Source organism: Saccopteryx bilineata, chromosome 9 (assembly GCF_036850765.1).
Source record: "Saccopteryx bilineata isolate mSacBil1 chromosome 9, mSacBil1_pri_phased_curated, whole genome shotgun sequence".
Classification (NCBI taxonomy): Eukaryota; Metazoa; Chordata; class Mammalia; order Chiroptera; family Emballonuridae; genus Saccopteryx; species Saccopteryx bilineata.
Genome location: NC_089498.1, coordinates 63,625,119 through 63,769,297, shown reverse-complemented (window position 1 = coordinate 63,769,297; position 144,179 = coordinate 63,625,119). Strand labels below are relative to the sequence as shown.

The 144,179-nt window shown below is 36.4% G+C and overlaps 1 protein-coding gene, 1 non-coding gene and 1 pseudogene across 3 annotated transcripts; 1 reads left to right on the top strand and 2 right to left on the bottom strand.

The window, feature by feature from the left end:
- Positions 1-52,734: 52,734 nt before the first annotated feature.
- On the bottom strand, positions 52,735-52,802 carry LOC136313724 (small nucleolar RNA U3; annotated as a pseudogene).
- Positions 52,803-61,880: 9,078 nt separating this feature from the next.
- On the top strand, positions 61,881-135,632 carry RTKN2 (rhotekin 2). 2 transcript variants are annotated; one of them, XM_066243682.1, is made up of 13 exons: positions 61,881-62,133; positions 68,397-68,593; positions 82,434-82,492; positions 88,569-88,622; positions 89,921-90,038; positions 92,399-92,593; positions 102,297-102,391; positions 103,909-103,935; positions 109,770-109,876; positions 111,067-111,198; positions 127,246-127,408; positions 132,452-132,559; positions 133,928-135,632. In XM_066243682.1, exons 1-13 carry the CDS (start codon positions 62,074-62,076, stop codon positions 134,458-134,460), a joined length of 1,848 nt encoding a protein of 615 aa, XP_066099779.1. In that variant the 5' UTR covers positions 61,881-62,073; the 3' UTR covers positions 134,461-135,632. The 2 variants fall into 2 exon arrangements, with proteins under 2 accessions (XP_066099779.1, XP_066099780.1); XM_066243683.1 differs by lacking the exon at positions 103,909-103,935.
- On the bottom strand, positions 81,571-81,675 carry LOC136313751 (U6 spliceosomal RNA). Its single transcript, XR_010727196.1, has one exon. It is a non-coding gene; the product is annotated as a U6 spliceosomal RNA (small nuclear RNA).
- Positions 135,633-144,179: the final 8,547 nt, after the last annotated feature.

The window sequence follows — 144,179 nt, the reverse complement described above, 5'->3', positions numbered from 1 at the left end:
CTTCCCCACCACACTGCCAAGAGAGAGCCCATAGAGCTTGCTGCCTCTCCTAGCTTCACGTTGGAAGTGAAGTACAGTTCTTCTCTGCCACTGATTCCCTCCCAAGGCTTCCTCCAGGACCAGCCCCAGCTTTGGTGACCAAGGCACAGGGTCTCTCTCTGGAAAACATCAGTGTCTGTGGTTTTGATTCCTTTTTCTTACTGATATTATGGTTGAGAGTGTGAGTAAGCTGTGTTGACCTGAGAACGTTTTTTTTTGTTTTTTTTTCAAAACCATTCTTTTGTTCTGAAGTCTTTAGAATCCAGGCTCTTGCAAGTTAAAGCGAGATAGTTGTTTTTGCTGTGATTCCGAAGGCCTATTTTAAAACTCAAGCACAAAGTTTGCCTGCTTGTTCTCCCTTTCTCCTATGTCTTCACTTCCCAGAAGCTGCCTCAGTGGCAGTGAACAGAGTCACAGAAGATAAAGAAAGAAGGCGGGGGGTGGGGAGTATCAGTTAATACATCAATATCATCTTTCTACACATGCATACTGGGGAAATATCGATCAGTTTCTGATCAATTTCTTGACCTCCCTTCTACATTCATCACTGTTTCATCCCTTTCTCCTTGTTGCATATATTCTCTAATCAGGATCAGCTACACAATTTGAGAGACTCAACACAACATAAAATGCAAGGCTACTTGTTCAAGAGGTATTACTCATTTCAAGAAGACTACAGGAGAACATTCAATCAAGCACAGGGCCCAGGGAAACCACACAGGTCGCACTCTTGAAGCTGGCCCCATTTCTAACCTTTAAAGAATCTCTTTTCTTGGTTTTCATTAGGGTACTGTTTCTGTTATCAAAAGAAAATTCAGATAGCTTTGCAGGATATGACTATTTTTAGAGCGAGAACGAAACTGAGAGCAAAGAGATTTCAAACCCAAAATTCGCATGAAGTTTAAGGCATGATATTACGTGAGGGCCTTTAAAGTGAAAATGAGGACATTGTTTAATCTAATTTGAAGTGATTGATTATCACAATGGGGATTTCCAGACAACAGGAAATTGGTTCAAAATGATTATCTAATACCATTTTAGGAAGACAACTTAAGTTTTGTTTATGATTATAAGAGGCATTGACAAGAAATAACTGAATTTTCACTTATGTTCATGAAATAAACTAGATTTAGTTTTGCTTAAATTGCTTTGTCTGCTCAGGGGATTTTCAAGCCTGGTTTCCATTTTATTTTATTTTAACAGAATTATCAAAATAAGAAAATCTAAATGTTTAACAATAGAAATTCATAATATAAATGGCAGAATTTTCAGATGATAGGCAGTTGTGCAGTTATATATAAACATGAAAAATTGTTTGTTTGTTTTTTTGGGGGTTTTTTTGTTTTTGTTTTTGTTTTTCTGAAGCTGGAAACGGGGAGAGACAGACAGACTCCCGCATGCGCCCGACCAGGATCCACCCGGCACGCCCACCAGGGGTGATGCTCTGCCCACCAGGGGGCGATGCTCTGCCCCTCCGGGGTGTCGCTCTGCCACGACCAGAGCCACTCTAGCGCCTGGGGCAGAGGCCAAGGAGCCATCCCCAGCGCCTGGGCCATCTTTGCTCCAATGGAGCCTTGGCTGCGGGAGGGGAAGAGAGAGACAGAGAGGAAGGAGGGGGCAAGGGTGGAGAAGCAAATGGGCACGTCTCCTATGTGCCCTGGCCGGGAATCAAACCTGGGTCCCCCGCACGCCAGGCCGACGCTCTACCACTGAGCCAACCGGCCAGGGCCAGGAAAATTGTTATCATGATTTGGCGTACTGGAAAAGTAAATGTGGCTGTCCTGACCACTCCGGGTGGTAAAGGAACAGCCCCATCAATCCTCTTAGGGCAGGGAATTGGTTAAACCTTGTTTTGCCACATGACTCCTCTCTCCACATCGCTGATTGGCTCAGAGGTGAGTAACAGATCTAAGGGCACCTAATGAGCAGACTTGCCCCAACCTATTAACTGCAAGGGCTTGATGGAAAATGAGCTGACCAATGTTTGAAGTGTGTACTAAAAACCTGGAAAGTATGCTAAAATACGTGTGAGAGCTCAGATAAAAGGCCGTAAGGTAGAGTTGAAGCTGGAGTAGCCGTTGTAGGAAGCAGTAAACTGAAAAGCTGGGAAGGCAGAAATTAAGAATCAGTAGAAAAATGGTTGGAAGCAGGGCAAAGAGACAGACAGAGAGCAGCCAGCGATAACGGCAGCAGAGCTCCGCAGTGAGGACTCCAGTGCCGAGGCCCAGATCTTGGCAGCTGCTTGGGACCCAGACACACACGACAGCACATTCCCCAAAGGGCCCGTCTTAACTCAGTCCTTGCTCTGAGATTTCCAAGACAACTTCCTTGTCATTCTTAGTAAATCCTTTCAGTCCTTCCTTACATTGACTGGCCTTGGTGAGTTTCTAACTTGTAATTTTTAGGAGACTATGTAGACTTTGAGCCCAATTTTTTATTTTTAATGTGTAGTTACATGTATGGATGGATATAAAGTAGTCTTATTCTTAGATGTACCAGGATTCTGCAGCTTCTTTATTTTTCTATTAATTGATCTAATCACCTAGAAGATATTTCTCACTGGGAGCCTGGGACAATTAGACTTGGCAATGTTCCAGTCTTTGTTGGCATAAATGTTTCCATCCAGTTTACACCTTCATTTAAAGTTCAACCCCTTAGGTGTTTGTTTGTTTGTTTGTTTGTTTTGAGTGAGAGAGAAAGAAACAGACAGACAAGAAGAGAGATATGAGAATCATCAATTCTTTGTTGCTACACTTCAGTTGTTCATTGATTGCTTTCTCATATGTACCTTCACCAGGGGCCTCCAGCTGAACCAGTGACCCCTTGCTCAAACCAGCAACCTTGCGCTCAAGCCAGCAACCTTGGGCTCAAGCCAGCGACCATGGGGTCACATCTATGATGCCATGCTCAAGCCGGCAACCCCACGCTCAAGCTGGTGAGCCCACACTCAAGCCAGCGACCTCATGGTTTTGAACCTGGGTCCTTAGCATCTCAGGTCAATACTCTATCCACTGTCCCACCACCTAGTATGTACCCTCAGTTTTTTAAAGATATACCTGCATGCAGACAAAATACATATTTATAAGACTATTCATTGCAGCATTCATTTACGGTTTATAATAACAATAATTAATCTATATATACCATAAGGAAAGAGTTAAATAAGTTATAAAGCATTCCTACAATGAAATAGTCTCCCACCCAGAAAAAGACCCAGAAGAATGAGTTAATTATATACTTATTGATATGGAAATCCCAGTGATATATTTTAAAAGGGAAAACAACCATCAAAATATTTATACTACCTTTGACTTAAAGAAAAACTGGTGACGTCACGAAAATGGCGCCATGAGCAGCGCGTCCGACAGCTCTCCCCTAAATCACAACAAATTTATCAACTAGAAACAGAAAAATTTATCCTCGTAGCATTCCGGAGTTCCACACAAACTGATAGCGAAAGGACTGTTATCACTTGAATCTGAGAGACGAGGGTGTGGAGGATTCTGCCACAGGGACGTTCTTTCAAACCGCGAGGAAGTGCGCCTGCGGTGAGTCAGCCCATATTTGGGAACTGCGAACCGCCGCAGCGAGCCACCGCCGCGAGCCGCCACCGCGAGCCGCCGCGAGCAGCCGCGCGCGCGCCCGGTCTGGTTGAGCACCACTGACGTTCCCAGCGGCCCACACACTGCGAGTGGGGGTCGCCGGCCACCGGTGCCCGGAGCGCCCCATTCGTGCACGTGCCTTGCGCATTCCATGCGCCCAGGGTGCCCTGCTGGCCCGCACACCCAGGGTGCCCCATTATCCTGCGCCTGGTGCGGTCCAGCCGCCAGCGGCGGGGTGAGCGGGAGAGGCTTGGGAGATTCTCTCCGTGGGCGGGGCACCTCACCCAGCCATTCAAGCTAACAATCAAGCGTTGGGGGAGGGGCGCGCGCAGGCAGCCTAAAATACCTTCGGAAGCACAGCTGCGACCCAATCACTGAAATTAGCTTAACCCATGAAATCTGCGCACCCTCGGTTCTAATTGATAAGATCTCTCTCAGTTCAGCATCCAAGACAAGAGGCATGATATTTTTTAGTGCCTCTCACTAAAGGGGTGGGGGCAACTTCTGATTGATAGAGCCTCCATATTCAGGGATAAACGCTAACAAGAAGGACTTGGCAGATAATAAAGTCTATACTACACTAGTCGCAAGCAGAGACTAGTGCTTCTTCTTCCCTGCAAAAACAGGCTACAAAGTGTGGAAAGCCTGGGTTGAGAGGTCCAACTAAATGATAGGCGCTGAACAGTCACCTTGACAACAATTGACTCCCACCCCCGCATGATTACACTGGAGGCCCTGACTGTCAGAGCCTTTCCCAAAGCCTTACACTGAGTGGGGATAGAGTGGGGATTTCCCAGCTCTTTGAGCCTCTTACTCCCCAGGTAGAAGCAGTTGCAGCCTTATAGCTGGATCACCAGGCTGCTAATTCAGAAAGGGGGGACTAGGAGAGAGAATCCAGGAAAGCAAACTCTCTCATCGTTGGACCCTGCAAACGCCAACAAGCCCTGACTTCCAGCAAGACTAAAGCCAATTATATGACATTGCCATAGAATCCCATCAACTGCAAATCCCTACCTAAGTGTGACACAGGGGCAGAGCCTGGGGTACAGAGTCACCGACCAGGAAGAGGGAGAGAAAAGAAAAAGGAAGAAGTTAACCTCTCAAAATCAAGAAAAATCCACAGACTTTACAACTTGATCCACTAATTTTTTTTGTTGTTGTTGTTTGTTTCTTCTATCTTATTGCCTTTATTTCCTCCACCTCGGTCCTTCTATTCTCTGCCCATCTTATGCTTCCCCTTTCTTGAACTACACTACCCATGAGTGTTGCATTTTATTTCTCTTCTTCATCCTCACCCTCCTTTAAGGTTATACTCCAAAACACTTAACTCTCACTCTCTCCTCTTTTGTTTTTTTTTGTCTTGCTTTATTTTGTTTTTTTCTCTTCCTATTTTATTTCTTCCTTCGTTTTTCTCTTTTTCTTATTTTTTCCTTTCTATTCGTTTTTTCTTTTCTCGTTTTACTTTCCTCCCATATAACCCTCAATCACGAACAAATTAGTTAATTTGGGACTCAAGGCTTTTTTTTGGCTTTATTTCTCTTTTTTGCTTTTGTTTTTATTTTTTTTTCTTGTTTGTTTATTTTTGTGGCATTTTGGGTCCTCCCAACCCAAGGTCTCCATTGTATTTAGTCTTCGCTCCACTTAATACAACAGATTTTTACTTATTATTTTTATTTTTTCTTCTTTATTATTCTTTTTTGGTCCTTTTTTCTGGTTCCCTCTTATCCCTCTCATTATATCTCTTAGTTGACCATCACTTACAAGCAAATCATCTTATGCTTGTCTAAGATTTTCTTCCTTCTTGTTTTTTTTTTTGTTTCTTTGTTTGTTTTGCATTTAGTAGGTCCCTACTCCCTTTTTTTTGCCCCTTGAACTCTTCACCCCAAATCAGGCCCTCCATTATAGGCACGATATTTCCCTGAGGAGGGGAGAGGAGGGAAAGAGAAGAGAGAAAAAAGGGGGAAATAATAAATTATTACTGTTTTTTTTTTGTGGAGTGTTTTACCTTTTTTTTTTGTTTGTTTGTTTTGTGGGTTTTTTTTTTTTTACTTTTTACTCTTTATTAATTCTAATTAGTGCTATCAACAAGACCACCCTCAGATGCCGATAAGAAAGAGGAAATCGAATATTATGGATACAAAAGAAAGAGAGGTAACACAAATAGATGTGGAAAAATCTATGGAGAAAAGACTTAACATATTGGAAGCCTTGGAGCTAAATGACAGAGAATTTAAAATAGAAATCTTAAAAATACTCAGAGATATACAAGAAAACACAGAAAGGCAATATAGGGAGATCAGAAAACAACTCAATGAACACAAAGAATATATTACCAAGGAAATTGAAACTATAAAAACAAATCAAACAGAAATGAAAAACTCAATTCACGAGCTTTAAAACGAGGTAACAAGCTTAGCTAACAGAACAGCCCAGATTGAAGATAGGATTAGTGAAATAGAAGACAAACAACTTGAGGCACAACAGAGAGAAGAAGAAAGAGACTCAAAAATAATAAAAAACGAGAAAGCCTTACAGGAATTGTCTGACTCCATCAGAAAGAATAACATAAGAATAATAGGTATATCAGAGGGAGAAGAGAAAGAAAATGGAATGGAGAATATACTCAAACAAATAATAGACGAGAACTTCCCAAGCCTGTGGAAGGAACTAAAGCCTCAAATTCAAGAAGCAAACAGAACACCAAGTTTTCTTAACCCCAACAAACCCACTCCAAGGCACATCATAATAAAGATGACACAAACCAATGACAAAGAAAAAATTCTCAAGGCAGCCAGGGAAAAGAAGAGTACAACATATAAAGGAAGGCCTATTAGATTATCATCAGATTTCTCAGCAGAAACTCTACAAGCTAGAAGAGAGTGGACCCCAATATTTAAAGCCCTGAAAGAGAGGAACTTTCAGCCAAGAATACTATACCCATCAAAGCTATCCTTCAAGTATGAAGGAGATATAAAAACATTCACAAATACAGAAAAGATGAGAGAATTTATCAACAGAAAGCCCCCACTCCAGGAAATACTAAAGGGGGTTTTCCAACCAGATTCAAAGAACAAAAGAAAACAAGACCACAAGTAACAGCTCCACCAAGAACACAATAAAACCAAACTTAAACTGTGACAACAAAGGAAAAAAAGGGGGGAGAGGATGGAGATTAACAGTAGCAAAGGATGATGAAGTGCAGAAATACTTATAAGATAGGGTACTACAATGAATATGGTAGGTACCCTTTTCATTACTTAATGGTAACCACCCTTAAAAAAACCACCACAAAAACACTTGACTTAAAAAAGGTAGCAACAGAGGAAAGAAGTATGGAACACAAACAAACAAAAACAAATGATAGAAAAACAAAAGAGAAGAATCAAACTAGATACAAAACTAACAGAAAGCAATTTATAAAATGGCAGTAGGGAACCCACAAGTGTCAATAATTACACTAAATGTAAATGGATTAAACTTACCAATAAAAAGACACAGAGTAGCAGAATGGATTAAAAAAGAAAATCCAACTATATGCTGCCTACAAGAAACACATCTAAGCAACAAGGATAAAAACAAATTCAAAGTGAAAGGCTGGAAAACAATACTCCAAGCAAACAACACCCAAAAAAAAGCAGGTGTAGCAATACTCATATCTAATAATGCTGACTACAAGACAGAAAAAGTACTCAGAGACAAAAATGGTCATTTCATAATGATTAAGGGGAAGTTGAATCAAGAAGACATAACAATCCTTAATATATATGCACCAAACCAAGGAGCACCAAAATATATAAGACAGCTACTTATTGACCTTAAAACAAAAACTAACAAAAATACAATCATACTTGGAGACCTCAATACACCGCTGACGGCTCTAGATCGGTCATCCAAACAGAGAATCAATAAAGATATAGTGGCCTTAAACGAAATACTAGAACACCTGGATATGATAGACATCTACAGGACACTTCATCCCAAAGCGACAGAGTATACATTTTTCTCTAGTGTACATGGAACATTCTCAAGAATTGACCATATGTTGGGCCACAAAGACAATATCAGCAAATTTAGAAAAATTGAAATTGTACCAAGCATATTTTCTGATCATAAAGCCTTGAAACTAGAATTCAACTGCAAAAAAGAGGGGGAAAAACCCACAAAAATGTGGAAACTAAACAACACACTTCTAAAAAATGAATGGGTCAAAGAAGAAATAAGCGCAGAAATCAAAAGATATATACAGACAAATGAAAATGAAAATACGACATATCAGAATCTCTGGGATGCAGAAAAGCAGTAATAAGAGGAAAGTTCATATCACTTCAGGCCTATATGAACAAACAAGAGAGAGCCGAAGTAAACCACTTAACTTCACACCTTAAGGAACTAGAAAAAGAAGAACAAAGACAACCCAAAACCAGCCGAAGAAAGGAGATAATAAAAATCAGAGCAGAAATAAATGAAATAGAGAACAGAAAAACTATAGAAAAAATCAATAAAACAAGGAGCTGGTTCTTTGAAAAGATCAACAAAATTGACAAACCCTTGGCAAGACTCACCAAGGAAAAAAGACACAGGACTCAAATAAATAAAATCCAAAATGAAAGAGGAGAGATCACCACAGACATCATAGATATACAAAGAATTATTGTAGAATACTATGAAAAATTATATGCCACCAAATACAACAATCTAGAAGAAATGAATAAATTCCTAGAACAATACAACCTTCCTAGACTGAGTCATGAAGAAGCAGAAAGCCTAAACAGACCAATCAGCAGGGAGGAAATAGAAAAAACTATTAAAAATCTCCCCAAAAATAAAAGTCCAGGCCCAGACGGTTATACTAGTGAATTCTATCAAACATTCAAAGAAGACTTGATTCCTATTCTACTCAAAGTCTTCCAAAAAATTGAAGAAGAAGCAATACTTCCAAACACATTTTATGAGGCCAACATAACCCTCATACTAAAACCTGGCAAGGATGGCACAAAGAAAGAAAACTACAGACCAATATCTCTAATGAATACAGATGCTAAAATACTAAACAAAATACTGGCAAACCAAATACAACAACATATTAAAAAAATAATACATCATGATCAAGTGGGATCATCCCAGAATCTCAAGGATGGTTCAACATACGCAAAACGGTTAACATAATACACCATATCAACAAAACAAAGAACAAAAACCACATGATCTTATCAATAGATGCAGAAAAGGCTTTTGATAAAATACAACACAATTTTATGTTTAAGACTCTCAACAAAATGGGTATAGAAGGAAAATATCTCAACATGATAAAGGCCATATATGACAAACCATCAGCCAACATCCTATTAAACGGCATAAAACTGAGGACTTTCTACCTTAAATCAGGAACAAGACAGGGTTGTCCACTCTCTCCACTTTTATTTAACGTGGTGCTAGAAGTTCTGGCCAGAGCAATCAGACAAGACAAAGAAATAAAAGGCATCCATATCGGAAAAGAAGAAGTAAAGCTATCACTTTTTGCTGATGATATGATCCTATACATCGAAAACCCGAAGGACTCCACAAAAAGATTATTAGAAACAATAAACCAATACAGTAAGGTCGCAGGATACAAAATTAACATACAAAAGTCCATAGCCTTTCTATATGCCAACAATGAAATATTAGAAAACGAACTCAAAAAAATAATCCCCTTCACGATTGCAACAAAAAAAATAAAATACCTAGGAATAAACATAACAAAGAATGTAAAGGACCTATATAATGAAAATTACAAAGCATTGTTAAGGGAAATCGAAAAAGATACAATGAGATGGAAAAATATTCCTTGTTCTTGGATAGGAAGAATAAATATAATCAAAATGGCCATATTACCCAAAGCAATATACAAATTTAATGCAATTCCCATCAAAATCCCTATGAGATTTTTTAAAGAAATGGAACAAAAAATCATCAGATTTATATGGAACTATAAAAAACCCCGAATAGCCAAAACAATCCTAAGGAAAAAGAATGAAGCTGGGGGCATTACAATACCTGACTTTAAACTATATTATAGGGCCACAATAATCAAAACAGCATGGTATTGGCAGAAAAATAGACACTCAGACCAATGGAACAGAATAGAAAGCCCAGAAATAAAACCACATATATATGGTCAAATAATCTTTGATAAAGGGGCCAACAACACCCAATGGAGAAAAGAAAGCCTCTTCAACAAATGGTGTTGGGAAAACTGGAAAGCCACATGCAAAAGAATGAAACTCGACTATAGCCTGTCCCCGTGTACTAAAATTAATTCAAAATGGATCAAAGACCTAAATATAAGATCTGAAACAATAAAGTACATAGAAGAAGACATAGGTACTAAAATCATGGACCTGGGTTTTAAAGAACATTTTATGAACTTGACTCCAATGGCAAGAGAAGTGAAGGCAAAGATAAATAAATGGGACTACATCAGAATTAAAAGTTTTTGCTCAGCAAGAGAAACTGATATCAAAATAAACAGACAGCCAACTATATGGGAACTGATATTTTCAAACGACAGCTCAGATAAGGGCCTGATATCCAAAATTTACAAAAAACTCATAAAACTCAACAACAAACAAACAAACAATCCAATAAAAAAATGGGAAGAGGACATGAACAGACACTTCTCCCAGGAAGAGATACAAATGGCCAACAGATATATGAAAAGATGCTCAGCTTCATTAGTTATTAGAGAAATGCAAATCAAAACTACAATGAGATACCACCTCACTCCTGTTAGATTAGCTATTATCAACAAGACGGGTAATAGCAAATGTTGGAGAGGCTGTGGAGAAAAAGGAACCCTCATTCACTGTTGGTGGGACTGTAAAGTAGTACAACCATTATGGAGGAAAGTATGGTGGTTCCTCAAAAAACTGCAAATAGAACTACCTTATGACCCAGCAATCCCTCTACTGGGTATATACCCCAAAACCTCAGAAACATTGATACGTGAAGACACATGTAGCCCCATGTTCATTGCAGCACTGTTCACAGTGGCCAAGACATGGAAACAACCAAAAAGCCCTTCAATAGAAGACTGGATAAAGAAGATGTGGCACATATACACTATGGAATACTACTCAGCCATAAGAAATGATGACATCAGATCATTTACAGCAAAATGGTGGGATCTTGATAACATTATAAGGAGTGAAATAAGTAAATCAGAAAAAAACAAGAACTACATGATTCCATATATTGGTGGAACATAAAAATGAGACTAAGAGACATGGACAAGAGTGTGGTGGTTACCAAGGGTGGGGGGGAGGGAGGACATGGGAGGGAGGGAGGGAGAGAGTTAGGGGGAGGGGGAGGGGCACAGAGAACTAGATAGAGGGTGACGGAGGACAATCTGACTTTGGGCGAGGGGTTTGCAACATAATTTAATGACAAAATAACCTAGACATGTTTTCTTTGAATATATGTACCCTGATTTATTAATGTCATCCCATTACCATTAATAAAAATTTATTATAAAAAAAAAAAAAGAAAAAGAAAAACTAAGATTAGAAATATATGTTCACATTTGCTAGCAATAGCACTAAAAAACTCTGGAAAGATAAACAAAGAAGTAAACTTTAAAATGGTGGTTTTTGGGGAAGAATGCTATTGTGGGACTAGGACTTGGGTAGATGAGAAGAAGTAAGACATTTTTTCCATAAATCTCTGTATATTATTTCAATTTGTGAGCCACATAACTATATTACTGCAAAAATGAAGCATATTTTTAAAAAGCAATGACATTGACCACTTATGAGAGTGATTTTAATAGCATCTTTTGTGACGCTGGGTAAAATATTGGTCCATCAGATGTACCTCCATTCTCACTAAACAGTGTCTGGTTAAAGGTAGATTAAATCATCTCATGGCGGTGAACTGTGATTCTCTTCTGCCTAACTATGCTTCCCCTGCTGGCATCTGCAGCTGAAGTTAGTGACTTGTGTCCTTTTTACTATCTGGTTTTCATTAACGTGGACAAGAAGTGCTACCAGGCTGGCCTGGTCTTACTTTAGAGCTTCTGATACTCAAGACCTCTTGGGTGTCTCTCATATGCTCCATTTGGCTCTGCTTTGCATCTGATCCCACAGCCTCTGCTATCAGATCATTCTCCCTGGGCCTACTGACTTCCATGGAGCAATCTCCTGATTTGGTCCCCTCCCCTACCCCGTTCCGCACTTTCAGGCACCCATTGGTCCAATCCACAGCACACAGGAATTTGAAGAGCTCTGGAAAGCTAAACTTCAGTCCTCCCTATATCTACCATGGAGAGAACTTCCAAGTTCACACTGATTTGGCCAACTCCCAGGTTGGTACATGGGAAACTTACCAAGCTATCTTTGCCAGAGACCCAGGTGTGATTCTGGGCAAAAGTCCCTACTTTTGCATCATCCTTCCCCACCCCCCTCCCACACACAAACATGCAGCTTTTCTTACAGACTTGGTTTTGGCCCAGAGAGGGGAAGAAAGTCCCTCTTCCCACTACCTCAGCCACACCCCCCACTATCCAGATAATTGTCTCAGATCACATTTTATTTGTCTATTCAGATCCAGTCTAAGAAACCAATAAGTGGAGATAACTTATGTGGTTCTCCTATAACTATTTTTACTCAGGTCTCAAAATTCAGTCATTTATGTCCATCTATTTGGTCAAGAGAAAGCCAACCTCTTTTCTTAGTAATAGCAGATGTTATTTAGGGCAAAAACACACTCAGAAAAATACCACCTTTTCCCATCTCCCTTGTGCCACGAGCTCTCAGAACACTTCTCTCTCTTCCCTTCAGTGAGGGCATGTTACCTAGGTGATTATGCTGAGCTCTACAGCACTTCCTGATAAACTTTAATTATTACCTACCTGAGAGGTAGGAAAACTCTAGTTGACCCATTACCTTAATTTAAACAAAGGGTTTAACCTGTTCTGGTAGTTTTAGAGACTGCTGTGGAGAGTAAAAGAGACATTTTGGTGGTTATGTCCTTATTGACTGCAGACCCACTTAGTAAAAAGTGGTCTTAGGAAAGACACTAAAAAAAGTTTTATATTTAGTTTTGTAAAAAAAAAAAAAATTGTGTGGCAGTTCTCCACCAAAGTAATTTGAGTGCTGAAATTGTTTTCCCTTATGTTTCTTTAAAAATTCCACGTAACATGTTACACATATAAGAGAAATTCCCCCAGGCAACATGTGGAATTAACAGAGGTAAAAAGAAAATCTTTTCAGGTGGTGGCACAAAACTCTGTTACCTTTCATTTGTGTAGAAAGCTCAGCCCAGTCCATTTATCATTATCAGGGACGATAAGTAATTTAGCCTCCTAAGGATTTTCACATTCTCTTTCCACATAATTCATAATGCATTTCTCAAAAAAAGCTGTGTCCAAAACCACGTTCAATATGTTTCCCGACAACATACCGTCTATACTTTAAACTTACTTAGATCTAGTGAAGTATTACTGGAAGGCCGGGCGGGGGACGGGGGGGGGGGGGGGGAATATCCACCTGGTTCTAGTTGCATAACAAAGCCTACATGCCAGGAACTCTTAGAGTCACAATTCTAAGAGCAGCCCTCCAAATGTGCAGTCCTGTCTCCACCACCCAAACAATGCTTGAATGGTTTAGCTCATCCTAACTAGGGAAGCCTTGTGCATATTGAATGATACTGATGGCAAAGAATTCTGCCCAAAATAGTCTGCAACATAGGTATGAGGCTGGCCTAAAGTATCAAACTTAAGAAACTCAGTATTCATTTCTTTGACTTTCCCAACATAAAAATTTTAAGACAGTGTTAAATTGCTTGCAATATTCTCCTCCTGTGACAGTGCACAGAAGTGTATTACTCATTCTTAACACTTTTAAATAATAAACCAGATCCTGAAGTGGCCATTTTAAACCATTGGGTGCAAGGTGGATACTAGACTTATTGGAGGAATCACTTTGTAAGTTAGATAAATGTCTTACAACTATGTGGTACACCTAAAATTAATATAATATTGAATATCAACTATAATTGAAAAATATTTTAAATAATATAAGTAAATAAATAAAACATGGCTTCGAATTATTTGACACTCCTCCCATTGAGAGGTGGAGTGTCAGCTCTTCCTCTTGAATCTTGACTGGCCTGTGACAGCTTCCACTAAAAGAGTGTGGCAGAAGGGATGCTGTGTGATATCCAAGGTTATAAAGGGCCACACAGCTTTTGCCTTGTTGGCTGGAATATACTTCTTAAAGCCACTATTTAAAAATCTGACTACTTTAAGTCTGCTATGCTAGAAAGGCCTGGGATCGGCACCCAGTTAACAGTCCAAGCTGAGCCCATGCTCCCCCCCATCCACTCCTTCCAAGAGAAAGACAAGGGATTGGAACTGACCACTCCTTCCAAGAGACAGACAAGGGATTGAAACCGACTTGGACCCTCCAGATAAGCCCATTTTCCAGCTGAATACCATTAAGCAAACAGAACAATCCCCCAAGCAAACTCTGCCTAATTCTGACTCACAAAATCACGAGATGCTATATATTTTAACCACCAACTTTTTGGGAGTTCCTATTATAGTGACAGGTAACCAGAGCAGTTACCTCCTAAGTTATGTCATCACTGATCAGCAAGCCACTATTAAGAAGCATATGTCTATTTGATAGACAGGAAACAAAGTCACACGGCATTGCAGGGCTAGAGCTTGACTCCAGCTGTTATTAAGACCTGTGTGTTCTTTCCTCACTGTGACATCTTTTCATGTTGATAATAAAATTTTCAGACTAGAATATCAAAAATAACTGAGTTCATTGGCTTCTGAATTGTGTTCTCTGGGGCCTTAGGGTTTCACAGAAGCTGACTGAAGCGTCATCCTGGGAGAGGAAGCTATAAGGGTAGGATCACCAAGCCAAGGATGGGGTAGCCCTGCTTCAAAGCACATTTTGTTTCTTTTTATGTATGTATGTATGTATTTATTTAGAAACTAAATTCAAATAAAATTTGTTCTGCTTTTGGTAACTGTATAAAGCACATTGATATTCCACTTACAATACCTTTTGACAAAAAAATGTTTCATTACTAAAACTAACAGAAATGTTTTCAAAGTAGTAATCTCATCCAAAGACCTCATTTGAAAATTAAAAAGCTGCATCCTGAGAAACATAACATCTTGCCCAGCTTTATACCTAGTTATTGGCCAATCAAGTTCCGTGATTTCTATTACAGGATCTTACCATGTTTATACAATTAGCCCGTGTCATGCATTATCAGCAAGACCCAAGACTGAGATGAGTTAAGTTATGCAATCAACATTTACTGAACACCTGCCAGGTACCAGTTCCCAGACCAGATCCTGGTGATGTGTCATTGAACATGATGGACATGGTCATTACTCTCATCGGGGTTACCATTCAATAAGAAGTAAGTACCAACTAGTAATCCATGGGACTCTTTTCTACAAGTGGCTTTGCTCCTGTCTCCTTCTTATTCATAACAAAAACTATTATTAACAAAAGAAAAATTAGAAATCATATGATTCCGTTTCTTGCTGAGAACAAATGTTAAATTGTAACAGAGGAAAAGGAAGGCAACAGGGAACTCTACTAATCTAGGAATAGGAATAATTAGGTCTCAGTTAAGTAGAGTAGGGTCACATGTATAAGAGCACAAGGCAACATAGACTTTTTAAATTGTTATAAAATTTTTCAGATGAGTTTTCAAGAAGTTTTCTCACTTCTTTGTTTTGTTCATTTAGTTTTGTTTGAGAACACTCCTTAATTATTTCAAGAATTTGCTTAAGAATCTCGTGTTTCAGGTAGCATTCATATGACATGCTTTATAAAGATCAAACTAAACACAGGTAGGAATGTGAGGTAGTTTTGAAAAAGAAATAGGCCACTTGAGAGGGTATGTTGATGTTGAGTGATTTCTGAGCATTTACAGGTATAGAGATAACAAATCAAAATAGCTCTTCATTCAGTCAAAAAAAAATCCATGTCTTCAGGCAAAACCAATTGTAGAACTTGTGAACCAAATAACTCTTTTTTTTAAAAAAAGATTTTATTTATTCATTTTAGAAAAGGGAGAGAAAAAGAGAGAGAGAGAGAGAGAGAGAGAGAGAGAAGGGGGGTAGGAGAAAGATACATCAACTTCCATATGTGCCTTGACCAGGCAAGCGCAGGTTTTGAACCAGCGACCTCAGTGTTCCAGGTGCACCACCACAGATCAGGTCCAAATAACTCTTAATGACTGAGTTAATACCATGGAGTATTTATTTTAAAGGTGCAAAAAAGATATTTTAAACTTTCTGTTTGATTGAAATTTAAATATGTAAAGGTTCTGCTTAAATACATGAGAAAGGCTAACTGTAGCAATAATCTCTCCACTCATTGTCTTCCTTGAAAGACTACAGTTTTGTCAAAAATCATCTTAAACTCATCCATAAATACTTTACTTTGCATGGTTCATAATTTAAACCCCAAAATGTTGTTCTTTATTAATAAAGTTCATTTATTCCCCATTGTCATCATGGAGTAGTATGTTACATACATAATACATATATTTTATCTATTTTCCCAAATCAGAAATGAACACTTTGTGAGTGTACCCTGTATCTTCAAGCTTTATATTGTCAATCTCCTCGTGCAAAAACCCAACTCAAAGACAGTAGTCTGTAAATGTTTGTTGAGAGATCAAATAATATATAATGCTTTGTAGCATTTTGCTTACATTAAAATACTGTTTTTAATTTTTTTTATTGGCCCTGGCCAGTTGGTTCACTGGATAGAGCATCAGCCGGGCATTTAGATGTCCCAGGTTTGATTCCCAGTCAAGGCACACAAGAGAAGCAACCATCTGCATCTCTCCCCCTCCCTCTCCCCTTTCTCTCCCTTCCCCCCCCCCCCCCCACAGCCAGTGGCTCAATTGGTTCTAGCCAATCCTCAGGCCCCAGGCACTGAGGATAGCTCGATTGATTCGAGCATCGGCCCTAGATGGGTTTTGCCAGCTGGATCCTAGTCCGGTGCATATGAGGAAGTTTGTCTCACTATCTCCCCTCATCTCACTTAAAAAAAATGTATTAGGGTGACATTGGTTAATAAAATTGTATAGGTTTCAGATGTACAATTCTATAATACATCACCTATATATTGCACTGTGTATTCACTACCCCAAGTCAAGTCTCCTTCCATCACCATTTCTCCCCCTTTACCCTCTTCTACCTTTCCCAGCCACCTTTCCCTCTTGCAATCCTCATACTGCTGTCTGTGTCTATGAGTTTTTTCTTTGCTTAAATTGATTAATTTTTATTTGTTTTTCACAATAACCTTACTAATGAAGATTGACTATAAAAACGCTTAGAATATTTGTCCCTTTTACAACCATAGCATTGTTATGTGAAGGAACCAGAACTGCACTTTTCTGGCGGAATCCTGTCTCCTTTCTAATCCTGGACACTACCTCCCATCATTGAAGGAGGAAATAAAAGCCTTTACCTCTTTGTTGTTATTCCAGCAAAATAAATGTGTTACCGTAGGTTATTTCACTCATTTATGTATTCCCCAGCACTGTGCCCTTTTCATTTGCTTCACAATTCTCTACAATTTGTAATTCCCTATATATGTTTATTTGATATTTGTTCTCTCTCTCTCCTACCAGACTATAAGTCCCACATGGGCAGGGAGCATGTCAGTTTAATTACCCAGAGCCCAGCACAGTGCCTCAAGCATTATAGGCATTCAAGAAAATGTGTTGGATGCTCACTGAATGTTCCAGAATATGTTTCATTCTGCCTTTAATCCTTGAGCTTTGATAACGTTAGGAAGCATGCTGACTCAAAGGTATGTAACGCTAAGTATTAGCTTGTTGTCTTATTCTGATGTTATTTCCAGTACAATTTGACATTGTTATCCATGATTGACTTCCTACATAGGAAAAATAAAGTGTAGAATCCTTCTTATTACTTGTTAGGTGCTTCTTTTAGTTGTTTTAAACTTCTTTTGTAATTTTGAAAGTAATACATGCACTTGATACAAAATTCAAAAAATATATATATAACTCTTCCAGTCCCATTTCCAAAAAAAAGCCTTTTTTCAGTTCCTTACAAATCTTTTCAGGAGAGTTTTACTCATTTACTCCTGTGTGTGGGTGCACATGTGATGTAATTTATTATTCAAACCAATACACTTTTGAAGACAAAAAAGATACTGTTAATAATTATGCAGGGACAGCAAGCACAAACCAGGAATGTCTTTTATATATGGTCATCAAACCTGGAAGTGTTACCCAAGCGTTCTTAGGGTGCATCATGATCATGACCACTGTTAAAGACCTAGATTAATGAACTGTCCAGCTGCTCTGTCCTTATGCTTTAGAAGTTAGTTTATGATAAAGCTTTTTCTAGTCCCCAGGAAAATAAGAGTAATTAATACTCAATTATGAGATTTTTATAAATATAAACTCATCCAATTTAAAAAATTGTATCATATTCTGAAGTTACGCCTTTTCTACTCTGGTAATTAAATGCTATTCCAAGGGTGTAAGGGCCATTGTTTCCCTCTTTTATTTTTTAGTGATTGTTGCAGTTTCAAATTCAGTTACAAGAAACAATAACACACTAAAATAGGTCTAACAAAAAGTTTGGAAGTAGGTAGTCATGGGTTGCTACAAATGTTCAGTTGTATCATTGAAGATCCAAGCTCCTTCTTTAACCACTATTCTTAGCATGATACCTTTTCACTTCATAGCAACAAGACAGCTGCTGAAATTCCACGAATCACATTCAAATTGCAGGCAGAAAGGGCAAAGGGTGAAGGCCTTCTATTCATAATGCTGTGTTGTAAAAATTAGACCAGAGAAGTCCCTTCCCAGTAGATGTACTGATACATTTCAATAGAGTAAATAAGGCTGCCTAACAACCTATAAACAAATTACTGACCTGATCAAGACAGCTACATTTTTTTAAGTGAGAGGAGGAGAGACAGAGAGATAGACTCCTGCATATGCCCCCACCAGGATCCACCCGATAACCTCCATCTGGGGCCGATGCTTAAATCGACCTAGCCATCCTCAGCACCTGAGGCTGATGCTCGAACCAGTGGAAATACTGGCTGCGAGAGGGAAAGAGAGGGAGAAGGGGGAGAGAGGAAGGGAGAGAGAAGCAGATGATCACTTCTCATGTGTGCCCTGACTGGGCTTGAACCCGGGACATCCGCACACCGGGCTGATGTTCTATCCACTGAGTCAAACAGCCAGGGCTTACATAGCTTTATCAAAACAAATTCCAGATTACATCATGCTTCTGCTCACACTTCAAGTAGTTTCTCTACTGTGCTCAGGGTAAAAACCAAAGTGTACTCAACCTCACACCATCTGACCTCCCTGCTGTATTTTCTGTCTGATTGGCTCCTATTCTTCCCCTCATTCATTCTGTTTTGAACACACTGGCTCTTTGCTATTCTTTGACTATACCCAGCACACCTCCTCCTCAAGGCCTCTGTCTTCTGACTCCAGATACCGGTGTGGCTCACCCTTCTTATTGAGGTCATCTGTAATCAGTGATGTGAAGGGCAGTAATAACCATCCCCCATCTCAAACAATCTCTCTCTCTCTCTCTCTCTCTCTCTCTTTCTTTCTCTCTCTCATCTTGCTTGTTTTTCCTCCCTAGCCCACCATCTGCAGTACTCTATTTGCTGATGTATTTAGTTATTGTCTCCTCACACTAGAATATAAGCTCCTTGAAGGTAGGAGATTTATACGTTTTGTTCACTGCTGTACCCTTAATGCTAAAAAATGTGCCTGGTTCACGGTGGGTGCTCGATTAACACTGAATGAATGAATGATGAATTAAGTGAACGACCACAGTGGTCTAGGGCCTCACGATTTACCCTGAGGCCTGAAGTAGAAGCCTGTCTTTCTTAAGATCAAAGGATCTCCTCTCTCTGACTGAGCAAGTCTGACTAGTAGTGGGGTAGAAAAGGCAGGTAAAAGGCAATGTTTGCCACAGTGTCCTTAATTGGGAAACTGAAACATTGAAAACTTTCTGTTGGTGCCACTCAATTTAAAAAAAACAAACAAACCAAAATTATAGTATTTAGAAACCTCTTTGGCCACCAACAGGTTTACCTCCCTATCTTTTCTTCTTTGCCCTGTCCCTTCAGTAGGGCCAATGACCTTGGTCCTCTCCCCTTCTGAATTGGACGGCTTTCTCTGCATTGACTCCTGACAGCCTTCATTACCCGTTGGGCAGCTCCTTCTCCATATCTCAATTCTCTCTACTGTGGAAAAGGGAACTCAAATATATAAAACAATCTTCTCTACGTCTTAAATGTAAATTCCTAAGAAGCAAGCCATCAATAAATTATATTAACTACATCAGTACAATCGAATAAAATATATATTAGGGGGCATGTGTATAAAATGTTTAGTACTGAAATAACTTTCAAATATTTAAATAGAACTCATAAAAGACAAATTCTCACTCTACTACTGATATGAATCAAGATTTCAGTCCGTGATCTGCCATTGCCATTGGAAATGTAATTAGATTATAAATAACACATTCCAAGTTGGTCTTTTTACTCTTAAAAATTCTTTTCTGCCTCTAAGCTTTATCCCTCAGCCTCCACTTCTCCTTGGGTTGTTAAAAGCGTACAAAGAGTTCACCTCTATTATTAGCCTAAAATTGTTTTTTTTTTTAAACAAAATGATGATAAAATGCCAAGCAATTAGCAGCATTCTGTGTGATTCTGTATTGCACAATTTGGGAGTGGATGTATCCACAATGTGGAATACAGTCAGTGGGGCTGTGGGTGGGAGACAGGAAAGGAGGACAGATTCCCCTGTCCCTGACGTACACGGAACATCTGCTCCTTATATTAAGTGGAAAATCAGACTCACCACAGCATGATAAACCAACTTCTAAGGTATAATTGAGTAGTTAATGCTCTGTAAAAATAATTTTCTCTTGGCAAGTGGAACTTTAGTTTTGAATTTTTGTGTAAGATTAAATTATCTCTTATCTCCATTTCAACCCTGGATTCCAAAATAGACCTAAAAGTGTTTTGTACTTTTTTGGTCTCAGGATAATAAATAAAGGTAATGGTGCTCTCTTCTCCATCCGCATGCTCTGTTCCCTGGGTGTACATATGTATTTATGGACATATGTGGTAGACATATGTTCATTAACCCGTAGGAGTAACACCCTGGCCTCTTTGCTATCCTTTCAGTATACCAGCATGGACACATATACTGTATCACAGACAAATGCTACGTACTGTATTAGAGAATCAAAACAGGTCAATTTGAGAGCTACTTTAGATTGGGTGTTAGGAAGCCACCTCTAAAGAAGTGGCATTTAAGATGAAAGCTAAATGGCAAGAGGGAGCCAGCTGAGGAAAGGTCAGGGAGCTCTCTACTCCAGGAAGAGGGAACACCTAGGCCAAAGAATCCAAGGGAAAATAAGTGACTTAAAGAACAGGAAAGTCAATGGCAAAAGCACAAAGGAAGAGGAAGATGATGTTGAAGAGGTGGGCAGGGCCAGGGCTGTGTAAGCTAAGATAAGAAATTTGGATTGTATTCTACTCATTTCTATATAAGATTCATTGTAGGAATATACTTTTATTTTATTCATTCATTCAATTGTTGATGAGCATTGAGTTTTTCCAGTGCTATAACGAAGGGTTGTATAATGGAAGGGTGTGCACACCTCTCTAACTCCTTTGGATACATATAACTCCAAAATCCCTAATCATGCCATGTTTAGACATTTAAAAAAACATATCTAGGGTTCAAAAACATGTTTCTCCATTTTAAAATTCATGTGTTCCTTCTTAAAATTTGGAGGAAAAACTATAAAGAAGAAAATCACCAGTTTCCTACCACCCAGATATGCTGCCTACCTTGCCTTTGCCTCTACAAACCCTAGCTCCAGCTCTCTCCTCCTGCTTCTCCCTGGACTGTCTTACATTCTGGCTTCCTATTAAATCTGGTCAATGAGAGGCCTAGCAAGAGATGGGAAGGGTAAAAGAGAAAGACCTCAGGCCATTTATTCTTCTTGTTCTTGTCCTGTTAGATCTCCATGGATTGGCTGTATCTCTTTAGAGGGCCTCAGTTCCTATCAGATAGCCCTTTCCATACAACCACTCTCTGGGTTCTGATGACTACTTTCTTTAAAGCCTGCCCAAGCCTTTGTGAATAGTCCCTTGATTAAATGTTCCTCGAGGTACCTATCTAAATGTGCCAACCATATTCTGTCAAAGTCTGACTGATAGACCAGAGGTAACATTTTCTATATCTCTCTATCTTCCTTTCTGCCTGTTTTCCTTCCTTCCTTCCTTCCTTCCTTCCTTCCTTCCTTCCTTCCTTCCTTCCTTCCTTCCTTCCTTCCGCCTGTCTTCCTTCCTTCCTTCCTTACCTTTTTTCTTTCTTTTTGGAAATTAAATTTAACGGGGTGACATTGATCAATAAGAGTCCATAGGTTTCAGGTGAACATCTTCATAACATTTGAATTATTGATTGTTTTGTGTGCCCATCACTGAAAGCCAAAGCATTTTCCCTCTTTACTCCCCTACCCCTGGTAATCACTTCACTCTTAACAACCATCTTTCCTCAAAAATAAGACAGTGTCTTGTATTAATTTTTGCTCCTAAAGGTCTTATTCTTAGGAGATGTCTTATTTTTCTATGACAAGATATTGTTGAACAAAAAATCGACATTTATTAATATACTGTAGTCATGTCATCACAAACATCAGCATAACCAGCCAAACTCTGAATTCCATCAAGACTTTCTTGTGACTCTATTTCCATGTACAACAATCTACTCTGTTTCTGCAAAAATAAGACAGTGTCTTATATTAATTTTTGCTCCTAAAGATGCGCTAGGTCTTATTTTCAGGGAGGTCTTATATTTCTAAGCTTGAAAAAATTGCACTATGTCTTATTTTCAGGGAAACAGGCTATGTCCATAAGTCTCAGTTTTATATCCCACCTATGTGTGAAATCATATAGTTCTTATTTCCAATATATTTCCAGTAACTAACATTTATAGTTTGGATCATGCTTTTCTCAATTAATATTGCATTTTTCCATATTATTAACTATTACTTTAAACTATTACTTGCACTGTAATATTTATTCCATTCATGACTTAAGCATTCAGTGATTATTGAACACACAGACTATTTCTAATTTGTTGCAATCATAAATAACTATGATGAGTAATATCCTTATCTGTAATCTGACTTGTCTGTTTAAAAAAATTTTTTCTTTACTCTGAAGTTATAAAAATATTCTCCTATATTACTATCTAAAGCTTTATTGGCTTGTTTTTCATATTTATATTGACAATGTAACTGTAGTGGATTTTTCTTCCACATAATACCCTAGCTGTCCCAGCACCATTTATTTAAGTAACCACCCTTCCTCCATTGCTCCGCAATGCCACCTTTTTCATAAATTAAATATCTATATATGTATACATTTATTCCCGTGCTTTAGAATGTTCCACTGGTCTGTCTATTCTTATGCAAACACCATCTTGTTTCAATTAATGTGACTTCATAGTAAGTCTTGATATCTAGTTAGGTAAGCTTTTCTACCTAGTTGTTTTTCAAAATCGTTTAGGCTATTCTTTTATGCATTTTTCTAGGGGGATAGTGGTGCTAGAGGGTTTTCTGTTTTGTTTTTAATTTTATTTTGTAAATAAACATATGATAATGTTGACTTTTATTGATGGGTATAGTTTTATGAATTTCAACACAATATAGACCCTTGTAACACCCCCCAAGTCAGGATGAGGAGAGCTCCATGACCCCAAAGTTTTCTCATGCTATCCTTGATCCCTCACAATCACTGATTTGTTCTTTATTACTAGTTTTTCCTTTTTTAAAAAAGTCATGTGTGTGTGTGTGTGTGTGTGTGTATTTAATTTATATTTTTAAAGAAGAGCAAGAGAGAGAGGCAGGAAGGGAGAGAGATGAGAAATATTAACTCATGGTTACATCACTTTAGTTGTTCATTGATAGATTCTCAAACATGCCTTAATGGGGGGGAGTGACCTCAAGCTGACCTAGTACCCTTTGCTCAAGCCAGCGACCTTGGGCTTCAAGCCAGTGACCTTTGGGTTCAAACCAGAGATCATGGGATCATTTCAATGATCCCATGCTCAAGCTGGTGAGCCTGCGCTCAAACTGGCAAGCCTGTGTTCAAGCCAGCGACCTCAGGGTTTCAAGCCTGGATCCTCAGCATCCCAGGCCAACGCACTATCCACTGCATCACCACTGGTCAGACTAAATAGAATTTTACAGTATGTAACCTTTTGAAACTGGCTTCTTTTACTCAGCATAGTGTCTTTGGTATTCATCCAAGTTGTTGTGGATATCAATAGTTTGTCCCTTTTTATTACTGAGTGGAAAGAATTCCATCATGTGGATGTGCCTAAATTTGTTTACATATTCACCCTTTGGAAGACACTTGGATTATTTTTGGTTTTTGATGATTATAAAGAAAGCTACTATAAACATTTAGGTATGGGTTTTTGTATGAACACAGTGTTTCATTTCAATTAAGTAAATACCTAGGAATGGGATTCCTGTGTAATAAGTGGATGATGAACTTTATAAGAAACTGCCAAACTGTTTTCCAGAGTGGTTATACCATTTTGCATTTCCATCAGCAATGCTTCTTTGAGAGTTCCAGTGGCAGAGAGCACCTGATATTGTCTTTTTTTAAAGCCATCCTAATAGTTTGAAGTGGTATCTCACTGTGGTTTTAACTGGCATTTCCCTAGTGATTAATCATGTTGAACATCTTTTTATGTGTATATTTCCCTTCTGTATATTCTCTATTGCAAAGGGCCTACTCAAGTCTTTTGCTCCTTTTTTAATTTAAGGACTTTTTTTCTTATTGTTGAGTTTCTAAAATTCTTTATATATGCTGAATACATCTTTTTTTTTTGTAGGTTGTGTGATTTAAAAATATTATCTTCATCTATAACTTATCTCTTCATCCTCTTAACTGTGTCCCTCACAGAGCAAAATTTTTAATTTGAGAGAAAACTTGGATGCTGGTGGTGCTGCCAAACATGACTGAAGCCACGGTTATGGCAGAGTCCCTGAGATCCTCGAGATTGTGGTGCCAGGGGTGCCTGTGGTAATGGTTGCAAACGTCAGTAAAGGGGGGCATGTGTAACCTGAAGTGGTCATCCTAGAAGTCTTGCCCTCCAAATGCAGCCCAAGCAAATGAACAGCAAGTAGCAGCAGCCAAGATGGTGAGTGAAGAACAAATTCGGCTCTTCGGAAGTTTATGGTGTGACAAATCTTAACAGAACTTCCTTCTCTAAGTTGGAATTCAGAAGAGGGGAGATCCCTTTTGTTCAGAATAGTAAATTAAAGTGAGCTCTTTAATCTCAATATGCATTAAATTACAGTATTTCTCTTTCCCCTGTCCTGGGTGTTCCACTCCACTGACTACAGCAAGTTGACTATCTAGTTAGTATGGTACAATACAAGAACACTTTGTCTTCCAAAATAATTACCTGAATTCATCTACAAAAATAACTTTCCAATAAAATGAAGTACAAATACCTGCTTTATATAAGCTGTGTGCCTGTTCATAGTTTCCTATGTCAGATTTCCAGAGAAAACCCATTATTCCTCCAAATGAGTTTTCTGATCACTTAAACAAATAGAGCATTCTGTTCTTCTCATTACTTGTCATAATGAATATTTTTAAATTAATGTATCATGCAGTTAATATGTATGACATTGTTGTTTTCTTATAAGTTTGCTGTCAAACTTTGAAATAAACAGGCTCATGGTAGCAGAATAGAGCTATAGGGTTTTGAATATTTTCAAAGCTCATTTCTATTCATATCATTCTAATTTCTGAAAGAATAACAGGACCATAATAAATGCTTCTATTCTTGAATATAATTCTTGAATCTAATAAGAAATACAGGATACTAAAAGTGCTATGCCTCAAATCTGAAATCTTTAACTATCTGTCCAACAAATATTAGGTTCTCTTTCATGTTCAGATGTTGATTTTAATAGACATTATAATTTTTCATTGCTGTTGATTGTTAAAGTAGTGACAAGAATGTGGAAAAAATAAGGAAATTCTATATTTCTACAGAGGAAGATATTTTCTAAGATGAAGTTCCAGATGTCTATAGAAATATGTCTATTCCAAGTTAATATGAACTTTAGGACACATTTCAGAATAATATAAGTTTAAAAGGGGATTATTTTGCAAAAGTACTTTGACAACATGGCTAAATGAAGAGGAATAAATTTTTATTTATTAGACAAAAGATATTAAGAGATAAAGTAATGTGGGGGTTTTTTGTTTTGCTTTGTTCTGTTTTTGACAGAGACAGAGAGAGAGTCAGAGAGAGGGACAGATAGGGACAGACAGGAAGGGGGGGAGATGAGAAGCATCAAATTTTTATTGTGGCTTATTCATTGACCGGGGGCTACAGCAGAGCGAGTGACCCCTCGCTCAAGCCAGCACTTTAGGCTTCAAGCCAGTGACCTTTGTGGGCTCAAGCCAGTGACTACGGGGTCATATCTATGATCCCACACTCAAGCCAGTGACCCTGTGCTCAAGCTGGTGAGCCCACACTCAAACCAGCAACCTTGAGGTTTTGAACCTGGGTCTTCTGCATCCCAGTCCAACGTTCTATCCATTGCACCACCTCCTGGTCAGGCTGCTTGCTTTTTTTAAAAAAAAAAAAGAATAAATAGGTGCCAGGTTCAGGATGATCAGTAATATGACTCAGGTGTTCTTAACCTCTCATCAGAGGACCCCTCACAGAAATTTTCTTCCATCGCCTTTAATCTCCATAGATACTTTCTGTTGCCTTACTTTTTCCTCTTCACTTTCTGAACTTTCTGTACAATTTTAACTTTTCTGTACTATTCAGTGGAGTGTGCAATGGGGGCTCAGTAATTTCTATTTTCACAACAATTATAGTAAACATATTCCAGAATATGGGTATATGCTTGTGAATGGGTACTTGAAGTCTCAAAGAAAGGTCAATGACTGACCAAAATTAAGAACACTTTGTTTTTAAGCTTTTGTCATATCAGTTAGAGATATTGTAATAAGAAGTTATATTAGAATAATCAGATTTTAAATCCCTGAAGAATCTTGAAACGGTCCTACCCTTTGTTTACTGATGAAAAAACAGAGATGCTAGAAAACTTGGCTGAGGCCACCAGCAGAGTCAGAAGTAGCCTAGAATTAGCCAAATATGCTCCAAGAGTTCACCTGCCTCTTGATTTTGCTCATGGTGTTATCACCATTTCAACTTCCTAAAACTCATTGTCATCTTATGCACTCTTGGCAAGTTTTCGGCAAACTTTTATTTCACCCCTAGATTGGGTTAGATGCCTCTCTTCTGCCTTTCTTTTGCAAAATCGCAACACACAATACACATGGCACTTACCTGCTTTGCTGTAATCAGTGATTTCCCTCTATCTGCCTCAGTAGACTGGGAGGACAGATATTGCGAGTCTGAGTTTCTATATCCTCAGCATTTACATGATGCCCAGAATATATATGGAGCTTAATTATGTGTCTTTAAAATATTTAATCATTAGAATCAAAGTCTCCCTTTTTCAAGACTACATTTTTCACTGTATGTTCTATATTTAGGAAATATAAACATTTACTTATTTTTATTATTTCACTGAACATCTGGATTTTTTTGTTGTTGCTTGTTTTGTTTGTCTATATGGCAGAAATTGCTCAACTCTCAGGGTAGTTTGGGTAGGATTAACCTCATCCTTAGTGTTAGGGGTGCTCAGGAGACCTGATTACAATACTTCATGTCCTTAGCTGGAAATATATCTCCAAGGAAGGGTGCAGAACTCAAATCAAAGGAATCTGAAAAGACCACCTCTCTACTCTTGGAAGAAGTTCTCCTTAGGCTAAAAATGGTATCACTAAATTTGATGTTAGTTTGAACCTAATTGGGGCCACTACCTAGTGGCCAAATGGGAGTCTAACATTGGGGAAAATAAAGATTTGATTATATCCCTTAAGCTTCTGAATGTAGCCATGCCTGAAATCAGAAATATTAACTAGAATTACTTTGGCCACAAATAGCAAAACATTCTATTAAAAGTAAGCATTTCTTTTCCTTATATAACAAAGAGTTCAGGGGTAGATTTTTTTTTAATAAATAAATTTTTATTAATTTTAATGGGGTGACATCAATAAATCGGGGTACATATGTTCAAAGAAAACATGTCCAGGTTATCTTGTCATTCAATTATGTTGCATACCCATCACCAAAGTCAGATTGTCCTCCATCACCTTCTCTCTAGTTTTCTTTGTGCCCTCCCCCTCCCTCTCCTCCTCTCCCTCCTCCCCTCCCCCCCCATAACCACAACACTCCCATCCATGTCTCTTAGTCTCATCCTTATGTCCCACCAATGTATGGAATCCTGCAGTTCCCAGTTTTTTCTGACCCACCCACCTCACTCCGTACAATTTTATCAAGATCCCACCATTTTGTTGTAAGTGATCCGATGTCATCATTTTCTATGGCTGAAGAGTGCACCACAGTGTACATGTGCCACATCCTCTCCATCCAGTCTTCTATTTTTTTTTACAGTGATTAAAGTCTTTAAGCAAACTCTTGGCCAATACAGCAAGAATCCATAAAAGAGTAGTGTCCTCAACATGTTCACCAAGTCCAAGTTGGCACCATCACCATTCCAAATCCCTGCAAATGCAACCCAACCCCAGTTCAGTCTGTTAGGAGCTGTCCCAAGGAGCAGGAGTCCAGGGAAAATGAACATCCAGGAAAAGTCCGCATGGCACTGAAATTGTTGTCACAATTCTATACTTTGCAGCTTCCATTCAAGTCCCAATGACTGCTGCTTCTAGCTGGTAATGATTCAGGTAGACTGGAAAAGCCATCTGAAGCATGTGTGGAGATGGAGCTTCTGTTCTCCTCTGCCTGGAGAGATGAGACCAGGGTGTTTTTCCCTGGAGCTCTGCGACTGTGGCTTGGTAAAGAGAACCTTGGGATACACTAAGCTGGGTGGCAAAGGTAGATTCATAATAGAAGTTGGCAAAAGGGGGAAAGAGAGCTCTAAATTAGGAGTAGGTCCCAGCCTGAAATATGAGTGGGGCATTGAGGTAGGAGGAATAAAGGAAACACTATATAAAACAAAGCAGCAGAAAATAGGACTATCAACACCCACAACAGAGATCTTTGAGGGAAGAATAAAAAACCTGACTATTCAGGCAATACATAGTTAAGTGGCCCTTGTGCAAATGAGATCAGTTTACCTGCTTCTTGGAAGAAATACCCTAGGCTCATCCACAGTTTCGTAGATGGGGCTGATGGTCCTGAGCACCTTCAGCCTTCAGTGGCAAACCCCAGCATTATGGGCAAGGTTAGGTCATAGGTGGCTGGAGCAGGGCTGGAAGAGACTGAACCCCCCCTTAGAGGAGCAAGGGGGAAGCCTACCTTCCAGTGTCCCTGTTTCCTCACAGCAGAGGCATGTAAGTCTGGCAGGCTTTAGCTCAATGACCTTCCTTTCCACTATTGAAGCAGGACCCAGATGGCATCCTATGAGACCCCTTTGGGGCATTGGAGCCTTTAAGGGCATATCCTAAAAGCTGGTAGTTCACCTGATCTCTATTGGGCTTTTTCTGCCTCTTGGTATCTTAAAGGCCATGCTCAGAAGATCTCACTGAGGGGTTTGAGGATCCCCATCCACCTATATAAACTTTTTCCGTATATCTGGAGAGCTATTTGGAAAAAGAGAAAACAGTGTTATTAGGTGGATCAAATAAAAGAAGGTATGAGTTTGCAGGAGAAAAGGATTTGGCGTCTCCTGTTCATCAGCATTGAAAAGAAATTTAAGAGAGTAATGGCGCTGTAGGGAGCAATACCAATAAATCTCCCCCAAAACTCAACAAGATCTTCAACCAGAACCAGAAAAATCTATCCTTGGAGCCTCCAGATGTTCTGTAATACACCAAAAGGTATGGTCGAGCAAAAAAATGGCTAAATATATAATCAAACCCCGAAGGAAATAGGGAATAAGAAATACTCCGCCTTCCTCACTAACCTAAATAGGGCTGCTTTCACTGGGAACTGAGAGTATGGGAACTAAGGCGGGCAAAAGGGGTGAATAGATCCAGGCCACGGCACAAACAGCCGAACCAGGCTGTGGCACGGAGATCCAAGCCGAGGAAAAACTGTGCCTGTGGCAACCCAGTCACTACAAGCTAGCACTCGCGCCAAACCCACACAAAGAAAGACAATGGGGCAGCCATTCACCCCGATATCCTGGTCGGCACGCGCAGATAGTGGTCAAGAGATTCCTCAGAGAGCCCCGGGAGTGGGCGCCTGTGTTATCCCACAGAGAGGCAGAGTCAGAGGCCTTTGTGTGGGCCTAAAAGCAGAATCTCGGGACTGCCCCAGTGCCCTGGAAAAGCTGCGCATAGGGAGGGAGCAAGAGCTAATTCCAACGCTAGAACTTCTCCATGCGGGCGTGGGTCTCACTCGGAGTGTGAGACGGCTGGCCTGATATCCTGGTTGGCGCACACAGAGAGTGGGCAATAGATTTCTCCTAGAGCCCTGGGAGTGGGCGCCCGTGTTACCCCACAGAGAGGCAGAGTCAGAGGCCTTTGTCTAGGCCAAAAGCAGAATCTCTGGGCTGCCCCAGCACCTTGAAAAAGCCACACCTAGGGAGGGAGCGAGAGCTAATACCAACGCTGGAACTTTTCCGTGCGGGCAGGGTTCTCACTCGAAGTGAGAAGCGGCCTGCTCCATATTCTGGTCTGCGCGTGCAGATAGTGAGCGAGATTCCTCCAAGTGCCCAGGGAGTGGGTGCGCGCCCGTGTTACCAGACAGAATGGCAGAGTCAGAGGTCTTTGTGTGGGTGCAAGCCCTGCCTAATTATGCTAACAATTCTGACTGATTGAGCGTTACCCAGAGCCCTGTGCTGAGTGGGAATAGAGTGGGGATTTGCCAGCTCTTTGAGCCTCTTACTATCCAAGCAGAGGCAGCAGCAACCCCATAGCTGGATCATCAGGATACTAATTCAGGAAGAAAAGACTAGAAGAGAGGCTCCTGGAACACGGACTCTCTCAGTGTTGGAGCCTACAAATGCTAATGAGCCTCGACTGTCAACGAGACTGAAGCCCAATATATGACATCGCCATAGAGACTTATCAACTACAAATCTCTACCTGAGCGTGCCACAGGGGCAGAACCCGGGGTACAGAGTCACCAACCAGTAAGAGGGAGAGAAAAGAAAAAGCAAGAAGATAACCTCTCAAAATCAAGAATAATCCACAGACTTTATAATCTATCCCATTTTATTATATTTGTTCATTTGTTTCTCTTATCTTCATGTCTTGATTTTTTTTTTCCTCTTCCAATTTGGTCGTTTAATTCTCTGCTACACTACCCATAAGTGTTAAATCTCCCATTATCTTTTCTTTCTTCTTCCTTTCTCTCTATGAGGGTTGCACTCCAAAACCCTTAACTCTCTCTCTCTCTCTCCTTTTTTTCTTTTTTCTTCTTTTAGTGGTTCCCTCTTTTTTCTCTCTCTCTTTCTTTTCTCCCTCTATATTAGTTTCTTCCTTTCTTCTTTATGTCTCCTCTCATTCAATCCTCAATAACGAAGAAATTATCTTATCTGGGACTCAAACTTATGTTTTTGGCATTTGGGGGGCGGGGTTACTTCACTTTTTTAACTCACTAGCAGTGCTCCCAACCCTGGCTCTCCATTTTATCTAGTTCTTGTTCCACTAAATACAATAGTAATTTTTTAACTTTTCCCCCCATTTTCCTGTTTCCCTCTTATTTCTCTCACCATATCTCATAGTCAACCAACACCTAAAAGCAAATCATTTTATTCTTGACCCAAATTTTTTCCTTATTTGCATTTTGTGGGTCCATACCCCCTTCTTTTGCCCCTTTATTACATTTCCCCAACTCAGGCCCTCCATTACAGGCATTGTTTGTTCTATTTAACACAATATAATCACAGTTCACCACAAGATTTTCTCAAGAAAGAGGGGAGAGGAGAGGAGAGGAAAAAAGAAAAGGAAGGATAATTTTCTTTTTTCTTTTTTTTAATTTTTAATTTTTTAAAATTTTTTTCTATTTTTTTATTTTTATTTTTTTAACTTTTTATTCATTATTAAATCTCATTAATACTATCAACAAAACCACCCTCAGATGCCATTAAGAAAGAGAAAATCGAATATCATGAATACATAAGAAAGAGAGATAACACAGTGGATGAGGAAAAAAATCTATGTAGAAAAAATTTAATATATTGGAAACCTTGGAGCTAAATGAGAGAATTTAAAATAGAAATACTAAAAGTACTCAGAGATATACAAGAAAACACAGAAAGGCAATTTAGGGAGCTCAGAAAACAACTCAATGAACACAAAGAATATACTACCAAGGAAACTGAAACTAAAAAAACAAATTAAACAGAAATGAAAAACTCAATTCACGAGCTGAAAAATGAGGTAACAAGCTTAGCTAATAGAACGGGCCAGATAGAAGGTAGGATTAGTGAAATAGAAGACAAGCAACTTGAGGCTTAACAGAGAGAAGAAGAGACTCAAAAATTAAAAAAAATGAGATAGCCCTACAGGAATTATCTGACTCCATCAAAAAGAATAACATAAGAATAATAGGTATATCAGAGGGAGAAGAGAGAGAAAATGGAATGGAGAACATATTCAAACAAATAATAGATGAGAACTTCCCAAGCCTGTGGAAAGAATTAAAGCCACAAATTCAAGAAGCAAACAGAACTCCGAGTTTTCTTAACCCCAACAAACCTACTCCTCCAAGGCACATTATAATGAAATTGGCACAAACCAATGACAAAGAAAAAATTCTCAAGGCAGCCAGGAAAAAGAAGAATACAACATATAAAGGAAGGCCCATTAGATTATCATCAGATTTCTCAGCAGAAACTCTACAAGCTAGAAGAGAGTGGACCCCAATATTTAAAGTCCTGAAAGAGAGGAACTTTCAGCCACAAATACTATACCCATCAAAGCTATCCTTCAAATACGAAGAAAAAATAAAAACATTCACAGATACAGAAAAGATGAGGACATTTATCATCAGAAAACCCCCACTCCAGGAATTACTAAAGGGGGTTCTCCGATCAAATACAAAAAACAAAAAACAAAAAAAAACAAAGCCACAAGTAAAAGCTCCAAGAAGAACACAATAAAACCAAATTTAAACTGTGACAAGAACAAAAAAAAGGGGGGGGTAAAGGATGGAGAATAACAGTAGCAAAGGACGATGGAGTGCAAAAGTACTCACAAGATAGTGCACTACAATGAACAGCATAGGAACCCTTTTCATTACTTGATGGTAACCACCCTTGAAAAAAACCACCACAAAAACACTTGACTTAAAAAAGTTAGCAACAGAGGAAAGAAGTATGGAATACAAACAAACAAAAACAAATGATAGAAAAACAAAAGAGAAGAATCAAACAAGATACAAAACTAACAGAAAGCAATTTATAAAATGGCAATAGGGAACCCACAAGTGTCAATAATTACACTAAATGTAAATGGATTAAACTTACCAATAAAAAGGCATAGAGTAGCAGAATGGATTAAAAAATAAATTCCAACTGTATACTCCCTACAAGAAACTCATCTAAGCAACAAGGATAAAAACAAATTCAAAGTGAAAGGCTGGAAAACAATACTCCAAGCAAATAACATCCAAAAAAAAGCAGGCATAGCAATACTTATATCTGATAATGCTGACTACAAGACAGCAAAAGTACTCAGAGACAAAAATGGCCATTTCATAATGATTAAGGGGAAGTTGAATCAAGAAGACATAACAATCCTTAATATATATGCACCAAACCAAGGAGCACCAAAATATATAAGACAGCTACTTATTGACCTTAAGACAAAAACTGACAAAAATACAATCATACTTGGAGACCTAAATACACCACTGATGACTCTAGATCCTTCATCCAAACAGAGAATCAATAAAGATATATTGGCCTTAAACAAAACACTAGAGCACCTGTATATGATAGACATTACAGGACATTTCATCCCAAAGTGACTAAGTATACATTTTTCTCCAGTGTACATGGATCATTCTCAAGAATTGACCATATGTTGGACCACAAAAACAACATCAGCAAATTCAGAAAAATCAAAGTTATACCAAGCATATTTTCTGATCATAAAGCCTTGAAACTAGAATTCAACTGCAAAAAAGAGGAAAAAAATCCCACAAAAATGTGGAAACTAAACAACATACTTTTAAAAAATGAATGGGTCAAAGAAGAAATAAGCTCAGAGATCAAAAGATATATACAGACAAATGAAAATGACAATACGACAAATCAGAATCTATGGGATGCAGCAAAAGCAGTAATAAGAGGAAAGTTCATATCACTTCAGGCCTATATGAACAAACAAGAGAGAGCCCAAGTAAACCACTTAACTTCACACCTTAATGAACTGGAAAAAGGAGAACAAAGACAACCCAAAATCAGCCAAAGAAAGGAGATAATAAAAATCAGATCAGAAATAAATGAATTAGAGAACAGAAAAACTATAGAAAAAATTAATAGAACAAGGAGCTGGTTCTTTGAAAAGATCAACAAAATTGACAAACCCCTTGCAAGACTTACCAAGGAAAAAAGAGAAAGAACTCATATAAACAAAATCCAAAATGAAAGAGGAGGAATCACCACGGACATCGTAGATATACAAAGAATTATTGTAGAATACTATGAAAAACTTTATGCCACTAAATTTAACAACCTAGAAGAAATGGATAAATACCTAGAACAATACAACCTTCTTAGACTGAGTCAAGAAGAAGCAGAAAGCCTAAACAGACCTATTAGTAGAGAAGAAATAGAAAAAAACATTAAAAACCTCCCCAAAAATAAAAGTCCAGACCCAGACGGCTATACCAGCAAATTTTATCAAACATTCAAAGAAGACTTGGTTCCTATTCTACTGAATGTCTTCCAAAAAATTGAAGAAGAAGCAATACTTCCAAACACATTTTATGAGGCCAACATAACCCTCATACCGAAACCAGGCAAGGATGGCACAAAAAAAGAAAACTAAAGACCAATATCTCTAATGAATACAGATGCTAAAATACTAAACAAAATACTAGCAAATCGAATACAACAACATATTTAAAAAATAATACATCATAATCAAATGGGATTCATCCAAGAATCTCAAGGATGGTTCAACATACGTAAAATGGTTAACGTAATACACCTTATCAACAAAACAAAGAACAAAAACCACATGATCTTATCAATAGATGCAGAAAAGGCATTCAATAAAATAAAACACAATTTTATGTTTAAGACTCTCAACAAAATGGGTTTAGAAGGAAAATATCTCAACATGATAAAGGCCATATATGATAAACCATCAGCTAACATCATATAAAATGGTACAAAACTGAAGGCTTTCCCCCTTAAATCAGGAAAAAGACAGGGTTGTCCACTCTCTCCACTCTTATTTAATGTGGTGCTAGAGGTTCTAGCCACAGCAATCAGACAAGACAAAGAAATAAAAGGTATCCATATCGGAAAAGAAGAAGTAAAGGTATCACTTTTTGCAGATGATATGATCCTATACATCAAAAACCCCAAAGAATCCACAAAAAGACTACTAGAAACAATAAGCCAATACAGTAAAGTCGCAGGTTACAAAATTAACATACAGAAGTCCATAGCCTTTCTATATGTCAACAATGAAACATTTGAAAACAAACTCAAAAAAATAATCCTTTTCATAATTGCAACAACAAAAAAAAATACCTAGGAATAAACATAACAAAGAATGTAAAGGACTTATATAATGAAAGCTATAAACCATTGTTAAGGGAAATCAAAAAAGATATAATGAGATGGAAGAATATTCTTTGTTCTTGGTTAGGAAGAATAAATACAATCAAGATGGCCATATTACCCAAAGCAATATACAAATTTAATGCAATTCCCATCAAAATTCCAATGACATTTTTTAAAGAAATGGAACAAAAAAATCATCAGATTTATATGGAACTATAAAAAAACCCGAATAGCCAAAGCAAGCCTAAAGAAAAAGAATGAAGCTGGGGGCATTACAATACCTGACTTAAAACTATATTATAGAGCCATGATAATCAAAACAGCATGGTATTGGCAGAAAAATAGACACTCAGACTAATGGAACAGAATAAAAAGTCCAGAAATAAAACCACATATATATGGTCAAATAATTTTTGATAAAGAGGCCAACAACACACAATGGAGAAAAGAAAGCCTCTTCAACAAATGGTGCTGGGAAAACTGGAAAGCCACATGCAAAAGAATGAAACTGGACTACAGTTTGTCCCCTTGTACTAAAATTAATTTAAAATGGATCAAAGATCTAAATATAAGACCTGAAACAATAAAGTACATAGAAGAAGACATAGGTTCTAAACTCATATGCAAAAGAATGAAACTGGACTACAGTTTGTCCCCTTGTACTAAAATTAATTCAAAATGGATCAAAGATCTAAATATAAGACCTGAAACAGGCCCTGGCCGGTTGGCTCAGCGGTAGAGCGTCGGCCTAGCGTGCGGATGACCCGGGTTCGATTCCCGGCCAGGGCACATAGGAGAAGCGCCCATTTGCTTCTCCACCCCTCCGCCGCACTTTCCTCTCTGTCTCTCTCTTCCCCTCCCGCAGCCAAGGCTCCATTGGAGCAAAGATGGCCCGGGCGCTGAGCATGGCTCTGTGGCCTCTGCCTCAGGCGCTAGAGTGGCTCTGGTCGCAATATGGCGACGCCCAGGATGGGCAGAGCATCGCCCCCTGGGGGGCAGAGCACCGCCCCTGGTGGGCGTGCCGGGTGGATCCCGGTCGGGTGCATGCGGGAGTCTGTCTGACTGTCTCTCCCTGTTTCCAGCTTCAGAAAAATGAAGAAAAAAAAAAAAAGAGAAGACCTGAAACAATAAAGTACATAGAAGAAGACATAGGTTCTAAACTCATGGACCTTGGTTTTAAAGAGCATTTTATGAATTTTACTCCAAAGGCAAGAGAAGTGAAGGCAAAAATTAATGAATGGGACTACATCAGACTAAGAAGTTTTTGCTCAGCAAGAGAAACTGATAACAAAATAAACAGACAGCCAACTAAATGGGAACTGATATTTTCAAACAACAGCTCAGATAAGGGCCTAATATCCAAAATATACAAAGAACTCATAAAACTCAACAACAAACAAACAAACAATCCAATAAAAAAATGGGAAGAGGATATGAACAGACACTTCTCCCAGGAAGAAATACAAATGCCCTCAGATATAAGAAAAGATGCTCATCTTCATTAGTTATTAGAGAAATGCAAATCAAAACTACAATGAGATACCACCTCACACCTGTTAGATTAGCTATTATCAACAAGACAGGTCATAGCAAATGTTGGAGAGGCTGTGGAGAAAAAGGAACCCTCATTCACTGTTGGTGGGAATGTAAAGTAGCACAACCATTACGGAAGAAAGTATGGTGGTTCCTCAAAAAACTGAAAATAGAACTACCTTATGACCCAGCAATCCCTCTACTGGGTATATACCCCCAAAACTCAGAAACTTTGATACGTAAAGACACATGCAACCCCATGTTCATTGCAGCATTGTTCACAGTGGCCAGTACATGGAAACAACCAAAAAGCCTGTTAATAGATGACTGGATAAAGAAGATGTGGCACATATACACTATGGAATACTACTCAGCCATAAGAAATGATGACATTGGATCATTTACAGCAAAATGGTGGGATCTTGATAACATTATACGAAGTGAAATAAATATATCAGAAGAAAACAGGAACTGCATTATTTCATGCATAGGTGGGATATAAAAGTGAGACTAAGAGACATTGATAACAGTGTGGTGGTTACGGGAGGTCGGGGGAGAGGGAGAGGGAAAGGGGAGGGGGAGGGGCACAAAGAAAACTAGATAGAAGGTGACAGAGGACAATCTGACTTTGGGTGATGGGTAAGCAACATGATTAATTGACAAGATAACCTGGACATGTTTTCTTTGAACATATGTACCCTGATTTATTGATGTCACCCTAGTAAAATTAATTTTAAAAAATTAAAAAAAAAGAAATTTAAAATTTTTTAAGTAAAAAGCATAATATGGTAGACCTGTAGGAGTTCCAGGGTATGACTCCCCTTTTAAGTTTTTTTTTTTTAATTGACCTTAAAATATTTTCTGGGTACACTTTAATAATACCTTGACTTTAAAGATTGTAAGAAATATCCATAATTCAAAAGGTTTGACAAAATACAGTAAATGCTTTTGCTACATATGCAGGAGCATTGTCAGTTTAACCAGTTTAGGAAATCCAATAATAGAAAAATGCATACAGACAATGAGCTATAACATGCTTAGCAGCCTCTCCTGTTCTGACAGAGGTTACTATAAATCCAGAATAGGTATCCACTGTAACGTGGACATAGGACTGTTTGCCAAATGAAGGTATATGAGTAACATCCATTTGCCAAGGTTGTCCTGGTAGGGGTCCTTGAGGGTTAACTTCCAATGAAGGGACAGATTGTAGTATAGGACCCCTTGGACAGGATTTCCCAATCTGCCGTGCTGCTTCCTGAGAAAGTTAAAAATGTTTACACAGGGCTGCAGCATTCTGGTGATGAATAGTAGAGACTAAATTGCTCAATCTGTTATGGTTGCTCCAGATAATTTTCTTTTGGGTAGCTTGATCAACAAGGGCATTCCCTTGTGCTAAAGCTCCAGGGAGCATGGAGTGAGCTCGAGTATGTCCCATAAAACATGTAGCTCTATTTTGACATACAAGTCTTTGAAATCCCCAATCAAGCATCTGAAGTACTGACTAAACCATTAGGACTGACAAACAACGCTCCCATATTTTTCAAAACATCTCTACCTCACAAATTAACTGGCCATCCAGGGAGCACATAAGGCTTAAAAAAATCCCAAATGACCTTCTTAATCTTCCCAATATAGAAAACTAGAACTTTGTTGAGGGGATTTACTCTGCCCTATACCTTGTAATTCTGTGGCTGCTGCATGATTGGGCCAGGAAGGAAGCCAATGTAGCTTAGCAATAACAGATATATCCGCTCCAGTATCTAAAAGTCCTTTAAATTTATGCCCATGTATTGTTAGTTCCATTTCAGGGCGTTCCTGACCTATTTTTTTAAATCCAATTGTCAAAATCAGAGGAGCCAAAAGGGGTAGATTTTTCTAGCACCAATTTTTCAGTGGACAAAATCAACACTCTTGACCCAAACCTCTTGACAACCACTATGAGATCATATTCTCACACACGATGACTAAAAGCAGAAAAAAAAATTGGATTTTCCTTTCTCTTCTTTTCAGGAACTAAGTTTCTCCCAAAGATCCCAAATTCCCTTCTCTTTATATCTCATTGGTCAGGATTGGTCACATGCCCATACCCTACCTGTAAGACAGACTGGGGAAGTGTAGATCTGTCATTTTTCACCTCCACCATAAGATATAAGCACTTCCAGCTAGAAAAAAAAGGGTGTGGGGGAAGGTAGACCACGACGAGCAAGGCCTACCACACTAATTTTCCATGAATTTTTCAGGTATGTGAGAGAAAATAGTTAGTTTATTTAAGCTACTTTGAGTCAGTTTCCTGTCTTTTTTTTTTTTGCAAGAGAGACAGAGACAGGGATAGACAAGAAGACAAGGACAGACAGGAAAGGAGAGAGATGAGAAGCATCATTTCTTTGTTGCAGCTCCTTAGTTGTTCATTGATTGTGTTATCATATGTACCTTAGTGGGGAGGGTGCTCCAGCAGAGTGAGTGACCCCTTGCTTAAGCCAGTGACCTTGGGCTCAAGCCAGCAACTTTGGATGTCAAGTCAGCAACCTTTGGGCTCAAGCCATCGACCATGGGGTCATGTCTATGATCCCACGTTCAAGCTGGTGAGCCCACGATCAAGCCAGATGAGCCTGCACTCAAGCCAGCAACCTCAGAGTTTTGAACCTGGGTTCTCTGCATCCCAGTCTGACGCTCCATCAGTTTCTTGTCTTTTACAATCAATCATGTGTAATAAGATATCTCACTTAAAATTTTATTTTTTTATTATACATTTTAAAATCTTTAAGAGAATTCTCTTATAAATGTGTACTATTACCAAATAAATAAAAATTATAAAGGTTATTGATTTTTAAAAAATGAGTTTTCTGTCCATATTTTTATATAGCTAACCCAAACATTCCTGTGTGTTAAGTGTTCATACACTCACTGAAAAGATCATTGAACTATAATCTCATAAACAGGGCTTTGGGACAATATCAACATAAAACCAGAGTTAGCTGATAAGGTTCTTTATCTTTATCTTGTTTTCAATCTTTGAAATAAAAATATTTTTGTAATTTATTCACCACACATTCTACAAATGCATGTCATTCCATTGCTCACTGATTTTTTTTTTTTTTTTTTTTTTTTTTTAGCTGAAAAAGAGCATAGAATATAAGACATAAAAGCTGCATTCAGTTGACTGGCAGAATAAGGACTTTGAAGTTGCTTCAATAAAAAATGTATTTTTATTGCATTTTTCAGTCACTTTTAAAGACTGAAACATTTGTAAATTAGATACTTTCCAATTTTTTCTAAATAATGTTGCTTTTTTTACAAAAGCTAGGACAGATGGTCGTTTTATTTTTCAGTTTAATTATAGCTGTACATATGAGAAGCAAACTTGATACTGCCTTCTGTATGAATTTTCTCCATATTTTTAAGTCAATTTAACAAACACTAAATTTTCTCAGCTTTCATAATAGGCTTATAAAATAGATATCAGCAGGGCAGCTGGAATAATTTGAGATGAGTAGTATAGAAAAATAAGCCTTGTACCCCAAGCACAATTATTTGGGTTATCATACTCTTCTGAGTAAAATTATATTTTAATGAATAAAACTATAATCTGATCAGGGAGCCAAATTGAATGCTAATTTTAAATGTAGTTTTTAAATCTCTCTAAAATTATTTGAATATTTTTAAAGCTATGGTATATTTTAAATCATATATTAAAAATAATTAAAATTGATGTCATGCAAACAACACTTAAATGTGAAGATGATAAAAATATTTAGACAAACTGGGAAAAGTTGGGGAAAACTAAACTTGAATTTCACCATGCCTCTAAAGTTTCTCAACCTTGGTATTACTAACACTGAGTCACATAATACTTTGTTAGGGAGAAGGGGTGTTGTAAAGCCAGTAGCCATGGCCACCATCACAGCCGCCTGACCCATGCAGGTTCGCATTAGACTTGGAGAGACGGTAATGAAAACAACGGAGCCAAAAACTGGTGGGCCATTACCTTTAATCCTAGCTTGTACCTGGCGGGCAAGAAATACACACAGTGGGAAAACACTTCCCTTTCCATTCAGTGCTCCCAAAACCACTGACTTATCCGAGTTTCCTAGAATCAAAGGTTTCTAACCTCACCAGTCTTATTCACCTCTGTTCCCCATCTTCTTCTCTCTGCACAAACTCTGTACAAACTGGCTTCTCACTCAGCACTCCGCCATCTTGGCTGCTTCTCCTGGCCTCCTCCACGTGGCCTTTTTCTGCTTTCCTACAGCATGGGCTTCTCCTAGAATGTAATCACTCTTCCCCCAGAACAACGTGATCTCTCTTCCTTTTAAAACCTTCTGGCGCAAAAGCCCCCCCCCCAACACATTAACATAATGACTCCCATCCCAAGCAAGAAGGGCAATTAATATTATCACCTGGGCGACAGGCTTCCACGTGGGCAGTGCCATCTTTTTTTTTTTTAATAATAATAATTTTTTTTTTAGATTTTATTCATTTTTTGAGAAAGAAGAGAGAGAGAGAGAGAGAGAGAGAGAGAGAAGAGGGGAGGAGCAGGAAGCATCAGCAAGCCCAGGCAAGCCCAGAGTTTTGAACCGGCAACCTTAGCGTTCCAGGTAAACACTTTTATCCACTGTACCACCACAGGTCAGGCTGGGCAGTGCCATCTTTAACAAAGTGAGCATAATATATTTTATCTGCCCAACAGGTGTCCCATGTATACCAGGATTTTTAGCTGAGTCTCTTCCCTTCTACATTGTGATGACCAAAAATATCTCCAGGCATAGACAAATGTCCACTGGGGTGCAAAATTATCACGCCCCTTTGAGAACACCTACTCTAGATCCCACTACCAATTTACACGCAATTCAGAGGACAGAGTACAGGAAACTTAATCCACAAAGTCCCAACACTGTGGGAAATTCTACAAATTATTTGTTTTGTTTTGTTTCTACAAATAAGTTGCAAGGAAGAAAAAATAAGAGATTAAAAGAGATTTAACCAGTTTTAACCCATTGTAATGAATGGAACGTATTTGACCCAATTCATAGAAACAAAGTATAAAAATATTATGCAACAATAAAAGAACTATGAATATACTGACTAGATATTTGATGATAGTTAAGAAATTTTTGGAATTATGAGATTGTGGTTATGTGTCTAAAGAAAGACTTTATTTAACAGAGCTTACTGAAATACGTACTTTTAGAAGAAATGATATGCTGTTTGGGATTTGTTTCAAAATGATCCAGGTCTGGGGCTGAAAGGAAGGAAACAATGGAGGTACAATAAGATTTGGGAGTATTGAAGCTAGATGATAGGTTCATGAGAATTCATTAAACTATTCTCTTAACTGAGGGTTATGTTTAATATTTTCCATAAAATTAATTTAAAATTATTTAGACATGTCTTTTCTAATATTTTTAGCCTCATACACTATCTGTATATTAACAGCTTAATTTTTTTCTGAGTGATTGAAGTTATTAATTACCAAGTTAATTGTCCAGAGGAAAACGCATGCATTTGCTTTCATCTAAATTTATTGGCTTTATTGATCAACTTAACAAAAGTATTGTTAAATTGATATATTAAGTAGGCAGAGCAAAATCTAGCACCATACCCCAAATGGTCAATTTCAAATAGTGCCTCTCACTAACCCTGGGGTTCCACATAAGAACTTGCAGAAATATTTTATTCAAATTTCACCTTTTAAACATTTTCCCAATTAGTTTTTAAAAACCCAACCTGGAGTCTTACCTACCCATTACCATGTATGTTAGTTAACAAAATCTGCCTTAGACTACCAGTGCAGTTACTTTTGTCATCACTGTTTAATTGAATCAGGAACACCCTAATATTTACAAGGTAAGTGATTGAAAAGTAGTACAATTTTCCTTTATTAGTTTGTGTGGATCTAAATTTTCTCAACATTTTGTAATCCCCTTAAAATATGAATATTTCAAATACTTTATGACTACCAAACTTACAATCATAATATCCAAATATTAATGTTTTATTTATTGTTATGGTTAATCAACGTAATACTATGCAAATGTTTTTAAAAGTAATAATTTATGGTAATCCAATGCTGAATTATGTACTTTATACATTTGAAAAAATGGTTGGGCTACAGCAAGAAGTTTGGGTATCAAAGTGCAGTGCATATGGAAAGAAAATCAGGAGACCTGGTGAGGCCTGGGCATGAGCTTTGAAACATAGGACGTGCCTCCGCATTTTGATAAATGAGAACTTGCATGTTAGAAATTGCATTCTAGTTAGAAGCTTTATAAAGCCAGGAATCATATCTGGTTTATTCACAACTGTATGCCAGAACATTACCAATGAGTGCCTTATCAAAGCACTCTAAATTCAATTTTTTTTTGAGAAAGAGAAAGGGAGAGAGAAATAGAGAATGAGAGAGAGAGGAATGGGGGGGGAGAGAGAGAGAGAGAGAGAGAGAGAGAGAGAGAGAGAGAGAGAAGCAACATCAGCATGTTGTTCCATTTACTTGCACCATTGATTGTTTTCATATGTGTCCTGACCAGGACTCCAGCCAGTGACCTCGGAGGTTGAGTAGATGGTTCCAGGGTAGAGCTGGCACCCTCAGAATTGAGCTTTCACCCTGGGGCCAAACCCTGACTGGGACTTGAATTGACAACCTCAGTGTCAAGCCAGAGACCCAGGAATGGAACCTGCAATCTTGGCACTCAAGGACTATGCCAGGGTTAAAGTCAAATTTTTAAAAACAATAATAAACAATAAATGCATCAGTCAGGATAACTGCAGAAAGGAGAATTCAACTCAGAAGATTCAAGAGACTCCAACAAAGGATCTCTTTCCTGAGCTGTGAACAAAGCAAAGGGAAACAAGACCTGACGAGGTACCTAGGTTCAGCAAAAGGGGAAACCATCGGAGCCCTTATGCCTGAAGGCACAAAGAGAGGAAAATGACATTACTGAAGGTCAATGGCAGTTGGAACCTTAGAATAGAAGCTGAGTCTGGGAAGGGTTACAAGCACTACTCCAAGCAGGAGGGAGTGAGGAAGAAACCCTGGTCCCTCTGTCCCCCATCCTCCAGCTACTCCCAGTGACTCCCACAGGCTGAATCAACCGGAAGCCAGCAGAAAAGGAGCCTGAGCGAAGCAGGGCTCACGGCTCAGCCTCCACAGCACAGAGCAAGGCAAAGACAGTGACAGGATGATGGTGGTGGGCAAACAGAATACTCAAAAACCTCTCCTTCCCTCACAAAATTGGCAAAAGAATATTTTCAGTCCTCGGGCTGATGATACCACCAATTGAATAATAAAAGAACAAAAACAAATAAATCATTTAATCTAGGGAGGGACCACTTGGGTGACCAGTAGAAAGGAAAAACTATCTTCCTGCCCTGGCTGGATAGCTTGGTTGGCTGGCGTGTTGTTCTGGAGCGTGAAGGTTGCCAGTTCAATTCCCTGGTCAAGGCACATACAGGAGCAGCTCAATGTTCCTGTTTCTCTCTCAGAAAAAACAAACAAACAAACAAACAAAAATATCTTTATTTTAGCTTCTACTTAAAAATTCCATGTATGTGAACAGAGTCTACATATTTTTAGTAGGTCTTAAAATTTCATTTTGTGATGATTAATCTATTCAAGTTTATTCTCTCTCCCGGGATGGCAATCCTATACATTGTCATCGCCTCTGGGAGGGGTCTTGGCTGCAGCAATATTTACCTTCAGTGGCATCTACGATGGCTACTATCTTGCTTGTTCTTTAGTTGTAGGTCTACACAGGTTGCTGGGAGTGTCCCTTCAGGTCCATCTGCAATATCCCTTCAGGTCCAAGGCTCTCTGTGCAATTTCAGTGCCATTGTCAAGGTGCCATGGGATCTGCATGCTGCTCCGAAGCGGTGCAAGGCCCTGGGAGCCTGCTCAGGGACCTTTACCTCTGGGCCCTGGCTCCATTCCTGCAGAGACAAGGGAGACTGTCAGGCCTTTCTCCAGTGCATCTACTTACATAGACACCTCCCAGATATTTCTGCTCTGGGCCCTTACTAGTTTTCCAGTCTCTATCCAGAAGCGAGGCCCGGGTCCTCATGATTTGGGATCCTCAACTTGTCTTGCGTGTCTGTCAGCATCACTTTCCAGGGTCACACAGTTTCTAAACTCTCTTCATTTCTCCTCACCTTTATCACCACCCTTAACCAATTGAATCTTAACAGGTTTGGGGGTGGTTATGGGGAAGCCTTTGGAGTTTACAATACATCTCTCTAAATCTTGTCTTTGGTAGAGATCAAGGTTTTGACATTTCTTCTTAATAGTAATAAACATAGGGTTCTAAACCCTACCAGATACAGCCTCTTCTATTGTATTATACTGATACCATTCTAATCTTTTTATTCTATTCCATTTCATTGCAATTGGGAAGGTAATATCAGTGGTAGTGTTCAAATAATTTAACAATCAGTTCTCTGCCCTAATGACCATTTTAAGTATAAAAAAATGATATATTGAAAGGTAGTTTATTATTTTATTAATTTAATATTTAAATAAGAACAATAAAAAAGGTACACAAAATTAGATTGTTATAAAAAAAGTTTTAAAATATGTTTTAAAAAAGTTTTATTTAATGAAAAAATATTAAATAATACCTGACAAAAAACAATAAAACTGTTATTCAAGATATTTTCATATTGTTTCTTGATTGGTGTCCCCACTTGCAATTTTCTTCACTTTTATCTGAGCATCATAGGCTGTGTGATTTATTCTTAACCATCTTTTCACTGTAGGAGTAGAATCCCATTCTTTCACCTATGGACGGAATGAACATTACTATGGGTGCTTAGAATACGCTGTTGCACAGATGAACGTTAAAAAAGAGTAAGGAATGTAAATTTGTGATTTCCACATTGGGTGGCTTCCCAGGTGCCCACCTTAGAAAACTCTGATTACAAGTGCCATTTTAACAATCGGTTCGCTGAACTCAACAAAAAATTAGGTATTGGTTCTGCTGAACCAGTGTGAACCAGCTGAATCCTACCACTTGTGGTATAGTAAGTAAACTCTAGAATCAAACAGATCTGGTTTAAATTCCAACCTGGAATTCCAGGCTGGTCACTTATTAGCTATGTGAATTAAGCAAGTTACTTAAATTGTGAGTCTTCTTCTTTTAACTTGTAAGTCTTCTCTTTTTCCTCTTCTGTATTCACCTGCCCTAGGGTTGTGAAGATTAAATAATATAGAACATATAAAGCACCGAGCAGTACAGATGCAAAACAAGGATACCAAGTAAATATTAGTTGCTGCTGCTGCTGTTATTATATGCAAAGTCTCTAATTCATACTTTATATTATAAGACTACTGAAAAGATCAAGCTATTATCTAAACAAGAAGTCTCTAATTCCATTTTCAAATGGGGAGAATATTTATAAGGTTTAGACACATTTACAAATATGGCCTGCTTTTCTAAGCATCCCATTTAGTTAGCATAGAAATAACTTAAGAGTAGGTACATAAGACAAACAGACAGGCAGGAAGAGAGAGAGATGAGAAGCATCAATTCTTCATTGCGGCACCTTAGTTCATTGATTGCTTTCTCATATGTGCTTTGACCCAGGGGCTCCAGCCAAGCCAGTGATCCTTTGCTCAAGCCAGAGACCTTGGGCTCAAGACAGTGACCATGGGGTCATGGCTAGGATCCTGAGCTCAAACTGGTGAGCACACTCTCAAGGCAGCGACCTCAGGGTTTCAAACCTGCGTCCCAGGTCAACACTTTATCCACTGCACCACTGCCTGATTAGGCTCTGCTTATTTTTATTCTGAAGTTATTTTCACAATTTCTTCCATTTTAATATTCATGTGTAACTTAGAGAAATTGCTAAATGAAATGATAAATTCTACAAGTATTTAAAGAAATTGGCCTTTCTCACAGAGTGGGCCAAAAGTAGGTTTATAATTGTTTGTATGGAAAATAATACAATAATGAATAAATAAGAATATAAGAATAAACTGTGTTTCATGTACCCACAACTGTAAACCTTCTTTTGCCCAACCCTGTATAATAACCATGGAAAAGCTTAACCTTTTTGTCAGAATCCCAGCAGCTCTTCAACATACCTAAAATTCAAAGGTTTAACCCTCACTCAACCCTTCAGATCTCTATTCTTTACTATAGCTTACTAGATAATATGCTTTGCTAATATTGTTTTCTCAGTAAAAAAAAGAGTCAGTTTGATTTTTTTTTTCTTTTCTGAATTGAGAAGTGGGGAGGCCGAGAGCCAGACTCCCACAAGTGCCCAACTGGGATCCACCCGGCATGCCCACCAGGGGGCGATGCTCTGGTTGCAACTGGAACCATTCTAGCGCCTGAGGTGGAGGCCATGGAGCCATCCTCAGCGAGCCTGGGCCAGCTTTGCTCCAATGGAGCTTTGGCTGCAGGAGGGGAAGAGAGAGATAAGGAGGAAGGAAAAGGGGGAAGGGTAGAGAAGCATATGGGAACTTCCCCTGTGTGCCCTGGCCAGGAATCGAACCCCAGACTTTCACACACCAGGCCAAAGCTCTACTACTGAGCCAGCTGGCCAGGGCAATTCTTAATCTCTTGGATTCTAGCCTAAATTAATGAGCCAGTTGTATACCAAAACATTGAGTCAAAAATCAAAATCAGAGAACAAAATAATTTTAAAATTAAAGTCATTAATGTCCCCTTTTATACTTTTAGCTAAGCATCTTGAAAATAAGTTTCCTTTAATCAATAGTGTAATAATGAGAGAAATGTTTGTACTATGAAGTCTAACATGATTAATTTTAGAACAACTCAATTTTTACAAAATGTATTAGAAGTAGGGCTAATAAAATTACTGTGGTATTATCATATTAGTGCACAATAATTAAAGAGAAAATGAGCATATTAAATTTAAAGGATGAAAACATGATTTATCATTTTTCTAAGGATTAATAACTTACAGGAGAATCACTCATTTCTTTAAACAGTTTTTGGTTTATTAAAATATAGAAGCGTAAATGACTAGCACTCATTTTGTATTGACTTATTTTAGAAAAAAGTAAATTGATTATTAGGAAAGCAAATGAGAGCCAAGAGAAATAATCTATCCTAATTGATCATTAATTAATTTTGACTAGCAATTCTGGCTAGACATTTGTCTGAAATAATTAATATAGAAAGTAATTTAATAATTTAGCCAACTACTTAACGTAAGTTATTTTAATGATACATGAAAGACATCTTGTTCACATTCTGGTATGAATAACTGTTTATACAATTATAAATGTGATGATCATGATAATTTGTGGTTTCATTTTTTAAGTTGGTTACTATGACATCAGACTGACATTTTACCTAGTGTTGTATAACCTTTTGATATTAATCTTATTAATTTGAGGTTTGAAATGTAGCTACAGAAATAAATAACAATGATCCTGAGAAATCATTTGATTTTAACAATATAGAGTTTTACAAAATATAAATATATAGGAGTATTGAGCCATGGGTTGGAAGTGTCAAGTCTTCTTTTTTTTTTTTTTTTTTTTGGTTATACTTTTCATCTGAAAAATTAAAGACTTAAAATTCAACAGATGAAATGTTTTGTGTGATTGTGTGGTTACACTTCTAATGGTAACCTTTTTCTAATAAAACCTGAAAATAAATTCCCCTGGCTTTAGAGAGAGAGATGCTTTATTTTTGAAGGGAAAAATTGCTGCTACTGTAAGGAAGGAAAATAATTACTTTCTCAGGAGATGAATGAATATATTTGTCCTGTGGTGGTTGTAGCTGTACCATAGTGTAGACAAGGAAGCATTTTATTTAAAAGGCTTTGCAACTGTCATGACCACTGAGCTCCTGGTTGATTAATGAGTCTTCTATAAACTATGACAATTGGATATGGAAGGCTAAAAAACAAGTAGCACAGCAGGATCTTCAGTAATGGGTATCTTTTCTTTCTCACTCTCTCTTTCCATTTAACTGTCCACACATCCAACAGCACTTATAACTTTAGCCTCACAGCTGGAGAGTCAAATCATAGCAACAGCCTTTCATATATTGCTGTTATAGTTGAGAGATAAATATAAGAAGATAGTTTTTGGGGAAAAATCATGTGTAGCTACCTGGATGAAACCTTTGCCAATACTATAAGCAGTCATTTTTAAATGATAGAAAATATTCATGTGAAATCTATATGATTTTATTAATCAATGTCATCCCCAATAAATTGAGAGGATGGGAGATAGCGAGAAAAACTTCCTCATGCTCCGCCCCCTGTGTGGGGTCAATGCTTGAATAAACCAAGCTACTTTTAGCACCTGAGGTTGAAACTCTTGGATCAACCGAGTTATCTTCAGTGCCCAGGCTGATGCTGGAACCAATTGAGCCACTGGCTGCAAGTAAGAAAGAGGGACAGAAGGGGGAGAAGGAGGGAGAGAGAAACAGATGGTCACTTCTCTTGTGTGCCATGATCAGGAATCAAACCCAGGATGTCTATATATGAGTGTGATGCTCTATCTACTGAGCAAACCAGAATTTACCAAGTTTTTAGAGCTAAATATTAAGGAAGAGATATTAAACCTGCAGGTAAAATATCAGATTTTATTTACACTATACTAGGGAGAAAGCATGACATTGTTAATACCAACATCCGCAAAGCAAAGAAATTAAACTTCAAAAGATGGATATATTGTCAGGACATAAAAAATAAAGATGTATATCTGAAATCAAAATCAGAGAACAAAATAATTTTACCTAGTGTTGTATAACCTGATGACTGCATTCACTAACACAAGCAAATGTCCTTTAAAGGAATCAGAGCTACATTATTTGTGTTATAAGTGACAAAAAATTTTTGTTAAATACTGTACATTATTTTATAATTTATTTACTTATTTCGACTAAAGAATTTAGTGCATATTTGATAAATAAATAAATTTTTTTCTGTAACAGATAAATAAAGAAATTAAATTATATTCATGGCAGAGTTAATAGAAAGAAATTAGAACAATGATCAGCAAAAAGTAAGCTTTCCTTTAGCATTAGCTATTGTTTAACACCTAATCTGAGCACAATTAATCAGCAACTCTTATACAGCTCAAAATGAATTCCAAAATTTTAGATTCCCCAATGCAAAATGAGAAAAGACAGAGATAAGTCATTTATTTTAGGTGTCTTATATATAAAAGAAGAAGCTAAGTGTTTCATGAATAATTATTCATCGCACATCATCTTTATTACTGTGACAGCATCAGTCAACATAGCACTTTAAAGAGTTAGCATGGAGCCCTGCCCTACCCCTCTGGACATTCATAATGCATCAAATGGCAAGCCAAAAACAACAATTCTGTAAGACCCAGAGTTCCTTCTCACAGACAGCTTCAGTGATCATTTTCTGGTCTTCCTAAAGCAATACAGAACTTCCAAATAGACTCACAAATACTGGAATATGGACTCATAATGTTCTACTGACTTTGGTTTTTCAGAAAATAGTAAGAATTGCATTTTTAAAAGACTCTATGATTTATTCTCTGCTATGGTGATCTCTTGGGAACTCAAAACTTTGAGGTGAAAGAAAGCCAGGTGGAGTTTGAAAACAGAGCAGTTGAAATAAGCTTGACTCTGGAATTTGTGGTAAGCAAATGTTCACCTTAACATCATATAAAATAAAAATATAATATTTTCTAAGACCAAAACAAACATTTTTCTTCTAAAATTATTTTTGGTTTTACTTTTGTTAGTCACAATTCTTTAATTTACAATGAAACTTCAAAGACTTTAAAGGAATTTATGGTCATAAAAGGTGTGCATAGTTTTTCAGATATGTTAGATGGAACTATCACTACTTCATACTGAAATTAAGTCATTCATTCCACTGTTATCAGATTTAAATTTTGAGTTTTTATAACTTCCCTAATGTTTTCTTCTTGGGATTGGCATTATATAAATGGAAATAAGCCAATTCAATCTTGTTAATGAGACTACTGGCATATTTTTGCACATGCTTTACATTTTTCAAATGCATTCACAAATACTGGATATCAAAAATAAACCTGTGAAGCAAACAGGGCAGGAATTATTAGTCCTACATTCCAGGAAAAGAAATTTCAGTTTAGAGATGTCAATTGGCACATAGATATTAAATGGCAAGATTAAAATGATACTTTAAAGCCTGTCTCTAAGTTTGGTACTTGTATCAATCAAGATAAGCTAGGTAATGCGGTAACAACAAACAATTCCCAGATCCAGAGGCTCAAAAGAAAAAGGATACATTTTTTGTTCTTAAGTCATGTCCATCACAAGATATCTGGAGACTTCCTTTAGTTTTCTCTCTCTCTGAAACCCGGGATATTGTACTATTCATTGTCAAACTGCCCATCACTAGGACAGAGGAAAAGAAATTATAGCAAATCACACGCTTGCTCTTTTTTTTTTTTTTGTATTTTTCTGAAGCTGGAAACAGGGAGAGACAGTCAGACAGACTCCCGCATGCGCCCGACCGGGATCCACCCGGCACGCCCGCCATGGGGCGACGCTCTGCCCACCAGGGGGCGATGCTCTGCCCCTCCGGGCGTCGCTCTGTTGCGACCAGAGCCACTCCAGCGCCTGAGGCAGAGGCCAAGGAGCCATCCCCAGCGCCCGGGCCATCTTTGCTCCAATGGAGCCTCGCTCGGGGGGGGGGGGGGGGGGGGGGGGCGGGGGGGGACAGAGAGGAAGGAGAGGGGGAGGGGTGGAGAAGCAGACGGGCGCTGCTCCTGTGTGCCCTGGCCGGGAATCGAACCCGGGACTTCTGCACGCCAGGCCGATGCTCTACCACTGAGCCAACCGGCCAGGGCCACACGCTTGCTCTTAAAGCTGATCCACACACTTCTGCTTGTGGTTCATCAGTCAAAGCATACCTCACAGTCATGGCTACTATGATTATGCAAACCTCTGAGGCAATACCAAAAATATTTGGTGAATGTTACTGGTTATAGTAGTCAGTCCTTAGGCACTGAATATTCAATCAACTTTCCTTCCTTTACGCAATAAGTACTAATCCCTCCTTGAAGGAGAAAATAATGAAAGTGTCATGTATTGAGGACATCAAGATCAAAGAGCAGGAGCTATGAGTGATGTACTATAGTGAAATATGCTTCATGTCTGGATGTGGCTCCTCATGAACTAAATAAGCAAGTCATCTGCTCCCCAAATATCAGGGATACACTGGTGAAAAATGTTTTGGTAACCTCAATAACTATTTCTGCTCAGAAAGGAGAAGAACGGGAGACTAGCAGGCTTGTCTATAGCAAGTGTGGAAGCCCTGTGGACAGATACTGTAAGGATCCTCTATCCCAAGGGGAGAGAAATGTTTCCTGGTTAGACCTGGAAGGGGTTTTCCTGTACAATCCTTCTCCATGGCTCTTTTCTCTACCCTCTGAAAAATACCATCTTTTCCATTTTCCTCTTTGTACACATTCAAAGTGAATATTAGGGAATATGACATTTATGAGACACTGAGCAACTTTTTCAAGTAGCTACATTTGCAGGAGAAAATCAAAGATAATATGGTGAGTTTCCCTTAAGACCAAAATTATTATTCACATGTAGCTGTATATAGCTAGGTAAAAACAGTTTATTATAAGCATTAAGAGAATTTAGCAGGGTATGTGGATATAAAACCAATAGATAAAAATCAATTTTATTGATATATACTAGCCATAAATAGTAGACACATTTTTAAAAAATTATTTAAAATAGCAAGAAGAGATATAAGTAACAAACTATAGAAATGATCCCTGAAAGTATAGTCTTAAGAGATATAAGTAATAAAAAAAATACAGGGTAGGACAAAAGTAGGTGTCAGTATGTGAACCACAGAGTTTATTCTTGTATTATTATTTATTCTTATTTTACAAATGAACAACTGTACACCTACTTTTACCCCAGCTAGTATATGGAACAAAAAAGAGATGCAATGCCTATGTAAAAAAAAACTTTATTGAAGGGAGTTAAAAAGTGTAAATTTGCAATACGTGATGTTCATGGATAGGAATGCCAATATCCTAAATATATTATTTCCTTCAAAATTCAATGCAATTTCAGTAAAAATTTCAACAGCCTTCTTTTCTTGTTTCTTCAGAATTTGAGAAGCTGATGCAAAATTTTATGAGAGCAGGCAAAGGCCCAATAATAGCCAAGAAACTCTTGAGATGAAGAAAACGTAGTTGTATATCTGTAGGAGAACATTTACAGAGCCAAAGCAGGAAGAGAATTTGTTTTAAGCTTGATAGCACTGATACATCTAAAGGAAAAAATTACCTAGAGAAGGAACTGAGTCTATCTGGGAAACCAGAGGTACATATGAGAGATGCAAGGGCGGATAGGAATCAAAGGAAACAGAATCAGATAAAAATCTGAGGAAATGAGCTGTCAAGTGTGCCCTTCTATTAGAAATGGACGTGTCTAGGTATTATAGTGTGATTCTATTAGATATCTAAATAAACATTTTCCAAAATGTTTTTTCAAAACACCAAAAAGACTTTTAAATAACTTTAAACCCCTTAGGCATAGTCAAGGTGGCATCTGTTATGTTTAGCCTATGTTAAATAGTTACACAGGGATCTGGCCAGTTGGCTCACTGGACAGAGCATTAGCCAGGTGTGTGGCCATCCTGGGTTTGATCCCCAGTCAGGGCACACATGAAAAGTAACCATCTGCTTCTCTTCCCCTCTGTCTTCTCCTTCTTTCCCTTTCCCCCTCCCGCAGCCAGTGGCTCAACTGGTTCAAGCATGGGCCCCTTGCACTGAGGGATAGCTCAGTTGGTCCAAGCATTGGCCTCAGGTGCTGAGGATAGCTCAGTTGATTTGAGCATTGGACCTAGATAGGGGTTGCCAGGTGGATCCTGGCCAGGGTACATGTGGGAGTCTGTCTCACTATCTCCCCTCCTTTCACTAAATAAATAAATAAATAAATAGTTACACAGGATATAACTGTTGGTGTATTGAAAATAATTACAGGCCCTGGCCGGTTGGCTCAGCGGTAGAGCGTCGGCCTAGCGTGCGGAGGACCCGGGTTCGATTCCCGGCCAGGGCACACAGGAGAAGCGCCCATTTGCTTCTCCACCCCTCCGCTGCGCTTTCCTCTCTGTCTCTCTCTTCCCCTCCAGCAGCCAAGGCTCCATTGGAGCAAAGATGGCCCGGGCGCTGGGGATGGCTCTGTGGCCTCTGCCTCAGGCGCTAGAGTGGCTCTGGTCGCAACATGGTGATGCCCAGGATGGGCAGAGCATCGCCCCCTGGTGGGCAGAGCGTCGCCCCTGGTGGGCGTGCTGGGTGGATCCCCGGCGGGCGCATGCGGGAGGCTGTCTGACTGTCTCTCCCTGTTTCCAGCTTCAGAAAAATGAAAGAAAAAAAAAAAGAAAATAATTACAACTCAAAATGTAAAACATTTTATTTGTTAAGTGTATTCAGTAGAATCCGAAATGTTAAAGACTTGATACTCAGACACTATCATTCATTTAAAAATATGTATGAACAACTTTATATGTAAGGTGAAAATTTTACATTGTTCTTTTTCCTATTTGAACTTGTATTTTTATTCTACTTCCTCCACAGAATACGATGCTTATATAAGATACTTTTATGCTTGAGAGGTCTTTGTTGTTCATCCTATCAGGTTTATCTGCAACAAACATATGCATGTAAATTGGAATATGATGCATGTTCTACGTTTCATGTGACTATAAGATTTAATTCAAGAGTTTTCTTTTGGACTGCATCATTAAAATTATTGTTATTACACAATTGATAAGAGCAAAATAAGTACAATACATAACAAATTATAATGTACTAATAGATACACGAAGTGTAAATTTTTCCTGAAAATGAATCTCATAGTGAGATGAATGAATCCTTTTTCCTTCCAATTACTTTATGTATACACAGGCTAATATTAAATAATGCTAAAATGACACAGGTTTCAACATTAAGTTCACATCTGGTTTTCATTTTTGTAAATGTAAGCACTGAGCCCCTGGTTCATCACTTATAGCAACATCAACACCAATAAATTTAATTGTCCCATAGGGCCCCATATGGTTTTTATACCCTAGGGTAATGCAGTAAGAATAGATAAATATGATGCCTTTCTTTGTCCAGTGTGAAAAGGAAATTGTCAAGAAGAGGCTAATGTGAGGCCTAAACAGCAGGCAAGTTGTTAGGTAGATCAATTTTAGGGTGGGGATCATAGGTTGAGGATCTTGACGATTCCTTTTAAATTCCCCAAGCCTGTATAAACCCTGGTAAATCCTTGTTTGCTGCAGTTTGAGGATCATTTATTCAAGTCATGTAACTAATTCCTCTGGTTGATTTGCTTGCTCAGTAAAGAGCCCTTTGATTTTAATGTTATTCAAATACACCTTGTTCCTGTGAGTAATATGCAGGTCACATTAACAGTAATAACTCAAATTGCACTTAATTTTGTCCCCACCTGCTGACAAAACCTCTCGTCCCTTGCAAATTCCACGCACCCCGTCCCAGTCTAAGCTCCCAAGCAGTGGCTCTGAAGTGTTCACAGATAAATCCACATGGCCAAGTGTCATCTCTCACTGAGCATAGGTATCTTTGCATTACAGTTGTGCTTTTCATATTCACATAGTAAAATTTACTGGAAACCAATCATATGTAAGTCGAGTTTTGTAAGCCAAAGAATGTATTCTTATGTTGCCAAGTCAGAATCTTTTAAAATACTATACATTATCACCTTTAACTTGTACAAGAATATTTAAAATATTTTATAATTATTTCTTTTTATGAGGTATACAAAAGAATATATGTAATAAGTTATCAGGTAAATATTAAAATGAATATGCATGAACCCATCACCCAATTTAAGAACTAAAAGATTACCAGTAGCTTATATCTTCTCATTGTGTCTTCATCCCATTCTATGCCTGCCTCCCAGAGATAGTCACTGTCCTGAGTTTTGTTTTTAGTACCATTTGCTTTTTAAATACAAACTTTTATCACATGTATATACTCCTAAACAATATATTGTTTAGCTTCTCTTATTATTCAGATTTATAAAAATTATATATTCACCTGACCAGGCAGTGGCTCAGTGGATAGAGCATCAGACTGGGACGTGGAGGACTCAGGTTTGAAACCCCGAGGTCACCGGTTTCAGCACAGGCTCATCTGGCTTGAGCCACCAGCTTGAGCGTGGGGTTGCTGGCTTGAGCGTGGGATCATAGACATGACTCCATGGTTGCTGGCTTGAGCAAGAGGTCACTCGCTCTGCTGTAGGGCCCCCCCACCACCACCATCTAGGCACATACGAGAAAGCAGTCAATGAACAACTAAGGTGCTGCAGTGAAAAATTGATGCTTCTCATCTCTCTCCCTTCCTGGCTGTCTGTCCCTGTCTGTCCCTCTTTCTGTCTCTGCCAAAATAAATAAATAAAAAAAATAAAAGATAAAAATTATATATTCTATTTACTCCTCTGCAATTTGCTTTCATCATTCAATATTTCTAAGATTCAGTTATGATGTTAAATGTACCTATGGCTTATTTGTTATTACTGATATATAATATTCTATTGGGTAAATTAACATAATATTTTATCCATTCTCCTGAAATGAACATTTATATTATTTTAATATTTTTGCTATTACAAGTGATGTTGTTACACACTTGCAAGAATTTCCGTAGGAGATATATATTGCTGGGTATACACATTTTCAACTTTACAAGGTAGTTCTGAATTTTTTTTAAAGTGATTGAACAAGTTGGCATCCCCTTGACCAAGGTATAATATCTTTTTGATATATATCTTCATTAACCCTTAATATCATCAACCTTCTAAATTTACCAATCTAGTGGTTATAAAGTATTATCTCCTTAGGGTAAATTGCAAATTTCATATTTTATTTGCCATTTGGGTTCACTACTACAATATGCCTATCATTATCTATGACCGTTTTTCAGTTGGATTTTTATTGACTTGTAGGAGTTCTGTGTGTGTGTATATATATATACACACACACACACACACATATATATAATCTAGATATATCTATAATATAAATATCTAGGTATTATTTTTCAGTGGTAGTTGATATAGTTTGGAAATATTCTATTTCACATAAGCTTGTCTCATTCAGTTCTCAGTGTTCTGTGGGTCTTACATTTGCCCATAGGTACTGATGTTTTCTGCATGGAGTAGCAATGCCTTATGTTTATGTGGGATAACCAGTTTACAAAGCACTCTCACAAACCTTATCGCACTTGAGTCTCCCAACAACTTTTAAAAAACAAGCTGGGTATTATTATAATAGTTTTATAGATAAGGAGAATGAGTGGCTTGCCCAAGGTCATAGGGCTAATAAGTCCTCAGACTTTGTGTTCTATATCCTTCTTATGATTATATGATGCTTCAGCTTTTTCTAGATTATGGCCTATTCATTTAAGCAAATGCTGCACTTCTGCTTAGCATTTTTACTTCAGTTTCTTCTTTCTCTTTCTCTCACTTTTTGTGTATATTTCAAAATACAACCTATGAAGTTAATTATAAATTTGTTATCTACAAGATAACAGATGAGTATAGGAAGCACCAAAAGGATTTTTTTAGTAGGATATAAATTTTTTATTTAAGATAGTGTAGGAGGATATTAGAAATCATAATAGTTACTTATTCTGGGCAAATCACATTTTAAAAAAATAATGAGTCTATTATGTAAGAGAGCTGATTTCAAGGTCAGTGTTTTCTTTGGACCATTTAGAGAATTAAAAAGAGGATTACAGGAAATAAAGAAAAAACATTTTAACATTATTAGTATTATCTAAATTGGCTGTCCTATCTATGTCAAATACTGATTTTCTATTTGGTTAATTATTAAATATTATCTATTTGTTATATTAGCTATAACTAATAATACTTATGGCATTATATGTTGAACTTATCATAGGGAACGATACTGGTAGGACAGTAATTTCATCCCTCAACCTCGAGCTGAAGTTCCTCATCTGAGCAGTTGGGTGGGCATTCATCTACTAAAGGAGCCCAAAGAGGGTGGGATATTGTCTCTCAAATGAAAGATACCTGTTACCTCTAAAAAAAAATTGAGATGGTCAAATATAGCATGTATTTTTTACTTTCTGGGAGCTGTTTCATTAATTCATTCATTCTCAAACATTAAAATACTGCATGTGAAATCTGTAACCTCTTCATAGCTCCCATGGATTATTCTATTTCTATGTACATTTCTTCATACCAAAGAAAACTATGTTTGATGAAACTAGCAGTGGCAAGAAAGGACCTGGGGATAAATAAGGAAACAGCATTCCTACTCTGCAGTATTTTAATCACCATATGATAGTTATACTTAAGCACTTCCTGTGTACATCCCTTGATGAAGGGATAGGACTACATTGTATCTTCTGCAAAGAGAAAGGTCTTTAATAGCAATTGTCTATTCTACAGATAATTATTAAATATAACATTTCCTCAATCTCTTTGAGTATTATAAATACATGATCTCCAGTTACATACTTAGTATTTACTTATCTACTACTCCTTAATCAGTGTCTAATTTAAATTGGTTGCTTTGTCCTGTTTCCATGAAATCATGGTTACATTAACTATTTAGTCTGAACCTGAGAGCTGTTGTGTGTTAAATGTTAAATAATATCCATTTGATGATGAACTTCCTGTGTGTACTCCTTTTATGAGTCAGGTTCTATACTAGCCTCGCAGCTCACTTTGAGTAGGGGGTAATTATACCACGAAGTGGTCAGCGGAAGAGGTGTGCACTGGAAGAAGGGTACCCAATAACTCTGGAATTCAGATCTGTGTTTGGAGAGAAAGAGGCGAGCTCTGTATTGGTGATTTTGAGTTTTACGTATTTTATATCTGTGTGTAAGTATATGGGTCATTTCTAATGACTTGTACATTTCTAATGTATGGAGCGCGTCATTCCTAGCCAGGCAGCTTCTAGCATTACCTAGTCCAGGTGGGGCCAACAGTTTTTGCCCCCAGGGCCAGATTAGAAAGAAAACTTTTTTCATAGGCCGGACAAAATATTAAAATTAAAAAGTGTTAAATACAAAAACAATTCGTTTAAGTAAACAAAATTTTATTATATAATTTGTTTATGAATAAATGTGAGTGAAAAATTTTAATATACAATATTATTTTAATAAAAATATAATTATATACCGTATAAATATCCAACTGTATCGCAATCAATTGAAACAATATTTAATTAATAGAATGAGCTTGAAGAGGTTATGTCACAAATAAAACAATTATTTCACTTTACAAACAGCCTGGACACATTTTCAGTTATCAACTACTATTGTGTATGCTACAAAGCCACTTGATTCAGCATACTTGACCACAAAAATAATGAATTGTTTGACCTTGAATGCGCACTGGCAAACTCCGCCTAAAAGAATGTGGGTCTCACATTGCCGCTAAACGTCAAACAGTTCATATCGTGTACAGACGAGTATAAAAGTTGTAAATCCTAATAATGGAATTTTTTAAAAAAAATAAAGAAGCCTGGCCGGTTGGCTCAGCGGTAGAGCGTCGGCCTAGCGTGCGGAGGACCCGGGTTCGATTCCCGGCCAGGGCACACAGGAGAAGCGCCCATTTGCTTCTCCACCCCTCTGCTGCGCTTTCCTCTCTGTCTCTCTCTTCCCCTCCCGCAGCCAAGGCTCCATTGGAGCAAAGATGGCCCGGGCGCTGGGGATGGCTCTGTGGCCTCTGCCTCAGGCGCTAGAGTGGCTCTGGTCGCAACATGGCAACGCCCAGGATGGGCAGAGCATCGCCCCCTGGTGGGCAGAGCGTCGCCCCTGGTGGGCGTGCCGGGTGGATCCCGGTCGGGCGCATGCGGGAGTCTGTCTGACTGTCTCTCCCTGTTTCCAGCTTCAGAAAAATGAAAAAAATAAAAAAATAAATAAATAAATAAAGAAGTATCACTAATTCATTCAACCAATTATTGGAAGTTAACGCTAGATTAGTTACACGCGGAATTCTTTTCCGCGTACCACTATCTTCATAAATATCTCGATTTCTAGTAATCAAAACGCTTCTGCTTCTGAGTAGCTGAGATTTTAAAGTAGTGGAGAATATTAAAAATTTAATCACAGGCCATATAAACTCATTACACAGGCCGCATCTGGCCTGCAGGCCGTATGTTGGCCATGCCTGACCTAGTCCAAAGGGCCTTAATGAGCAAATTACCAATATGAAAGGAGACATTCATATTTTATTTATTTTTTTATATTTGTATTTCTCTGAAGCTGGAAACGGGGAGAGACAGTCAGACAGACTCCCGCATGTGCCCGACCAGGATCCACCCGGCATGCCCACCAGGGGCGATGCTCTGCCCCTCCGGGGCGTTGCTCTGCGTGACCAGAGTCACTCTAGCGCCTGGGGCAGAGGCCAAGGAGCCATCCCCAGCGCCCGGGCCATCTTTGCTCCAATGGAGCCTCGCTGCGGGAGGGGAAGAGAGAGACAGAGAGGAAGGAGGGTGGGGGTGGGGAAGCAAATGGGCGCTTCTCCTATGTGCCCTGGCCGGGAATTGAACCAGGGTCCCCCGTACGCCAGGCCGACGCTCTACCGCTGAGCCAACCGGCCAGGGCCAAAGACATTCATATTTTTAAATCTTTTCTTTAACTTTAAATTTTTTATAAGATTTTACTTATTCATTTTAAAGAGAAGAGGGAGAGAAGGGGGGAGGAGCGGGAAGCATCAACTCCCATATGTGCCTCGACCCAGGCAAGCCCAGGGTTTCCAACCAGCGACCTCAGCGTTCCAGGTCAATGCTTTAGTTACTGCACCACCACAGGTCAGGCACTCATATTCTTGGAAGTACATCTTCAAACCAACTGCTTTTTCAAAGGTCTTGTGGATGTGACCATATAATTTAATATCCACTTTGGGACAAGAATATATTAAATCGGTGGTCACTGAGGTCATTGGGACATTGAGACAACATATCCAAACAGGGACTATGGCAGGCAAATAAAAAATATGGTTGCCCTATTTATGGAAAGAAAAGTGACCAAGGTCTTCTATGACATGAAGGTGGGAGGGCTGATTTGGTAGATTCTTCACTCAGAATATAAAATGACAAGCCAAAAAGGCTTCCTATTGCCTTTTCAAGGGAAAGTTAAGTGAAGACAGAGACAATGGATTTTAAGGACCTAACAAGGACCTAAAATTTTGGTTTTTAAAGATATTTTTCCATCGTGATTAATAACAGAATTCTTTAATTAGAAAGTGTCTTTGTGTTGGTTGTTAGGGACAGCAAGGAATGGGGCTCTGGGAAAATTCCCCATTTTGCTGTCACCTTGGATGTTGGGGAAAGAGTAAGGAAAGAGAAAGAACAGACTTCTTGGGTGAAGGAAATCTGGAATTATAAAGAAATATCAAGGCAAAAGAACAGACCTTGTGAAATGCCTGACATGGTGTCTCTCCAGCCTGATCAACAAGGCCACATTGTGGCCTGAATGGCACCATGTGCGAAGAGCAGCATCACTTGTTTCTCTGGGAGCGAGGCCATGAGCTCCTAGTGACAGACACTAGGTGTCCTGAACTGTTTGCAGCTCAGCGACTGAAGTTTGGAATGAGCCCCTCCGCCCAACACACACACCCACCCACCCACCCAGAGCTTTGAAAAGCCATCGGTGGGATGCAGGTAGAAGGCTCCCACTGCAAAGGGCGTGCCTGAAAAACCACCAGCCAAACATTCTGAGCTGGGTCAGGTGCGCTCAGCCGCACTTTCCCTAGAGCCCCGCCCACTCCTCCCTCAGGTCCGCCCACACCTCAATCCCAGCCTTAAATCCGCCTGCCGCTCTTCACAGCTCAGCTCACACGGGTCTCGGCAAACTTCCGGCGCGGGAGGCGAGGGGCGCGGAGCTCGCCCAGTGCGCGTGCGCGCGCCGGCTCGGAGTCCTGCGCCCCCTCCCCTGCGGTGGGGACGTGGTACGACCGGACGGTTGGCGTCCTCCGCGTCTCCAGCCAGGGGCGGGCTTTTCAAATCTTTGGCGGTGTGGTGGCGGCCCGGGGTGTGGTGCTGGAGATGGAAGGGCTGACCCAGAGGGGTCCGGAGCTCGGCCAGGCGGGCCTTCCTGCTCAGCAGGTGAGTGAAGAGGGGGCCCCACTTCAAGCCCTCACGACGTCACTTCGTGTCGTCGTCGGGAAAGCTCCCACTGCGCGTCTCCTACTCGGCGGTGGCCTGAAACAAAGGGAAAGGGCTAATCCTTTTGAGGGTCTCCCGGAGCTTGGGAATCTGCACAGGCTCCCGCCCCGATTTCTTGGGTAGGAATCTGGCCCGGATTCGGGAAGCTGCGCCGCAGCCGCGCGGCGCGTTTCCGAGCGCACCTGTCCGCTGCCCCCGCGCCCCCAAGTCGTCGCTGGTCTTTTCGCAAGTGTAGGTGTAACGTAGGGGAATGGAGTCCCGGGATTTCCGAGAGGCCCGTGGAGGACACCCAAGATCAATAGAGGACAGTTTGCTTATTTGACTGGATTTGTGGAAAGCACAATTACTGGAGCAATGTGTAGACACATCATAAACTTGCGGGGCCCGGGGGACGGCGAGGAGAAACAAGCCGTACCCTCTGAACTTTCTTAGTTTGAGAGTGGGTTCTTTTTGAATTGGCAGAAGTTTAATGTTTCCTATTTAGCCATGTAAATGTGTTAGAAAAGTTTTTACTTAAGATAGGCCAATATTATTTCTTGGCAAAGCCACTTAATAAAATGGTATCCTTTCCACACTTAGCCATAATGTTAGGGTCTTAAAAGAAAACTCTGATGTCCTTAACAAAGGTGGATCTTCACGTCCATTTTAATCTCCACCTTTTCCTTGTGAAGTAGGTTAAATCATATAAAACTGCCAGTTTTGTAGGTCAAAGTTGGTAGAATATAAGTAATTTTGTATGGTCCAACATATTATCTTTGCTTAAAAACCTGTTATCTTTTCTAGAATCTTAAAAACCACAGTAGCTACAGAATTGTTAGGAAATCTTCAATAGTACTGTAAAAAATAAAGCTAACATTAAAAAGCAAACATTAAGAATCATTATGCAAAAACGTCCAGTGCCTTTGTCAGTAACTTATGCTGTTTTATGCCAGCATTTTCAAATATTTCAAACCATTTGTTGTAAAATACTTTTCTGTCCTATCCTGTTAACATACTTTGTTCTGATTGTTAACAAAAATCTCGATTTCTAATGAATTGGTGATTAATGGATCCCCTTGCACTTGTCATATAGCTTTTGGTGTAGTCTTTGAAGTATATTTATTTATTGAGCTGTGTGCAGCAGTAATATTTAGGAATCATACAAAATAGACAAGAGGATAAAGTTGTAAAGAAGCTTTGCTAAATAAATATTTAAATATATGTAATAAGAGCTGGATTATTTACATTTGGGAAGGTACAATACTTACTGATTTCTTAGGCAGCAAGAAATTAAAATAATTGAGTTGTAGAAATCCTTCTGTTTGGATCTTAGAGAAAAATTGCAAAATACTAATAACTTTCAACCTGACAATAACATTGAGGGTCAATAAAAGAATTTTGTACTTGACTATCACTGAATTATTATTTTATGTATAATACTTCCATTGATATTAATGAAGTTGCTATCTAACAGGGAGAGATAGCACCAAAGATTGTGGTCCACTTAGTGAACACCTCTACTCAAACTTTGGGAGTCATTTATGACTACTCACAGCATAGGACAGCAATTTTCATTTTTTTTTAAATTCTATCTATCTATCTATCTATCTATCTATCTATCTATCTATCTATCTATCTATCATCTATCTATCATCTTAAGTGAGAAGCAGGGAGGCAGAGAGACAGACTCTGGCATGTGCCCTGATTGGGGAAACACCCGGCAGGCCCCTTAACTGGGCAATGCTCTGCACATCTGGGGTCATTACTCCATTGCTGGGCAACTGAGCTATTTTAGTCCCTGAAGTAAGGTCATGGAGCCATCCTCAGCAATGGGCCAACTTGCTCTTAACTACCTTGGCTGTGGGAGGGGAAGAAAGAGATAGAAGAGAGAGGGGGAGGGGTAGAGAAATAGATGGGTGCTTCTCCTCTGTGCCCTAACTGGGAATTGAACCCAGGATATCCACATGCTGGGCCAATGCTCTACCACTGAGCCAACTGACCAGGGACAGAACAGCAGTTTTCAACCTTTTTCGTCTGATGGCACAAGTAAACTACTAAAATTCTGCAGCACACCAAAAACTACAATTTCTGCCAGTCTGACAAAAAAGTAGGTATAATTTTGATTCATTCACATTGGACAACTATTGTGTTGGCTGTTGTCATTTTTTTATTTGACAGTCTAAAGGAAAAGAGGTCATTGCCCCTGACTAAATAGGCATTACATGTTTTAATTTTTTTATTTTAATCTTGCAGCACACTGGTTGAAAATTGCTGGCATAGGGTATTTATTGACTTATTGATTAAGGGAAAACCGAATTAAGGTACAAACCAAGTCTGTTTGTTGTGCACCCGTTGAATAAGTTACATGTCTGTTCTACATCTGTTTCCACCGTTGCAGAATGGGTAATGTGCTAGTCCCTGCAAGTTGTTAGAATTTGAGAATCTCTTTAAAGAACTTATTAGCATAGTACCTCACACTTAAGATATATTTGACAGGTGACTATTTTTGTTATCTTTTGTCCCAATTTTCTGAGCAGTTGGGGCAGTCCTACCTTTTCTTACAAATGCTTAAACTTATAAAATCTTAATAAAAATAAAATTTGAGAAGTAATGCAGTTTCATTGCAGAAAAGTGAATGTATACAGAAACATGAATTTAAGAATTCTCCAGTTCCATTCCCCAGAATGATTACTATTTACAATTTCCAGATTTTATGCTGTATATAAACAATTCTTAAAATATATACAATTTCTTTTAGAAGAATGTTTACTGTATATATTCTGTGATCTTTTTCATCTTGGTCTCTTAGCTAACTATTCATATATCCATTAGGTGGCTGGTAGTTTCTGTGTGTATTAGTATGATTGTCTTACCAGCAGTTTGACTTCATTTTTTTTTTTTTTTTGAGTCTGCTTAATTCCAGCAACAAGGCCATTTCTTTGCACTTCTATGTGCCATTCTAGCTTTTAAATCCTACTACTGTATGTTTCTTTCTTCTATATAATGTAGATTTTCACTTTTAAGTCATCTCCCCATTTCATTTTTAGCCTTACCTTGTCCATTTTTTTTTATCAGCCTGACTTTACCTACAAAAGCAGAATAGTTTCAGCGGCTTCTGTTTGACTTTTTTGACAAGCAAGCCCTTATTCAGATTATTGAAGAAGAAATAGCAAAGGATGGCCCCCCTCTGCACCCCTTTTCTTCCTGGAGACTTGCTTTCAGACACTGCAAAGAGGGATGGATACAGGGAAACAAATGTGCTTCTGTCATGGGTCCTACTCAGTCTTGACTCTTTATTATGATGGAGGAAGCAGTGGTGTTTTTAGCTCCTTGCTTTTCCTCTTCGAGGTCAGTAAACATCACCACTGAATGCTCAATGGGTATTTTCATTACATAATCATTATTTTCATTGTGGCAGGAACCAGACATCACCTCTTACGCCAGGAGCACTCTGCACCCTTTATTAACTAAAGACCAGTCCTTTGACTCTATAAAGCCTCTCTTGACCAAAGGGCTGTTAGATTTGTACTGAAAGTAGTTGTTGCATGGCGAACACAAAACTGGGTAATAAAATAGCCCTGCCAGATCCTCATCCAGTCATCCTATATCAGGGGAGGTAGAGTCATAGTGTACTAAGTATGTTAATTTGACTGAATTAGAAATCAGCAAATTATTTCTGTAAAAGGACATAGTAAATATTTTCAACTTTGCAGGTTAGACGTTCTGTTGAAATTACTGACCTCTGCTGGTACAGCTTGAAAGCCATAGACACTATAAATGGTGTGACTACTCCAATACAACTCTTTTTTAAAAATAAAAACAGGCACCAGCCAGGCTATAGTTTGCTGACCCCTGCTCTGAAGGGTAGAATTCTAATATTAATATTTGCTAGATATATTTCATTTCTTTAATGAATATTTAATCTTACAAATAAGGGCTATTTTTTAAAACCCTGAATTTACTTTTTTTTTTAACCATTATTTCCCAAGCCTCTATAATTTTGTCAATAAATGAAGAGAAGACAGTCTTCATTTACAAGATGGAAACCCTGGGAGCCCTAACCGATTAGTTAATGTGGCTGTGGCCATCTACTGGTTCCTTAAGGTTGTTGCAACTTTCCAGATTGCTGTGAAATTTCAAGAAGTCAAATGCTTCTCTGCTCTGACTTTATACTGAATCACCAGAGGAACTTTGGGGCGGGCGGGGGCTATGCGCAGACTCCACCTTCAGAGGTTCTAATTGTTTTGGGGTAGGTCATAAGGTTAGGTACTTTTTTATGAGGCTTTGCTCTCTGCCTGAGGTAATTCTAACGTGCTGCCAAGCTTTGAGAACCACTGTGCTAGCTCAACTGGCTGCCTCACTGTAGCATTTAAAAAGCAAAATTGAATTTAATGGCACCAGATGGTATTTGTTTATATTTGAGTTGTAGGGTAAAGCTATTCATCCCAGCTTCAAGTTGCTCCCTGTGTGCAGTCTCCAATACTAACCAGCCTACCAGAGTTTATTTCTATAGACATATGGGTCGTATGGTAAGTCCTTATAATTAATTACTAATTATATTAAAGAAGAATTTACTTAGGGGCTGACAAGACATAAAAAGATGAAATGGAGTTGTTGGAAGTTCAGTCATATATAAAGAAGGAAAAACAACAAATGACTTTTACATAGTACACTAGTATTGAGTTATACTATAAGCATATATTTTTATGTGGTGATTACATGATGTAATTACAGAAGGTAATTAAACAGTCTGTTTTTTGCCTGTGGCTAGTACATTTGACTAATTTGAATAGTCATCTACTTCAGTTTCTCTTTGGCTAATCTTCCTAGACGATTGCTCTCCTAACTTTTAGCTTTTCTTTTTGAAAAGATTGTCTTTTTAACATCTGGATATTTTATTATTGCTTCCATTTACTTTTTTAAATTTAGATTTTGATCCAATTAAAAGTAAATTATAGTGTTTTATTTTTTTACCACATAAGCCAGGATGGTCACTTTATTTTAAAAATAGACATACTAGAACATTATCACATGTTTATAGTATAATAAAGTAACTGATGATTTCTAATGTTTAAAAAGCCACTGTAAATTAAATCAGAACAATACATTTCAGTTTACAAAATTTTAGTAAACTAGCATATAGAGATTGGGCTGTTACAACAAGATCATTGTTTGGAATAAAAGACTTTCAGAATTTAAACGAGTTAGTAGTTTTATAGTGACTCTTAAAGCTAAAAAATATTCAAAATTATATTCCAATTTAATCTGTTTCAGGTAGCTAAAACTTCTGACATTTTTCTAAACACAGTGCTTTCACTGTTGTTTCTGAGATTTTACTTACATTACTTACTATGCCAAGTAGCTTGTTACCTCCCTGATGCTAAATTTTAGTTTCTTTATTCAGCACCTGCTATTTTAGAAAGTTTTTCCTTGGTTAATTCAGTGTCATCAACCACATTTTGCCATCCCACAGTACAACTTATATTAGATGTACATGTGCTATATTGTTCACATTAGTTATTATATTATTGTATTAGTTTCTTGAGACTGACATAATAAATTACCAGAATTGGGTGGCTTAACACAACAGAAATACGTTCTGTTATAGTTCTGAAAGCCAGAAGTCTCAAATCAAGTATCTGCAGGGCCATGCTCCTGCTGTAAGCCCTAGAGGAGCTCCTGTGGTTGCTGGAATTCTTGTTGATCCGTGGCTTAGTCTCATTACTCTAATTTCTGCCTCCATCTTCACTTAAAATTCTCTCTGTGTGTCTTTCTGTGTCTTCACATAACATTCTTATAAGGACACCAGTCATTGAATTTAGGTTCCACACTAGTTCATTATGACCTCATCTTAACTAATTATCTGTAAACTATAGCCAAATAAGGTCACATTCTGAGGGTCTGGGAGGGCAGGAATATTTGGGAGACCTATTCAACCTTATGCAATTATGGTAAGAATATGTAATATCTCTCACCCTTGTGTCTGTTCTCTTTATTTGGTAGATTGTAATGATTTCCTGATAAAGCAAGACATTCAAGTTTTGCAAGGAGCTTTTAAAAATCGCTACGTATTTTATGCTACCATACATTAAAACTTTGTTACTTTCCCAATATAGTATAAAATTATAGTGATATCTAGTACATTCCATCTATTTGTGGTAAAAAGAAATGTTATAGTTTTATATTTTTGCTACCTTTTAAAAATTCTTTTCTCTTTTTTTAAGGACTGCAGCATTCAAGAAAAAATAGATTTAGAAATTCGAATGCGACAAGGAATATGGAAACTCCTTTCTCTGAGCACGCAGAAAGACCAGATTTTACTTGCAGTAAAGAACCTCATGGTGTGTAATGCTCGAATAATGGCCTACACATTGGAACTACAGAAATTGGAAGAGCAGATTGCATGTCAAAGTGGAAGATGGTTAGTAGCATAGCTTACATATGGTTCCTAATGTCCTTAAATATTTGAATTAAATCAGCCCTGGCTGGTTGGCTCAGTGTTAGAGCATTGGCCTGGTGTGTGGATGTCCTGGGTTTGATTCCAGGTTAGGGCACACAGAAGTGACCATCTAATTTTCTACCCTTCCCCCTTTTCCTTCTCTCTCTCTCTCTCTCTCTCTCTCTCTTTCTCTCTTTCTCTCTTTCTCTCTTTCTCTCTTTCTCTCTCTTCCCCTCCTGCAGCCGAGGCTCCACTGGCACTGAAGATGGCACCATGGCCCCGCCTCAGGCACCAAAATGGCTCCGGTTACAACGGGGCAAGCCCCAGATGGGCAAACCATCCCCCTCTAGTGGGCTTGCTGGGTGGGTCCCGATCAGGTGCATCAGGAGTCTGTCTCTCTGCCCCCTGCTTCTCACTTAAGAAAAATACAAAAAACAAACAAACAACATGATATAGTTTAAGCTTGAGGTCAAATATCAAATTACCAAAGCCTTTAAAAAATAAGTATACTGAAGTAACCTCTGATATCATAAACATTTTGACAGTAGAGCTCAGAGTGAACTTACTACTGAGGCAGTAGTTTTCACTGGGCAGTTTTGTTGTGTCTAGTACTTCCAGATTATAAAATTAAGTGGTTAAAAATGCAAGAACTGACAGAATATTTTAAGAAGGACCAAGACTGACAGTTGAGTATAAAGAAATGTAAATTAAAGGAAAAACTAATTGCTTAAAAGAATGCTAATAAAGAAGGTCTAGCTAAGGCTAATAGAAACTTAAGTACATAAATTGAAATGAGTGGACAACAAAATTAAAAAGATATAAAACCTTTTAAATAAAAGGGAACTTAAAAATCTGCTACCTCACCCTCTTCATTTGGATGCCTTAAGCAAAAATAACTTAAGGGCATAGTAACTTAGTAACTGAAGTAACTAGCTAGTGACAGTAGCTAATGAGAGGTTACCATATTTCCCCACATATAAGACATTCCTTTGTATAAGACGCACCTTAATTTGGGGGCTTGAAATTTGAAAAAAAATATATTACATAGTTATTGAACTCAAGTTTTATTTATCATAAAATTCATACAACTCATCCACGGGAAAAAGTGGGAAATGCAACTAAAAAAAAACTACAACCACTGTATAAGATGCACCCAGTTTTAAGACTCCAGATTTTTGAAAAAGGGTGCATCTTATACATGGGGAAATATGGTACTTAGGATTTGCTAAGTAGTTCCTCTCTGTCTGTCATTCTTGCTGCCGGTTTGGATCAGATCTAGAGTTCCTATATGAAGTTTATATCATATCCTATTGCAATGCCAAGTCTTATTTGGACCTAAGAATTGACTCAATTTAGTGGCTAGATGTTGAGTTCTTTTTTAATATAAATAGTCTTACATTGCCCATTGTTAATCAGTCTTAAAGCTCCAGCACTGGTAAAACTTTCTTCTAGACATTAGTGGCCTTTGGGCTGTTCACAGTGCCCAAAAAAGCTTTTAAAAAGTAAGGTCAAAAAACAGGTCAGAGAAAAGTTTCTGTGAAAAAAAAAATGTTGATAAGATTGTGATACAGTAAAGCCTGTGTATAAAGTAGCCAATATTTGTTAGCTGTATTTCTTTGGGATAGCTATTTAATCTCTTTGTGCCTCATTTTTTCTTCATTATAGTTGGCATGGTAATATTTACATTTGAAAATTAAGACTATATATATTAAACAAAAACCATTGTAATACCTTTTATGTAATTAATGAATGTCAAATAATTTTTTTATTATTCATCCCTGGCATTTAAAAATGAAATTATCCTAGTATCATAGTCTCTAGGAAAACAATTTTCAAGTAGACATACATTGGTTTAAGTCAGTGCTTCTCAAACTACTATAGTCTCCTGTATCACTGAGAGGACAGGATTATGTGTCAAGGGATATGCAAAGCCGCAGAATAAATATGGCAAATGTTCTTATAACATGAACTTTTAAGACAGGGGTCAGGAATCTTTCTGGGCTGAGAGAGCCATGAATGCCACATATTTTAAAATGTAATTCTGTGAGAGCCATAAAGCAACCCGTGTACATTAGGCATTATCCAATAAAAATTTGGTGTTGTCTCGGAGGACAGCTGTGATTGGCTGCAGCCACCCGCAACCATGAACATGAGCAGTAGGAAATGAATGGATTGTAATACATGATAATGTTTTATATTTTTAACGTTATTTTTTTTTTTTATTAAAGATTTGTCTGCGAGCCAGATGCAGCCATCAAAAGAGTCACATCTGGGCCCTGGCTGGTTGGCTCAGTGGTAGAGAGTCGGCCTGGCGTGCAGAAGTCCCGGGTTCGATTCCCGGCCAGGGCACACAGGAGAAGCGCCCATCTGCTTCTCCACCCCTCCCCCTCTCCTTCCTCTCTGTCTCTCTCTTCCCCTCCCGCAGTGAGGCTCCATCAGAGCAAAGATGGCCTGGGCGCTGGGTATGGCTCCTTGGCCTCTGCCCTAGGCGCTGGAGTGTCTCTGGTCGCAACAGAGTGACACCCCGGAGGGTCAGAGCATCGCCCCCTGGTGGGCGTGCCAGGTGGATCCCGGTGGGGCGCATGCGTGAGTCTGTCTGACTGTCTCTCTCTGTTTCCAGCTTCAGTAAAATACAAAAAAAAAAAAAAAAAGAGTCACATCTGGCTCACAAGCTGTAGGTTCCCGACCCCTGTTTTAAGATAAAGTATGAAAAATTTAGAGTTACGGCATAGTTTGGAGTTATTCTCTTCAGGGGGATATATGTTCCTTCTCCCAGCCTTTATAAGGGCATTTTATCAAAGGGGGTTATTTCAGTGGAAAAGTTTTAAGAAGCACTTGTTTATAGTGTGGGACTAAATATCATCTCATAGTTATATGGAATATTCCTCTGGGAATCATATCTCTCCATATTTAAGTTCTTTAAATATTTACAGTAGGCTATGGGGGATATATCCAAAACCCCAGTCAGTGTTTGAAATTGCAGGTAATACCAAAACCCTATTCAACTTCTTCAACTCTGTCAGAAATGTGGCAGCAACTTCATCAACAGACATAGCCTCTTCAGTAATTTTTGTATTTTTCAGTCCCAAACTGTTCCTGAATCTATAACCATTTCTTATTTGCAGTAAATGTCTTTGTGTCCCTCGTGTCAGGTGATCCCTTGCTGAAAGCCTCATATAGGCTCGATGATATCTGGCGTAGAACACTGCCATCAGTTGGGAGATGTTTTCTGTTTATTTATTTATTTTTTATTCAGTTAGAGGAGGGGAGGCAGCGACAGACTCCGCATGTGCCCAGACCTGGATCCACCCGGCAGGCCCATTAGGGGGTGATGCTCTGCCCATCTGGGGCATTGCGTGGTGGCTGAGCAACAAAGCTCTTCTTTTTTTTTTTTTTTTTTTTTTTTTTTTCATTTTTCTGAAGCTGGAAACAGGGAGAGACAGTCAGACAGACTCCCGCATGCGCCCGACCGGGATCCACCCGGCACGCCCACCATGGGGCAACGCTCTGCCCATCCTGGGCATCGCCATGTTGCGACCAGAGCCACTCTAGCGCCTGAGGCAGAGGCCACAGAGCCATCCCCAGCGCCCGGGCCATCTTTGCTCCCATGGAGCCTCGGCTGCGGGAGGGGAAGAGAGAGACAGAGAGGAAAGCGCGGCGGAGGGGTGGAGAAGCAAATGGGCGCTTCTCCTATGTGCCCTGGCCGGGAATCAAACCCGGGTCCTCCGCACGCTAGGCCGATGCTCTACCGCTGAGCCAACCGGCCAGGGCCTCTTCTTAATGCCTGAGGGGGAGGCCGTGGAGCCATCCCCCAGAGCATGGAGCCAGTTTGCCCTAATCAAGCCATGGCTACAGGAGGGGAGGAGAGAGAGAGAAGCAAGATGGATGCTGCTTCTGTGTGCCCTGACTAGGAATCGAACCTAGGACATCCACATGCTAGGCTGATGCTCTACACTGAGCAAACCAGCCAGGCTCTCTGTTCATTTCTTTTACCACAAACTTAATGCCTTGTCCATATTAACTAAGCACTTACCATGTACTGTACTATGGCTATAACTTATGCAGTTTGAGGTGCAACAGCAAAACTAGCACAAATTTCTTTTTCCTTCTTCACAATTTCACGGATATATTTGTTCTTACGTAGATCTTGGTCACCTCAGTGTATGATTTTTCTTGCTATGAAGTTGAGAACTTTCACCTTTTCACTGAAAGGAAGCACTTTCAGCTTTGTTGGGTAAAGGCAAATTGCCAGGTCACTAATTTTGTGCTTTGGGGTTGTAAAGGTTACTTAAACACAAGCACTGTGATAACATGACAGTTGATCTGATAACCCAGGTGATTCCTAAATGACTAATGGGCAGATAGGGTAGACCAGGGGTCCCCAAACTACTGCCCTCAGGCTGCATGCAGCCCCCTGAGGCCATTTATCCGGCCCCGCTGCACTTCCGGAAGGGGCACCTCTTTCATTGGTGGTCAGTGAGAGGAGCATAGTTCCCATTGAAATCCTGGTCAGTTTGTTGATTTAAATTTACTTGTTCTTTATTTTAAATATTGTATTTGTTCCTGTTTTGTTTTTTTATTTTAAAATAAGATATGTGCAGTGTGCATAGGGATTTGTTCATAGTTTTTTTTATACTCCGGCCCTCCAACGGTCTGAGGGAGAGTGAACTAGCCCCTGTGTAAAAAAATTGGGGACCCTTGGGGTAGACAATGTAGCTATCTTGGACAAGCATGAGACAGATTTCATGAAGCTACTCAGAAATGGATGCAGTTTAAAACTTATGAATTGTTTATTCTGGAATTTTTTATTTATTAATTTTGACTGCAGTTGACCATGGGTAACTGAAACCGTGGAAAGCGAAACCACAGATAAGGGGAAACTATTATAAAATGAATTGTGAGTTGGTAATTTTTTAAATTTGGCTGTATGACTTCTGAAGTTGCTGTTTCTATTGGGCTTATATAGCAAAGAGAGATTTGTATGAGGATTTTCAGTTTCTTAACTGGTTGTTTTGATAGAGAAAAATAGCTTTGATGCTGTACACATTTATATTTTTTCATCATTCATATAAAAACTTGGTCTCCCTTAATAGTTGAATTATTTTTATTTTTTGGAAAATCTGAATATTGTATATTAACTTCTTTGTTTGTAACTTCATTTTATTATGTTCAGCTATAGCCTGAGTTCACTGATCAGATATAACTGGAAAGTATAGTTCTTGTCTTCTTTTTATATAAAAATGATGTCAAGATTAATGGGAGTCTAATGATAGGTGGGGGTTTTTTGTTCCTTGAAAAAAATTATGTAAATTGTGCCATTTGCTTAGTCAATCAAATATTTACCAAATATGTACTACTTATACAACACTAAGTACTATGCTATTATATCCAAATTCAAAAAACAAGATTTGTCAAGATATGAAGCGAAAGGTTTTTCCTTTAAAGAGTTAATAGTTTGTTCTTAGTTGGTTTTAATAGTCTTTAACGTGGAAAAATGCTCCATTTTTACATTGCTACCAGAGTTAAAATATCATTGTATTGAGTCTAACTACTAATGCTAGTCTACCTTCTTTAAAATTGTATGACAAATGTAAAAAAATTAATATAGATAATATATTTAGACTTTTTTTTAGAGAATAATCAAATAAGTATGAAATGGTATAATTGAGGAAGATCTAATGGAAGCCGTGGATCAGAATCTTCTAGATCCGTCATGGCGAACCTTTTTATAAAAACCGCCCACTTTTGCAATGCTGGTCAACCTGGTCCCTCCCACCCACTAGTGGGCGTTCCAGCTTTCATGGTGGGGGTAGGAGAACAACCAAATGGTGCCGCAATTGGCTCACCATGAAAGCTGGACCGCCCACTAGTGGGTGGGAGGGTGGCTGACCAGCACTGCAAAAGTGGGTGGTTTTTATAAAAAGGTTGCCATCACGATTCTAGATCATGGAGGATGGATAGAGTTTGATTAGGTGAGCAGGAGAAATCAGCATTCCAAGAAAAGCTGACTGTGGAAGACAAGCATAAATTATTCCAGAGCAGTGAAGAGATGTATTTGTTTGAAGCTAAAGGTCAAGCCAAAGTTGGAATGGGGAGGCATACAGCAAGATTCAAGAAAACTTGGAATGCTAGGAAGTTAATTGGTATTGACAACCTTTCTAGGTGCCAGGTACTATCCTAAGATGTTCACAAATATTACATTACGAACTATGAGAGGTATAAATAAACCTCTTTATTAAATACTCAGAAACTAGGACTTAGAAATATTTGGTAATTGTTTCAGAGGGTGCACAGTGTGTGAACAGATGACTTAGAGCTTGAGTACCCCTCTCCTGCCAGAAAGAAGCCCAGTACAGTACTTTGTACCACAAGCTGCCCTAGTAAGTTACTGCAGCGCTTTACATTTATTACACTGTTTATTCTTGATTACTTTCTGCAAGAAAGAGACATCATAAAATGGATGTTTGGGTAGGTTTATCTTTCAGTACAGTATTGAAAAGGATAGTGAGACAATAAGTGAAATAACCAATTTTTAGAAAAATAACAATAGGCACACATAGAAGTGGTCAAATAGTAGCTTTTGATGAGAGAATTTAGGAGATCAAAACTAATGCGTGGATTTTGGGTTTTTCTAATAGATCATCACTCAGAGTACACTCAATTTTTAAAGTAAGCAAATATTTTTACTTAATTTTGCAGCCTTTTAAAATCAGGGTTCCAGGAAAGGATTAAGCCCTAATGCCCCAAGTAATGCATTGTATACAATGAATTAACTTCTGTGTATCTGGAATAGTGCTGGTTTTGCATCATTTTGAGGGAAATTGAGAATATAGTTATTTTTTGGTTTAGATGAGGAATCCCTCCCATTGAGAAATCAGTTTTATTTTCATCTTTTGTTTTTTAAGAACCACATATCTGAAAATATCAGTAACTGGTCAAATGTCCTATTACTTTAATGTTCTAATTGTATAACAAAAGTTTTGTTTTCAAATACTGTATATTTATGAAACACCTGGTATACTACCTATTTTTATGCCTAAATATGCAAAAGATATTCAGGTTTGTGTTACAGTTCACAGTACTGTACAGTAAGGTAAGTCAATAAAGCTTTGTAGGTTAAGTAAACAGTAGATCATTAGAGTCAGGGGTGGAACACAGTTTCCTGCCTCAGTTTAGGTGACAGGATTGTTTAGTTGCTACACTAATCCATCAATTTGCTGGTCTTTTGACTGGTAAACTGGACTAGCCTTACATTTTCCTTGCTGTGATAGCTAGATATATGACTTACAAGACTGTTTTTATCAGTCCTCCTCTTAAACAAAAACCAGTTAATGTTTTTCATTTATTATTATTCCTTAGTGAGGCATTGCATTCCAGGCTCTTTGGGATCTGATTTCAAACAACTTTCATAGTCTTATCTCTCAGATTTCTACTTTGAGAAATGAAATTTATTTCAGCCAAATTTTAAATTTCTACCCCCAAGACAGTCCTTGAATATTGTCTCCAGTGCTGTTGTTTGTACTGACTAGTCCTGTCTTTCATTTCCACTTAACAAGGCCTCTTTTGTTTTGCATCATCAGTTTCCTTGGTGATTCTACTCAGAAGATGATCATTTCTTATTTCTCTTTTGGTGGAGTGGATAATATTTACATACTAACCTTGTACTCATATCTCCACCTTTGTTTTACTCTTTGATCTTCAATTAAATATTTTTAATGTTTGCTATCCATCTTTTTATTGTACTTCTCAAAACATTTCTTGTTTGGAGGACACTAATGAGCTAGCTAGTAGATGTCTACACATGAATACAGTTTTCGTCACATTCTTGTACATTTAAGTACTTTACTTTAGTTTTTGAACTTAAAGGGCAGCTTGGCTAGATACAGAATCCTTGGCAAACACTTTCTTTCCTTGGTTACTTGAAAACCTTGCTCCATTGTTGTCTTGTTATCAACAAATGTAATGCCTAATTATTTTTCCTTTGTAGATGCCTGATTTTCTTCCTTTGTAAATGACTTAGTGTTTTTTTTGTTTTGTTTTGTTTTGTTTTTTTGTCTAGAGACTAAAAATAGATTTCTTTATCTTAAAGTCTGATAATTTTACTGGGAAATATCTAAGGCTGGGCATTTTGGTTCACTTAAAACCCTTTTAATTATACAATTCAAGTCTTATTTTCAGAAAGGTTTTATGGAGTTAAAACCTCCAGAATAATGCATTAATTTTAATCTCATTATTTTTCTTATTTAAGGACTCCAATTGCACAAAAGTTAGATTTTCTCTGCCTCTCTGTATGTTTTATCACTTTCTCTTAAATGGTTTTAAACATTTTATTTCATTTCTCATTCACTCAATGCCTTAGTGTACTTTCAGTTTTTCTCTTTGTCCTTACTCAGTCTATATTTTCATTTCAGAAATGATTTTTTTCCAGTTTCTTTTCTTACTATTTCATTATTTTTTCTTTTTGCATATTTACTTGTTTGTACTTTACTAGTGTGAAGTTTTAAATTTGAGATTCTTGGTTTCTTTCATACTTGTAATAGCTTATTTAACTGCATTTACTTTATTTTGGAGTATCATGTAGTTTTTGTTACCTTTTTGAAGAGTGGTTGGTGGAGTATTTCTGTCAGCAGAAGCATTTTGATTTTTTCTGCTTTCATTTTATAGTAACTTTCCATGGATATCTGGGTCCTTTTTAGTCCCTATTGAAATATGTAGGATGCAGGACTTTCCAGGGCCAAATGATTGGGGTGGGGCGGGTGTAGAGGGTTTACCTTGTTTCTTAGTTCAAGAATATTGTCTATTTTTGGAATGTGAAGAGCAACTTCTTTAATAAATGGTGCCTTTTGGGATGTTGACTTGTTGGGTGGTTGGTTGGTTTTCTGATTCTTTATAGTATTTTGTTTCTTGGTGTTTTTAACCTCAGTTGCTTCTTCCACTTCTTTTTTTTTGTTGTTGTCATGGACAAACTTTCAAAGGATACTTTCCCCATGTGTGTCTTTCTGAACGGGAATTTTTTGGAGCCTCTTTCTATCAACTCCCTGGGAACCAGTGCTGTTGTGTTCCCCCAGGTCTTATATCCATTCTCTTTTCTTCTAGGGGACATCACAGGTTGATAAATTGTGTTTTGCAATGTGAACCTGACTCTACTTGGGTAAGGCCTCCAGGAGCTGGGCTTGATGGTTTCAATTGTTAATTTTCCCATTTATATTTAAAGTTTGCAGTAGTCTGTTTTCTTGTTATGCTATAGATATGGGCTATATGTAATTTTATTTGCTTTCCTTGTTGCCTGAAAGCATTTGTAGGATGCCTGAAGAGATTCTGGTTTAGGTGGCTATCATTATCTTATAGGAATTGGGAATTCATACTCTGATCACTTTAGCAAATGTTATAGTGCCTCTTTCACAAAAGCTCCAGATTAAACACTGAGGCCAAAAATAGAAACTCACAAAGTCATCCTTGTATTTGTGTAACATTTTTAATACACAGAATACATCTAAAATATTATTTCATTCAGTAGTTGTGAGGTAGGTAGATATTTCCCCCACTTTACAGATGAGGATGCAGAGGTTAAGAGGTTAGCAGCAACTCATTAGCATAACTAGTTATTAATGGGTAAGATTCAGCCCTGTGATTTACTAATCTAAATCTGCTAAATCTACTGCCTGCTCCTTTGAAATGACCATATCCTATTTCATTCATTAATTACTAAACATTTATTGAGTGCCATACTGTATATACTAGGCACTGTATATACAGTATGGCACTGTATATACAACAGTGTATTCAACAGTGAACAAAATGGATTTTAAAAAAGCCCTATGTTTCTAGAACTTAATTACATTTTAGCAATGATATTTTCCCCTTGCCCCAACCTACCAGTCTATCTTTGTTTTAACTTCTGAAGTACTTTATTTGGTTTTGTAAAAATAATACTAGTTAAAGTCACTTATAGGACCTAATTATGTATATCATTTAACATTATTGTGATTTTAATAATGCCACAATAACTAGTTTGTTATAATATTCTAGTTGCTTATATTCTATAACTTAAAAAGAAAAAGTTTAGTTTCCAAGTGAATACTGTATACTGTTGGTATTGCTACAATAAAATATGGTATAAAAGACATTACTGAATTAATTTTTTTAACTATATCATTTAATGTCTATGTTAAGGTTTGAAATAGAAAACTCATGTCAATTTGAGATACTTTGAAGGTAATAATTTTATACCACATGGTTTTAGAATGGTTTAAAATTGCATATTGAGCATTTCTGAGTGTTATAGTTTTTAGTGATTTGCATTGGAGGTGAAGGATTTTATAACCTGCTTTTAAATAATAGAATTGCATTTAGAATTCTGTTAGTACTTCATTAAGAAAGTATAAAATACTTTCATGATTATGCTATTTCTCATCATAGCTTGTTAATTTTGGCAAAGAAGTGCTCTTTTGCATTCTCAAATGGAACAATATAAAATAGGGTAATCTGTAGCTACTCGGTCAATTTTATTTATTTATTTTTTTGTATTTTTCTGAAGCTGGAAATGGGGAGAGACAGTCAGACAGACTCCCGCATGCGCCCGACCGGGATCCACCTGGCACGCCCACCAGGGGGTGATGCTCTGCCCCTCTGGGGCGTTGCTCCGCCGTAACCAGAGCCACTCTAGCACCTGGGGCAGAGGCCAAGGAGCCATCCCCAGCGCCCGGGCCATCTTTGCTCCAATGGAGCCTTGGTTGCGGGAGGCGAAGAGAGAGACAGAGAGGAAGGAGGGGGGGAGAAGCAAATGGGCGCTTCTCCTATGTGCCCTGGCCAGGAATCGAACCCGGGTCCCCCGCATGCCAGGCTGACGCTCTACCGCTGAGCCAACCGGCCAGGGCCTACTCGGTCAATTTTAATAAAGATTTCTGAGCAACAAAGATTGGCACCCTCTATTGGTCATTTTATTTGCCTACAGGCAGTCATATAAATTAAAAGTTTGTCTTTTATATTTTTATCTGTCTTTTAAATTAGCATAAAAAGTCTCAGCAAAAAATATTCTAAACTGGCTTTCTAAGAATAAGGTACACTATTATTTAACTGTGCTTTTGTTTGAATAATTTTGTGGTTATTTGCTTTTTCCTCTGGCTGGCTCTCTAATTATAGCATTTAGAATTGGCATTAACATTGCAGATTTTCGAACAAGTATTTATTTAACTGTAGCAAACTATTAGCTACAGTAGCACATTATTAAACAGATAATGTTTAACAATTTTATTGTCAATGTGAATTAATTAGAAAATATTACATTTTAGCACCCTAAATAACAGTTTGAGGAGTTAGTTATTCGAATTGAAAATAATTCAAGCTTCAGAAAAATGAGGCTACATTATTCCAGTTTCTAATTTTTTTTAACAACAGACTTAATTATTCTGTAAGATTATATAGTTAATTGGATTTATATTATAGTTGAGAATATTCGTATATAATAAGGTTTTGACTGGTCCTGGTAATGCATATGCAAGTAATTTATAATTACAGATGAGAAAGTTATGCTTTGCCAGGTGGTTGAATAGTTGGGAAAGGAAAAGTTTTTTGGTAAATATTCAGCCAGTTTGCTTTTGGTGGTTCTAGTATTTTAGAATATTACTTGTCTGCCAAAGCCTCAAGTTTAATCCAATTTAATAATAGCTAATACATCTCTACTTGAGCATAAGCTATGACATATTCCATAACACTTGAGTTACTTAACTATATAAGAGCTTTCGTACATTTTTTCATTGAAATGAGTATTTTAAGAATTTATATTATGCATTGCTCATAGAGAAGATGTTTTCAGAAATATTACCTACAAATGCCAGCCAACTGTATTTATATTGCATTTCTTGTTCCAATCTGAGGAAATTGAGATTTGTGTTTTATTTCTAGTGGGCCTCTTGGTGCATTATTTTCACAAAATATAGTAGATTATTCAATTGAATTTTTCACACTCTGGGATGAATTAATAAATTAATGTTCTTCAGCATGACAAACTGTAGTATAAAATGTTGAACTTGACTGTTGCTTATATTTGTGATTCAATGAAATATTATTATGAAATAATCAGTGAGTACTTCTACTTTTCACTGAGTGAATTCCCTATTTTAACATAAATACCATTGTGACCATAAAGTAATTAGCTGAGTCTGTTACTCCAGTGATATCTAGCATGTGAATCTGTAAACACCATGTAAATATCCCATGTAAGCTTATCAACATAAGTACATTAGTATACTATTTTAGCTTATTTGAAGTATATTTTGCTATAATACAGGTATTTAGGTGCTTAATCCAGTAATAGAGTAAAAAAATGTAGGTTGATACATTTTATTTTCAAATTTGGACACATGATAATGAACATATACAATCTTTTAAGCAAACCTCCTAAATAAAATGGGATGAGATGGTGCCATATTCTTCTGAAAATTAAATACACTTCAAATTCCCACCCAGTCTTTCTCTAAAAGCCCTCTTACAAAATCAAACAAATGAAAAATTTCTATCTTATACATTTGGAAGTACCTAATTAAATTAGCCAGCAGTTAATTAGCTAACCAGTTTAAATAAAGACTAAAAGAAAAGCTCAAAGAAAAATGCTCTTGGAAACATTGCTCTAGAAATGGAATGCTAATCTCTACTATAGGACATTGGAGAAATATTTAAGGATGCGATTGATTTGATCTAGTACAAGATAATTATTTTAAAAGACTTTTTTTAATGGGAATAGTATATTCTAAAGTCAGACTTGAAAGTGTTTTATATCCTAAGAATTTCCTTTGAAACGTTTCTATTGACATGGTAATATTTTCCTCTCCATAGTTTATTCTCTCTATAGAGCCATCCCTTCCTTTTCCACCTTAATTCATTATTTTAGTAAATGATTAGTTTTTTTTGGAATTTTAAGGAAATGAAATATTATCTTACTGCATATAAATATAGAAAAGAGTAATTTTTTAAAATACTTGTTTGCGTGTCATCCTTGCGCAGGGGCCATGCTAATCTTCTCTGTATCGTTCCAATTTTAGTATATGTGCTGCCGAAGCGAGCACTAAAATACTTGTTATACTTTATAACAGGGGTCGGGAACCTATGGCTTGCAAGCCAGATGTGGCTCTTTTGATGGCTGCATCTGGCTCGCAGACAAATATTTAATAAGAAAAATTATAACGTTAAAAATATAAAACATTCTCATGTATTACAATCCATTCATTTCCTACCGCTCATGTTCATGGTTGTGGGTGGCTGCAGCCAATCACAGCTGTCCTCCGAGAAAACACCAAATTTTTATTGGATAATGCGTAATGTACATGGGTCGTTGTATGGCTCTCATGGAATTACATTTTAAAATATGTGGCGTTCATGGCTCTCTCAGCCAGAAAGATTCCCGACCCCTGCTTTATAAGGATAAGGTTCTCTTTCTTGTGCAACAAGTTCATGAGTTCATGGTTGGGGCATTCATTTACTTTTTCAGGCAACAGAGGTAACTATGTATAATCTGGTAAGATAGAAATATAATTTATGAAATGGCAATCCAAGATTACATTTCCTGGGACCTGGACAAATATTGTACATACTGTTTATAAATGTAAGTAATCACAAAAGGCTTTCATTGTAGAATAAGCCAGTATATATTCACCAGGGAAGGTATAGTTTATGTGAAAAATCTAAAAGAATAGCTCTGTATATTTACCTTAAGGCCAGCTAGCTATTACTACTTCAAGTCAAATAGTTATTATTATTCATGAATATGTGTGTGTTTGCTTATTAGGAAAGATCTTTTTTTTCATTAGGTTTTTCCTTTTGACAGTGATGTGAATTTTGAAACTAAAGAACGAACAGCATGTAAAGGAAAGATTGCCTTATCAGGTATGCTATAGATAGATCGTTTTTATATTGTTGAGTAAATTATATAAAGTAACCATCTAGAGATGGGGGGCTTTTTAAAATTTCCTGTGTCCATTCTCTTCATTTTATTTCACATATGTCATCAGAATATTTGTTCTAAAACACTTCTCATCGTTATGCTGTTCATATAAATATGGAATTTTACAAATAGTTTAAGAAAACTTTCATATATATTACATATATTATGCAGTTTTCTTCTTAGTGCAGCTTTGTGAAGTATGTTGGGTAGTTCTCTTTCTCTATAGACTCAAAGGTTAAATGACTTCCTGTAAGTGATTGAGTTGGGCTGCAGACTCAAGTCTTTTGACTCTCCATGTCTTTTCTGCTCAGAAGTTTTTTTTTTGTTTTTGTTTTTGTTTTTCATTTAGTGAGAGAGATAGTGAGAGGGACAGACAGGAAGAGAGAGAGAGATAAGAAGCATCAATTCTTCATTGAGGCACCTTAGTTATTCATTGATTACTTTCTCACATGTGCCTTAATCAGGGGGCTCCTGCAGAGCAAATGAGCCCTTGCTCAAGCCAGCGACCATGGGATCATGTCTATGATTGCATGCTAAAGCCGGCGACACCATGCACAAGCTGGTGAGCCTGCACTCAAGCTGGTGACCTTGGGGTGTTGAACTTGGGTCCTCAGCATCCCAGGCCAGTGCTCTATTCACTGTGCCACTGCTTTGGTAAGGCTCTGCTCAGAAGTTACAATGTTATTAGTGTTTGTCTAGGCTAGAAGTTCTGTGAAGGTTGGAACTATGTTTGTTTTGGTCATCATTGTATACTAACAAATGCTTGCACATAGTAATTGCTCAGTGACTATATTGGATGGATAACTATTCTTCATTACCCATAGGATAAAGACCACCCCCCAACCCCAGAGTTTTTATTCTGACCCAATTATTTTTTCTAGCCACATTTTCTACTGTTCCTATATATAAGCTGTCTGCTTTAGCAGGACATTTCTCTCCCTGTTCTGTCTATACACCCATGTTTCTGACACCCATTTGGCTCTTGAAATAACGATACTGTCTTTAGGATGTTTGCTCATATTTAAAGTTTTTCCCTATAATTCCAGTTAGAAATGATGTTTCCTCTTCTGAATTCCTAATGCAGTTAGGAGACCCTTTACCACTAGATGGCACTTACGCTGTTTTGTCTCAGTTTCTCCAAAGTGTTAAGGAAGCGAAAGACAATAGCTTGGAGATGCCACAGATTGAAGTGAAGACAGGCTGACTCGTGTGTATACCCTGGGTAGATGATGCACCTTGTATAAATACTGGAAGCAACAGACCTCCATCAGTTCTTAAGTGGTAACAGTTGTTTCACTGGCCAAAAGCCTTGTTTACTTTGCTCCAGAGACCCTTCTGCTGCATTTCAGGCCCTCACCATGGGATTTTTTTTTTTAGAAATGTACTTATGAATAAACAAAAATTTTTTTATTTGAAGGATAGACCTGAATTTTATGTAGGATGTAATTGTCTTAAATCAGAGAAATTGCCCTCAGCAAAAAAAAAAAATTGTCAGAAAAATAACTGAACTATATAAAAATCTATTGCGTATTTTATAGTTATTTATATTCATGTTTTCATCTATCCAGTTGGAAGACTGGAATAAAATGTTCATACCCCCTGTATCATTTTGGTGCCAAACACAGTACTTTTAGATAGTAGTAGTTCACTGTATTTAAAATATTTTACCATGACAGAGAAAATATTTAAAAGGGATTTTCTAAAAATATTTAAACATAATCCTTCATTTCTTGCTTTCGATGTAGTGCTACTTAGTATACAAATGAGGTATGTTAAGTTAATATTGAAGACTCAAATGACGATAGAGTTAACATCTATCGTCATTTGATAGTAGTTTATTGACTGCAGCAATTCATGAAATTAGCATTAACTGTACATTTAGAAGAGTGCTGAAGTAAAAGCATTTAAAGAGAAAAATCTATTTTCCTGACCACAAATACTCAAGTACAGGAATTAAACATTTCTCATTTGTTCCTTTTTTCCAAAAGATAATTTTAAATTTAATTAAGGAACCGAAAGTATCTGAAAATAGGATATATATGTAATTACTTTTCATCTTTGCTTAATTATATTTTGTTTGTATATTTGTAAAAAATAAAAACAAAGAAATTTGAAAATTCACATTTTTTTTATAATGTTTCTGAGGTTACATTGAGATACCTGATTTTTTATTTGCAGTTTCATCACTCACTGGGTAGATCTTTATAAAAGTAAAAAGAATAATTTAGGTTTATTCTGATTATTTCTGCTAAACATCAAATAAATGCATTGCAGTAAAGTTATCTGAGCTCACTCACTGACTACTAATTCAGTAACTAAAGCCAAATCATTTCACAAAATGCCTCAGTTTTTACCTCTGAAAATTATGGTAGATAAGAGACTGCTAGGGCATGATGGCATCTTGTTAGCCATCCTCTTGTGACTCTCAGTTTATTAAAATGTCAATGAAGACAAAAAAAGACAAGGATAAGAACACTGAACTAAAACTGAGTCAACCATTTTTAAGAATCAGAAAGGAATTTCTACTGTTTAAACCTAAATTAAGAAACATAGTTGATGGTTTATATATTTTTTGCCATCTGACAGTATTTGACCACCCGGGAAATAGATAAGAAGCGACCACTTTCTCTTCTTGAGGCTCTAACATAGCTAGGCATGGGAAAGGGCAAGACTGACCCACAGGGTGGGTATGCAGCAAAGGAAGTTAGGGTCCATATTACTCCCAAGATAGTGTAAATAGTTAATACCACCCTAATGGAACAAGAACAGCTGTGAAAAAGAACAGTTGTGAAATGAAATGAGTCAGCAATTGTGGTCAAGTAAGAAGCAGGCTCTTTGACAGATCTCCAGCCAAGTCAGAATTATAGAACAATAAAGGCAATCCTATTAAAATCAAGAACAAAGTAACAATGTCTATTGTATCAATATAATTTAACACAGTTTTAAAAATCCTAGCCAAAGAATGAAATAATGAAACTACTGAGAAGAAATAGACAAACTGAATACTATTTGGATATAGATTGTAGACCTAGAAAATATAAGGAAATTTACTGAAATAGTATTTGAACTAATAAAGAATTTAGTAGAATGGCTAAATTCAAGATAAATATATAAGAAGTAGTAATTACTCTCAAAACCAACAATAACTAGTTAGGAAATATGGTGGGGGTAAAGACCTTCTTTACAATGAAAACAACCAAAAATTACCCCCAAGAATAATCTTAGTAAAAATATAAGGGTAACTGTTTTGTGCTATTTTGTGTAAAGACAGAATATTATAATGTTGTCAGTTCCCAAATTAATTTGGGCAGTACAATTGTAATAAACATTTTGGAGGGGGAATTTTGACACAGTATTCTAAAATTTACATAAATTAGCAAGTCAGATTAAGATGTTGCTGGGAGAATGTATTTCTATCTGATAGTCAAGTATTCTACAGTGTGTCCGTAAAGTTATGGTGCACTTTTGAGCAGTCACAGGAAGGCAACAAAAGACGATAGAAATGTGAAATCTGCACCAAATAAAAGGAAAACCCTCCCAGTTTCTGTAGGATGATGTGGCAGCATGTGCACATGCGCAGATGATGACGCAACACCGTGTATACAGCAGAGTAGCCCACGGTCATGCCAGTCGAGATGTGGACGATACAGAGGAAAGTTCAGTGTGTTCTGTGGCTCGTTAAATTTGAATCCGTGACCAAAGTGCAACGTGAATATCGGCGCGTTTATAATGAAGCACCACCACATAGGAATAACATTATTTGGTGGGATAAGCAGTTGAAGGAAACCAGAAGTTTGGTGGAGAAACCCCGTTCTGGTAGGCCATCGGTCAGTGACGAGTCTGTAGAGGCTATACGGGATAGCTACCTAAGGAGCCCTAAAAAATCTGTGCCTGAGCCCACATCGAACTACACTGAATAGGTATGAAACTGGGAGAGTTTTCTTTTTATTTGGTGCAGATTTCACATTTCTATCATCTTGCTTTCCTGTGACCGGTCAAAAGTGCACCATGACTTTACGGACACACTGTATAAAGGTTCAATGATTGTAATAGAATAGTATTGGTATTAGGGTAGTCATTAATAAATAATTCAATTAGATCCATAAAGTATATAACCAAAGAACTGAGAATGATATATATATGATAAAGATGGAATCATTAAATCAGTAAAGAAAAAGAATACCTATTAGATACAAAAGGAGCTGCAACAATTTTTATAAGAATAATTATTTTCATGTTCTTACCTCACATACCTAAATTCTCACATAGATTAAATAATTTACTTTTAAAAGTACAAACCATAACTAATATGTTTAAAAGAGAGAGAAATGTATTAACATTTTTCTTGTTACTCAAGAAAATGCAAATCCAAACAACTAAATCCTGTCACTTGACTATTAAATCGGTAAACATTTTTAAAATTGTTTGATGATATGTATGTATAAAGTATTTAGCTTGGCAGATGGAGAGAGCTCAATAGGTGATACTTGCCTGACCTGTGGTGGCACAGTGGATAAAGCGTCAACCTGGAACACTGAGGTCGCCAGTTTGAAACCCTGGGCTTGCCTGGTCAAGGCACATATGAGAGTTGATGCTTCTTGTTCCTCCTCCTTTCTCTCTCTCTCTTCTCTAAAATGAATAAATAAAATGTTTTTTAAAAATTAGGTAAAATTTTTATGAAAACTGCTAGAGCAGCTGTGGTAAGGGCTCTTGTACATACCTACCTGGTTGGTTAGGTTAGGGATGAAGGACTAATAAAAGCTTTTAAAGAAAGGAAATTGGAAATAGGCATTAAGAACCTTAGAAACTATATTCTAAACAAATAAATGTAGATAAAAGATCCTGGGATCTCAAAGTGAAGCACTACCTAAATGGGCCAAACAGTATTTCATAAAGATTTGTAATTATTTGAAAGTGACATAATTAATAGGTATGAAAATATGCACATAAACTTCCTAATTGTAATAGGGAAGTGTCTTAAACAAGTTTTCCACAAAGGATTGAGGTATTTATATAGTGTTTTATACTCTGAGTAATTGAAACTAACTTCACTTTACCATTGAGATGTGTACTGTGCTATGTAACACTGTAGTTCACACATCTTAATGTTTGGTAGAACCTTGATCCTTCAACTTGAAAATATTTAAAGAGCATAGGAATGTCAGAAAATGTTACTAGTGTTAATCTAGTATTAAATGTAAAGGGAAGAATGGATGAAACTAGGAATAAAAAATTTTGACTATATCACAGTTCTAGATTAATTTCTGGAATAAAGATCATGGACATAATTACTTCAGAGTTTGAAGAATGTGTGAATAAGAGAAAGTATGTTTAGATCACTTTTATTTTATTTATTACTTTTAGAACATAGTCTTTTTTTTTTTAGCTGAAAGAAGTAATGCATTCCTCTCTTTAGCTTTATTTCTTAAGGAAAATGCTGCAGTTTGTAACACAAATACAAATTCTTTTGTAGACAAGTTAAATCTTAATGGAAAGAGTCTGTCAAGAGCTTGGTCTCTCCCAAAAACCATGATTTTAGACAAGTCAATTTTCCTTATCTTTAAAGTTTGCGTAGTGGATAAAGGTTCTAAAGTCTTTTCTGTCTCTACTAATCTATCCTTTTTGAAATGTATTTAACTACTTTTGCTGCTGCCATTTACCCCAAATAGAAATTCAACATTAGATTTCCCATAATTCATATATTCAGAAAACATAAATCTCAAAATGAAAATGTATGGCAAAGTTTATTACAGACCTCCCTTAATAAATTAATTTCTTGAGTTATAGTTTGTGGGTTTTTTTAAAATAAATTATGTAAATAAATATAATAGATTTTTATATATCTAATCTATGCTATTTCTTAAAGTGTATATTAACTGTGTTAAAATATTATTTAAATAATAAATTCTAATGGCTTTACTGGTCAAAATCTATTATGGAATTCAGAGGTTCATTTTACTCTAAGATATGAAATTTACCAAAATTATTACCTGTCATTTATTTTCCTCCTCTTTATAGATATTCGCATACCACTTATGTGGAAAGACTCTGATCACTTCAGCAATAAAGAACGTACGTATAACTTTAATTTGTAATTGAAATTTTTTTAGTGTATGGTAAATTTGTATTACTGGAAGAAAAAGCTGCTCCTGTACTGAAATAAATTGATACCATTTGTCAGAATAAGCAAAATTTTGCTAAACTGTGTTTCTTTGATTTTTAGTTATAAGTATACTGTAATTGCTTGATCCTAATTAAGATAATGCATATCTAATACACTTTTAGTTGATGATAGGAACCTGTGCAAGGACAGTATGTAACTAGTTATAAGGGAAGAGAAGTGTGGAACAAAAAAAAAATGTTTAAAGAGTGAAGGTAAAGGCATGCTTTCTTCCACTTGACCAGATCTGGGAGATCTTTCTGCCTTGTTTTGTTTCTTCAGATTATGTAAGAGAAAAAGGTTTTTAGCTTGATCTGATTTTTTCTCTTCCATCAGCCTTTTACAGCTTTATATAGTCTTCACAAATCCATGTAATGCTGAGGTCAGGGAAATTAACCTCAAATGATTTCTAGCTGTTAGAAGCAAAGCAGAAAAGATATGATAATCCTTTATCTTTCTTGTCTGTTGTGATAGCTTTGTTACTCATTTTAAAGACTGAATCATATTGAGCATAATTAGTTTTATATGAAGAATCCAAAATCAGATTAGTATATGTGTTAGGCAATTAGGAAATATAATTTATTATGCAAAGGAATACATATGAGAATTAAGTACAACTTTCTGATTACTATAGAAAATAAGTTTCTCTGAAGAGCTATAGTTTTTCAATAATGAGGATTTAGCCCTTTAATCACCTAATACTTTTAAAATATCACCAAATTAAAACACCCAGCAGCTATGTTTTTTGTGTTCACATGTCTCCTTTTTATTGTTTTTGTGGTTTCCTCCCTTGCTGTTAGTTTGGTAGACCGTTTCGCTGTTCTTAACGTGCCTGCTCTTAACTTCTTTTAATAGAAAACGGTTTTTTCTTAAATAGACTTGGAAACCAAAATGACAAAGGTAATAATATATATAATAATAAATTTGCCATTAATGAAAGCTTAAGGGGTTTTCTGAGGGTAAAATTTATGAGTTTGGTGATTATTTTAGGCTGCTAAGAGGCCTGTATTTTTAACTTTTTTAGTTGAGTAAAGTATTAATATATACTGACAGAATAGCCATTATAAAGTTATGGATTACAGTGTACAGAAATAAGAATCTATTAACAAATTTTTAAGTTAATTTTTTTCATTTTCAAGTAGATTTTAACGTGCTGTAGGTATGATTTGTCACATGGATCATAGCTTAAAATGTTTTTTTTTTTCTCTAGGATCACAGCGCTATGCCATATTTTGTTTATTCAAAATGGGAGCTGAAGTTTTTGATACGGACATGGTAATTGTTGATAAAACAATCACAGATATATGTTTTGAAAATGTAACCATATTGTAAGTACATTTTTTTCTTTAGAAAATGAAAATAATATAATTTTTTTCCTTTTTTAAAGGAGAGCATAATTATTGGGTCTTTGGGTTATGTTTGAAGCATCAGATCTTTAAATCTTTATTTTTAAAGTTACTTTATTCAAAAGAAGCCCATTTCTGCACTTGAAATTTTCCAATTTAAAATATCAGGTAATATTAGTACTAAATATTTTGTCTCATTAGACTATAAAGTTTTATTTTACAAATGTTTATAATTTAATTATTAACTAAACTATGAATACAAGCTAATCTCATTATAACTATTTTATAGAGAGTAAATTTGGGCATAAAATTGGTTCTTATGTCTCATATAGGAGAGTTACAGAAACTAAAACAGTATTACAACTTTATTTATAAGATTGTCCTGAAATATGTACCATAGGAGAAGCACTTTAGTAAAATTTGAGATGTTCTTTTTCTTATGGTAGACTTCTTTCAAGTACTCCATAACAGTAAAAAATTGGGTGATCCTCAGGGCTATTTTTATTGCTCCTGCTCTTTTACAGGCTCATTTTATTGTGGTCATAATACAGTACCAGAAAGAACTCCTTAGGTAGCCATAGAAATCATTTTTAACTAACATAAGTTTTTCCTGGACCCTTTCAGAAGTTCCATTGTCCTAAATCAGTGTGTGATTTGTATTTCTTTCAGTGTTTCAAAGACACTATCCTGATATCTAATTATTAATAGTGATTTAATTATTAAAGTAAAATCAGTATACATGGTTTTTGCCATTTTCAGATATGGAGCTATGCAGCAGTTAAGATTTGAGAGTACAAGCTTTGCCACTCACTAAAAAAACCCCAAAAAACTATTGCAAACCATGTTTTGTGGCTTCTGTCCAGTGTCCCATCATTAACTACCCAACACAGAAAAATAAAATGCATTGTTCTTGGGTTATTAGCAGTAGTGCAGGCCTTCTTATAAGCTCTGTTGAACCAAAGCAATTTATTTAGGATCCCCAAAATATCACCAAATGCTTATATAATTGAGACTAAAAAATAATTTTCTAATTTACTTAAATACATTTATTTCCATTATTAACTATTGCAAGTGCATTTTTTTTTTCTGTCAAGATTATCCTGTTAATGGGCTCTCTTCTTCACATCATTTTGCTATTGTTTGTTTTACCACAAAGACAAATACCGTAATTTATTTTCAGGGAAGGAACAATGCAAGTTACTTGGGGAGACAGCACATGATTTATAACTTTTAAAAATTCTCTAAATATTTTAAATTGTTCTAAAAATAACTGCAGTCAGATGTTCTAAAGGTTGTTTAAAAATGTGCTTTTTGTTATGGTTGTTTTTAATAAGTGCTCAATATTTATGTATCTCTGGTTTTCCTCTAAATATTGACATTTGTTAGTCATTACCAGGAATACTGTATGTTTAAAGTTGCCAAATAAAAAACTATAAAAATATCTGGGAATTAACTTGGACTTATGCAAACTTTGGAATGGCCATTTAAATCTTAAAAAGTCTGCGCTGCATTTTTAAAACCTCTGAGGCTGCTGAGTCGTCTGTAGGCAGCATCCTGAAGAACCTCTTGCGGTTCTAAGTGTATTTTATTGTTAGTGACACCACCACAGTGTTTCATAAGAAAGGTAGCTCATTGTGTCTGTAAAAGGGTAAAGCCAGACTTTGCTGAAATTGTAGAATTTCTGCATATTAATTTAATAAATATTTATTGAGTACCTTTATGCTAGGTTAAGAATACAAAGATTAAGACAGCACTTGTCCTCAAGTAAATTTATGCCTTGAGTCTATCTCTTCATGTTTTGTTTGTTTGTTTCCCCTATATAACCAAATACTGAAATGTTCTTTTAGAGTGATTAGGCACATAAGATGGGTTTCAGGGGGAGGTAGCTGCATGTGGTGAGTGGACTGTAAGTGCCTATGAAAATTAAAGGTTTTAGCAGAAGAAACCTTTGTTTCTCCTTTTTTGTCTTTTTGTTTTCAAACTTTTTAGGAATAGTCATTTCAGGAAATTATATATATAATGTAAATAGCTAAAAATAGGTGTGATAAAGGAATGACAAGGAGAAATAACATTGGCAGCAAAACATTTTATTCTTTTTCTTTAAGTAATATGTCTACATATTTGTTAAATTTAGTTAAGATTGACCTCCTTTAGAAACTGGTAGCTCTGAAGTTACAGTGATGCTCTCATTTAGATACTAAATAAACACCGGCAGATCCTGTCTCATTAACGTATATTGACATAAACCTATTTCAAATGCTAATTTTAAATTATGAAAACACCAGAGGATAACTTCATTTTCTACTGAGTTAAATTCCTAACATTATGAATACTCTTTTTAGTAATGAAGCAAGGCCAGACTTTGAGATAAAGGTGGAAGTATATAGTTGCTGTACAGAAGAATCTTCCATAACCAACACACCAAAAAAATTAGCTAAGAAACTGAAGACATCTATAGGTAAAGCGACAGGGAAGAAAATAAATTCAATGCTTCAGGAAAATCACGAAACGTGTTTATCCTTCAATCCTGCTATTTCGTAAGTTTTTAATACATATAGTGGCATAGTATAATTATGTAGTATGACATTTTAAAGTCTTGTATGTGGAGTGTATGTTTACATTTTAAATGGAAAAAGCATCCTGAAGCAGAAACAAAACTTGCTGTCTGACATTTACCCTGCTGAGTTAGCATTAATACCTTATTTTGAAAGTAAGAATTTGGGTGACAGTGTGTGTTTAGTGATTTGAATTCCAGTATTTACCAGAAAGATGAAATGTTTTTCTTGAAAGGAACTATTTATATGTCAAAGTATATATATTACAGATCAGTCTGCTAACTGGATTTCTATATGTCATGCTTTTTTTCTTACAGATTTTTAAAAATATTTTATCTTTATCACAAAACCACATTACTATTATCATACCTAACAAATATAAAATAAGTCCTAAATATCATCTGATATCTAGTCTGTATTCAAATTGTTGCAATTCTGCAAAAGTGCTTTCATGATTTGTTTGTGCAAATCAGGATTGAACAAGGTCTACAATGTTGCTTTATAGTGAGTCTATAAGTTTCTTTTATTCATTAACAATTTCTCATCTAGTTTTTTTTTTGCTATTATTTATTGAAGAAACTAGATGTTGTAGAATTTTCTATATTTTGAATTTAGCTAATTGTATATTTGTGGTTTGTTTAAAACATTTTTTTCTTTCTTTAAATTTTATTTAGAAGATTAAATTTAATGGGTGACATTGATCAGTTAGAGTCCATAGGCTTCAAGTCAACATTTCTATAGCATTTGAACAGTTGATTATGTTGTGTACCCATCATGTAAAGTCAAATCATTTTCTGTCGCCTCATATTTGTTCCTCTTTACTCCCCTTCCCCACAATGCTCTCCCGTGCCCCCCTCTCCCTGGTAAACACTTCACTTTTATCTGTGTCCATGAGTCTCAGGAAAACGTTTTTCTCTACCCTCTGCATTTCCTACAACTGGTGGGTGGTGGATGTAGAGAACTGATTAGGTTCAGGTTCTCTTTTAGGGCAATGATACCTCCTATTGATTATATGTGCTTCCTTCTATCTCTCATTAGGAGGCCTTTTCCCACTTTTAGTTAGGTTAAAATTGATCAGTGGGTTCAGATCTTGCCAGCCTTATTCATCTATTACAAAGTTCCCTATCAATCTTTTATTTAATGGTTTTAGCAGCCATTACTGGAATTCATTATTTCATCAGGGATTATGGTTTGGTGACTTTCTCAGTTTGTCTTGTGGGGTTTTTTTTGTTTTGTTTTTTTTTTGTATTTTTCTGAAGCTGGAAACAGGGAAAGACAGTCAGACAGACTCCCGCATGCGCCCGACCAGGATCCACCCGGCTTGTGTTTTTTTTTTAACCTGGAATCCTCTCAAAGAAGTTCCCGTCATGTGAATTCTCTGGATATATATACAAAAAACTGATGGAAAAAAAGGCAGGAAAAAATACCTGCTTCTTTTATTTACCCAATTTTAGAATAATAAATTGATACACTGGCAATCATGGAGATGATCAATGTTATCTTTTATTAGAACTCTTAAATTTTTATATATTTCTGTCTCAATCTATTACAGGTATTATTTTCTTTGAAGCTAAATTGTCCCATAGTTGATCTCTGGGAAGCTTTTAAGCTGACTCCTGCATGGTTTTGACACAGCCTAATCTCTGATAGCTTCTTTGCTTTATAACACAAGATGATCCACTTTATCTGGTATTTTTTGCCCAGACTTAGAATTATCATTTCATCAAGGAGCCCTGGTTTCTTGTAGATACTTTCATTAAACATTGTGTTTGTTGATTCACTAATTGTTTTATGTTTCTTGGGAAAACAGTTGATCAGGCTACATTCCTAGAATTTCTTTGCATGTCTTAGTAGAGTAGGCTCTTCAGCATGCCAATTTTACTATAATTAAAAAACAAAATAAGGTATAATTCCTGGAAGTATCAATCATCACAATGTAATTAAATAACTTCATGTCAGATATATTTCATGTAGAAAATGCCTTGGGACTCTATCAACCATTGTGGCTTTCAGTCTATTTTGATTGAGACACAATGGTAAGAAATACATTTTACATTATGACATTAGGACACTACTACATAAGCATATTTTATGAAGCAATATTTAGCCCTTGCTCTTTATAGTATAATTATCAGACTTTTAAATTCTGGTTATGTTCAGTTTTAAAAAAATACTTTTTATGATTTATTAACATGCTTTCAAGATCCATGAACATGTCCCATTCACTAAAAAACAGTCATAGAAGTTAAAACTTTCCTAATGTAAATGTCATTAAAAAAGAGAAAAGGGGCACTTGATTTTTTTTCTTTTAGAATTAGAGCCATTTAAAAAGTTTTTAGGTTAAGATTGTGCCAAGTATTTGCTGAAGGGTACTTTAGCTCAACCATCTATAATCCCTCTGTAAAATGGGAATAATGATATTATAATAATGTAATTAGCCTGACCAGGCGATGTCGCAGTGGATAGAGCGTCGGACTGGGATGCCGAGGACCCACGTTCGAGACCCAAGGTCGCCAGCTTGAGTGCAGGCTCATCTGGTTTGAGCAAAAGCTCACTGGCTTGAGCAAGGGATTACTCAGTCTGCTGAAGGCCCACAGTTAAGGCACATATGAGAAAGCAATCAATGAACAACTAAGGTGTCGCAATGTGCAACAAAAAACTAATGATTGATGCTTCTTATCTTTCTCTGTCCCCATCTATCCTTCTCTTTGACTCTCTTTCTGTCTCTGTAAAAAAAAAATATATATATATACACACACACACACACACATACATATATACATACACACACACACTAGAAAGCCCGGCGGTCATACAAAATGACCACTGTTCTAGATATTATAAATTGTAATTAAAATGATTTGTGCAAAGGTGTCTGCTAATTCAAACTGAATTACCCAGGGCAGGCGGCGAGGATGCCCCTTTGCTTACTTCCCCACGGGGTTTCCCCCTTCTACTTGCTTAATTGCTTAAAGTAGAGTGCAATGAAGGAAACCACTGGCGGTACATTTCTTAAGAGCCACCGCTAGCTCAATAAATAAAGGTGATTTAAATAATAAAATGTTAATTCACATGTCAAAGATCTCTTTGTACACAACATTTCTTGTGTAGATCTTTCCATCATTTTTAAGCTCGCCTTGCAGAGGACCATCAATTATTTTTAATTTTACATCCCTTCTTTCACGAACTCTTGAACAGGCAACATAAAGTTGACTGTGTCCAAATGCAGGCTCAGGTAAAAAAATGCCAACACGCTTAAGCGTTTGGCCCTGAGACTTATTGATGGTCATAGCAAAGGCAAGTTTTACAGGAAATTGTCCACGTCTCAATTGAAACGGCAACCCTGTTTGAGATGGAGCCAAATCAATTCTTGGAATGACATGTATTTCACCTTTAGAGGAGCCAAAGACTCAGCTATTATGACATTATTTTTCAATTGGAGAAAAATAATGTCTTGTACCATTGCAAAGACCCCTTCTGGTGTTAAGATTTCTTAACAGCATAATAATTGCTCCAATCTTTAACCTCAATTTGTGAGGTGGCATGCCAGAAGGCGGGACTATTTGAATGCTGTGGCAACTTCACCCCATTGGCTAGTACAGTTATGCAAGCAACCAATAAGCTATCGGCGACAGACACTTAATCCGCATATAATAAAGATATATATATATAAAATTATATATATATAATTATATATAAAAAAATATATATATAATTATATCTAACTCCAAAGGATCATTATGAGATTCCAAAAGATAATTTGTGAACTTAGCATACAGTAAGCATTTAATAAATGTAGTTCTTACCATTGTTAATATTTTTACTGGCCCAAGACCAGTGCTTTTTCTGAATTTCTTTTTTTCAAACTTATTCTGAAGCACTGCAGTGTAGAAACTGCACAGGATTATAAAATGTAAACATATATTTTAAAATTTAAAATCATTGTTTATAATTTCATAGAAGATAACCCAAATGATATTAGAACTTGTATTTAACCTATATTCCTGTTTGAAGCCTGGAGGAATTTTTGAGGATAAAATTATTTAGTATTAAGTTCTTTTTATTAGGGATTGGCATCTTTGTTTTGAAGTATTCACTCTTCTATTTATAGAGTTGTCATTCTACTTGGTTTATATCTGAATCCAAACAGTAATTTTCTTGACTAACATTTCCCATGAATCTTGCATGCCATTTATTACCATTCAAGTTGGCCAAAAGATGAATAAGACCTTTTACAACATTTCACCAAATCATATTCAAATACCAGCATCTTATTGCACTTTTGGTGTGATTCTCGAGTATATGAGATTAAACTCATAGCCCAAGACTGCTCTTACCCATACTTCCTTAACTGACCACTTCAGCATCATGTAAGAGTTTGAGAACAGCATTAATAATCAGAATGCTTAGGGGACCAATTTTATTTATTTAACAGTGATCTGGTTCAAGATCCCTGCAAAGATTGCTAATACAGTTTTTAGTTCTTATCCAAAATGGGCACAAAAGATCAAATTTGAGCTATGTATATCTTCTCTAGTAATATGGCATGTGACCAAATACAGCTATTCTTCTTCACAAAAGAGTGTATTTTGCCTGACCTGTGGTGGCACAGTGGATAAAGCGTCGACCTGGAAATGCTGAGGTCGCCGGTTCAAAACCCTGGGCTTGCCTGGTCAAGGCACATATGGGAGTTGATGCTTCCAGCTCCTCCCCCCTGTCTCTCTCTCCTCTCTAAAATGAATAAAAAATATATATATATATATTTAAACAAAAGAGTGTATTTTATTTAGACTATAATTTAAAGTAGTGATTTATTTTTTCATAACATTTTTGGATAACCCCCACCCAATCTTACAACAGTTGGCCTATTTGATTTAAAAAATGTAGCTGATTAAACTTTTGGGAACTCAATATTAGGGTTGGCTAAAAAAAATGAATATAATGTTTTAGTAAGAAAATGTTATCCTGACAAGAATGTTTTAAAAATGAGATCATTGTTGGTTTTGGAAGCATTACCATTGTAATTAGTCATAGTTTAAAAATGAAGTAACTTGAAATATCATCATAAAGTATTGTTTGATCTAAAAGAAGACAGTGAACATTTTTGGTAATTTTTAGCATGCTTCCCTCATGTGATTTCATTTATTCATTTTATTTGTGGAATTTAGCTTACTGAAATTCCTTTAGCTAAATTTTCCCAGTTCTTCTACTAGCTGAACTGACTACTTTATGCTCCTTAAGAACTATTTAGTACATTATTTTTCACTGTGAAAATATGCATAAACAGTCATCTTGTAAAAATTGGTAATATTGAGAACAATTATTTACTTGACAAAAAGGTGTACTAATAAGCCACTATGATGCATCTTAAATTAGATTGAATTGTAAAACAAGTACTGTATATTAATACTTATCCAGGATAGGTTGGTTATTTATGTTTTGAGTAATGAGGATATTGATGGTTTGATTGATTTTTAGAGACAAGAAGGTAAGGAAGAGAGAGGGGAGGGGAAAGGGAAGCATTCATTTGTTGTTTCACTCAGTTGCACATTCACTGGTTGCTTCCTGTTTGTGCCCTGACTGAGGATCAGACCTGTAACCCTGTCATTTCTGGACAGTGTTCTTAACCAACTGAGCTTACTGGCCAAGGCCTAACTTTCTAATTTTCATTCAGTTTTATCTAAGTACTGGTTACTTCTAAATTTAATTCTCCAGTATTTTTTTCTCCTAACTCCAGATTCATATATCCAGCTTCCTGCCCTTTATACCATCTAGATAGCTAAAAAAAAAAATTTGAACTTGTCCGAAATTTAGTTCTTACTTCCCATAGCTATTCTTCTCTTAGCCTCATTGTAGTTAATAACATTTTTTTTTTCTAGTTGGCATAGGCTAAAAGCCTTGCAGTTGTCTTTGGCTAGTTATTTTCTTTCATGTCTACCCATTGTCCACATTGGATCAACTTTAAGAATACATCAAGATTCTTACTGTTTCTCACCACCCCACCAGCTACCACTCTGTTCCCGGCCTGCATCAGCTCTTGACTGGTCAGTTGCAGTGGCTTTCTAGTTGGCATCTCCATGTTCATTCTCTTGGCCTCTGTGGCCTGTTGTCCATACAGCAACCAGAGGGATCAAAAATAAAAGTCAGATATTATAGCAAGCACATCCTGCCACTTGCTTCCCATTTCACTCAGAGTAAAATCCAGTGTCCTTACCATGGCCCACATGGCACTGTATGTATAGTGTCTGCCCCCACTTACGTCTGGACTTCCCCCTCTCTCTTCCCCACAGTACTGCAGCCACACCAGCCTATTGTCACACGCACATAGCATCGCTGTCTCAGCAGTTACCCACTTGCTGTCAATAGCCTCCTGAAAATAACAGGTTCAGCACTAACATGCTAAAAGGGAGTCTATTTTCCATTATTTTAAGTGGGGAAAATGGTAATGTAGTTTCAAAAAAATGTATATATCAGTGACAAGTTGTCATGTTGATATAATGCTTAAAATATTACACCCCAATCACCAAAACAGCTAATATGATTGTTAATATTAATAGACAGTTTGTGTGTTGTGATGTTTGCTCTTTTATATTGTGATTTCTGTTCTTAAATGCTTTGTTTCTTTCTTCACGGTTTTCTTTAATACTTCCTCAACTTCTTGCAGGGAGGTAAACTCATTGTCTTAACACTAGGGGAATAAAAGTTAATTTTGAAATACACTATAGATAACTTGTTCAGGACAAATGAATAATATGTAGTAGAGAATGAGGTAAGAGGCTGAGTATGAGGCTGGTGCCTCTTAGCTCTAGCAACATTGGATATTTGTTGATACTTAGTGAACTTTTCCAAAATTTTACATGAGTCTGGCATTATACCAATTGTATTCAGAATGTAACTTGAAACTTTACTCATGTGTTATTTTGTTTAAAAAAGTTTTAGGAACAGAAACATAGATTTTCCTCTATAAACACTGACAAAAAACATTGAGTATTGAGAGACATTTCTAATCTATGACGATTGCATATTAAAACCAAGGTAAATCAAACCCTCATGCTGTATGCCTTACAGTTATACAAGGATGTATGTCAATTAATTCTCAATATAATTGGAAAAACAAAAACAAGAGGTGTTCTTAACAGGAGTAACATTCTGTGGGGTATCGCATTATCTACGAAAGGTGCGCATGAATGCATGCATTCCAAACCTACTACATACATACATACAATATTTTTTCTTGTAATAAAGATTTTATTAAAGACTTAGTAAGAGACAAATGTTTATAAAACACATAAGCTGGAACAATTAACACAGATTCCCATCAGACTTTTCTCTTTTTCTCCAAAGTTTGTCTATATGGCTGTTCATTTGCTTGCCTCCTTTTTTTATAACAGGCTTTTTAATGTTTTGAATGTTAAGATTTTACTATTTTGGGAAATTAAAATGTCAAGAAGAGTCTCAAAATAAAATTAAGATTACTAGCACAGAAAAATAACAATTATTATTGAACAAAAATTCACTTATCACCCCAGAGTGTCAAGATATGAAATTTATTAAAAATTTTTGATACTTCGGTAATAGTGCTATTTTAACAAAGGAAGCTTAATGAAAAAAATGGGGTTAGTAATGAAATCCTTCATTTTCCCTTACTACAGATAATAATTCCAAATCTTTAAAGTTGCTAAACTAGAAGGAGATTTATTCCTACCCTCAGGAAATAAATACGAATCAGGTTTCATCATTACCCTTCTCCAGTGACTTCCCATTATACCTGGAATTAAATCTGCCTTTCTTCCAAGGCTCACAGCCTTGGTGATCTAAGCCCTGCACTTCCAAGCCTGTGTTGTGCCATGTTTCCCACTGGCTGGCTGTGCTTCATCCATATTCATGTTCTTTTAGCCTCTGTGCATGCTGGTTTGTGCTTAGAATGCTTTTCTGCATTCTTTGCTTGGCTCCATTTTTTTTATTCGTAACTGTTAGTTCTCTGGAGTGTCCTTTCCCAATTCCCCCCTACCTAACAGAGGTCCTCCATATTTTTTTTTTAATTTTTATTTATTTATTTTTTTACAGAGACGAGAGTGAGTCAGAGAGAGGGTTAGACAGGGATAGACAGACAGGGACAAAGAGATGAGAAGCATCAATCATTAATTTTTCGTTGCACATTGCAACACCTTAGTTGTTCATTGATTGCTTTCTCATATGTGCCTTGACCGTGGGCCTTCAGCAGACTGAGTAACGCCTTGCTCAAGCCAGCGACCTTGGATTCAAGATGGTGGGCTTTTTTTGCTCAAGCCAGATGGGCCCGCGCTCAAACTGGCAACCTTGGGGTCTCGAACCTGGGTCCTCTGCATCCCAGTCTGATGCTCTATCCACTGTGCTACCTCCTGGTCAGGCGGTCTTCTGTATTCTTATATCCTTTGTTTCTTTCATAGAAAAAGTTGCATTATAACTTTCAAATGTGAACATTTGATTTTTTCTTCTCTCTTGCCTCAGAATATAATACTAAGTCTTATTTACCATTAATGCCCATCACTTTGCATAAGACTTGGCACATAATAGGTATTCAGTTAATATTTTTGAGTGGAGATACTTTAAAAGAAACATAAGTTAAACCAAATAATCTTCAGATTTTCTTAAGATAAAATAACAAAAAGAGATAAAGAGTTGATTAATCACATATATTAACTTTATCATTTGTAACATCTAAATGTGTTTTATTTTCATTTTTTTCTTTTGGTAAAATATATGTAACAAAATTTACCATTTTAATCATTTTTAAATGATTTTAAAATATATATATCAATGACATTAAGTACATACACAGAGTTGTGCAACCATCACCACCATCCATCTCTAGAATTTTTTTATCTTCCCAAACCCAAACTGTACTCATTAAACAGTAACACGCTGTTTTTGCTTTTCCCAGCCTGTGGAAATCTTTATTCCACTTTTGTCTCTGGCTTTGACTTTTCTAGGTATCTCATATAAGTGGAGTCATATAGTATTTGTTCTTTGTGACTGACTTATTACATTTAACATAATGTCTTTGCAGTTTATCCATGTTGTAGCATGAGTCAAAATTTTCTCCTTTTTAAGGCTGAATAATAATATTCCATTGTATGTATACACATTTTGTTGATCCTTTCACCCTTGGATGGACAGTTGAGCTTCTTCCATTATTTGGCTATAGTGAATAATTCTGCTATTATGGGTTTCATAGATCTATTTGAGTCCCTACTTTCTTCTGGTGTATACCCAGAAGTAGAATTGCTAAATTATTGGTAATTCTATTTCTACTCTATGAGGAACCACCACACTCTTTTCCATAGTGGTTATATCATTTTAAATTCCCTTCATCAATTTACAAAGGTTCCAACTTGTCTGCGTCCTGGCCAACATTTGTTTGTTATTTTCTGTTTTTCTTTGTCACTATTATTTTTCAATAATGGCCATCCTAATAAGTATGAAATGGTATCTCATTGTGGTTTTTATTTGCATTTTTTTTAATCACTAGTAATTTTGAGCATGTTTTTTTTAGTCATTTGTATATCTTTTTTGGAGAAATGTCTATTCAAGTCCTATGCTCATTTGTTAATGAGATTTATTTTTTGTTGTAGAACATTTAAATATTTTATGTAACAGGATGTATACTAGAGTACTTAAAACATGTCTGCTTTCTCACTATTAGTGGTGCAAAGTATAATTTGCTAGCTCATACTACACTGACTTTGGAAAGTGCTGAGGACAGTTTCAAGACCCATAATCTGTCTATTAATGGAAATGGTAAGTTCAATCTATATTTTACTTATTACATATGTTATCTTAATATATATGTGGTAATATTAATAATTTTTTATTTTAATGTGTTCCCCTGAAGAGGATATTGGCTTAAATAATGTAGGCATGAGTGAATCTGTGGGTTTTTCAAATCAGTTCATCCCTTTTCCTCCAAAACGAGCAGATTATTTTCTTCTCTCTATGCTGTATGCCAGAAATTTGTTACTGAGGCCAGTTTATTGAGAACAGAAAGATTTTGTATATTCTGAATTCTTGTCTTTGACTTGAAATTGATGACTTCACCGCTTCTAGTTGGCAGTCAAAGACCTGTTTATTTTTAAATTTGAAATTAAGGAAGCCAACCCTTCTGTTGGTAGCAGAAGATTTAAGAAAAGGTAGGTCTAAATTAATCTTAACCCTTTTCTTTCTAGATGATATTGGTAGTTGTTATTTATACAAAGGAAACATATATCAATGTATAGAAATAATTATTGTAGTTTACACATTCTATATTATTGTGAGAGGTATAAGGACATCAGTTGTGATTGTGGATTTATTCTAGTTCTCATAGTTGTCTTTTTTTGCTATATATAATTTAAGCCTTTGCTATTTGATTCACACAATTTTAATTATATATTTTCTTCCACTCTTACCTCAAACTGTGCCTATTTTTATGTTGTATATATGCTTCTAACAGGATTATATATTAGATTTTAATTTTTATCCAATTTGACAGTATTTGTGCGGGGTTTGTTTTTTGTTGTTTTTGGAGCATTTAGTCATTTTGCATTTAATACCAAATAGTTTATAACCCATGTTATAGGATATTAAATATTTGGACTTAAATCAGTCCAGTGGATTTAAATCCTGTTTTTCTATTCATCTTACCTATTTCATCCATGGTGGTTCTTCTGTTCTGTCTTACCTTTTACAGAATTGATAGTTTCATCATTTCAGTTTTTCCTTGTTCTAATTAAAGTTATAATTATTTTTCTCATCTTTTAGAAATTGCCTCTAGAAATATTAATAATACTTATTAAAGTCTAAAATTAAAAGATTGTTTTATCTTTTCCTCAGACAATGCAAGGACTTTAAAATAAACTTATTTCTCTGACCTAGGTGCTATTGTTATGTATTATAATTCTATTTGACTTTTTAAATTCATAAGATGTTTTATGCATTTAATATTTATTTAGGTTTACATATATGTGTATATGGACTACTTATATTTTATACCTTACATCTGGTATAATTTTCCTTCCGTTTGAAGTATAACTTAGAATTAATTTCTTTTAGTATGTTCTGCTGGTATTACACTTCTTGATTTTTTGTTTTTGTGTGAAGATAACTATTTTTGTTCATTCTTGAAAATATGTTTTAAAGAATATAGAAATTTGGCAGTTAATTTTTTTTTTTGAGTATTTAAGATATAATTCCACTATCTGGCTTTTAGTGGCTGTTGAAAATGATTTGTCAGTATGTCACTTCTGTGAAGGTAACTTTTCATTTTTTCTTTGTCCTAGGCTTTCTGAAGTTTCACTATGACATAGGTATAGAATTTCATTTATGCTGCTTTTGGAACTCCTTGAACTTAAGTTATTGATTGGTGGTTTTCCTTAATTCTGGACAAAATCTCACTTGTCTATTCAGACTGCTTCTGCTTCTCTGTCCTGCTTTTCTTCTAGCATCCTGTTAAACCTGTTAGTCTTTCTCACTGTGTGCTCTATGTTTATTACCCTTTATGGTGTGTTTTTCACCTTTTTATCTGTCTTTGTTGCTCTACTCTTTTGTTTCTTTTAACTATCTTCCATTTCCGTTATTCTCTCTGCAGCTCTGTCAGATTTGCTGTTACACATTTATGCCAGGTTGTTTATTTTAGTTACTGTGTTTCTCAGGCCTAGAATTTTTATTTAACTCTTTCAAATATGCTATGCCACTTTGTATTTTCTATATACATTGTTAATATTATCTTTTAGCTTGTTATTAAAAGAGTAAACATAGCTGTTTTATAATCTCTGATTAGTAATTCAGATATATAAAGTCTTTCTGGGTCGGTTTCTTTTGTTTTTTTTCCTATTGGTTTTCACTCAGGATATCTTAATTCCTTGCTTATCAGGTTATTTTTATGCATTTGTTATGGTAACTGAAAGTTTACATACAGGAATAAATTGATGCTTAGTGTTTCTGTTTGCTTCTGGCAGGCACCTTGGGGGCTATCATTCCAGTCCCCCTTTACATAAAGACCCTGTCTGAGTTTCTCTGTGCCATTCCCATGCCCACCTCCAGGATGTTCTGGGCAGCGAGACTAGTTTGCTTCTGGCTCAATACTACACTGTTGATGAATCCTTTGGTATCTCAGATTAGTATGAGGAAAATCTACCATTAAACTGCTTACATTGTTCAGAAATTAGGAAGCAGATTTCTGTTTTGCTTTTCTCATCCTGCACAACCATTAAATCATAAAATTAGATTTGCTGGGATTGGCAAATGCTATTAGGACAAATACAGCATCTATGTTCACTGAACTCACTGGTTCTTTTTTTTTTTTTTTTTCTTTAATTGTGAGGTGGGGAGGCAGGAGAAAGACTCCTGCATGCACCCCAGCCGGGATCCACCCAGCAAGCCCTCCACCTGGGTAATGCTCTGCCCATCTGGGCAGCTGCTCTGTTGCTCAGCAACTAAGCTATTTTTAGCACCTGAGGCTAGGCCATGGAACCATCCTCAGCACCCAGGGCCAACTTTTGCTTGAATCATTCAAGACATGGCTGGAGGAGGGGGAGAGAGAGAAAGGAAAAGGGTGGAGAAGCAGATGGTCCCTTCTCCTGAGTGCCCTGAGTGGGAATTGAACACGGGACTTCCACATGCTGAACTGATATTCTACCACTGAGCCAACCTCCAGGGCCACTGGTTCTTATTTATCTAGTTTGTACTAATAATTTTTTATAGTCTTGTTACCTCTTTATTGCTCTGGGAGAAAATTTTTAAAATACAGTTAATTTGCATTTTCAGTAGAAGACTTGATCTGACAGTCTAGTCTCTCATCACCCAAAACTTGAAATCTACAATAGTATTAGTAGTATTAATGTTATCAGAAAATTTGGCTAATGAAGTTTGTTTTCATCCCATTTGTATCAGTTCTCCAGAATTATCAATATTACTACCATATGTTGAGTGCCTATTATATGCCAGACACTGTTCTGATATACTGTTCGGCTTTCAAAAAGAAGGGAGTTCTACAGTATGTGACACATGAATGAACCTTAAAGACGTTATGCTAACTGAAATAGCCAGTCAAGAAGGACAAATACTGTGTGGTTCTCCTGAAATGTGGTATTTCAAATAGTCAAACTAATAGAAGCAGAGGGTAGTGGCATGGCGGTTAGTAGGGGTGGGGGGTGGGTGAGAGGGGAGTTGCTAATCAATGGCTGTCAAGTTTTAGTTATACAAGATGAATAAGCACTGGAGATCTGCTGTGCAAACAGTGCCTACCACTAACAGTACTGTGTTGTGCACTTAAAACCTAAGAGGGTTGGTCTCCTGTTACGTGTGCTTACCACAATAAAATATAAATAAATAAGCAAACAAGCAAGCATTTTTGAAGCAATTTTTATTCTTAGTCACTGTTAGATGTAGTTTTAAGGAAACATTACGATGAAGTGGTTAATAATGTAGCTGGCCATCAGCCTTGGGTTTGTATTCTAGGTCTACCACTAGCTAGCTCTGTGACCTCACAAGTTCCGCATTTTATCACTATTTACAGTTTACAGATGAGTAAAATACAGTTTAGAAAATGTAACATACTAGTTCATACAGCTAGCAAGTGGTTGAGCTAGACTTTAAATAATCCAGGACAAGCTGTGCTCTTTCTTTTATACTTTCTGGTCAGGCAAGATCACTGTTAAAGCAGCTAAAGACACAAAGTACTATCGAGGTGTGAATAATGGACTCGATAATGAAAAGGCCCCGTTCTTTAAACCAAATCATCTGAAAAGTTGTAGAAAGGAATAAAATTCACACAGGAAGCATTACTTTTAGCAGTAATTCCTCAGTTGTCTTCAGTATTCTATAAAATATTACCAGATTTGCCTTTAATAAAATGCTCATGGGCAAATAAACATGGGAACTGTGTGGTTATAGCTCTTTCTCACAGAAGCACAATACAGATTAACATATTAAAGACAGAGAAGACCTAGGCTTAAAACAGTCACACCCATTTGGAACTTGCAGATTCCACTGGAAAATAATTTATGAAGCAACCTATATTCCCAACACTTTATGTAGCAGAGATATTTCTAGAACTGTGTGTGAATTAAAAACTTGTAATTAAATCTTACAAGTAAAATGAAAATTTTATACAGAAAAAAGGCACCAATTTTTTCATTATTATAAGTATGTTTATGAAGTGGGGGTTTTCTAAATAAAGTTATATTAACGTCTACCAAAAAAAAGCTATAAAATCAAAAGGAAATGCAAGCTTTTTTAAATTTATAACTCAACTTTAGTCATGCTAGTTGAAGGGAAAAGCCAAAATGATGTCATCAAGAAATTTTTATGCTTTTTATAAAACAGTGAACACATTGTGAAGATTGACTCACACGGAACTGAGATGTTATCTGGATTCTTTCTCTTGTCCGTGTATTGTTTTTGTCGTTGCTGTCATTTTAAAACTCCATTTTGTTTCCCATTTGAAACTACAGATGAATTAGATGAGATCTTTTAGTAATGAAAAGTCAAACTGCTCTCACTTCCTGTTTCATTTTATCTTGTTCTAATGCCTCCTTGCCTAGAAAAGAATTAAGCATTTTGATTAACTGTGTTGCATGAGGACTGAGAGGCAGCATTGAAAAATGGAAAGGGTATGGTTTGCAAAGGGAGTGAGACTACCCTGGATGTGAAATGATGAGAAACATCTATTATGTGCCAGACACAATGATAGATGTCATATACACATTCTCTTATTTGATTTTCATAAGCCTCCTACTTAAGACAGGTGGTATTTTTTTAAATGAGAAATTGACACTGAGATAGATTTAATGACTAGCCGAGATGCCATATTTCTTGTGTAAAGAAGAAAGCTGTGTATACATTTTATTCTACAATGCTCCTCAGCTGTAAAGAAACCTAGAAGTAACAGGTGATTGCAGGGTGTGTGGCAAAGAATTCTACATCCAATATTCCTTTTCAAGGACTGCAATCTGGATGGAATTATAGGCAGTCTCTGGGATATGAACAAGATAGGTTCTGTAAGGTTTGTAAATATTTAGGTATTTATTTGCACAGGAAGGTAAAAATAAATACTGTGTTAAGACAAACATCTAAGTTTCTAAGTTGCATTTAATTGGTAAATGTACCTGTTCCAACTTATATACCAATTCAACTTAGGAACTAACCTACAGAACCTATCTCATTAGTAACCTGGGACTGCCCATATTATTTTTGATGGGCCGTGAAATCTGAACTTACTTTACCAGAGAAACAAATTGTTACATGTGGTATTTAGGTTCCAGTACATCACTGGTTGAACAAACTTTATGAACTGGTCTGAAAAACTAATCATTATTTATGATTCTATATTTTTATGAAGTGCATCCTAAGTTAAAAGTAACTAGCTTATAGATATTTAGAACGCAAGTTATAGTGGATCTTGAATTAATTACTACATAAAAAAAATTTGCATTCAAACTTGAAATTCATAAGTCACAAAGTTGATTTCAGATATGTTACTCAGGTCATTTTTATTTTCTTGTCTATTTTAGAAAAGAAGATTCTTGTTTATTTACTTAGGTCTGCATTTTGGGATTATTTCCTGTATTGTATTTATGCATTTGTTTCTGACAGGTCAAGCTTTTATTTCTAAAAGATAACAACATCTTTAACAAGTTATTACTAAAAAAGATTTAGATAGTCTCAGACAGTCTATTGTATGCTATTGTATAGTAGAATGTTGAGCAGGTATGTTAATAAAACTTCGTTTTGCTTTGTACTCATCAATTTAGCCTTGTCTTTTTCATTTAACTGATGTACAAAACCTTGGCTACATTGCATCTATACAATAATAGTTAAAAGCCCATGGCTTGGCCATTTTATAGGTACTACCAACAGGGGTCAGTGAAAACTGTAAAAACCATTTTCGTATGGTCAAAGGGCTATATGCTTGAGTTTTACACCTGATAAAATAAATTATGCAGTGCTCTTCTTACATATAGATTTGAAGGCTATAGCCAGCCTGCACCCATACTAATTAGGAGTAGCTTAATGTTTTTTTGAAAGAACTTTTTTAGACATTTGGAGACTTATGGAAAATTTGCAAGTTGAATGTCAAGATCTTCTTCCCCTGCAGAAAATAAATGAGAGCAAGTTGCTTACATGATGCTCTCTTACTCCCAAATATATTAATATGTATTTCCTAAGAAAAGGACATCTGGTTACATCACTGTAGCCATCCAAGTCAGGAAATGAATAATACATTACTACCATTTAATTCTCAGCCTTCATTCAGGTGTTGCTCATTGTCCTAGTAATGTTCCTTATGACAACAGGATGTAGTACAGAGTCACAAATTGCCTTTAATTATCATGCTTCCTTAGTTTCTTTTAATTTGAACCAATTATTCAGTCTTTCCTTTGCTTTCATAACCTTGACACTTTTACACATCCTAGTCAGTTATTTTGTAGAAGATCCTTCAGTTTGGGTTTGTTTGATGTTTTCTTAGAATAAGATTCTGGATATACATTCTTGTCAGAAATATCACAAAATTGATGTTGTGTTCAGTGCATCCATTAGGGGGCATATAATTTTGATTCATCCTGTTACTGATGAGGTTCACATTGGTCATTTGATTGAGATAGTGTCTACCAAGCTTTTCTACTATAAAGTTGCTTTTTTGTTTCACCTTTTGTAATAAATACATATTTTCTATGTGAAAGGGGGCACATTGAAACTATGTATTTATTTCTTTTTGAACTCTCATTTTATGCATTGATAAATTTATATCAATGTAGACTCATGTTTTTTTGTTTTGTTCAGTGTATTGTAACCTGTTAATATTGTTTATTAAGAGGTTGAAATTGTCTTCAATATGGCCAATAGGAGCACATTCAAGATGAGTTTGCATATATGCCCTGAACTACTTCTATTAATTATTTTAAAGTCAGACAAGAGATCAAGAGACTAAAAGTTCCTTGCTGTTCTAGGTGATAACATGCTATAAACTGCTAGTTTGATATTATCTTATTTGATTTTATTAAATATAGCACTGGTACTTGCGTAGGATGAACCTTTACATGTGTTCTTATGTAAAGCAAAAAAGAAAATCTAAAAAGAAAAAAAATATGTGATGACCTGAAACATATAACGTGATTTTTTCTCTCTCTCGTTTCCATAGAGGAGTCTTCGTTTTGGCTTCCCTTGTACGGCAACATGTGCTGCCGTCTAGTTGCCCAGCCAGCTTGCATGACTGAGGGTGCATCTGCAGGATTTCTTAATCAGCAGGTTAGAGGACTTTAAATATCTACAATGACTAAGCTCAGTTTAGATCTTAATCCTAATACTGAGAAGTGTTTCTTAGAGTCAGCCTTCTTTTAATAATAGTTTTCTCAGTGTTAGATTTAGACCAGGGGATTGGTGGGAATACCTGGGGATCAGAAGGAGGCAGGGGTGGGATCTGATGCAGTCTGGATGGCTAAGGAGCCCCTCTCCAGGTTCTTCGCAGTAACAGGATAATCGGCAACAGAAGATTCTTGTGGGGACTGATGAGGATTACTGAGCACCTTTCACAGAAAGGCATTTCTGGCCAGCAACTTTTGGCATAACTTAGGCCTCTGGGTTTGCAAAACTGCCTCTATCCCACCTACTTCTTATTTATTTATAACCTCGTTATTTATATTCAGTAAATAATTAATTATGGGCTCTAATGAATCAATAGCTTTTTCTGAAAGCTATTTCCACTAAGAGGAAATAAAATTTGCATTCTTACAGAGTAAGAATTCTGAATATTGAGTTATTTTTATAATTTTCCTAAGTTAGATGCATTTCTGTCGAATTCTAAGTACTCTTTTTTTTTTAGTGAGAATAAGAGAGAGGGAGGGACAGACAGGAAGGGAGAGAGAGGAGAAGCATCAACTCATAGTTGCTGCACCTTAATTGTTCATTGATTGCTTTCTCATATGTGCCTTGACCGGGGGCTACAGCAGAGCTAGTGACCCCTTGCTCACGCCAGTGACCTTGGGCTCAAGCCAGCGACTATGGGATCATGTCTGTGATACCCCACTCAAGCTGGGAACACTGTGCTCAAACTGATGAGCCCATGCTCAAGGCAGCAACCTCAGGGTTTCAAACCTGGGTCCTCAGTGTCCCAGGCCAACGCCCTATCCACTGCACCGCCTCTTGGTCAGGCTAAGTACTCATTTTTAGTAGACTAGCTTTTCTAATTGATTTGTGATTTTATGGGTGTAAAACTTATATGGTAATTATTACCTCCATTTTGCTTATTTAGTGCTTTTGAGAATTCTAGAGCTTTATTCCCTAATATTAACTTACTCTTTGGTTTTGGGCTATTGACTTATTATATGATTAATGGGATATTAACACATTTAAAAATTTCAAAAAACTTTTAACTTTTGGTAATTTAAGTATTTTGTTATAATGATTTAGTGTTAATAGTTTCTTGATTTTTTTTTCAGCAGATATTAGAAGGTCAAATTAGTTGGAGGAGGTTGTATTGTGTTTTGAGAGGAGGTAAACTCTATTGTTTTTACACTCCAGAAGAAATTGAAGCTAAAGTGGAACCAGCATTGGTAGTGTCCATTAACAAGGTAAATGAAATGCTCTTTTGAAAATAAAAATATAACATTTTATGAAGTTTTCCCATTTCTATACAATTTACATTGTTGCCATCTTATAAACAAAAGGTAAGTACTGTTAAAGGTTAGTTTATAAAGATAATCTTATTTTTCTTTTTGTTATAGAACTTACTTCATAAAGGAAATAGTGTATATTTCCTGAGAAAACATAGTAAGCGAAAGTCTATACTAGTAAATAGGTTTTAAAGCAGAGAATATAACAGGATATCCAAGTTAACAGAATATTTAGATTTTTCATGAATTTAAGAGATTATATAAACTGAAGTTGTTAGCCCATGTTGCAGTGATGTTCTTTCTAGTTAATATTTAAATGAACCCATAAAAAGATAGTTCTGAATATACTTTCTGATTTCTTATGGGTTGGATGGGCAATTTATTCAACCTTCTGTCAGAACAGGAAAGCCTGACAATTCATTTAGAATACTTGAGTGCTTGCACTGCATTTAAAAAGTAGTAGTACACCACCTAGAGTCTATCAAATACGTTACTCCACTTGCATGTACACTGCGCGCGCGCGCGCGCACACACACACACACACACACACACACAGGTTTGATACAAAGGTGATTAAAGTTTAGTAACAATTTTCAACTACAAATCAATAGAACTTTTTACACTAGCCTGACTTATTTATTTATTTTTTTAAATCTTATTTTTATTAATTTTAATGCAGTGACATTGATAAATCAGGGTACATATGTTCTGAGAAAACATCTCCAGATTATTTTGACATTTGATTATGCTGCATACCCCTCACCCAAAGTCAAATTGTCTTCTGTCACCTTCTATCTGGTTTTCTTTGTGCCCCTCTCCTCCCCCTACCACTTCCCTCTCCTTCCTCGCCCCTCCCCACCCCTCCACCCCACCCTCTGTTACCATCACATTCTTGTCCATGTCTCTGAGTCTCATTTTTATGTCCCATGTATGTATGGGTTTATATAGTTCTTAGTTTTTTCTGATTTACTTATTTCACTTCGTATAATGTTATCAAGGTCCATCCATGTTATTTTAAATGATCCGATGTCCTCATTTCTTATGGCTGAGTAGTATTCCATAGTATATATGTACCAAAGCTTTTTAATCCACCCATCCTCTGACCGACACTTGGGCTGTTTCCAGATCTTCGCTGTTGTGAACAATGCTGCTATAAACATGGGGGTGCATTTCTCCTTCTGGAACCGTTCTATGGTGTTCTTGGGGTAGATTCCTAAAAGTGGGATGGCTGGATCAAAAGGCAGTTCGATTTTCAATTTTTTGAGGAATCTCCATACTGTTTTCCACAGTGGCTGCACCAGTCTGCATTCCCACCAGTAGTGTAGGAGGGTTCCCTTTTCTCCACATCCTCACCAGCACTTAATTCTGTGTTGTTTTGTTGATGAGAGCCATTCTGACCGGTGTGAGATGATATCTCATTGTGGTTTTAATATGCATTTCTCTAATGATTAGTGATGTTGAGCATTTTTTCATATGCCTATTGGCATCTGTATGTCCTCTTTGGAGAAGTGTCTATTCATTTCTTTTGCCCATTTTTTGATTGGACTGTTTTGTCTTTCTGGTGTTGAGATTTACAAGTTCTTTATAAATTTTGGTTATTAACCTCTTATCAGACGTACTGTCAAATATGTTCTCCCATTGTGTAGTTTGTCTTTTTATTCTGTTCTTATTGTCTTTGTGCCAAAGCTTTTTAGTTTGATATAGTCCCATTTGTTTATCCTGTCTTTTATTTCCCTTGCCCGTGGAGATAAATCAGCAAATATGTCGCTGCGAGAGATGTTGGAGAGCTTGCTGTCTATGTTTTCTTCTAAGATGCTTATGGTTTCATGCCTTACATTTAAGTCTTCTCATTTGTTGAGGAGGCTGTCTTTACTCCATTGTATGCCCTTACCTCCTTTATCAAATATCAGTTGTCTATAGAGCTGTGGGTTTATTTCTGGGTTCTCTGTTCTGTTCCATTGATCTATGTGCCTGTTCTTATGCCAATACCAGGCTGTTTTGAGTACAATGGCCTTGTAGTATAGCTTGATATCAGGAAGTGTGATACATCCCCCTTTATTCTTCTTTTTTAAGATTGCTGAGGCTATTCGTGTTCTCTTTTGGTTCCATATAAGTTTTTGGAATATGTGATCTATATCTTTAAAGTATGTCATTGGTATTTTAATTGGTATTGCATTGAATTTATAAATTGCTTTGGGTAATATAGAAATTTTAATGATGTTTATTCTTCCTACTATGAGCACGTTAAATAACGAATGGATTAAGAATAAGATCAAAGAAGAAATAAAAAAATTTCTAGAAATGAATGATAATGAGCATACAGCAACTCAAAATTTTTGGGACACAGCAAAAGCAGTACTGAGAGGAAAGTTCATAGCACTACAGGCACACTTTAAGAAGCTAGAAAAAGCTCAAATAAACAACTTAACCCTGCATCTAAAAGAACTAGAAAAAAATAGCAAGTAAAGCCCAAATGTAGTAGAAGGGAGGAAATAATAAAGATCAGAGCAGAAATAAATGACATAGAGACTAAAGAAATAATACAGAGGATCAATGAAACTAGGAGCTGGTTCTCTGAAAAGGTAAACAAGATTGATGAACCTTTAACTAGACTCACCAAGAAAAAGAGAGAGAGGACTCAAATAAATAAAATTAGAAATGAGAGTGGAGAAATAACAACTGAAATACAAAATATTGTAAGAAAATACTATGAAGAACTGTATGCCAAAAAACTAGACAACCTAGACGAAATGTACAAATTCCTTGAAACATACAATCTCCCAAAAATCAATCTAGAAGAATCAGAAAACCTAAACAGACCAATTACACCAAATGAGATCGAAACAGTTATCAAAAAACTTCCAACAAAGAAAAGTCCTGGGCCTGATGGCTTCACAAGTGAATTCTAGCAAATATTCAAGGAAGAACTAACTCCTATCCTTCTCAAGCTATTTCAAAAAATTCAAGAGGATGGAAGACTTCCAAGATCCTTTTATGAGGCGAGCATAATTCTGATTCCAAAACCAGGCAAAGACAACACAAAGAAAGAAAATTATAGGCCAATATCCCTGATGAATATAGATGCTAAAATCCTCAACAAAATATTAGCAAACTGGATCCAACAATATATGGAAAAAATCATACACCATGATCAAGTGGGATTTATTCTGGGGAGGCAAGGCTGGTACAGTATTCGCAAATCAATCAATGTGATTCATCACATAAACAAAAGTAAGGAGAAAAACCACATGACAATTTCAATAGATGCAGAAAAAGCATTTGATAAAATCCAGCACCCATTCTTGATCAAAACTCTCAACAAAGTGGGAATACAGGGAACATACCTCAACATGATAAAGGCCATCTATGACAAACCCATAGCCAACATCATACTCAATGGGCAAAAATGAAAAGAAATCCCCTTAATATCAGGAACAAGCCAGGGGTGCCCCCTTTCACCACTCTTATTCAACATAGTCCTGGAAGTCCTAGCCACAGCAATCAGACGAGAAGAAGAAATAAAAGGCATTCAAGTTGGAAAAGAAGAAGTAAAGCTATCATTATTTGCAGATGATATGATATTGTAAATAGAAAACCCTAAAGTCTCAGTCAAAAAACTACTGGACCTGATAAATGAATTCAGCAAAGTGGCAGGATATAAAATTAATACTCTGAAATCAGAGGCATTTTTATATACCAACAATGAACAATCAGAAAGAGAAATTAAGGAAACAATCCCCTTCACTATTACAACCAAAAGTACCTAGGAGTACATTTAACCAAGGAGACTAAAGACTTGTACTCGGAAAATTATAAAACATTGATAAAAGAAATCAAGGAAGAGACAAACAACTGGAAGCATATACCGTGCTCATGACTTATTTTATTTTACCTCAGATCTTAAATTTATCTTCCTCTATCATCTCAGTTTAGTGTTTATTAGAGGTCCCTCCCCCCATTTTTTTACATTCCTAAATGACTTTAATGTCATTTCTAGAGCAGAATATCAGTTTTTCTTCCTAAAGACTACACTTAATTGTTCTAGTTGTTTTAATTTGTCTTTGGAGTGGTCGAATTAAAGTATATGATTTTATATACACACACACACACACACACACATATATGTACTTGCATATATATATACTTTTTAATATATATATATACACACACACACACACACACACTTTTAGATGTTAACTCTGCATGTTCTACTTGTCTCTAAATTTTCTTTTGAAGAAAAATGTAAAGTGGTATGTCTTGAAAAACAACATGTAGATACTGGTTAGCTAATCTGTAAGGACCTGAGCTAACTTCTGTCATCTTTTCCAGTAATAACATATGGTCTGTTTCTGTCGTGCTTTTAGAAATTACACTGCTTTTACTTTAAAAGAAATCCTTCATGAGACCTTTTATCATATAATTAAAAGTCCACTTAATTTATCTGTTTTGTTTGTTAGAATGATTAGTATTGGTCTTAAATAATATACCTCATTATTACAACCTAGGGAATTTATTTTGGTTTTGAAAATTAGGTTTATGAAAGTAAAATTTCCTTATTGGAAAATTGAGATTTTTATTATTTGTCAAATTTTTATTTTGTTTAAGCAGCATTTATTTTTTTCTATATTAGTCTTTTGAAAATTTCAAATGTATAAAAAAGTTAAAAGAATAGAATAGTGAATGCCTGTGTACCCTTCACTTAGATTCTTTATTAGCAGTTTGCCACATTTGCTTTCTCTCTAGTTTAGTTTTTTTTTAACTATTTCAATGTAAGTTGCAAGAAGCATAACATTTCTTTCTAGAATACTTCTGCATGTTTCTCTTAAAAACAAGGACATTTCCCTCATAACCATAATATTTTTAGCACACTCAAGAAATTTATTAATAAAATAATATCTAATTAAAGAGCAAATTGCCCCAGTTTTCCCAAAATGTTCTTTCTGTGGTTTCTGTATCTTTTGTTTGTTTTCTTTCACTTGCTGCCCTTTTTTTGGGGGGGAGGGTCTTTCATTATACTGACATTTATGAAAATCCAGGTCAGCTCCCAAATCTGTATTATATTAATTAATCCAGTATATTTCGATTAAATATTTTTGGCAAGAGTTCTGTAAACATGATTTTTGTCTGACCTGTTTACCAGGTGGATAGGTAGTATGGATAATCATAAATCAAGTTAAAATGTAATTTAAACAAATATATATATATATGTATATATATATTTTGTATTTTTCTGAAGTTGGAAACGGGGAGGCAGTAAGACAGACTCCCGCATGTGCCCAACCGGGATCCACCCGGCACGCCCACCAGGGGGCGATGCTTTGCCCATCTGGGGCATCGCTCTGCCGCAATCAGAGCCATTCTAGCGCCTGAGGCAGAGGTCACAGAGCCATCCTCAGCTCCCGGGCAAACTTTGCTCCAGTGGAACCTTGGCTGCAGGAGGGGAACAGAGAGACAGAGGAAGGAGAGGGGGAGGGGTGGAGAAGCAGATGGGCGCTTCTCCTTTGTGGCCGGGAATCGAACTCGGGACGCCCGCATGCCAGGCCGACGCTCTACCACTGAGCAAACTGACCAGGGCCTAAACAAATATTTTTAAAGTCATTTGTTTTATTGGAAAACAGCCTTCATGGTATTCATTTTACTTTATCTCAGCTCTTAAAGGTAGACAGAACAGGTTGAAGTCATTCCTGTTGTACAGGTTTATTATTTCTGTTCTACAAGTGAAGAAAAAGACTCGGGGATGAGATAGAACTTGTCTAGCTAGTAAGGAAGATTATATGGCTCATTCTTTTCATAATGCGTAGGAAAAAAAGTAGATAAAAATTTGTGGGGTGTTATTCTGTTTCCTCATAGACATATTGCTAGACTATATTTGAAAGGCAAAATTAGACATTTTCCTATGTCCATACCTACTCTGAATCAGTTTTCAAAGTAAAAAGTAGCTCTGAAATGAGGTTCTGAGCCTGAAGCTACAATCTACCCCTAGGCTAGATGGCTTAGGCCTGCATTGAATCTTTACCACTTAAATTTTAAAGGACAGTTATAAGGGTACTCCTCTGTTATTATAGGCAGTATATCTGTATTTTCTTGTCAGATGACAAGGGTCTAATTCCTGAAAAGTGGTTAACAGTGTTTATATAGCCTGACTGAATTGACCTTTTTTCAATTGACTCATTTTTCCTGAGATGGTAAAGGCTGATGCCTAGCAACTAATAGAATTCTGTAGTCAGTCAACTCCATTATTAACATGAATGAAATCAGCATACTTAGAAATCCCCATGGTGGTTCCACAATTGACCATTGGGAAATTGATGAATCTAGTAATTCGTATAGACTCAGCCCTAGACTATTGGGAACAGTATGGGTTATATTTGACCCTGAGGACTGATGACAAATAGTATATCTCTTCCATTGTTTCTGACGTTTTTTTCTAAAGTTCAAAAGGGAATTTAACATTAAACTATGAAGTAAGAGTTAAGATTGGGAAGGTTAATATAATTTAGTTGCTTAATCACAAAGATTAAACAGATGAGGTCTTTTGTTCTTTTTTTGTGTGTGAGAGAAACAGAGACACAGATAGGGGCAGACAGACAGGAAGGGAGAAAGATAAGGAGCATCAATTCTTCACTGAAGCACCTTAGTTGTTCATTGATTGCTTTCTCATATGTGCCTTGACTGGGGGGCTACAGCAGAGCGAGTAACCCCTTGCTCAAGCCAGCGACCTTGGGCTCAAGCCAGCAACCACGGAGTCATGTCTGTGATCTCACGCTCAAGCCGGTGACCCCCGTGCTCAAGCCAGTGACCTCAGGGTTTCAAACCTGGGTCCTCCACGTGCCAGGATGCTCTAACACTCTATCCACTGCACCACCACCTACTTAGGCTGAAAGGTCTTTTTTCTTTAATTTTGTGATATTGTCATCTTAATTTTCTTCAGCACTGATTCCTACCCTTTCTCTTAGGAATTTTTCTCCTTCCAGTTCCTATTTCTACCTTAGATTTCCTTTGAACTCTTCAGTTCACCTGCAGACTTCACTCTTAACAGTAAATGGGTGCTTGTCTCCTTATTTAAATATATCAGATACCATCTTGGTCAAGAAATTTGTTTGTTAATTTATGAAAATACAACTGTTATAGAATTTTACCTCCTATTAAAATAATTTGCTTATTTTTTCCTGAACTTATAAAATTATTCAAATTTACAGAAAAGTTGAAAAACACTATAATGATCACTGTATACCACCTACATTCAATAGTTAACATTTTTTCATATTTGCTTTATGTCTTTTGTGTGTGTGTGTGTGTGTGTGTGTGTGTGTGTAAGTGGGGGCTAAACACTTTATGTTTATCTTATTTTTAATCATTATGGTGGTAGAGTTCTCAAAATAAAGTTCACCAATATTAAAAGTATTATTTGATAATTTTAACAAATATAGTTGTGTAATTATTACTATAGTCATTGATTGCATTACTTTTTTTTTTTAATCTTTTCTTGGTGAGAAGTTCTACTAAGCAAATTTCAATTGTACAATAGGGTTATGAGCAATACAATAGTGTTACTAACAGTAGTCACCATGTTTTATATTAGACCCTACACCTGTTCATCTTGTAGCTGGAAGTATATAAAGCCTCTTTACTTGTCTGTATTTTTTGCTGAACCATGTGGAATATATGTAAACCCAATACCATTATCACAGCTGGGAAAATTAACACTTTTCTTATATCTATCAATAATATCCAGTTCGTACTCAAAATTTCCCATTTTCCCCAAACTATTCTTTTAAATTTTGTTTTTAATCTAGGAATATTCTAATCCTTTGTTCTTCTAACCGTAAATTAGGTTCAGAGGCTTGATTAGATTCTTTTAAAATATTTTTCATGGGCTTGGCTGGTTGACTTAGTGGATAGAATGTCAACCTGGAGTGTGAATGTCTCGGGTTCGATTCCTGGTCAGGGCATGCAGGAGAAGCAGTCATATGCTTCTCTTTCCCTCCCTATTCCCCTCTTGTAGCCATTGGCTTGATTGGTTCAAGCATCAGGTGCTAGGATAGCTGAGTTGGTTCGAGCATTAGCCCCAGACTGGGTTGCCAGGTGAATCCCGGTCAGGGCGCATGTGGGAATCTCTCACTACTTCTCCTCCTTTCACTTGGAAAAAAGAAAAAAAAAAGAAAAGAAAATATTTTTACAAGAAAATTTTATGGATAATGGCAAATACTTTATAGGCCATCCTGTTCAGAGGCACATGATGTCAGGTTGTCTTATGGAAAGTGCTGGATTAAGGTGGTGAGCACTATCTCCAGTATATGGGTAAGCTTTCTTCTTTACAACTAGCAAGTAGTGAAAGAGGTGGTACTTTGTGATTTACCTGGCCTGAATTAGTTATTACCTTGCAGATTGCATTTGTTTATCTTATGCTGTCCTTTCTTATACATATGTTAGCTGGCTTTTTTGTATTTTGAGGGGATTTTTCTTATCAAGTGGGAATGAATTAACACTTCCTCCTGAGAAAGCAGGATAAATATTTAATGTTTAAATTGCTAGTTTTCAGAGTAATTAATTGGTATTGTATTTATATTTGCAATATGTATTATCATAGTATCACCCCACCAAAAGTAGCAAATGAGTGTTGTCTCTTGACCCTCCCCCCAAATATTACAATAAATTTATAAATTTTTATCTATTCAATGTTTTAAAGTACTTGGTTTTTAAATATAAGGTCGATGCTTTATTTGTGCTTACTTTGGAAATTTTTGAGTATGTTAAGTAAACAGGAGCTTTCATAAATTTCAGTTTGATATTTTCTGATATACAAGCAGGTAAGCATCCAATAAAACTTAAGAACAATGTTTTTTTTTTTCAGTTTTTAGTGTATTTCCAATGCTGAGTCTCTAAGATCTTTTTATGCTTAATAATGTTAAATATTAAATACAAATCTGAGTTCCTCTTTTTTTTATTTTCTTCTCTCATGATTTAGAAAATAATACTTTTGCTTAATGCTACTTTAAAAATTATGTGAAAACATACATTTTGAAGTTGCTAAGGTATATTAGTAATAGTTCTATTATTTTGATCACAGAATCTATAATCCTTGTCCTTCTAAATGGCATTTCCTGTAAAGCTAGGTCAGTTCATTAATTTTCATAGGGAGCCATCTGTGGAAATAGTCACATTAAGGAAAGAAAAGCTTAAAAGCTATTCCCCTCATCTTTTCAATCCAAATTTGAAAGGATGATTTACTTCAAAGTGATCGCTTCAACTTCAAAAACTTCCCTGTCAATGTTGTTGAGTAAGGCATTCTCAATAAGGGGTACTTAACTGGAGCCACTGAATCTCCTATACATTGTAGAAAGCATTTTATTAGCCACAGTTTTATCCATTGCCAACGGGTTGGGGAATAGAACGGAAAAGAAGTATGGGTCTTTGAGATCAGTAGTTTTTCCCTGATTAAATATTATACATCACTTCATTTTAATGAATGATAAAATCTGTACTAAAACAAGGAAGGCAATAACACTACTTGGGGTGAAAGACCTCTGTTAAATTGTCTTGAAATTGCTTTTAACCATTATTTTTATCATGGACCCTAGCAAGCACAATTAATTGAAAGCACATGGGATTTTCTTCTGATTATGTTAGTCCTCTTAATGTCTAAACCCTGTCAACCATTTATGACCTTTATTAAATATAGCAAAATATGATTTTTCAACAGCCTTTTCTTTAACAAGTTTATGTCTAATTTCACTGACATAAATTGAAAATAATTATATCACACTAATCCCAGTTATACCTAATGCTTGGTCTAATTTATGGTTACACTTTACATATATGCACTGCTAACAAAAATTAGGGGATATTTTATTGCTTCATATTCCTTTTGAAATATCCCCTAATTTTTGTGAGCTTTATATTTCAAACATTCCTTGTCACATATTGTGGAAGTATGCATTTTTTGTTATTAGAGTATATATAAGGTCTTAAATCTTGTTTTTAGCCAGAAACATTTTGTCTTCATCCCTGATCAACAAGACTTAAGAACAAACACCTTTTGGCCCTGGCTGGTTTGCTCAGTGGTAGAGCATGGGCCCAACATGTGGATGCCCCAGTTTCGACTCCCTATCAGGGCACACAATAGAAGTGACCATTGGCTTCTCCACCTCTCCACCTTCCCCTTTTGTCTCTCTTGCTCTCTCTCTCTCTCTCTCTTCCCCTCCCACAGCCATGGCTCAATTGGTTCAATTGATTTGAGCACTTTGGCATAGGCACTAAGAATGGCTCTATGGAGCCTCCACCTTAGGTGCTAAAAATAGCTCAGTTACAAGCAGGACTCCAGATGGGCAGAGCATCGGTCCCAGATGGGGGGTTGCCGGGTGGATCCCGGTCAGAGCACATTCGGGAGTCTGTCTCTGCCTCCCCTCCTCTCCCTTGGAAAAGAAGGAAAAAGATCCTTTTTAAAATAGAAGAAACACCTTTCAAAGAACTCATTTATCTTTAGGACATGTTTGTGAGGAAGGAATGAGTAAAATAATATCATCTCTGTGTTATAGATAAAAAAGTGGACACTTAGATTTTAGAACTTATATTTTGTTTTTTAAATTTCAAGATAATCTATAAAGAGGATAATATAAATATACTTGACTGGCCTGACCTGTGGTGGCGCAGTGGATAAAGCGTCAACCTGGAAACGCTGAGGTTGCCGGTTCAAAACCCTGGGCTTACCTGGTCAAGGCACATATGGGAGTTGATGTTTCCTGCTCCTCCCCCTTCTCTTTCTCTCTCTCTCTCTCTCTCTCTCTCTCTCTCTCTCTCTCTCTCCTCTCTCTATAATGAATAAATAAAAAAAATAAAATAAACTTGACTGTTCCCTCATGCATTATCCCCACCATAGTATTATTTTGAAGGAAATCCTTAAGACCAAATCATTTTATTTGTAAATACTCTAGAAATTATACTTCTAAAAGTTTAAGGGTATATATAGTCAATATATCTTCAAAAGTCTTGTATTCAAATTTCCCAGTTTTGCAGTTTTTTTAACAATCAGGATTCAAATAAGGTCCGTATATTACAGTTGATAGTTGATTGATTATGTCTCTTAAATCTCTTAATCTGTTTTTAATTCTTATTCTAATTCTCTCTCACACACACAACACATACTCATAGTCACACACAGTTTATTTGTTGAAGAAATTGGATTTTGTGTGTGTGTGTAAATTTGGTTATTTATCTTACAGTTTTCCATAGTCTAGATATTGCTGATTGCATCTTTGAGTTGTCTCTTTTTTTTTTTTTTTTTGTGAGAGAGAGACTGACAGGAAGGGAGAGAGATGAGAAGCATCAACTCATAGTTGCGGCACCTTAGTTCATTGATTGCTTTCTCATACATGCCTTGACTGGGGGGGGGGGGCTCCATCTGAACCAGTGACCCTTTGCTCAAGCCAGCGACCCTGCACTGAAGCGGGTGAGCCCGCGCTCAAGCTGGTGACCTCAGGGTTTTGAACCTGGGTCCTCAGCATCCCAGACAGACACTCTATCCACTGCACCACCGCCTGGTCAGGCAATTTTTTTCTTTTCTGAATCAGACATAGGTTGGTACATAGGAATATGCCTTAGGAAATATTTACTTTTATCCAGAGGCATATAATATGTCTGGGCCTCCCACTCATATTAATATCCATTGCTGAAATACTTAGATCCTTTATTTTATTAGGGATTGCAAACTGGTGGTATTTTAAATTTATTTATTAGCAGAGATACCTCTACTTTTTCAGCTATTTGACTGAGGTGCAATTTTTATAGGAAATGCAAGATAATGGCTTGATTTATTTTGTATTTATATCCTAGTTACCAAAACAATGAATTTCCTTAACATCCTTCAGAGGTGACTAGAGTTAGTTTGTGTTGTTGTTGGTGTTGGTTTCTTAGAAAATTTAATTTAATAGGATGACATAGATCAATAAGAGTACATATATTTCAGATAAAGTTAGGTTTTAAATATCACTATGAATTTATGGATTTAAAGACATTTTATGTATCAATGTATTACCATTGTTATTGACATTCTGACTGACCCATTTTTGGCTACTAGAAGCCTCTCCAAGTTGGTGCCTTTGATAAAACCATAGTAACCTTTGATTTCTGGTAGGACATGATATTCCAGGATCATCCCATATATGTCCTGACTCGGGCTGGAAATCAGCCATTTCTAAAGAGTTCTGGGCTTTTTTGGTGGGAAAGAATATTTAGAAACCATAATCTGGGTACATAGCAGACTTTTTTAAAAGTCATATAATCAAAAGTAAGGTCAGATACAGTTCATAAATCTGTCCTAATCTAGTAATTTTCCAGTACCACAGAAATGCAAGATTGAAGTACACTTTTAGTTCAAAATGATGAACACCTAAAAGAAATTTTCTTTTGACTTCAGAGTTAATTTTGTTACAAAGTTGGTTACTCGGGTTATATTTTTATTGACTGCAGTTGGTTGCAGAAGGTTGCAGTTTAGTGTGTGCTGGCTGACAAAAGTCAAGCCAGTAAGAATTAAACTTTCACAGTGAAGAGTCTCAAATCTATCCACAAATCAATAAAAGTTGACTCTTAAAGCCTCCATATCAACTAGAAGATTTGGGATTATCAAAGCAAGACAAGAAACTGACCTTGGCTAGAACACTTATCTCAGAACATAGATTTCCTCATCTATAAATTAAAGAGTTGAATTAAAGATTATTTCTGGGATCTGAGTCTATCAGTGTAAAATTTTTTATCATTATTTGAATTGTTCTTTTTCTCTTTTCATTAAATATTTTTTCAGTCACTTAGCACGGATATCAGGCAATGTATTAGGTGGTAAAAATAGTGGAGGCAAAAATATCCAACTTGTTTCCTTTTGCACCCTGCTAAGAGGAGATACTTCCATCATCTATATATGTTCTATTATATATATTGTGTGAGCCCATAATGATAACAGTTGTAAAATTCTGTTTTATGATCTTTTCCTTGTTTGAGAAGTGAAATTCTGTTACAGAGACTTTGCCCTCACTGAAAAACAGCTTGCATGAACTTTCTGACATTATCAGATACTTTGATTAATCACACGGTTTTTTGTTTTAAAATTTTCCCATTAAATTATTTGAAGTGATAAAATATGGAAGATAATTTAAATGATCTATTCTGTGTTTCATTTGCACCTTTTATAAACCTCTCGTTTTAATAAAATTTAGTATTTATGGTTACTAGAGTTAGTGGAGTGTGTATAGTATTTATATATTATTGCGCTATATTCTCTTAGGAGGATATAAATGATTCATTCAGTTCATCATACTTGCTTCATTGGTGTTTTCATTTGAAATGATACCATGGTATTATTAAAAATGTACATATTCATGTATAAAATTTATTTAAAAGTTGAATCTATTTTAATCCTATACAAAAGGTAGTCAGAAATTTGTATGAAAATGGATTTGGTGTAGTGAAGCACACTTTCAGCGACAAGAATACTTCATATTTTATTGCTTGGTTGTTTTTCTAAAGACTAGTAGCAATAAAGGTTCCCCCTTACCCTTCACTGAGACAGCCTTCAGTTAATCTGATAGAGAAGCATAGCAAAGATTCTTCTTAGAGCTAAGTCATTCTCTTCTAGGGATAGTAAGCTTTATACTTAAAAGCGATTGATTCCATGCATTTTCAGTCTTCAAGGATGCCATTTGGGGCAGTATTTTTTTAATATTTATAAATAATTAAGAGTTAATTCACAAAGTTTATTGCCAATATATAGGAGTATAAAAAGACTCAATTATGATAAAAGTACTATGCTGTTCGTAAGTTCCTTACAATTCTCTGAACTCACATTCCCACATTTTTTAAATGACAGAATAGATTGTCTCTAAGATGGTCACCAATCCTTATATTTTGTGATACTCCAAAGTTTCAAAGTTATGTTGCTACTTTGTACAGCATACATATTTCCTCATGTGATTTTTGAATAAGAATTCCTTCAAAAAGAACTTGGGTAGTATATGATAGTGTTCACCTGTCTGTATATATGCCCATTTTCCAGGGAATAGGTTTCCCCTCTTTGCTATGTCAGTAATGTCCACATAGACATTATTATGTGAGTATGTTGGTTTTTGTATGTGACTGTACAGACAATCTCTCTTCATTCAAAGAAGTGAAGAATTTCTTTTCATTCTTAACCAGCTCTTTTAACTGCCAGCCAAATACTATTCTGTACACATTCTGGTAGGCATACCCATTCTCCTCTAAAACTTCTCTACCCAGTACAGTCGCATCACCACTAACCATCAGTGACTGTTAAGTTCTTGATATATGGTAGTCTGAATTGAGATGTTCCATAAGATAGACTAGATTTGGAGACTTAGTATTGAAAAAAGAATGTAAAATATCTCAAAAAAATGTTATCCCTTATATGCTAGTACTCTGGATATGTTGGGTTACATAAAAGACATTATTTTGAAGTACTGTAATAATTATTACATAATTATATTCCTCAGTTTCATTATACCTTATTAACTGTGATTGTTAGAAAATCTTAAATTACATATGTGGCTCACATTATATTTCTAATGGACATAACTGCTCTAGAATAATGTAATATCAGTCATTATCCAGGCAGCCAAATCCTTGTCTTTGCATACTAGATAGTTCTATTACAGACTTTCCTCCTAAGATTCTGTGGAGACTAAGTGCAGTTGTTGGGTTGTATGTGGTATGGCAGTGTCTGTGTATGACTTGGGAATAGACATTTTTTCATGTAGATACAGTAAACATTACCACAATGTCATACTTAGTACCACTCAGAAAAAGTTTAGCGTGTATGAAACCATTGCCTTTTTCTAAGTCTTGCATTCAGCATTTGAAAAAATAATTTTTACAATTATGAAGATAATATTACTTTATGGATCTTTGACTATGAGCTTTGTAAATGAATGTTACATGTGAAATAAATGTTAAGAAAAACCTGTTTTGTTGCAGTAAACACTAAGTTATGGTTGTACTTGATTGTTAATTGATAACATTGTATATTATGCAAGAATATTAGAATAAGAAACATACTTTACTAATCCATCTATTTTACTACTGTTGGAAATATAGTTAACATAATTCACATTACAGTTATGACATGCTGTGCTTATGTCATTGTAAATTTCAAGATATATATAAAAGACAGCAAGCTCCTGCTTAAACTGAGATCAAAACAGGTTATGTTTTTTTAATCTCATGTAATTTAACGTAAGTGCTATATGTAGCATACTTTGAAATATTACTCAGTATTTTTTTTTCTTTACAAACAGAGAGAGAGAGAGAGACAGATAAGGACAGACAGACAGGAAGGGAGAGAAATGAGAAGCATCAATTCTTTGTTGTGGCTCCTTAGTTGTTCATTGATTGCTTTCTCATATGTGCCTTGACCAGGGGGCTACAGCAAAGCATGTGACCCCTTGCTCAAGCCAGCGACCTTTGGGGCTTAAACCAGTGACCTTGAGATTATGTCTATGATCCCACACTCAAGCCAGCGATGCCGTGCTCAAGCTGGTGAGCGTGTGCTCAAGCCGGTGACTTTGGGGTTTCAAACCTGGGTCTTCCGTGTTCCAATCAGATGCTCTATTCACTGCGCCACCTCCTGGTCAAGCTACTCAGTATTTTTTTAAATGAATTTATTGGGGTGACACTAGTTAACATAATTATACAGGTTTCAGGTGCCCAGTTTTTAACACATCTTTGTACACTGTATTGTGTGTTCACCCCACCCCAAATCAAGTCTTTGTCCATCACCATTTATACCCCCCCATACCCTCCTCCAACTCTCCCCCTTAAAAAATCGTCCTGGTTTGAATTTTAATATTGAAAATTCTCAAAATTACGTATTTTACATTTTAAATTATCAGCATTAAGATTATAAATGCATGTGGTGTGTATGATAGTTAAGCAATAAAACATTTCTTTTATCATTACAGAAATATGCCCCTTCTAAAACACCAGTTTTGTTTTAATTTTTAGGAGACCAGAATTCGAGCAATGGATAAGAATGCTAAGAAAATGCATAACTTCTCTGTCACCAACCCTGTTGCTGTACAGGCTGTAACGCATGTTTTTGCAACTGACAGTAGAGATGATCTCCAGAAGTGGATGGAAGCCTTCTGGCAGCATTTCTTTGATCTTAGTAAGTTGATGTTTGGCTTTTCTACAAGTATATTCATGTATCCTTAAGTGATACACACTGCAATCTAAATAATAAAATTATATATACTATATTATAATCTTGTAATCTGTATCAAGAGATTATTATCCTCTTGAATAAAATGGTAGTATATCACCAATGCAATGATGCCTTTTTCTCTTAACATTTCCCCGGTACCTGACTGACTATAGTATGGTATACCTTTGAATTCCTGGTGTCCCTGCCTCTTATATTTGTTTTAAGAAATCAATGGCATTTTAATTAAAATCAAAATCAACTTGATTAACACAAGCTGTGATTTTAAATAGTTTCTTACAAGCATGAAGTCACACTATGCATTGAAAACAGTGACTTTTTTTCATGTTAAGGTAATTCATATTTTAGTGGGAATTAGATGATTTCATTGAAGTTACTTCTGTGCAAATGCATTTTTCTTTTTTAATTAAATTTATTGGGGTGACATTGATTAATACAATTATATAGGTTTTACGTGTACAATTCCAGTAGACTGTATATTACATTGTGTGCCCACCACTCAAGGTCAAATCTTCTTCCATCAACATATATTTGACCCCTTTACCGTTTACTACTCCTCACCTTCCTTCCCTCCAGTAATACCAGTCTGTGTGAGTTTTTGTTTGTTTTTCTTATTTGTTCATTTGTTGCTTTCAATTTTATATTCTACATATGAGTGAAATCATATGGTTCTTAACTTCTTCTGTCTGATTTATTTCACTTAGCATGATATTCTCAAGATCCATCCATATTGTTGATAAACCATTTGAGGAATAATAAACTTCTTTAATACAGTGATGATCCTAAAATATTGAAATGTTTAGAAGGACACTCATTTTCCTGTAACCTTCTGTTAACTCAACATTTGTTACAATATCATTTTTTAAAACTATACATACATTTTTCAGTTTCAACGATACAGTCCAGTGCTATGGATTATAAAACAGTGTGACAGTAGTGTAATAGAATTCCAGTATATAAATTATGTGAGGCTCTAATAGTCTCAATTTCAAGAGGAATGTTATCAATGGGAAGATAGTGAAATCTCATATATTGAAAATGTAGATAATGGTTGTTTCTAATCAAATTAAGCCTACTGTTAGAGTCAACCATTTATATCTTTAGAATGCTTTCCTATAGAATTACAAAGTAGAGCCATTTTCACACAATAGTAGTTACTTCTACAACTCCTAGAAATAATCCTAGAGACATTTTAGGACTTCTTACAAGCTGTTTCGGGGAACTATATAGAGTTCACATCTGCAGTCTTCAGATTAAGTTTTAGAAGCCTACTCTGATCCATGGCCTAGTCAAATATTATAGTGATGTTTGGGGAAGGGGACAGAAAAGGGAACTAAATTTGACTATCTTTCATGTACTATATGGCTTCATTTATTTCTAATAACATCTCAGTGATGGAGAAATCATTTCTCTCTGCTCTGAAAATGAGAAAATTGAGTCTTGAAGAGTTTTTACTTTGCTACAGGGAACCATAGGGAGAGCTCTCTCCCTGGGCCTTCTTGGATTCTTAAGGACTTGTTTTTTCTTAAGTACTATCCTATCCCTGTGCATTCAGTAGATGTTTAAATATTTGTTTTATGTCTATCAGCGTGCACTCTATTTCCTTCTTTTAAAATTTGAACTCATCATAGGTGTATTTCCTAAAAGACAACTTCCTTTCATTTGCTAATCACAGCTAAAATTTTAACTGCTTCCCTAAATGCTCTGATTTAGAGAGTGTCTTATAGAAGACTGTATTATTTTTAGAAATTATTCTGGTATTTATAATATTTATGTACATTAAAACAAGGAACAGTAAAAAAAAAAAGTAAAAATACCAAGATATTATAGTCTGGATATCAACTTCTACTAGATGATCTTCTGTTTCATTCTCCAGATTATGTAAAATAATTTATCGTGCCAGAAAGCAGAGTGATTAGGATAAGAATCTCATGGCATTTTGTACTGTCAAAGTAATAAGAAAGTGATGACAGTAGGGTTCTCAGGTCTGTGTCTTTAGTACTTAATGTTTGGGGATAAAATCTGCCAATCTCTGTAATTTTTAAAATATAAATTCTATTATATTGTACTTTAGAATTCATTGTGTATCAGGATAGGAAGTAAAGGTGGAAGTGTTTATACTACCCTAAAGATTAACTTGGACTTTAAAATTTTTATCTTCCTAGGGATAAGTCTAGCTTCTTGGGGGTGAAATAATGATGTGCAGAACAAAGGAGAGGATAGTGATCCTGGGCAGAATAAAATAAGAGTAATTCAGCAGTTAGAGCAAATTTCAATTATTTGACTCTGCTTGAGTAGAAAATCAGAAGAGTGAGATAATTAGAAATTATGAATAAACACTAATGGAACTAGTTTTATTTAGCCTGTAGAACACTCTGAGGAGTGGAGGTTGGAAGACAAGAGGGATGTAATAATTAATTTTTATTTTTTTCCATATAATTATTTTAATCTTTTTTAAAATTATAGTTTGCATTCAATATTATTTTGTGATAGTTTCAGAAGGACAGCACAGTGGTCAATCACTCTTCACAAAGTGCTTCCCCTGATATTTTTCATGCCCACTTGGTACCATACATTGTTATTACATGTAATGCTTAATTTTATTTATTTATTATTTTTTTATCTTTTTGGTGACCAACACAGAAAGACAGAGAGAGGGACAGATAGAACAGACATACAGACAGGAAGGAGAGAGATGAGAAGCATCAGTTTTTCCTTGCGACACCTTAGTTGTTCATTGATTGCATTCTCATATGTGCCTTGACCAGGGGCTAGAGCAGAGTGAGTGACCCCTTGCTCAAGCCAGTGACTTTGGGCTCAAGCCAGCGACCTCAAGGTTTTGAACCTGGGTCCTCTGCATCCCAGTCTGAGGCTCTATCTACTGTGCCACCACCTGCTCAGGCTAATGGTTAATTTTTAATATACTGCTCACAAAAACTAGGGGATATTTTATCACTTCATATTTATTTTGAAATGTCCCCTAATTTTTGTGACCAGTATATTTGAGAGCTAACAAACATATAAAAGAGGAATGCTACTTTTTTTGGACGATCAAAAAAGGTAGAGCTAGGATTGTTGGGTCAAAAATAACTTTTTTCATATATTCAATAATATAAATATTGAGTTATATAAGCAATTTAGGATTATAGATTATTTGACTGGAAATATTATAGCAATAAATATTATAGGAAATATCTTCAGTATACAGATTATATGTGAATAAAACATTTCTTTAATATTTTATACTGGGTCTTTACCTTTATGTAGCGTACTACTGGTAGCATGTGTAACTGCATACTAATTTATTCACTAGTAAATGTTTGAGTTGGAAAATCTTGACCAGTGAACATATCACCTTTTTGTAGCTCAGATCTCAGTAACACATGGGATAAGGTACTTTATATTCCAATTTTCAGCATGATTAGTTTTCTGCTACCAGTTTAGCTATCAAAGCTTTCATCTATCAATATAGAGAAAATACTGCACTTTATAATTTGTATAAGACTTGACAGAGAAATGTTTGCTAGTTTAAAGTGTTTCATTATTTTTCCATTAGATACAGCCTTTTTTTTCTGCCCCCAAGGAGGAAAAGCTGACTCTTATATATTTATCTAAAAAGGAAATGGAGGACAGGAATAAGTTATCAGATCTCAGATCCTACTAGATTGAAATTCTGCAGGGCAACCTTTGAAGCCTCAAACTTAAGATTTTTTTCCCTTTATGAGTTGCTATGTGAGTTATTTTGAAAATTTTATGATATTCTATATTTAGCATTATAATAAAATATGCTGAAAGATTTTTGTTGCTTAACTATTTAAGGTGATAGATTTAAAATTTATGTATATATTACCATATTACTGTAACAGACTTAAAACAACAAAAATGAATAGCTAATTTGACGAAACATGAAATATCTTTAATTTTTAAGCCATAGAAAATAACTAAGTTGGATATTGAATATGGAGATTGAGAATATAATAAAAGAAGAAATACAGATCATAAATCAGTCTAAGAAGGCACATGTGTATTACATTTACTTTTCTACTGATGTAAGAATTTAAGAATGGTGAACCTCCATAACTTATACTTTTATAATATGAATATATGGACACATAGTTTCTCACACAGTTGTTATCCAGCATGCAGGTGCACAGTATATATGGAATGCTAAGTGTTTTTATATCTACTCTGAAGAAATAAATCTGAGAATTTTATTTTAAAATGAAAACAGTAAAACATAATTAAAAGAAAAATCAATGTCGTCCATACTTTTAAAGTTTAACTTAATAATTGAAACAACTTATTTGAGTAGTTTTTTTTATTCTGAATACCTAATGGCTTTATTTAAAATGTCCTTCCTAAAATAAATTAGATTCTGTTAGGATTTTGAGTGTTCTGTCTCCATAGTAATAGGCTTTTATATACCTTTTACTTAAATGAAAATTCGTTGCTTTTCTAGAGTTGTATGACTTTTTTAAAAGCATGATAACCATCTTGAAGAGGTAATTGTTAACCAATTTTTACTTCTTAATTAGAATTCTCAAAATTGAAATCATTTTTGAGAACCACTGCTCCTTACTTATTTTTCTACTTCCTCCTAGGTAACTTTATTTCATTTAATTTTTTACCTTTCAACTGTCTTAAATACTGGACATTTTTATTTAATATTTAAAAGTAAAGAACTTGTACAAACTTTAGCCATAAATAGAAATTTTAGTTATTGACCATTTAGTGAAGTAGTACAGTATTTAAAATACCCAGCGATCTTAGCTTAACATCTATACATAGAACTTTATTTTTAAAATAGATTTCTTTCATCCTTAGACTTGGATTTTAAAATTATGGGTAGTACTATATTTTTGTGGCTTTCTTAAGGCAATGTATAAACTGTTGTTTTTTCAAACAAAAATGTGTTGGTATCTTTGAAAATGAAATATACTTCTTCACATTTATGGTTTAAACTAGCCTGCTGCTTTCTGTTTTTCTTAGGCCAATGGAAGCATTGTTGTGAAGAACTTATGAAAATTGAGATTATGTCACCACGGAAACCACTTTTGTTCTTGACAAAAGAGGCGACCTCAGTCTATCATGATATGAGTAAGTAAGGTTTGTCTTTTCTAAACTGCAAGGTAACAAAAACAGCATTGTCCATACTCAAGCAGCTTATTCTATTGACATTAAAATATATTAAAATTTTCAGGGCACAGTGAAAATGAATGAAAAAAGACTATGATTGTTGACTGAAGAACTCATGTTTAATAGATGAATTAATACAAAATTAATGCATACACATTCTTGTCGTTTGAATACTTAAGATCAAACAAAACTTAAGGTTTCAAAATGAATAAAGGTTCACTAAAATCAATATCAGCTGAGTAGCTGGTGAAAATTCTGAAAATTTAAAGTTGCAGATTTTAAATATAGGACGGGGCAAAAGTAGGCTTACAGTTGTTTGTATGGAAAACAATACAATAATAATGGTATGAGAATAAACTGTTTCCCGGATTGGGGACTGTGAACCTACTTTGCCCCACCCTGTATATATCATGTTCATAACTTTTGTATTTTATTAAATTTGTTTAAGGTCATGTTGATAAAAGAATATTTAAATGGAAGCTCTCATCTTAGGCCAAAGAAATTGGTGAAGTTTAATGCTTTGGAAATTTTTAAATTATCAGACTCATTAACATTCATTAACATTTTATTTTCTCATACTTTGAATGGTATTTATCTTTATAGGATTGCCTCAGTAAATAGTGTTGCAAATAAGCACAAGTCAAGACAAAATTCTAGTCTGTTTTGTCCCCAATGTCTCTGCACTCATATATACTTTAAAATGTTACATTAAAAATGATACATTTGGGTTTATACATTTGAAAATACCAGTGATTCATTTAATAGATATTTATTTCTGTTTTCATATTTTACCAAGGAAATATTTCATATTTCACCCAGCATTCTTATCGCCAAAATAGTATCAGGGCTTCACTCTATTTCTCTGGGGTTTTGTTTTGTATTTTTACCCTATTAAAGAGACTTGCTGGTCTATAGGAAAAAATCTATTGTGTTTGTCCCAGTTTATGGAATCCACTCTTACCCAGTTAGAATAGATTTTTTAAATCCAGTAAAGAAATTGAAAAAAATCCTGATGTAACTCTATTTCTTTGTAAGCTGGACTTGACTCATTTATTTAAGAATACAGTACATATATTTATACATATACATGTGTGCTTGTGTGTGTGTGTATGTGTGAAGTGCATAGTGCATTATCTTATTTCTTTGGTTCTATAGGTATGGTTATTTTTACAAGTAAATGTCTTAAAAATAAAAGCCACGTGCTTCCCAGTCTGTTTCTGATTACCATTATAGATAGGATTTTGGTTTAGAAAATAATAACTTACTCAGGTAAAGTTTATACTGTTTGAATTTTTTCCGATGTATTTTTTTTTCTTAAAATTATTACAGGCATTGATTCACCTATAAAACTTGAAAGTGTAACTGATATAATACAAAAAAAAATTGAAGAGACAAACGGACAGTTCCTTATCAGTCAGAATGAAGAATCCTCACCACCACCTTGGACCACACTCTTTGATGGTAACCATCAAGTGGTGATCCAGAAAAAGATATCTTCTGCAAGCAAGCAGTCACATGATGGGAAAGGGAAGAAGAGACGAGCTCCTCTTCCTCCTTCTGATAAAGCTCCATTTAGCTTAAAAACACAGATGAGCACAGATCAGTTGATTAAGGACAACAGGGAGGAAACAAATGTATCTCAGACCTCTTCTTTGGATACCAAATTACCAACCCTAATACATCGTTTACAGAAACCAATGGCTGCTCCTCGAAAACTTCTTCCTGCCAGGAAAAGTAGTTTAACTCATGGGGAGCACACAGACCTTCAAACCAATTTTGAAGCCAAGCCCATGCCAGCTCCAAGGCAAAAATCTATCAAAGACATTTTGGACCCTAGATCATGGTTGCAGGCACAAGTATAAGAACCCGTAATGTGTAAAATGTCTACAAAATCTGTAACTGTGATGCTTGACTCAGAAGTACAATAGATGTAGTAATATGAAATTATGTAGGTAAATAAAATAGTGATTTAAATCAATAATTAATAAGCTATTATAAAGGTTTTATAATTAAGAAATAAATTTCTTTTTTACTTCTGGTTTTTAGAGTATAAGTGATTTCCTCAGCACAGTGCAAGAGGCACTCTCTAGACAATATCCTAATTGTTGGAAGGGTTAATTTATTCCTAAATTAGTACCAGGCAGTGAACAAGAACGAGGCAGAAGAAAGCATTAAAATTTCTTTGGGGAGAGGCTGTCTAGTAATTTAAAATGTGTTAAATATGAACCATTTTCTCATTGTGAGAATTTTAATGCTAATGGAATTTTTCAGAAGTTTTATTTAAACCACAAATTATAGAATCCACCCAAGAAAATTTCTTCTTAGTATTCTGGAATTCTCATCTAATGGTTCACTGGCTCTCATCTATTGTTTAACTCACTAGTTAACTCACTGACCTTTTAAATTTCTAGGATAAATTTTGGGATATTAAATTTTTTAAAGAGATTTTGTAATGTACTATATTCAAAGTTTTCTCCTTGATGAGCCCTGAAATTCTGTAGAAATTATCTTCATAAGTGAAGCATATATTTATTAGTTTAGAGAAAAGTAGATGAAGTATTCTTTACTGCCATTTTTCTATGCATGGTGCTAATTTCCATACGGCACTGGAATTTACGGAAGTGAGTAGCTGATTAACACCTTAAAATTCATTATAATACTTATTTTAAAAGCAGGTGGTCGATTCAAAAAATATCAGAAAAGTGGGCCATGATAATAACTTTCAGAATTAATTCCCTTTTTAAAAAATTTAATTAGATTTTCTCTTTCTAGTAAGGTTTGTGTATGCTATTGATATTAATCATTAAAGTCATATTCTTTCAATAATGTCATCAGAATTACCATTGGAGGTAATTTTCATAGAAACTAATCATAGTGACCCAAACAGAATTATGAAATTAAGTGAGGAATAAATAGCAAGATATTGAATACCTTACAAGGGGGTAAATAATCAATGTTTTATAATACTTCTTGTAAACAAGAGATGAACAGAATCTAATCAGAATTTCCAAATAAAACAGTTTCCATAAGGTGTCAGCAACAGCACTAAAAATCTCAAATCACAGTGAACTCTAAATGTCGTTGAAAGAAGTAAGTTAAATTACTGCCCTGTGAATAATCTCTGGAGATCTTTTTAAAGCCCGTAAGAACTGTATTTGGATCAGAACTCCATTATTACAAAGTAAAATGAACACTTGACAAAAATAACATTAATTTAAATGGAGTCTTTCATTATTTTTTAGATAGCAAAGTCTTTTCATTTATATAGAATGATGTAACTGCCAGGTTACTTTTGTGTTTGCTCAGGACTCTAGTAAGAATTGGGACTCTAGGGAGCAATGATACAAAAGGTCTCTTGTGACTGGCGATGTCAGGATAGACATACTATTTGATGAGAAGGAAACCCTAATATGCTTGCCTGATAGAATTTAGAGATAATCACATGTATAAAAACCTAAAAAGGTGGGATTAATTTGTTTTTTCTAATTAGAAGGCTCTTATAAATTTCTGTTGTGATTGCCAATTTTTAGTAAATGGCATATGAAAAATCTAAAGGTTGATATTATTTGAATTTCTATTTTAAACCCCACTGCTGTTTTTAACAGCATTTGTGACTTTTGTTGTCCCTAAATTATTGAGTTAAAAGATGCTATAGGCAAACTTGTTTCTGAAACTGGCATCTTAAGCATTCTTTTTTTGTTGTTGTTAGAGACTTTTTTATAACAAACTAGCGCTAAAATTTCCAAATTATAGTATCATTTCTCTTTATGCATATTATATCTAGAAGTGTTTAGGTTTGTACAGAAAAGAGAAATTATTCATAGATAAATTACCTAGCAGTTGTTCCTTTTGTGGGGCACTTTGAAACAAGGCTGAAGGCCCTTCTTCCTAGGACCATTTAGGTGAAACCTAACCTAAATTATTCAGGCTATTTCTAGGGGACATGTTGCTATATGTTACTAAGCTTTTGAAATTGGGCTGAAGTCTTCAGCTGCACTTCCTTTGACATTGTGTTCATTAAATATTAGTTTAGTTCCCCCCAAAATATGTAATATGAGGTTGGGGCTCCTCCTTCCCCCTTCCCTTTTTTCCCCCTCCCTCCCTCCCTTCCTCCCTTCCTCCCTTCCTCCCTCCTTCCCTTCCCTTCCCTTCCCTTCTCTTCCTTTCCCTTCCCTTCCCGCCTCCCTCCCTCCCTCCCTTCTTTTCTTCCTTCTTTTCCTCCCTCCCTCCCTTTTTCTCCCTCCCTCCCTCCTTTACTCCCTCCCTTCTTTCTTTCCTTCCTCCCTTCCTTTCTCAGTTAAAAAAAAACAAAAAAACTAGAAGTACTGAACCTGAATACTTTAAGGAATTCATCAAAAGAAGTATTTGTTCTCTCATTTTCTAAACCAGAAGTTTATGTCAGAGAAAAATATGCCATGTAATATAAGATATTTCAGCTTTATATGATATGGATTTTCACATTCCTTGTTTGTTTTTTAAATTTATTTCTTGGTATATAAAGGCTATAAACTTTAAACAAAGAGTTAGCTGTCATATCTTGATAATATTATAATTGGAGTAGCATAATAGAATAGATATCCTATGATATAATTCTGATAGTCTAAAAATAATACCTTAGAAAATTACATTTACATTTAAAGTTCTAGAATATAAATTACTTACAACAGCATTATGACAGTAATATTTTTAATTGCTACAAAGTAGAAACTTATGCACAGGACAAAGAAGACATTTTGTTATTATAAACGTACACCTCCTATGGTAAACAGTCTTTCAAAATATCAGGCATGCAAACTCTTGCTGAGTTTTATTAAATCCTCAACTGTTTGCAGTGCTCCCTAATTTCTTTTAAATAGATGTGCATATTGGTTGAAAACTAAGTCCATTTATTATAAATGCCTTATCTTTGCCCTTTAGGGTCCTACAAAATGTATTTTACCTGGTACTGTTTATTAAAAATGGAAACTACCTTTTTTAGAGACAATTCATGTATGGTAGGGTAAACAATGAAATCTTTCTTTAGGCTTATGTTTAGCACCTCAGCCACCTACCGAGAAGTTAATTAATTCAGTACAAAATGAAATTATAGGGCAGTTTTGTACAATTTATGTTAAGTGCCATTTGAATGTAATCACCTGGGTTACCATGGATGAGGAACAACCTTAACAGAGAGAGAGAGAATGCTGTACCGTGAACAAGAAGAGAAGGGCTTTGACAGGAAAAATGTCTGTTCCTGTGGGTCAGAATTTATCAAAACTTGCTGTTTTCTTAGAGTGAAATATTGAACAATAATTTTAACTGATGACCATTTATATCCTATTAGTTTGTCTTCAGTGTTCTATTTGTCTTAAATGATAATGTAGATAGAATTGGCTTGTACTTACATTTCAAAGACAGTATAATTTTTAAATCTTTACATGTTTATGTGTAACTGCTTCATTGCTAATGTATGAAAAATGGTTTATACTGGATTATACATATTCTTAAATACTAGAAAAGATGTTACCTTTGAGCTTTTAAAAGACAGGATTTCTTTTAAAATATATAAAGGCTTGTATATTTGGCATTGTATTTTTTATTTTTTAGTTAAATGTGGGTCAAGCTTATGGATTAAAATGTGTCATGGATTATATGTTTTTTAAAGTACCAAAGATTGGTAAGGAAGCTACGGTCATGTGATTAAAACTTCTGTACATTACCAATTCATGAAGACATTTCTTAGCTTTTCTCTCTGGACTAGACTATCGAAGTAAACAGTGTCATCAAGTTGGTTTAATCAGACAAAGACATACCCAGTAGCTGGTGCTAATTATTATAAGACTAATATTCTATATAACCTTGGTATAACTAACATTTATTTAAATGTTTACATATAATCCTTCTTACAGTGTACTCTTTTAAAAATCCAGTGATGTAACTTTAGTTTTAGGTTAGTGATGGAGAATTTCCCCAGAGCATTAATCACTCTGATAAAAAATTAGGGACCTAGAATATGCATTCAGTTGCTCTCAGTAAGCACAAGGAGACTGCTTACTTGAATGCACCTTCCTGAGTATTTCATTTATTCTCATGCAGCACCTGAGGGGAGGAGGAGAGAAATGAACAATTCTGGCTCAATTCCCTTTTCTCCACACCCTCATCAGCACTTGCTGTGTGTTGATTTGTTAATGAGCGCCATTCTGACTGATATGAGGTGGTATCTCCTTGTGGTTTTAATTTGCACTTCTCTTATGATATGTGACATTGATCATTTTTTCATATGCCTTTTGGCCGTCTGTATGTCCTCTTGGGAGAAGGATCTATTCCAGGGGTCCCCAAGCTTTTTACACAGGGGCCAGTTCACTGTCCCTCAGACCGTTGGAGGGCCAGACTATAAAAAAAACTATGAACAAATCGCAATGTACACTGCACAAATCTTATTTTAAAGTAAAAAAACAAAATGGGAGCAAATACAATATTTAAAATAAAGAACAAGTAAATTTAAATCAACAAACTGACCAGTATTTCAATGGGAACTATGCTCCTCTCACTGACCACCAATGAAAGAGGTGCCCCTTCCGGAAATGCGGCGGGGGCCAGATAAATGGACTCAGGGGGCCGCATGTGGCCCGCGGGCCGTAGTTTGGGGACCCCTGCTCTATTCAGTTCTTTTTACCCATTTTTAATTGGATTATTTGCCTTCCTGGAGTTAAGTTTTAGAAGTTCTTTATAAATTTTGGTTATTAACCCCTTATCAGATGTATTGACGAATATGTTCTCCCATTGTGTGGGTTGTCTTTTTGTTAATGATGTCTTTTGCTGTGCAAAAGCTTTTTAGTTTGATTTTCTCCCATTTGTTTATTTTGTCCTTTATTTCACTTCCCTGTGGAGATAAATCGGCAAAAATATTGCTATAAGAGATATCAGAGAGTTTTACTGCCTATGTTTTCTTGCAAGATGTTTATGGTTTTACGACTTTTAAATATTTTATCCATTTTGAGTTTATTTTTGTGAATGGTGTAAGTTGTTGGTCTAGATTAATTTTTTTGCATATACATGTCCAATTTTCCAACACCATTTATTTATTTTATTTTTTTTATAAATAAATTTTTATTAATTTTAATGGGTTGACATCAATAAATCTGGGTACATATATTCAAAGAAAACATGTCCAGGTTATCTTATCTTTCAGTTATATTGCATACCCATTACCCAAAGTCAGATTGTCCTCCGTCACCTTCTATCTAGTTTTCTTTGTGCCCCTCCCCCTCCCCCTCCCCCTCCAACACCATTTATTAAAGAGACTGTCTTTACTCCATTGTATGCTCTTACCTCCTTTGTCAAATATCAATTGACCATAAAGGTGTGGATTTATTCCTGGGTTCTCTATTCTGTTCCATTGATATGTATGCCTGTCCTTATGCCAGCCTACCAAGCTGTTTGAATACAATGTTTTTGTAATATAATTTGATATCAGGAAGTATGATACCTCCCACTTTATTCTTCATTTTCAAGATTGCGGAGGCTATTCATGTTCTTTTTTGGTTCCATATAAATTTTTGTAATATTTACTCTATATCTTTGAAGTATGCCATTGGTATTTGAATAGAAATTGCATTGAATTTATAGATTGCTTTGGGTAATATAGACATTTTAATGATTATTCTTTCTATCCATGAACACAGTATATGCTTCCACTTGTTTGTATCTTCCTTGATTTCTTTTTTCAATGTCTTATAATTTTCCAAGTACAATTCTTTTACTTCCTTGGTTAAATTTATTTTTAGATAGTTTTTGTTGTTGTTGCAGTAGCAAAGAGGATTCTTTCCTTAATTTCTCCTTCAGACAGTTTATTGTTGTGGTGTATAAAAATGCCACTGATTTCTGAATATTAATTTTATATACTGCCACCTTGCCGAATTCATTTATCAGGTCTAGTAGTTTTTTGTCTGAAACTTTAGTGTTTTCTATGTACACTACCCTTCATCAGCAAATACTGATAATTCTACTTTTCCAATTTGGATGCTTTTTATTTCTTCTTCTTATCTGATTGCTGTGGCTAGGACTTCCAGAACTATGTTGAATAAGAGTGGTGAAAGGGGGCACCCCTGGCTTGTTCCTGATATTAAGGGGATTGCTTTTCATTTTTGCCCATTGAGTATGACGTTGGCTGTGGGTTTGTCATAGATGGCCTTTATTATATTGAGGTACATTCCCTGTATTCCCACTTTGCTGAGAGTTTTGCTCATAAATGGGTGCTGGATTTTATCAAATGCTTTTTCTGCATCTATTGATATAATCATGTGATTTTTATCCTTTTGTTTATGTGATGAATAACATTTATTGATTTGCGAATATTGTACCAGCCTTGCCTCCCCAGAATAAATTTCACTTGATCACAATGTATGATTTTTTTTTTTTATGTATTACTGGATCTGGTTTGCTGATATTTTGTTGAGAATTTTAGCATCTAAGTTCATCAGGGATATTGGCGTATAGTTTTCTTTCTTTGTAGTGTCTTTGTAGTGTCTTTACCTGGTTTTGCCATGAAGATCATGCTTGCCTCATAAAAGGAGCTTGAAAAAAACTGTCTTCCCTCCTCTTGAATTTTTTGAAATAGCTTGAGAAGGATAGGTGTTAGGTCTTCTTTGAATGTCTGGTAAAATTCATCTGTGAAGCCATCCAGTCCAGGACTTTTGTTTGCTGGGAGTTTTTGATAACTGCTTCAATTTCATTTGTTGTAATCGGTCTGTTTAGGTTTTCTGATTCTACTCAATTGAATTTTGGAAGATTGTATGTTTCTAGGAATTTATCGTCCAATTTTTTGGCATATAGATCTTCGTAATATCTTCTTACAATCCTTTGTGTTTCGGTAGTGTCAGTTGTTACTTCTCCACTCTCATTCCTAATTTTATTGATTTGGGTCCTCTCTTTTTTTGTGTGTGAGTCTGATTAAAGGTTTGTCAATCTTGTTTACCTTTTCAGAGAACCAGCTCTTGGTTTCATTGATCTTTTGTATTGTTTTTTTTTTTTTTTTTAGTCTCTATGTCATTTATTTCCACTCTGATCTTTATTATTTCCTTCCTTCTACTTCCTCTGTGCTTTATTTGTTGTTCTTTCTCTAGTTCTTTTAGGTGCAGGGTTATTTGAGCTTTTTCTTCTTCAGTTATGCCTGTAATGCTATGAACTTCCCTCTCAGTACTGCTTCTGCTGTGTCCTATAGATTTTGAGTTGTTGTATAATATATTCATTTTCATTTGTTTCAAGGACATTTTTGAATTCTTCCTTGATCTCATTTAAACCCATTCATTATTTAAAACATTCTATTTACGGCCCTGGCCGGTTGGCTCAGTGGTAGAGCGTCAGCCTGGCGTGCAGAAGTCCCGGGTTCGATTCCCGGCCAGGGGCACACAGGAGAAGCGCCCATCTGCTTCTCCACCCCTCCCCCTCTCCTTCCTCTCTGTCTCTCTCTTCCCCTCCTGCAGCAAGGCTCCATTGGAGCAAAGATGGCCCGGGCACTGGGGATGGCTCCTTGGCCTTTGCCCCAGGCGCTAGAGTGGCTCTGGTCGCAACAGAGCGATGCCCCGGAGGAACAGAGCACCGCCCCCCCCCCCCCGTGGGCAGAGCGTCGCCCCCTGGTGGGCGTGCCGGGTGGATCCCGGTGGGGCGCATGCAGGAGTCTGTCTGACTGTCTCTCCCCTTTTCCAGCTTCGGAAAAATTAAAAAACAAACAAACAAACATTCTATTTAGCCTCCAACTGTGTGAATGTTTTTCAGTTTTTCTATTGTAGTTGATTTCTACTTTCATGCCATTGTGATCAGAAAAGATGTTTGATATGATTTTAATCTTCTTAAATTTATTTAACTTGTTTTGTGTCCTAACATGTGGTCTATCCTAGAGAATATACCATGAGTACTTGAAAAGACTGTATATTCACTGCTTTGGGGTGAAATGTTCTGAAGATATCAGTTAAATCCAGTTGATATAGTGTGTCATTTAAAGCCTCTTTTTTTTGTTTGTTTGTTTTGTTTTGTTTTAATTTCCTGTCTTGAGGATCTATCTCCATTGATGTTAGTGGGGTATTAAACTCCCCTAATATTATTAATTTACTGTTGGTCTCTCCCTTTATATCCATTAAAATCTATATATTTAGATGCTCTTATATTGGGTGCATAACTATTTACAATGGTTATATCCTCTTGTTGGATTGCTCCCTTTATCATATGATCATATGTAGTGACCTTCTTTATCTTTTACTATAGATTTTGTTTTAAAAGCTATTTTGTCAGATATAAGTATTGCTACACCAGCTTTTTTAAATTTCCATTTGTGTGAAATACTTTTTTCCATCCCTTTACTTTCAGTCTGTAGGTATCTTTTTTTCTGAGGTGGGTGTATTGTAGACATCATATGTACAAGTCCTGTTCTCTACCCTATGTCTTTTGATTGGAGCATTTAATCCATTTACATTTCAAGTTATTGATATGTACTTATTTATTTGCCGTTTTATTCTTTAAATATACAATCCTCTTTCTATTTCTTTTTTCCTTTGCTCTTTTTACATTAACTTTTTTTTTCTTTTTTGAAGCTGGAAACGGGGAGAGACAGTCAGACAGACTCCCGCATGCGCTCGACTGGAATCCACCCGGCACGCCCACCAGGGGTGACGCTCTGCCCACCAGGGGGCGACGCTCTGCCCCTTCGGGGCGTCGCTCTGCCGCGACCAGAGCCACTCTAGCGCCTGGGGCAGAGGCCAAGGAGCCATCCCCAGTGCCCGGGCCATCTTTGCTCCAATGGAGCCTTGGCTGCGGGAGGGGAAGAGAGAGACAGAGAGGAAGGGGGGGCGTGGAGAAGCAAATGGGCACTTCTCCTATGTGCCCTGGCTGGGAATCGAACCCGGATCCCCCGTACGCCAGGCTGACGCTCTACCGCTAAGCCAACCAGCCAGGGCCAACATTCTTTTTTTTTACATTTACATTTCTTGTACTAGTTTGGTTGTAATGAATTCCTTGAGTCTTTTTTTGTCTGGGAAGCTTTTTATTTCTCCTTCAATTTTAAACTATAGCCTTGCTGGATAAAGTAGTCTTGGTTGTAGGTTCTTGTTTTGTATCACTTTGAATATTTCTTGCTAGTCCCTTCTGGCCTCAAGTGTTTCTGTTGAGGAGTCAGATGTCATCCTTATGGGGGCTCCTTTGTAGGTAATTAACTGCTTTTCTCTTGCAGCTTTGTCTCTCAACTTTCGCATTTTAATTATGATGTGTCTTAGTGTAGGCCTCTTTGGATTCATTTTTAATGGGACTTTGTGCTTCTTGAACTTGTGTGACCTTTTCATTCATCAATTTAGGGAAATTTTTACCTATGATTTCTTCAAACAGCTTCTCTATCCCTTGTTCATTCTCTTCTCCTTCAGGAACCCCTGTGATGTGGATGTTGTTTCTCTTCATGTTGTCATAGAGGTCTCTTAGAGTTTCCTCAGTCTTTTTGAGCCTCTTTTTGTTTTGCTGCTCTGCTTCTGGGCTTATGGTTATCTTGTCCTCTAAATTGCTGTTTCAATCTTCTACTTCATTCAGCCTGCTGTTGATTCCTTCTAGTGCAGTCTTC

Coding starts and splice junctions, on each gene's coding strand:
- RTKN2 (XM_066243682.1), top strand. CDS start 62,074: ATGGAAGGGCTGACCCAGAGGGGTCCGGAGCTCGGCCAGGCGGGCCTT. Junction 92,594..102,296: donor TCCTTCAATCCTGCTATTTC/GTAAGTTTTTAA, acceptor TCTCACTATTAG/TGGTGCAAAGTATAATTTGC. Junction 127,409..132,451: donor GCAGCATTTCTTTGATCTTA/GTAAGTTGATGT, acceptor TGTTTTTCTTAG/GCCAATGGAAGCATTGTTGT.